The sequence below is a fragment of the Aotus nancymaae genome, unplaced genomic scaffold (genome assembly GCF_030222135.1).
Source record: "Aotus nancymaae isolate 86718 unplaced genomic scaffold, 86718_ANA_hifiasm-v0.15.2.pri h1tg000067l, whole genome shotgun sequence".
NCBI classification, from domain to species: Eukaryota; Metazoa; Chordata; class Mammalia; order Primates; family Aotidae; genus Aotus; species Aotus nancymaae.
The window spans coordinates 14,498,789-14,642,967 of NW_026988482.1; the positions used below are offsets into that span (position 1 = coordinate 14,498,789).

Here is a 144,179-nt window from a genome sequence, read left to right on the forward strand (position 1 = left end):
TTCTTATTTCTAACCTTCAGAGCTATAAGATAATGAATTTGTTCTGTTTTAAGCCACTAATTTGGCGTAATTTGTTACAGCAGCAATAGGAAACGAGCACAAGCTGGAATGAAATCTACACAGCACACAAGGCTCTTTGCCTTTTATGCTCATCTTCTGCTCCTCACCCTTATACTAATGAGGCTGCCTTAAGTTGGGTGCATTTCATTTTTCTTCTGTATGCGTCTTTGTATTTTTTTTACAAAAAAATATGATACATTTTAAAGTGTTTATAATGCAAACTTTCAATACATGCAAAGTGAACAGAAAAGTATAATGAAGTCTCATATACCTACTGGCCAACTTCCATGGTTACTAATATTTTGTGATTCTTGCTTCATCTAACCTCTACCCACTTCTCATCCTCCTCATGTAATCATTCTTCGTAGTTTTTGAAATGTAAAATGTACATATACAAATCTCAAATGAACAAATCTTTGCTATACATTTTGACAAATGGATGTGTTCATGTAACTCAGACTCCTATCAAATATGAAACATTTCCATATTTCTAGAAAGCCCCCCAATGTTCCTCCCCACTCTCCATACCCATTTTTCCTGATCTAGAGCATCATATAAATGGATGCTCTAAATCAAGCTTGTCCATCCTGCGGCCTGCAGGCTGCATGCAGCCCAAGATAGCTTTGAATGCAGCTGAACACAAATTCATAAACTTTGTTATTGTTTCTCAAAACATCAGTTTTGGCCAGGCACGGTGGCTCACACCTGTAATCCCAGCACTTGGGAGGCTGACGTGGGTGGATCACCAGAGGTTAGGAGTTCAAGACCAGCCTGACCAACATGGTGAAACCTCATCTCTACTAAAAATATAAAAAATTAGCTGGGCATGGTGGCAGGTGCCTGTAATCCCAGCTACTCAGAAGGCTGAGGCAGGAGAATCACTTGAATCTAGGAGGCGGAGGTTGTGGTGAGCTGAGATCTCGCTATTTCACTCCAGCCTGGGCAACATTATCAGGTCTTTTTTATTTTGTTTTTTAGCTCATCAGCTATCATTAGTGTATTTTATGTGTGACCCAAGATGATTCTTCTTCCAATATGGCCCAGGGAAGTCAAAAAATTGGATACCCCTGTTCTAAATGTTTCTTTTTTGAGTTCCACATGTCTATTAGAGTCATTCATGTTGTTACATGTATCAGTAGTCATTCTTGTTTGTTGTTGAGTAGTATTTCCTTGCATAAATTTCCTTTCATTTGCTCACTGGTGCACATTTCATTTGGCTCCAGTTTTGAATTGTGAAAAAGTTGCTATGAATATTTTTGCATAAGTCTTTCTATGAACACATATTTTTATTTCTCCTAGATAAATCCCTGACAGTGGAATTGTTGGACCAAAAGGGAGGTATATATTTAACTTTATAAGAAAATGCCAAATATTTTTCCAAAGTGGTTGCACCATTTTACATTCCTACCCTCGGCTATTGACAGTTCTGTTGCTTCACAACCTTGCCAAAATTTTGCATTTTTCTGATGACTAATAACATTGAGCACTTTGTGTTCTTTGGCCATATGTGTGTGTGTGTGTGTGTGTGTGTGTGTGTGTACACACATCTTCCTTTGTGTGATGTCTGCACGTTTGCCCATTTTTAAATGTTCATTTTAGTACTGAATTATAGGAATTTCCTATATAACGTGAATATAAATCCTTTGTCAGATATACATTCTAAAAATATATTTTCTTCCAATTTGAAGTTTGCCTATTCATCTTATCATTGGTGTTATTTGGTGAACAGAAGTATTTTAGTTTGATAAAGTCCAATTAAGGATTTTTTAAAATTTTATGGTGTTACTTTCTGTGACGTAAGAAATCTTTGCCTATTCCTCCTTGCAAAGATGCCATATTTTCTCCAATAAGCTTCATAGTTTTTACTTTTACATTTAGGGCTATGTCCCAGTTTATACAATTTTTGTGCATGTTTACTAATTTTGTGTAGGGTATAAATTTATACTAATTTTTTTGTGTAGTATGTGTATTCTTTTTCTATAAGAATATCCAGTTGTTCCAGCACCATTCATTAAAAAGACTTCTTTTGGCCTGGCATGGTGGCTCACGCCTGTAATCCCAGCACTTTGGGAGGCTGAGGCGAGCGGATCACCTGAAGTCAGGAGTTCGAGACCAGCCTGACCAACATGGAGAAACCCTGTCTCTTAAAAAAAAAAGATTTCTTTCCCTGTTGAATTACTTTGGTGATTTTGTCAAAAGCCAATTAACTGTTGAAATGGAGATCTATTTCTGAACCCTTTATTCTGGTCCATTTATCAATTTGGCCTAATCAATACCACACCATCTTGATTACAATTGTTTTATAATAAGTATTGAGGTTGGGTATGTTTATAAATGTTCTGGCTTTAATCTGAGCTCTTTGCATTTCTATACAAATTTTGAATATTTTGTCAATTTCTATAATAAGTGTCTGTTGGTATTGTGTTGTAAATGGATTGAGTATATAGACTAATTTGGGGGAAATTGGTATCTTAACAATATTGAGTCTTCTATTCCACAAACACAGTATATCTCTCCATTTATTATGGTCTTCCAATTTCTTTCAACAATGTTTTGTGGAGTTCTGTGTGGAGGTTTTGCACGTCTTTTGGTAAATTTGTGGGTAATTACATTACGGTTTTTTTAATGCAATTGTGAATGAAATTTTTTTCATTTAATTTCCAGGTAGTATTAATTTCCAATGGCTGCTGTAACAAGTAACCTCAAACTGGGTGGGTTAAACCAGCAGAAATTTATTCTCTTTGCAATCTGAAGACCAGAAGTCTGTAATGTCTGGGCTGAAATTAAGATATTAGCATGGCTGCATTCTTGCTGGAGGCTCTAAAGGAGAATTCCTTGTTTGTTTATTCCATCTTCTGGTGGCTACCACATTCCTTGGCTTATGCCTGCATCACTCCAAACTCTGCCTCTGTCTTTACATTGCCTTCTCCTCTGAATATGTGTGAAAATCTCCCTCTCATAATGATATATTCAATGGTGTTTAGGGCCTAACTAGATAATCTAGTATAATCTCCCTATCTCAATATCCTTAGCTTAATCACATCTGCAAAGACCCTTTTTCCAAATAAGGTACATTCACAAGTTACAAGGATTAAGATCTGAGGTCTGTGCAGGTATTTTTGAAAGTATATGGAAACACAATTTGTTTATGTTGGGTTTGTAGTCTGAGGTCCTCCTTCATTCACTACTTCTGCTGTTTGCTTTTTATTAATTTCTTAGGATTTTCTATGTAATCAGCCATGTCAGCTGAAAATATTATGCCTTACATTTCTTGTTCTTGCATTATTGCACTGAATGTAGTATATTTAGTCTTAAAAATATAGGCTGGGTGCAGTGGCTCACACCTATAATCCCAGCACTTTGGGAGGCTGAGGCAGGAGGATCTCTTGAGCCCAGGAGTTCAAGACCAGCATGGGCAACATAGGAGACCCAGTCTCAAAAAAGAAAAAAAAATTAAAAAATTATCTAGGCATGGTGACATGAGCCTGTAGTCCCACCTACTTGGGGAGCTGAAGAGGGCAGACCACTTGAGCCCAGGAGTTTGAGGCTGCAGTGAGCCATGATCACGTCACTGCACTCTAGCCTGGGAAACAGAGCAAGATGCTGTCTCAAAATAAATAAATAAACAAACATTATAAAATAATGTGGATTTAATCATTAATAAACACTTGCAAGTTCTTGCACAGTTTCACAAAGGCTAATGTGACCCAAAGCTTCACCTTCATAAAGCTAACTCTCAAATCTGTATTGCAAGCCTTATCTCCCAGTGGAACTCCAAGACTTGATTTCTAACTACCACCTGAATAACCTATGAACACTACAGCATCAATCATCATTCCAAAGCCAGCATTTTCATTCCCTTGTAATCAGCTTTTCCATATTTGTGACTGCTACTAATGTCAGTTCACTTTAACTTGAAACCCATTATCTTCTGATTCCTCTTAATTTTTTCATTTAGCTTTTCATTGTTTTAAATACTCAGAAGTATCCTTTCAAATGATCTCTCACTTCTCCCCATTGACAAGCTTTAGTTCAGAGCCCTCACACTTGACCTTCTTACTAGCCCCCTATCCAGTCTTCCTGACCCTCCGTTTCCTTCTTTACAACTTCATCCTTTTCTATTTCTCCAGGATTATCTTAAGCCCACTTGATTACGCTACAGTCTGCCTCTGTAGCAGGTACTGCTGCTACCCCTTACATAGTCCTCAGCTTGTACTACTACCTCACATTAATGCTACTTTTTATGTATGCCTGTCTTCCTAACCAAACCATGGCTAGTTGAGGGCAGGAACTGTGGTTTACTCATTTAAAAAAAATACATCCTGGGCCGGGCGCGGTGGCTCACGCCTGTAATCCCAGCACTTTGGGAGGCTGAGGTGGGCAGATCACAAGGTCAAGAGATCGAGACCATCCTGGCCAACATGGTGAAACCCTGTCTCTACTAAAAATACAAAAAAAATAGCTGGGTGTGGTGGCGTGCACCTGTAGTCCCAGCTACTAGGGAGGCTGAGACAGGAGAATTGCTTGAACCCAGGAGGCGGAGGTTGCAGTGAGCTGAGGTCACGCCACTGCAGTCCAGCCTGGCGCCTGGCGACAGAGTGAGACTCTGTCTCAAAAACAACAACAACAACAACAACAACAAAAATACATCCTCCAGCTGGGCATGGTGCCTCATGCCTGTAATCCTAGCACTTTGGGAGGCTGAGGCAGGCAGATCACTTGAGGTCAGGAGTTTGAAATCAGCCTGGCCAAAATGGTGAAACCCCGTCTCTACTAAAAATACAATTAGCCAGGCTTGGTTGCGCTCACCTGTAATCCCAGGTACTCAGGAGACTGAGGCAAGAGAATCACTTGACCCAGGGAGGTGGAGGTTGCAGTGAACCAAGATTGCACCACTGCACTCCAGCCTGGGCGACAGATATATACAAATATGTATCTATCCTCAGACTAGGGTTCATAGGAGGTGATTGTGAATGTTTGTTAACAAGGATTATAACGTGCTTTTCCGAGGGCTGGGGAGAGTCTGATGATGATGATGCAAGTATGTGTGACTTCAGCTAATTGTTTGCTTCTCCAGGAAACCACAGAGGAAGAGTACAGTATTAAGGAACTTGGAGATCTCCCAGGAAGAACTTTGCAAAAGATTTTATGTAAAAATTTAAATATAAAACTCATTAAAAAAATTGAAACATTTCAATTTCCAGTAACACCTCTCATTACCTTTCTTTCTGATTCATTGGATAATTATGAAAGGGTCCCTTTTTTTGTCAAGGTAAATATTTTGAGTTTTACCTGGTGAATTGCTCAATTCCAAGCTGAACTGGAAAATTCAGTTTAAAATAGTAAAATTATTTCATGACTTCTGGATCAGAAAAATGTTTTTAACATCTATTTTTAAAAGTAATTAATACACAAGTTCAGAGGATTAAAGGGTTTACAATAAATATAAATCTCCCTCCCACTCATGACCTACTATCTTCAAGTCCTTCCTTGACTCTGCCCCTCACTACAGCTTATCAACTCAAATATTTTTGTAGGTTAGGCATGTAACATAAATGAGTAATGTAAGTGTGTTTATTGTATAATGTCATATTAAATTGTATTCTTTCAACATAATATAATTTACTTACATTGTTGTGTTCTTTTGCCAACAAAAAAAAGGTCTTTCTCATTATTTTGGAAATGGCTGACCCTCTCAGTCCTTCATTTTCTCTCACTTTTGGTATTGTAATCATCCACCAGTTTCTTCCTGCTCGCTGCACAGACAAAATCAATTCACTGAGACTGTGGCATCGCAGTAGAGAGAGTTTAGTTGATTCAAGGCCAGCCTATGCAGGAGAACTGGGGTTATCACTCAAATCAGTCTCCCTGAAGGCTCTGAGGTTAGGTGTTTTTATGGACAATTTAGTGGGCAGGGGGGTAGGGAATGGGTGCTGCTGATTGGTTGGGGATGAAATCATGGGAAAACAATCCTTGTGTGCTGAATCCACCTCTGGTTGGGGCCACAGGATAAGTTGAGTCATGAGTCTTATATCTAGGTGGGGTTAGTCCAAAAGATATCACAAAAAACACAGTCTTAGGTTCTAGAGTAATTATGTCATCTATAGGAGCAATTGGGGAAGTTACAAATCTTGTGACCTCTGGTCACATTGAGTGCTGAGCAGGAAGGGACTATAGAAACTATACCTACATCTTAGCACAGGTCAGGCCCCTCCCATGATCCTATTCTCATGGCCTTTCTTACAATTGTGGTTTTTGGTCCCTGAGCAAGGAGGTAGTTAGTTTTAGGGAGGGACTATCAAAATCCTTGCTTTCAAGTTACACTATAAACTATATTCCTCTCAAAGTTAATTTGGCTTAAGTCCAGGAATGACCAAGGACAGCTTGGAGGTCAGAAGCAAGATGGAGTCAACTATGTCACGTTTCTCTTACTATCATAATTTTGCCAAGGCAGTTTCAATATAAGTAGTGGTTCCCTTTCCTCTTGATTTTCACTAAGAAAAGTAGAAGCACAAGCTTCATGATAAATAGCAATTGACGTGTTCAATTTCAGAAAGATGAAGGAGTGTGAACTACCGAAGAGGACATCAGTGCCTGAAGGATAAAACTACTACTTGGCTCCCGGTTCCAAGACATTTTTTTGTTTTTTTGTACATAAGAATTGAATGTTGATGTTGTTAGATCTCCTGATAATTTAATGTGATTTTTTTAAAAGTGAAATTTCTTGATTTTTATTTTGGCAACAAATGTAGGTTTGTTTTGTTTTGTTTTGTTTTGTTTTGTTGTTTTTTGAGGCAGAATCTCATTCTGTTGCCCAGGTTGGAGTGCAGAGGCAAGATGTCAGCTCACTGCAACCTCCGCCTCCTGGGTTCAAGCCATTCTTCTGTCTCAGCCTCCTGAGTAGCTGGGACTACAGGTGCATGCCACCATATTTTTTGTATTTTTAGTAGAGATGGGATTTCACCATATTGGCCAGGCTGGTCTCAAACTCCTGACCTAGTGATCCACCTGCCTCAGCCTCCCAAAGTGCTGGGATTACAGGCGTGAGCCACTACACTTGGCCCAAATGTAGTATTATATTTAAAACACTGGATAGGCCAACAGTGTCCAGGCCAAACAAAACAGTTCTATGGGCTGAATTTGGACCAATGGTGGCAGTTTTATTATACAACAGTTTCCTTTTTTTTCATGTGTAATACTATGTATATATGGGAGATTATTCCTTATCAGGACATACAGACCTAAAGCATAGGTTTTCATGGCTAGTATGGATGTAATTTATTTGTCTAGTTCCTATATATTGAACATTTATATTGATTCCAATCTTTTGCCATTTCATAAAGTGCAGAAATAAACATCAACATGCATACATCTTTGCATATGTGGGAATGATTCCACAGGATAAATGCCTAGAAGAATTGCAAAACAAGGGTTTCATAAAACATAATGATAACCACATATAAAAGGTGATGGTGGTTAGTTTCTCCTTTTTTTGATTAAAGTCTTTTCTCCCTAATTTTTATTTTTTATTGTTGTTGTTAAAGTCTTTTGGTTCTTGAATTTTGTTTTCTAAAATAACAAGGAAGTAATGATTACAAAGACTTTTTGTACAATCCTACAATCCCACAGTTTGTACGGGTTGGTACAGCAAGTTGCTATCTGGACTCACCATTGAAACAGTCATCACAATAAAGAAAGAAAATTCCAAGAGTCCTGCATTAGGGAAGTTTACTATCAATGGCCAGGTCTACACTTGGTGGTATGGTGAGTGCATGGTACGATTCTGACAATTAAGGGAAAAGGAATTTTCTTTATGCTCTGCATATTTGTATATGTGTGTGGCATGGAGGGGGGGTGGGTAGAAGATCCCTGAAGTAAAGATGATGCACAGGACCCTTTGATTTTGGTCCCTAAAAATTGGCATCATAACCTTTCACCTGCCACATCCCTTTTATGGGTTCTAGTTTCCTTATAAAACATAAAAGGTTTGTGTTGGAAGAGGAAAGAGTATTTAAATCCATGGAGCTGACTTAGATTACATAAGGAGAGAATGTAGATAGATAGGGAGAGGAGCTCAAGATGGCCGAGATCTGGAACCGTCCAACATTGAGAAGTTTGGGAGAGGAGCCAGCAAAGGAGCCTGGGAGCAGCAGCTCCGTTGAAAAAGGAGAATGTGATGTCCTCATAGCCAAGAGAGGCAAGCAGTTGAAAGAGCGCTCAGCATTCAGCTTTCTGAGCTGAATGTTGCGGCAGGCTCACTGACCTCAAACAATACATAGCTGGTGGAAGCCTTGAGGAGGACCATTTCAACACACTGGTGGGCTTAAAAGCCCGAAGAAAGTTTGTTTAAACAGTTAATGAACCAGTCATTTTGACGCCTTCTATAAACCAGACAAGCTTATTTCAAACTCGTGACTGGCCTAATTGATAAGTCCCTTTCCGATCTGATCCTCAGAGATTCTAAGGGACCTAACCTATCCACGAATCTTCCTCCTGCTTCTCACCTCCCAAGACTGCCCTATGGATGTGAAAAGGCTTTCAAACAAAGATGTCAAACAGAGAGGGCAGGCAAACGTGCAAGCATTAGTTTGTATTGCTCTATTACCGTATTCACCTGGCACTCTCTAGTTTCCTTCATACTCCCTCAATATCCAACTCATTAAATTCATGGCTCCCGGTAAGCATTCATCAATCCTCATTTCACGCCTTTAGCCCTTCCCGTCCCCGCCCAACTATTGCTACCTACCCTGGCAAAATCTAACCAGCGAGGCTAATTTTGAATTCCAAACCTGAAGCAAGAGGGCGGGCCAGGAGGGAGGCGACGGAATGCGCCTGGCAGTTCCCGAGGCACTGTGCGCATGCGCTGGTCCTCCGCGGACCGTTCGTGCTGTCCTCCTAGAAAGGGTGAAGTGGTTGTTTCCGTGACGGACTGAATACGGGTGCCTGTCAGGCTCTTGCGGAAGTCCATGCGCCATTGGGAGGGCCTCTCCAGCGGCTCTGTGCCCTTGCTGCTGAGGGCCTCTTCCTGGGTCATTCCTGGACCGGGAGCCGGGCTGGAGCTTATACAGGGGCTCCCGCGTGGCCATCTCGGCGTCTGCGTGACCTCCCCGCCCGCGGGATGTGGCGACTACGTCGGGCCGCTGTGACCTGGTAAGTGCAGGCTCTGATCTGGCCCCGTTAATTCTGGGGCCTCTTGAGAGTGGGGTTGTCTTATCTTTATCTCTAAAATGTGCATATAACTCTCAGGCCAGGCCGAGGGCTGTTGGAGAATTCCCAGATATTCTTGAGGACCCAGAATGACAGGAGCCCTGGCTGGACTTACGTTCGGAGCCGGCTTCAGTACTGGCGCTTGTTCTGTGGCCCTATCCAACTCGAGAATTCTGGACGCCTCTCAATCTTGGCCCGTCTCTATTGTCCTATTGTCTCTGCCCTTTACACCCTTGTGTCCTCTATTCTGTCTCTAGTTGCCTTTTTTGCCCTTTTTTTTTTTTTTTTTTCCTGTCCTCTCCCTGCCAGGTTTGGCTCTGTCCGTGAGTCACCTCCCACATTTCTCCTAACTGTCGCTGTCTTCTCTTTCTTCCATTTCCACGCCATGTGTACATTGCGCCTTCAGTTACTTGGGCTCATCTCTCGGTTAAAGGGGCGCCTGTCTCTTTCCCTTGCCGGCTGATTGGAGTCAGAACTAGAGCAGTGACGCACACGGTGTCACAGATGGTGATTCGAGATGCCCTCTCAATAGCAGCTTTTTTCTGTGTTTAGGGAGGGAGACTTGATTTTTGATGCAAAGTGGTGAACGTGGCACCACCCTTCTAATCACAGTCATTGTTGCCTTGGGGTGGTTTGATTCTAAATAGAAAAATCATAGAAATCTTTTCATTTCTGTGCGTTACTGTATGCATTGTAATGAAGTTAAATTGGATTTTTTTTACGTAATTTTGTTTTAATAGCCTTAGATACCGTCAAGCTTAGCTCATTGTTGCAGGCATTTGGTAGGAAGTAATATGCATCAAACAAAGTTAGAAAAACTTGGTTTTCCTGAATTAACTCAACTTCTAAACACTTGTCTTGAGTTTTTTCCAGACCTTTTTAAGTGGCGTAGGCAATGTATCGTGTTTATAAGGAATGGAATCCATTTGTTTTATATAGGTTAACTGGAGTCCAAATGCAGAACTAGATGACAGAAAATAGTTACGGTGTTAGTCAATTAGAACTATTGCATAGGTGTTTTTAATCTCATGGAATTTCAGTCTTTGAGGAAGTTCACAGCCCTGGGTATTAAAGTTATTTACAACCTTTGTATTTCTACTTCTCTATATTTAGTAGGGGAACATCTGATTTTCTTTAAATAAAAAAAGACTGCAGAAGATAGCCTTCTCTGTTGGAGCAATTAAGATGTGTAGGAAGAACGTCAAAGATGAAGTTTTAAAACAAACTGATTTATAAGTTTTTTTAATTTAATTGGATGTAATTGGGCTAAATTATTTCTAAAGTTACCATGGATGTCATTGAGTCATGGCTTAAAAATGTCTCCTGGTAATGGCACAGTTTAGCTACCTAAAGAAGTGGAGATGTGGGAAGCCAGAAGCCCCAAGCTCTGGAATTTGCCTTTTGCTATAGTTCCTTTGCATGTTGTGAAAGAACACAGTTAAATTCCTACTCCTTAACAGATGAGAACATAAGCCTTTTTTTGACATCATATATAAATACATGCTCGTGGACATGTGAAAAGATCAATACTAACATTTGGTGCAATAAATAATTTGCGTACAATTATTTTTAAAAGATTTACATATTAGGAAATGATGTATTGATTAAAAGTTATGGTAAAGGAACAAGAGAGTAGATGATTTCTGGGGGAAACCTATTTTGGATCATATTTGATTTTTAATTTTGACTGAATATTGAAGTCTGTATTCAAAATTCTTTTCCTTTAGAATGGTAAAGGCATTGCTACAGTTTCTTCTAATGTAATTCTTTGTTGCTGCTGAGAATTCTCATGACAATCTGACTTTTTCATTTTTGTGAATATCTTGTTTTTCCCTTCATGGAACCTGTTAGAGTCTTGACTTTATTGTTTATCCTAAATTTCTCAAGGCTTTGACCAGGTATGGGTTTGGTTTTTCTTTTGCTACTCGTCTGACTTGGCACTCAATGGGCCTTTGCCTTTATGTTTCTTCATTTCTGAGAAGTTTTTTTCTCTTATTTTTTTATTTCCTTCCTTTCATTTTTCCTGTTCTTTTTCTTTCTAGACATCTCTTAGATGGATAGTGGTCCTCTTAGATTGATCCGTTATGTCCGTGATTTCCAAAATAATATATGTACTCATCATCTGTTGAAAAGTATACATATACCCTACTATGTATGCACACTTTTTTATTTTTAAATGGTGTATGTATCTGTACTAATTATTTACATTATAAGCCAACTTTTCAAGGATAAGATGCAAAAAAATACTGCATCTATAAGCTTCAGTACTTTCTTGCTGAATCTCAGGAGATCCTTTTGTCCACACCACAGGATGCATTTCACCCCCATTCTCCCACTCCCTTTGGATACCACATTACCACATCTCTGCATCACTTCACTTTCCTTTTATATTTTCCACCTTTTTTCTTTGCATTCTATGTCTTGGGAAATTTGCTTAATTCATTTTATGGTTTTACTGTTGATTTTTTAAATATTGGCCATTGCAACTTTATTTATGTATTTATTTATTAAACACATGGTCTTGCCATGTTGTCCAGGCTGGCCTCGAACTCCTGGGCTCAGGTCAGGTGATCCTATCACCTTGGCCTTCCAAAATGCTGGGATTACAGGCATGAGCCATTGAATTTAATGGCAACTTAATTTTTTTATATTTATTTTTCCTTTCAGAGGGCACCTAACACTGAGTATTGCAACTTTCATTTCCATGAACTTTTAAAAACGTTTATTAAACTCTTAAAGACATGTTTAATTCTGTACACTTTATATTGTTCTTTGATTGCTGTTTTTGAATAACAACATACTTTCATTTTATGTCTGTCATATTTTTAGGAATTCTCCTGAGAATAGTAATTTGGATTTCCTATCTCTGCTTTTTCTAGTATTAATAATGTTGTTTATTTTGGTCCCCATCTTAAGAGTTGCTGGTTTTTAAAGATAGTCTGGTTATCTAAGTATATCTAACTATGAAAGACTAATGATTGATGTACATGCCTTGTGTGGGATAACCCTGAATGAGAGAGCTAAATTAGCAAACTGTTTTAGGTGTGTGATGTGTCAATTAGCAGGCTTTATTTTAGGGCTTTTTAGGGAGTAGGCAGATGATCTGAGCTTGTTACAAATGCCAGTATTGTTGTGGGGGTGCTCACTGTGGAAATTTCCCTTTCCCATGTACACTTAGGAGCCTTTCTGGTAGATTGCTCAACCTGGGGCAATTGCTGCTGTTAACATTCAGCGGGATTGGAGTGAGGTGGAGGGTTACTGAAACAGTATTTTCTTAGATGGTGCTTTAATCATAATTTCATCTTTTCATTTCCTGACCTGAGGACCTTTTTGTGAAAAATAGTCCTCTCCTGTATGAGCATTGATCGTTTAGAGCATCTTCTTGAATTGGAAGCCCTAAAAATATTTCTTGAGGGTGCCTTCCCAAGAAGTGTTAATACTAGGATTTTGCTTTGAGTTCATTATCTTTTCCAGGGGACTAATTGGAGAACATTTTTCATGTAGTTACCTGAAATACTGGTTACTATACTCCCTATTCTTGTCCCTGCCCCCCATCCGTACTTACTGTTGCCCCTCTTGTGGAAATAGGAACTTTAGGGATTTGCATGTAAGAGGAGGAGGAGATAGTGAAAAGTAAAAACATCTTAGGGATGAACTTAGTCCTGGAGTTCATCTAGTTGTGTGTGTGTGTCTGTGTGTCTGTGTATGTATATTTGGCTTAACTACTTTCTTAAAAAATGCAGATAACTTTTGAGGGTTAAAGAGCTGTTTATTCATTCATACATTAGGGGAGGTTAGTGCAGATTAATATTAAAATGGCATTTATTGAGCACATACTCAGCCACTGCTATGGTTCTGTGACATGTTTTTTACAGTTTAATTCTCCCAATAACATGTTTATTTAATAAATTTATTATCTATCATTGTGAGGCACTGGGCTAAGACCTTAGAAACACAATGCTAAGCAAAACAGATAGGACCCTGTTCTTAAGAAGATTACAGCTTACTAGTGAAGACAAATTTTAATCTAATAACTACACTATTATATAATATAAATTTTATAAGAACTATGAAGAGAAAGTACAGAGTTGAGAACTGTAGTAGGTGGACTTGCATTCTTTTGAAGGTTTGGGGAGAGGAGGGGATGCCTGAGGTGAAACTGATAGGTAGCACGAGTTAAGTACCTAGGAGAGACTGCCCAAGAATAGCAGGTATCATGCACTGAGATGGCACAATTGAGGAACTGGATGAAAAATTGTCGCGGGAGCTCTGAGACAAGTGGGAGAGAGGCAGGGGCCAGACTGTGCAGGGCATTACAGACCAGGAGTTTGGATTTTACTCTAAATGCAGGGGGAGCCATTTAAGAGAATGATGCAGGTGAGTGACAGTGATCAGATTTGCATTCAGAAGAATGTTCTGGTGATGGGTCAGGATAAAGAAGGTATCAAGAATGATCCCTATGTCTGTGTATTAAGTAACTGAATTGCTGCTTATGCCATTTCCTAAGAAAGGGAATACGGCAGGAGGGTCAGGTTTTGTGTGGGAGAGGGGAGGAGAGATCATGTTTTGTATATCTTGACATTGATGTACCTTTTTATTATCTAAGTGGTGATGCTGAATAGGCAGTTGGACACAAGGGTCTGGAACTTAACCGTATTAGACATAATTTTGAGAAACACGGATATGTGGATTGTAATGGAGGAAATGGGTATAGATGAGATTGCCTAGCGAGAGTGAGAAGTAGGTTAGGTCTAAGCCTTGATGAGTTCCCAACATTGAAAAGGTAGTTGAGGATACTGAACAGGAGTAGCCAGTGAGACTGCCCAGGGAAGAGAAGTTTCAACAATGAAGTGGTGTCAACATTGTCAGGTATTGCTGAGAAGTCAGATAAAACCAGAGTTGAACAAAATGCCCATTGGAAGCCTTGGGTGCCCTCAATAAGAGCTGTTTCACTGAAGTGATAGAAATGGAAATCAGGTTGGTTTGGCTTTTATTTTAATAAAATAACTAGAGCAGGGAAATGGGGTACTTTTTTTCCCCTTTTAAGATGAGAGAGAGCCGGGCATGGTGGCTAATACCTGTGATCTCAACACTTTGAAAGGGAGGATCGCTTGAGCTCAAAAGTACAAGACCAGCCTGGGCAACATAGCAAGACCTTGTCTCTATGAAAATTCAAAAAAAAAAATTAACTGGGCATGCTGGCACACACCTCTAGTCTCAGCTATTTGGGAGGCTGAGGCAGGGGATCACACTTGAGCCCAGAAAGTGAGCCCTGATAGTGAGCCCTGCACTGTAGGCACTAGAGTGAACCCTGATAGTGCCACTGCACTCCAGCTTGAGCAACTCAGCAAGACCCTGTCTCAAAAATAAGTCAACAAATACTCTGTCTCAAAAATAAATAACGAAGATAGGAGGAGAGATTTGACTTAAGATTCCTCAAAGGGCAGGAGAAAAGAGCATTTCAAACAGCGATTCACCTTTAATGGGAGGAAGATCACTTAGAATGTGAGGGAGTAAAGGATTGGTGGGGATAGAGTAGGTGAATAGTTTTTATGAAGTTGAAAGATGTCCTTCTGATAGATTCCATTCTCCCTGTGAAGTAGAGGGCAAGGTCATCTACTGAGAGTTGGGGGAGGTCAGGAGAGATAAGGGGAGATTAGAAGAGCTTGGTGAAAAAGAAATACTCCTAGCAGAGAGTGTAAGAGTGAATTGAAAAGAGAGATGAAGTAGGATTATTAAGTGATTTTGAGGGCCTAGTTGAGATGTGTTTCCAGTTGGGTGTGATTTTCTCCAGTAGTGCTTTATTTCCCTGGGTACGGGCAGAGAGAAAAATGATAAGGCTCATGTAGGGCTTGTATTTTGTTGAACAAGTCAAACAAGTCAGAGGACAGGGAGTTTAAAATATTTGCAAAAGACTTATTGAAATAATGAACCAAATAATCTAAGGTGGATAAGTGGGTGAATACATATGGAGGAGGTGAATAGGTAAGGAGAAGAAAGAAATATCAGATTATTGATTATTGACAGTGACTCTGTAATACAGCTATTATGCTATTTTAACCAATTAGGAACTGAGGTTTTAGGGAATTCATAATTTGTCATGACTGCACAGCTAGTAAGCAGTGAAAATGTGATTGGAACCAGAGTTCTTCTGACTCAATAGACTAAATGGATGTAAGGATGTACCTGAAAGAAGTGTGAGCTAAATGTTGTGGAACCATGAGCTCTTTCCCCAGTTGATATGTCTCTCTGTAAGTGATAATGTTGGTCACACAAGATAAAACCTTGTGGTGATCAGTGATCACCTTTGTTCTTCCTCCTAGTCTGCCATCCCCATATCTGCCTTTCCCTTTCCTTTCCATTGCTGCCACCTAACTTTAGGCTCCTCCTCTTACATTTGGATAACTGAAATGAGATTACCTTTTTGTTCCCCTTCTGATCTACTTTGACCTAATGTTATCTTTAATATCTTCTTTAAATTACTGTTTCATTAGTCTTATTCCACTCTGAAACTTTTCGTAGTTCCCCATTTCCCACCAAAAAAAAGTTCAGCCTCATAGTCAATAACTGTTCAGTTGGATATTCAGTCCAGTTTTACTCCTCCTATGAGCCTTTATGCCAGCTCCTTGGGTCTTTTGCCCTTTCATTATCTCATCTCTGTGCCTTTCTTTCTCTTTTTTATTCCTTTTTTTTTTTGACTTTGTTTCTTTTTCTCGCTTTTATCTATTAAACCTCCATCACACTTCATCCTATAGAGTTTTAAAGCAGAGCATGGTGCAGTATCATCCTGGGGCTCTGGAGGAAGTGGCAGGGAGTCCAAATGTCACCTTAGCTTCTTATCTGGGGCCACATGTATTTCTGCATCTGCTTCTTCCTACACTCTTGCCCACAAGTGTCACTTGTGGAAATAATTTGAGATTTACTGTCAGGCTGACCCTAGTTTCAATCTCTCTTCCACCATTTGCTAATCATTCTATCTTAGGCAAAACATGATACGAAAAGAAAACTTAAGTTAAATTTGATGGAGTTTAATTGAGCAAAGAAAAGAAATGATTCGCAAATTGAGCCGCCTCCAGAATCACTGCAGGCAGATTCAGAGAGACTCCAGGGGTGCCTCGTGGTCAGAAAAAATTTATAGACAGAAAAGATAAAGTGACCTATGGGAATCAGAAGTAAGACACAGCAACAGCAAGCTTCGTTACAGCTCATCGTTTGCCTTATTTGAATTCAGTTTGAACACTCAGCAGTCTATGAGTGGTTGAAGTATGGCCACTGGGATTGGCCAACACTCTGCTGTTATTTCAGATGCATACTACTAAGTTAGGTTTTCAATTTTGTCTGCCTATCAAGCTAGGTTACAGTTTGTCCACAAGGACTCAAATATAGAAGTACAGAGTCCTTCTCAGGCCATATTTAATTCACTTTAATACTTCCCCCGCTTTTGTTCAACCCCTCAATTTAAAGAGATTGACCAAAACTTTAAGCATTGACACCACTCTCCGTCACCCTCATAAAGACTTATTTGGTCTCAATGTGGAATTCGCAAGTTGTCTTTAGTTTCAGTATGGAGTCTCACAAGTTGTCTTTGGTGTTAATAGGGAATTCACAAGTTGCAGCTTTGTACCAGCTAAATGATTCTTTATGTTCTTGCTGATCCAGTGAGTGAGACCACTCAACTCTCAATCTATAGCTGCATACAGAACAGTTAAGACTTGAGAGGATACAGCACACCAAGGGGACTATTATTATGCCTATCAAGAGGATACCATCAAAATGCCAAGGCGTACCTGTTAATAAAAGTTCTTATGAAATGAATCGAACCAAGTTAGCCAAGTTAAGGTTCAGGCAATGTAAGCAGTTCAACAGTATTAGGGTTTAATTAATCAGTTTTGTTTGGAGTGTGATAGTGATTAAGGGCCATAGTTTGCTGTAAAGGAGCTTGACTTAAAGAGGTACTCATTTTCATTGTTACCCTGGTAATACAAGTCATAATAACTTGGAAACCTACTAGAAGAAATACAAAGATTAGAAACCCTTGGAAAACCCAAGCTTGCCATTCACCACTTAGAATGCCTTGCAAACCACCTGTTAGTTGCTCCTGTAAACACATCATAGATTGCTTTCTCTTGAGAGATTTCTTTAATGTATTTGATGGCAGTGTCTAAGGAAACAGCAGTATCAGCTAACTTTTCAATTAAACTTTTTGTAGTGACAGAATTGGGGGGAGAGTACAAAATTCAGTTTTGTTTAATACGAAACATAGACCTCTAGCTTGAGCACAAAGAAGATCTAAGGCTGCGTGATGTTCCATTAAGTGTTTTCATTGAGTATGTTTGTTGTCATGTGCCTTTCTGAGAGTAGCTTCTACCAATCTGAAACCCAGGGAGGTCTGATTGGCTACAAAATCCAAGATTTTTCCCTATTTATGAATTACCTTTAAATTCCATACAAATGGTACTTCACTGCCACCAAGAGTGAGCCCCCAGGAACCCCACTGGAATCTTTATCCTCAGTAGAAACTAGCTTATCCTCATCTATTTCGAGGCTAGTGCTAATTTCAGTTATTAGGCTATCATGAGAATTTTCAGGGAAAGCAATTAAAAAGGCAGGAGCAGGCCAGGCCAAGTAACAAGAACCCAACCAACAAGGAGGCAGAACAGAACATGCAGGTTTTCCACAGACCCAATATAGACCCTCAGGGTTTGAAAAAGAGGGCCACCTAGTTGTATTTGAGCAGGGATCATACTATAAATCTGTGTAGCTCCTGAATAATGTCCAGCGGGAAATTTACTTTTCTGTTGCCCTTTTATAGCATGTTATAAGGATGTATAGCATCTAATAAAAAGAGACCCTACTGGATTTAATCTGCTTATATTTTACAAGCAATCACTTGTACCAAGTAAGTAATTCCCAAATCTTGAGTGTGTGATGCCTGGAAGCACAGTATACCTTTTTCAGGCACCACTTGGATTGGTTTTTTATATTTGGTATGATCAACTTATCAATTGAAAAGGAATATTGTTTTTAGTGAGTATAGGAAAGCAAGTAGCAGTGATGTTTAGAATATCAAGAATAGCTTTCTCTTCTTCCCTTGGAGTTTCAGGGTAACTCATTGGGAACGTGGAGGGGCACTGGCACCAGTGGAATCGCTTCCTGATTTATTGGCATTAGCTCACAAACCTAACAGTTGCTCTGCTTTTGTGCTAGATCATAAGTGGAGCTAATGTCATCCACTGATTATGGTCCTATGGATTTTTGTGGAAGGAAAAGGAGAGAATTAGGGCAAAAACTGAGGAAAACAGAAAAACACATAAGGCTTTCATGATGGTAGAGAAGTCTTGATCTGTGATCTTGGGAAAGCTGTCTACAACTAGGATGTTGTCTGCTGCTGGGGAGAGTTTCCATGGTCAGCTTTACCTTAAAATCTCCAATGGGTGTACAGTTCCAGGAGTCTGAAGGGGCCCTTTTGAGCTGTGAGATGTGGACCCAGGGTTCAAGGCCCTAAAGCTTCACTGCACTCATCCAATGAGGTTCAAGAGCGATCTTCCTTTGATGTCATTTCCAGAAAGCCCAGTCTCCAGGTTCCAGACCATGGAGGGTTTGATTGTCCTCAGTTGGTGGATCTCAAAAAGCTCCCTTTACCTGGTGGAAGTATACTTTGGCATAATACATTAAAGCCTTGCAGTAGTCAGTCATATCAAAGTTTAAGAGAGCAGGAGAAGCATGAGGTGCTATCACTAGGGACATAGGCCTTCCAGTGACTGTTTCATAAGGGGTCAACTTATGTTTTCCAACAGGAGTGACTCTGATTGCCATAAAAGCCAAAGATAGTACCTTTGGCCAGGGCAAATCAGTTGATTCAGTTAACTTTGCCAATTTCAGTTTTAATATGCTGTTTGTTCTTTCAACCTTTCCTGAAGACTGAGGGTGACAGTGGTAATGCCACTGTGTCAGTAACACCTTATTTAACTGCTTTATAGCTTGCCCAGTAAAATGAGTTCCTCTATCACTGGAGATTTTTAGAGGGACCACCCCCCATAAAGGAAAAACATTTTCTAATAATTTTTTAGCTATGGTCACAGCATTAGCTTTCCTATATGGGAAGGCCTCTATCCAACCAGAAAACATGCAGACTATTACAAGAACATGCTAATACCCCATTGAGGGTGGCAACTGAATGCAGTCCATCTGTAAGTGTTCAAATGGTCCATCAGGTGGTGAAACTATAAGACCTCAAGTTTTTCCAGGATTATGAGTTTGACAAGTCAAACATTGATTATAAACCATTTTAGCAATTTTGGAAGAGTCACCCCACCAGTATTTTTTCATAATTTGGATCATTTTGTCTGTTCCATGATGAGTTGTGGAGTGCAGAGCTTTCAATAATGGAAGCTTCAAAGACTCAGGAAGGACCAGGCAGCCATCCAGGCCCTCTGTCTTTGCTTCACATTAAATTTACATCCTTTTAGATACCAATTTTGTTTTTCCAAATCAGGTGCATTGCACTGTTTATTAAATAGGTCATCATAAGGAAGTTGGCTTGGATTAATCTTATAGAGTTCATTTAGATTGCATATCTTGACAGTTTCAGCTCTAGCTGTTTTAGCATAAAAATCTGCTAAAACATTTCCTTGATATTTGGCTTAATTTCTACAAATATGAGCTTCAATCTTAATAATAGCAATCTGCAATAGTAATAGAATAGCAGAAAGGAACTCATCTACTTGGAGTACATTTTTTATGGGGATCCCACTAGAGGTGAGAAACCCTTGTAGTTTCCATATCATGCTCAAATCACGTACTACTCCAAAAGCATATCTACTATCCACAAATATTTACTGACTTCTCCTTAGCTATATGGCATGCTTGGATAAGGGCAGAAAGCTCTGCAGGGTGGGCTGACTTAAATTGAGGAAAAGTTACCTTCTCTATTAACTCATATCCTGCCTGATATTTTCCTTCTGAGTTTTTGGCATAGGACCCGTCAGCAAAAAGTATTAATGCAGTATTACCCAGTGGGGTATCTTGTACATCAACATGAGGGGCCACAATTTCTGACACTATACTTATACTTTTGTGGTCTTCACCATCTTCAGACGGAGATAACAATGTAGCAGGGTTAAGTAGGATTACAGCCTTTTAGATGAAGATTCGAAGATCAGTAGGAGAAGTAATTCGTAAGATGTTAGTCTACTCACTGAAAAATGCGAGGTTTCATTGGAATTTAATGTGTGGGACTTGCAAATTCAGTTCATTTAAAACCAGATCTGATGGAGTTTCTACCAGCTTGGTGGCTGCTGCTAGTGCTTCTAAATAATTAGGATATGCCTTAGAGACTGGGCCTAATTGCAGGCTGTAGTATGCAGTGGGCCTGTATTTAGCACCATGTTCTTGAGTAAGGACTCCTAATGCCTGATTATTACCCTCACTCACAAACAAGGTGAAAGGTTTAGTGTAATTTGGAAGTCCTAAAGCTGGGGTCTTAAGGCCAACTTCATTTGGCCAAAACCCTGCTCATGACTATCTTCCCAAGGTAAAGACTCTGGTACAGCATTTTTAGTGAGCTAACACAGTGGTGAAGCTATTAAGGAAAAATTTGGAACCCAGGATCTGTAATATCCTGCAAGTCAAAGAAAGCCTTTTAATTGTCTTTTGGTTGCAGGTTGAGGGAAACTAAATAGTTTTTATCCATTCAGGTGAGAGGGAAATCCCTTCAGCAATCAAGTCATGTCTCAAATAGTGGACTTTTTCTTTGGAAAATTGAAGTTTTGGCCAGGTGCAGTGGCTCATGCCTGTAATCCCAACACTTTGGAAGGCTGAGGCGGGCGGATCACCTGAGGTTGGGAGTTTGAGACCAGCCTGACCTACATGGAGAAACCCTATCTCTACTGGAAATACAAAATTAGCAGGGCGTGGTGGTGCATGTTTGTAATCCCAGCTACTCGGGAGGCTGAGGCAGGATAATTGCTTGAAACTGGGAGGCAGAGATCACGCCATTGCACTCCAGCCTGGGCAGCAAGAGCGAAACTCCATCTCAAAAAAAAAAAAGAAAAGAAAATTGAAGTTTTTCCATTGAAGTCTTGTGACTGAGTCAATTTCTGAGCACTCCTTAATAGAGAGCTTAACAATAAGTTATCTATGTACTGATTGAGAGTAGAATTTTCAGGAAACTGTAGTGTCATTAGGTCCTGATGCAATGCCTGGGAAAAATACGAAGGGGCTTCAGTAAACCCTTCTGGCATTTCACTCCGGGTGTACTGCTGATTTTTCCAAGTAAAGGCAAGCAAGTATTGACTTTCTTTATGGAATGCTAAAGAAGGCTGAGCCAAGGTCTGTTACTGTGGACCACTTGGAACCAGTGGATACATTAGGTTATAAAGTATTAGGATTTGGGACTACAAGAAATCTTGGTATTACAATTTTATTAATTGCCGATAAAACTTGACCAAGTCTCCAGCCTCATCCATTTTTTTTAACTGGTAGGATTGGAATGTTACAGGGGCTGGTGCTTGGGACTATGAGTCCTTGTTTAATTAAATCTTCTACAATTGCTGAGACCCCTCAACTTGCTTCAAGTTTTAGTGGATATTGGGGTAATTAGGCAAAGGTTTAGAATGATCTATTTGTACCTTTATAGATTCTACACTTTTAATTCTTCTATCAGTTGGGGACAAGGCCCTTAAACAAATATTAAGGTATATTTGAAAGATTAGGGTATTACAGGCTTGAGTTTCTTTCGATCTTATCAATTTCTGCCTTTAGACAGCAGTACAATCCTGATTCAGGAGAATCAGGAAACTCTTAAGATTATTTCTCTTTCTGAGGAAAATTTTATGTGCCCTGTTAGCTTTGAAAGTACTGGAGCCGTATCACATAGTAAAAAAGTGCGTTTTTCTGAAAAGGGGCCCAGAGTTAATTGGATGGGTTCAGATATGGGAACCTCTGGAACTTGATTTGAAAATCTCACCACAGAAATTACTTACCTTTTTACTCCGAGGGATTTGTTGGCTTATTAATAAATTGGGGTTTATGGGTAGATATAGTAGCCCTGGTATCCGTGAGGACTGTACAGACTCTCCATTTATTTTAACCTCTGTTTCCCCATGTTCCTTTAAAGGTTTTACGGGGAGCAATCCGCTGGAGAATCCCTTGGAGCCTCCTTAACGTTATTGTCAGGAGGACTACGGTTTCCTGGCCTCCCTCTAGGGGTGAAACAATTTGGTCTAGAGGGAGGTTTGTGGGCGAACTGATAGTTATAAAAGCACACAATCCATTTTCCAGTGCCCCGGTTGATTGCAATACAGGCATACATCTTGGGATAAAGAACTTCTTGTTCTAGGACCTCTTAATTGTAATTTAAAATGAGAACGAGACAGTCCCTTTGGTCACGGTCCCTGTAACTGTTGTAATTGAAGGGTCATAAAGGTTGTTAGCCTTTTGAGTTTTTTCTTGCTCTAGTCCTCTCAAAATGTTCAGCTAGGCAGGGCGAGGCGGGCAGATCACAAGGTCAGGAGATCAAGACCATCCTGACTAACACAGTGAAACCCCATCTCTACTAAAAATACAAAAAATAGCCGGGCATGGTGGCATGCACCTGTAATCCCAGCTTCTCAGGAGGCTAAGGCAGGAGAATTGCTTCAACCCTGGGAAGTGGAGGTGGCAGTAAGCTGAGATTGCGCCATTGCACTCCAGCCTGGCGACAGAGCAAGACTCCGCCCCTGCCCCCCCACCAAAAAAAAAAAGTTCAGGTAAGGCCACCAGTTCAGTCATATCTGTAACTTCCCATTGCAACTTATGTTTTTTAATTAAACTGCTAAGTTCAGGGTGGAGTCCATTTATAATAAAGTAGTTAATGCTATTTCAGTCCCTGCAGGGAAAACTCCTTGCTGTATTTTGAGCCCAGAATGTTTCACAAACACTATTTCTAAGCGAATTCTGTAATCTGAAAGGGTTCATCCTTTTTTTGTTTGCTTACAAGATTGTATGGTGGACCAATTTTTTGTGGAAAATTTTAGGAATTGAATGTAAAAGGCTTTCAGCAATTTTTCTAGCTACTTTTGGTCCTCGTGAGGAGCTCTTGGAGTGTTGATATCCTCCTCGGGTTTGACTCATTCTGCTGCTGCCATCCATTTCCAGGCTTCACCAGCCCCCAGTATCATTTGAATAAATTGGTAAATTCAGGGAGTCCTGGATCGTAAGCTCCTATGAGGATTCTAAATTCCTCAGTAAATTTTTTAGGCTTTCCCTTGGACCAGGGAAGTCCTTCACAATGAGTCTAAGCTCAGTTGTAGACCATGGAGTAAAACTGGCTGATCAGAAGTCCTCACCTTGTAAGGCATCTAACTTCCTTTAAAAAAAAAAAAAAAAAAAAAAATCATCATCTTCAGGGAAGTGTACTTTAACAAAAAGGTTAGTGGACTCAGAGTATGTAGGTAGAGATGGACAAAAAGAAGGAACAGGGTTAGATCAGTCAGAATATAGTCCTCTTTTGTCATGTCCTTGGTCTATTGAGTAAGCTTTTCATTTGCTTTTTGTAAAGAATCTTTTAAGGAGGCAAGTGTTGATTCATTTAGTCTTTTAGAGGCCTTTGTATACCCATGAAAGAATATATCCCACTGTTTATCATGGAGGTTTTGATCCCCCTTTTTGTAATATGCCTTGCAAACAATTTTATCCAAATTAAAACTTCCCCATTATGGCTGTCTTAATTCTAAGTTTTCTTTAGAGAGGTTAACCCATTTTTCTAAAAATGCTCACTTTCTAGGCCCATAATTTTTAAACATAAAATTAGCTTGAGTCCCTGAATGTGGAGTCCCAGGCTCCTTGGATTGAGATGATTTCATTATTAAGTAAGGTACCTATCAGAGGTCTGAGATCTCTAACTGAATCCGATCCAGTAATTATTTAATCCAACTTGATCTTGGACCCACACCAGGGCTGAGTGTTGCTCAAGTAAACTCCAAGAGCTCAAAACACAAGTTAGTGGAGCTTGGAATCTGAGAGAAAACTTACCCGTGACCTCTGGTTGCAATCAAGAGAGCAGTGAGTGCAACAGGCTCAGCAGGTACCTCGCCTGGTCACTGGTGTTCCTGGAGGTTGCCAGAGTTTTTCTTCAAGTCCCACTTCTGACACCAGATCTGTTAAAAGAAAACTTCAGACAAGTTAAGTTTGATCGAGTTTAATTGAGCAAAGAAAAGAAATACTTTGCAAATTGGGCAGTCTCCAGAATTGAACTCAGTTTGAACACTCAACAGTCTATTAGTGGTTGAAGTATGGCTGCTGGAATTGGCCAACACTAAACTATTATTACAGATGCATAATACTCAGGTTTTCAGTTTTGTCTGCCTATTATACTAAGTTACATTCGTCCACAAGGACTCAAATATAGAAGTATGGAATCCTTTTCAGGCCATATTTAGTTTGCTTTAACAATATTTTAAAAAGAAATCTAAATTTGTAAAATAAAGATACTTAAACCTTAGTGGGTGTGTCTGAGAGTTAACATTTATATAGTAGCACTATAGTGAAACCACCTAGCATAATGTCTGATATGTATAGGAACACAAGAGATACTGCTTTCCCCATACCAGTCTTCTTCACAGCATTGCTTCTGTTTTCCTTGATTCCTTTTTTTTTTTTTTTTGAAATAGAGTCTCATTCAGTTGCCCAGGCTGGAGTGCAGTGGTATGATCTTAGCTCACTACAACCTCCACCTCCTGGGTTCAAGCGATTCTTCTGCCTCAGCCTCCTGAGTAGCTGGGATTACAGGCATGCGCCACCACACCCAGCTAATTTCTGTATTTTCAGTAGAGATGGGTTTTCGCTGTGTTGGCCAGGCTGTTCTCGAACTCCTGACCTCAGGCGATCCACCCGCCTCAGCCTCCCAAAGTGCTGGGATTACAGTTGCCAGCCACCGTGCCCAGCCTCCTTCTTCTTAAGAAGTTTCTACTCCCATGTAATTAAAGCAGTTAATGTTTTTTAACTATGTAAAATCAAGCCTAGCTCTGATTATTAGTAAGCAACTAATAGTAAGCAAGCAACTATTTATGCAGTTATGAGTATATGTTAAGATATGGTCGTTGGCAATCTTTCATTCTCTTCAGGAAGGAGAAGAGAATGGAGCTCTACAGTGATCGTGTACATTTAAATTCTGTTCTCTTTTGAGCTCTTTTGCTACTTTCATTTTTCTGGAGATCCAGATGCCTGAGGTAGGATTGATTAATTTCCTTAATTTCCACCCCTGGGCTGTCAGGATCAGGAGACATAGATCAAGGTGTTCTAAACTGCTAGAAGTTTTGTTTTTGAAAGCAAAAGTTTGCATGCATTTTTGTTTTCAACTTTTACTTACAGTGAATAGTAGTTAATAAAATAAATCCCTGCTTTTTCTCTCTTAAGTTTCAATTCCTGAAACCGGGATCATAGCCCAAATGTTAGAGTGCAGGCTCTGGAGTCCTACTGCTTGGGTTTGAATTCCACCTTTATTTCTTATGTCAGTGTGACTTGGGGCAAGTTATTTAAGTCTTTGTGCCACGTTTTCCTCATCTGTAAAATGGCGATAATACTAGCGCTTTTTACATAGGATTATTAGCAAGATTAAATGAGATAGCACATGCTGTAACCATGTCTGGCACATAGTCAATGGTTAGCAAATGAACTATTGTGTGACACTGGTTAGTCACGTTTGGAGGGGGAGTGTTTCATTGCTAATGTCATTTCCTTTGTATTGTTACCCTGTCTGATCCTTCTTCCATATTCATTTTTCTTTCAGTGAGGTCTGCCAGTCTTTAGTGAAACACAGCTCTGGAGTAAAAGGAAGTTTACCACTACAGAAACTGCATCTGGTTTCCCGAAGTATTTATCATTCACATCATCCTACCTTAAAGCTTCAGCGACCCCAATTAAGGACATCATTTCAGCAGTTCTCTTCTCTAACAAATCTTCCTTTACGTAAACTGAAATTCTCTCCAATTAAATATGGCTACCAGCCTCGCAGGAATTTTTGGCCAGCAAGATTAGCCACGAGACTCTTAAAACTTCGCTATCTCATACTAGGATCTGCTGTTGGGGGTGGCTACACAGCCAAAAAGGTGAACTTAACATTCCTACTGCTTTTCCAATTATTCTATCATGATTAAGTTTTTAGAGCATAAATCATTTTTCTTTTGTGTAGTGGAATACAGTTAGATGATTAAACGTTTATTTTGTGTCTCTACCATGTACTAGATTGTTTTAATGATGCTATTAGGAAGATCCCTTTAGAATCTTAGTTATAATTATAGGAAATGAAAATGGCCTAGTGGAAGGAGCACAGGGCTGGGAGTAGGAACACCTAGGTTTGATTTTGAGCTTTGCCATTTAGTAGCACAGATATGAAAGTCAGGTGGCATTCTCACACAAGCACTTCTTGGCAGCTCTGGGACCAGAGGCAAGGTGTCCTGGCTTCCAGTCTGTCTTCCTTCTACCCCACTGTACTGTTTAGAGCGAAATTATGAAACCTGTTTGAAATAGGAGTATATTTTGAATATTTACATTTTCCATATTTAACAGAGGAGTGTTTACATGTTTTATGTGCTTGTCTGTTGAGGCCACTTAAATTTGTCTTTTAAAAGTTTTGAACGTAACACATTGCTCTTAGTAGATTAACGTGTTTTAATTAAATAATTTTTCTTTACATGTTTATTTGGCATTCGGAGCATCTGATTGATATACTTTCTTACCTTGTAGACTTTTGATCAGTGGAAAGATATGATACCGGACCTTAGTGAATATAAATGGATTGTGCCTGACATTGTGTGGGAAATTGATGAGTATATCGATTTTGGTTTGTATCATCAACATTAAAATTTTTTTTGGTTATTTCTTGAGGAAGAGAAATAGTTGTATTGAGATATTTTCTTATGAATCAAATATATCACAGTTTTATTTTAATGATATAAGAAACAGAATATCAATGAAAAAATCTTTACGAAAAACAATGCCCAGTAAGCCATCGTTTAACCACAGCTGCCACTAACCATATGGAGCATTTTCTTTTAATTATACTTATTATATATGGTTAATATTTTTTTAACTTATCTATGGATTGAGATGGTCTCGGTCTGTCGCTCAGGCTGGAGTGCAGTGGCGCAATCATAACTCAGTGCAGCCTTGAACTCCTAGGCTCAAGCAATTCCTCCAAATCAGCCTCCCAAGTAGCTGAGGCTACATGCATGTGCCACCATGCCCGACTAATTTTTTAATTTTTTTGTAGAGATCGGGTCTTGCTGTGTTGCCCAGACTAGTCTCAAATTCCTCAGCTCATGCCTCTCACCTCAGCCTCTCAAAGCACTGAAATTATAAGCATGAGCCACTATGCCTGGCTTGAATTTTTTTTCTTTTAATTTTTGTCTTCATGAACACATTACCACAGAATAACATTTTAGTTCCCTTTTTAAAAATTATATAATCATTGTGAATATACACTTTGGTATTTTGTATTTTAGTACCTATTTTGTTAGCATTTCCATGCTGCCAAGTAGCCTTTCTATTAATAATACCATTTTCTGTGTTAATATAATGTTGCCCAGAGCATATTTATTGTGACCCATCTAACTAGTTCCTTTTGATTGGATACCTTGGTTACCTCTACTTTTTGAAGCCAAGTTCTTTAAAAGTCTGTTTGTATCCAGAGTAATTTCTTTTCTTAGTTGTCCACTGCCCCCACTTTTCCAATAGGTGGATGAGAAAAAAGTATTATTAGATAGCTATGATTGCTAGTAATTCATGATAATCTTTAAAAAATATATTTTCATCAATTTTTTTTAAAAACTTTGTCAGATTTCTTAGTTTAGATGTATGTGGAGGTGGAATTAATTTTATTTGCACTTATTCACAGAATTTCTAAAGATAAAACTGTTCTGTGTTGACGAATGTATTTGCAGAAAAAGCACGCTTTCAAATTGTTTTTCTAATATTAATGAGGAGCGCTTTCAACTTGATATATTTGCCAGTACCACAGTGTAGTGGCTGAGAGCCTGTATTCTGGAGCTACACTGTCTGGGCTGGAACCTAGGCTCCTCCTTTTCCTTGCTATGTGCCCTAGTTTCTCATCTGTAAATGGGGTTGATAACAGTAGCTGTTTTGTAGGGTTGCCATGAGGATTAAAGAAGTTAATACTTTTAGCGCTTTATAAGAATAGTACCTGACATATGTTCTTAGTTTCATACTATTTATATGTTTTGATCTGTTCCAGAGAAAATTAGAAAAGCCCTTCCTAATTCAGAAGACCTTGTAAAGTTAGCCCCAGACTTTGACAAGATTGTTGAAAGCCTCAGCTTATTGAAGGACCTTTTCACTACTGGTAAGGAAGGACCTGTTTGATATAGTTTAAAATTTCAAGAACCATGGAGGAACAATACATAGATTATTTGTTTAGTCCCATTTTTAAAAAAATTAGTACCAATGAAAAACAGGACTTTAAAAAAAAAGACAAACACAAATTTTTGTTGCACAATGGTTTTAATCTTTGTTTAGCCCAGTAAAGTGGTGATTCATAAGCACATACTTGGCTTTTAGTGAGGGGAAAAAAATATCACTTGTTCTTGACAAGTAGATGAGACTTCTATGTACTTGCTTTTCATAATGGTTGGACCAATTTTTTAAAACAAATTTAAGTATGATGGACCATAATAAGTAGCATTTATTAAGGTTAATCCTGGCATATTTGCCCAACTATTGCCCTATTGTAATATGAAATCTGAGATCTCAGACATCTTTGTTTGCTCATTTCTGTTAAATTTTACATTTCTATTTCCCCTTTTGCTGATTTTTCACAGGTCACAAATTGGTTAGTGAAGTCATAGGAGCTTCTGACCTACTTCTCTTGTTAGGTGTGTAAACAGACATTTTTGCTGACCTTAACATGCCTTTTAAATGCTTCTAATAAACTAGTTGCAAATAAAATTGCGGACCAAATTTATAATGCTGCTTATGCTGAATTTTAAAACCCCAGAACTATATTAGGCAAACTCATTATCCTTTAGGTGGAAATAATAAAATAATTATTTTGTGATAAAACTGAAATTCTTAAATATGTATGTGTATTATAAGATTAAAGCTATTAAAAGAAAATTTGCTTAGCAAAAATATTTTCTTGAAATAGATCTAATTGTTTTTGATAATTGAAATGAAAAGTAATTTTAGTTTGTCTCATCTGCCCTGTCATGATTGACATTTAAATTTGTTTTCCTACTATACATATTAGTGGCAGTGGTATGTGGCTGAACTGTAAGTACTCTCATATAAAATAATCCTTACCACAGATTGTCTTCTATTTTTTGTAATTTCAGTTATATATTTTTAATTGTTAGGTTAAACATATGCTGTGATTGCTATAGTGCAGGTTATCAGTCATGTTCCTTAAAATAGGAATAAAGGTGATTTGATGCTTTGAACCTGAGTTGCCCTAAAAATCCATTCACTTTTTTATTGACTGGATGTAATTTAAAATTCAGCTTAGGCTGTTGACATCACTGGAGAATATAAAGGGTTGCATATTTATCTTTAAGGTTCATCAGGAGAAACAGCATTTAGAGCAACAGATCATGGATCTGAAAGTGACAAGCAATTTAGAAAGGTAAGTGTAAAAGAGAATTCTTCATGTAGGTAGCCTTTAAAGATTTTTTTTAAAGTTTTTACATCTTTGGAAGAATTTAAAATGATAATATCTGAGGAGCAAATACAAAAACATCCAAGTAGAGATATTGTTACTAGTCTTAGTGCAAAGTACAAGGTATTATGTGGCAGTTCTGGAAATATAGTTGAGAGCCCATTTCTTTGAAATATATTCTGTGAAATATTAGTTTCAAGTGTTGTCCCCAAGAAAGAGTTTTATTGTTAAGTGTGTCGGGCAGGGGGAGGAGGGAGGAGGCTTGTTTAGACAAAGCAAGCAGACTACTTTTCTCTAGGACTTCTCACTGTAATATACTCATGCACATTGTGAATTTCCAAGCAGTCAAAGCATACAATGTTTTCCCGAATTATTTGTCAACAGAACCCTTTTGCTCACGGAACATCTTACAGGGGCTAGATTTCACTTTAGGGAGACTAGAAGGGAATAGGAAGTGGGTTATTAGGAAATAAATCAATTCCCTGATATTGATAGTTAACAAAGTTATGTATGGGGTTATTTACACTGTGTTATTTTGAATGCATATTCATTAACAAAATCCATATGAAAGTTACAGGAGAATTGCTAAGATAGAATAACATGCATTGCTCTGTATTTATAATACTCAACATATTTACCTGATGTTTTCTGAGTCTTCACTTTCTTCTTTCTTTTGGAATTGGTAAAATAAGTGATTCCTTGAAAATTTTTTTCTAAATAATACCTAGATAAATAGATTTATAGAAAAAAATATTGTATGAATGTTTTAACATTAAATATGGAGCATGTAATTTTTATACTGAAAGATACTGTAGTTTTAATACATCAAAGAAATAATTTTATGTTTATTTTGGAAGTAGGAAGAAGACATAATTTCTACGAATAGATTTTCATCTCTTTCTTTCCCTGTTCTTCAACTTTGAACTTTTTACATTATATTCTAAATTTTAATTATATTTCAAAAGATTTTTTTCTTTTGCCTTTTAATTTTATCTTTTGGAGAAAAATGTATGTCAAAATGTATGTATGTGTATTTGTCTTTTGATTTGATTTTTTTTTTTTTTTTTTTTTGAGACAGAGTCTCGCTCTGTCACCAGACTGGAGTGCAGTGGCTTGATCCTGGCTCACTGCAACTTCCGTTTTCCAGTTTCAAGCAATTCTCCTGCCTCAGCCTCCCGAGTAGCTGGGACTACAGGCACACACCACCACGCCCGACTAATTTTTTGTACTTTTAGTAGAGATGGGGTTTCACCATGTTGGCCAGGATGGTCTTGATCTCTTGACCTCGTGAACCGTCCGCCTCGGCCTCCCCAAGTGCTAGGATTACAGGCGTGAGCCACCGCGCCCGGCCGATTTGATCTTTTTTGACACTCTTTTGCATTGACATTATTTTAATCAAAGTACACTCTTTAACGAAAGGACATCCTTGATTGTTCATGCTACTGGGGAAAAAAGAATTTAAGTAGAAATCAGCCTAATATTTATGGCTTATTTTGAGTGAAGGCCTTGGCCCTTAAGGCAAGTAAATTTAATGTGGAGAGAAGAGCTAATCTAATGGGGAGAAGGAAGCTTTGTTACAGGTATGGTAGTATGGTTCTTTGAGTGACAAGATTTGTTTGGCAAATTGGTTAGGAGAGATTTGTATGTCTGCTTTCTCTCTGATATGGCCTGGGATCACTGTGGTGAATGAATGAAAAACCTGTTTCAGGGCCTGACTCGGGTAATTTCCTTAAAGCCCTGCTAAGGTCATAAATGAATAATCAGTAATTGAACAGAACCTCTGCAATAGAGAAGAAGCCAGAGAATTATTTTTGGAAATTTATATTTACAGATTTTATTTTATGCAATATACATGAAAGTAAATTTATTACATTATGTTCTGATTTACTCCTTACTTGTTCTAATTTGCTTGACAGTAAATGCCCTCGTAAACTATTTTTTTTAACTTTTTCTCAATTTATGGTGTTTATTTTGCCCATTAAAGACTTACTAATTATATTTTTCAACTATTTGTTATCATACTGAATCTGGATTTGTAATTAAGCTACTTTCATTACAGTTTAAGTCAAATTATAGCAAATGCTACTGTAAAAATTTACCACCCAAAAATGTTTCTCAAGCCCTAACTGATGTTTTCAAATTCTATTATTAATAATATGCAGCATTATGTTTGCAAAGCTTGGCTGTTACCTGTGATGCTTGAGAGTAATTAGGCGCTCAGCTAAGATGCAGATAAACTCACTAATTTTGAGACTTGTATACAAATTGATGGTTGAATGTAAGCATTCAGAGACCTTAGCTTAGCAGTACCCTTATTGAAATCACTCAGACATCAAGTTTATAAATGTGGGCAATAATCATAGGTCATAGGGTGGCATCCAGGGTTTAGCTGAATTCTTTTTTAACTGGTTCAGTCTGAGGTCTGAAAGCCCCAGATTTAAAATAGTAGTTAGGGTTTGAAGCCGTCAAGTATTAGTTTAATGGTTGTCAGGTTTGTAACAAAGTTTCTGGGTAAACTTCTACTAGAAATGTAAAAGTATATGTGAATCAGCTTTTTAAAAAAAGTAATAATTGAAAAATATTTATACAATTAGAACTAAAGAAAAGGTCTGTCCTTTCTAATAGGAAAACACATCTGGAGAGGTGCTGGCAAATAGCAGAACAGTTAGGACCATTCAAGGTCAACTGAAGTGAAAGTGACAGAGAGTTGAGGGGAACACAGATAGTTTGACTTGAGTCAGACAAATAAACAACATGATGAACTACCTGTGATTCCCAGCCTGGGGTTACTGCCAGAGTTTGAGGAGTCCAAAAAAATCTACAAAAAGCATGCATTTTCACATAATGCTGTACAGGCTAAATGCTTACAAGTTTATTTGGTTTTGCTTGGATTTATATCCATTTAGTTTGTGGACACTATTTATGTCATGTTGATCAAAAGTTTTGATATGATTTGATTAATAAAACACTGAAAAAATAGTAAAACCAACCCTGTTTAACCTTACACTACTATATTGAGGTATGATTGACATACATTAAAACCACTTCTTACTAAATGCTTCTTGTTAATCAAAAATCTGAAAACTTATGTCCACTGGAGGAAAAGAGACATAGCCCTTGATGTGAACTGAATATTCTTGAGACTTGGAGACCTTCAGAACTACCTGAAGACAAATTGAAGTGCTGCCTACTTTAGAGAATTGATGGACTAATTTGATTTGGGACTCAGCAGATTTCTGTATTATCAGTCATCATATATACAGGTGACAAGACCACGTAGTTCATATCCTTCTTTTAGATTCTATAAGATTATTGTGTTCCAGTGAAATTGATTTGCAGAATGAGACATTTTATTTTTTGTGCTTTTGTCTATCATGTTTCTGATTGGTCATAAGAATCTTAAAGAAGTAAGGAATATGGCCATTCTTAAGGTAACAAGCACATTTATAATTTATGGAAAAATATTTGAAGGACCTTTTAATGGACCAAGTCATGAAAAGTAGTAGTATTGCTTTAAATATAGTTATTAAATAATACGTTAATGTTCTTTCTTCCAACCTATTACTCTCATTCTTAATTTTATGATTTCTGTTGTACCTCGCAGCTGAAGTCTCTTTTTTTCCCTGCATGTTTAGTTTTCACTCATCCTTACAGCACAGCTCAATTGTCACCTTCATGAAGCTTTCCATAACCTTCATAACTTCATTAATGTACTCTTCTCAGTGTGTAAAACACTTGCCGTATGAAACACTATTTATTTTGGCTTGCATATTTACTATTTAATGGGCCATTTCTGTCACTAAATCTTTTTCTCATAGCACCTGGGATAGTGTTTTGTTCTTTGTAAAAGCAGTTGACTGATTTAACTCAGTAGAGCAGAGCCTGATTAAATAAATCTGGTTGATGCCAACAAAATTTTGGTCCCCTAATTTTTTTTGCTCTGATTACCTGTAAATTCTCCTTGGGCTTCATATTTGGCAACTGTTGAAGAGAACAAGGCTGTAAAATTAGTTCATGTACTTTATGTTCTGAATTGGAATTAAGTATTGTTGCTTGGGTAGGATTTACATTTCTGGCATTTCTTATGCAACAAATGATGTAGTAACTGGAAATCCAAGTTCACAGTGCTGGTAGATTCCATGTCTTCTGAGGACCCATGGCTTCATAGATGATGCCTTCTCCCTGTATCCTCATGTAGCAAAAAGGGCTAGGCAGCTCTCTGGCCTTTTTTTTTGTAAGGCCAGTAACTCCAGAACCTGCATGACCTCATCACCTTCCAAAGGCGCTGTCTCTCAATACTATCACATTGTGGGGTTAGGTTTCAACATAGGAAATTGTGGGGGACAATAGTATAATATTTCAAGATTACCTAAAATCTTTTCTACCAAACTCATTCACTTTTAGCACAGTATTTTCATTTGATATTTTGGTTTCTGGAGTTATTACTAATTTTCTTGATATGATGTTATAATTTTTAAAAAACTGAGGACATTGTACATGAAATGAGACTGACATAAGAAAACTGACTCAGAAATGGAGATTGAAAAGAAGAGAGATGAGAGATTGAGATCTGCAGTGTCAAATTGACAATAGCGAGGAGTCAGGAGATGTTTAGAGACTACATCATCTGTGATTACTAATTATTATTTATTGTTATTTATAAATACTACTATATTTTATATATCATACTGTTTAAAAAATTATTTGTGTACCATTTCTTGAAAGAAAAATGTCTAAGCTTGGGAAAATATTTATTGAAAAATGCAGTTTGTACATCTGAGGAGTGTTCTCGCCCAGTAGATACATACATTTCTTCCTCTTCCTGTTCCACCTTCTTCCTGTTCCACCCTCTTCCCGCTCCATATGGCCTTACCCTAGAGGCTATGTGGCATCACTTGGTATTTAGGGTAAGACTGATACACAAAATCAGAGAAAGATAACCTTCTTGGTATAAGTGTAGTATAATGTAGATAGCTTTTCTATGTCTAATTCTTGTTTTCTTCCTACTTTTGCAAGAGGTTAATTTCAGTTAATTTCAAGTATCTTTACATAATAGTGCTTCAGTAACAGGCTTGGAAGGAAAGTGACATGTCCCTGGAGTGTTTTCTTGAAATCTAATAGATTATTGCAGTTTTTACCATGCATTTGTATATATAAAAATAAAAAAGCATTGTGTGCCGCATAGATGCGAGTAAGAAGTGTGGAATATTTTCTCACTGCTTTGAGATTTTATAAATTAGACTACTGGTGGTATGTAAATACAGCAGGTACACCACTATATAAACCAACATAGGAAGCCTTCTTTAAAGGGAATTGTTTGAAAAATTTAAACACTTGGATGATTTGGAGAAAGGGGTATGATAAATGACCAAATGAATGAAAATTAGTGAGGTTACTCTTTCTGCTTGATAAAGCAGTGATTTTTTTAAAAGGTAAAAATTATGAGAATGAGAAGGGTAGTAGTTGGCATTATCTTTCTTTAATAGGTTTGTTAATGATCATAAAACTGATTTATTTAAAGACATGTCTTTTTATAACTATATTTTATACTAGTATCCGGAAACAAATGTTGAATTTCACTTGTCATGTGAAAAATCAACTAGTTTTATCCTTTGGTTTATAGTAAATCAACCAGTTTCATTTATTGTCTAATACTGGCAATGATCACAGCCTAATGTATCAAAACTAACAAACAGAATAAAATTCTCCAAATTATATCCAAATTTTAAGAGACTTTCTAATTATATACAATAAAATTTTTTTGGCAGTCATTTTTTTAAAACTCTGAAACTATTTAAAACTCCTAATTTAGAATATCTTAATAAACAGTCATTTTCCTCTTTTTTAAGTGGGTAAAAATTGAGTCCATTGTTTTCCCAGAACACTATTATTATACAAATTAAGTTCTTACCTCGTTCATTAGAACTTTATTTTTTTTAGGATTTCTAATTAAGAAAACATTAGGCTTGTAACATTGTCAAATCTTAGTTGTCTTTTCTCCACATTTTTTGAGGTCGATTACTAATATGCCAATAGTTGATAAAACCATGCAGGAAATGACATATATTTTATTATGATGCCACATGTGAATATGCTGTAATTAAAATTTTTGTCAATGTACCATTTTATAATTATGAAATGGAATGAATTTTAGAAATAGAAAAGGTGATTTTTTTGTGTGTGTGCATAGGTCCAAACTGGTTTTTGTTTTCATTTCAAATTTTCATAATAACTATATTGTCTCCATATCTTAATTGTGTTCTTTTATAGTACTTTTGTTGAGTAATTTGTATATGCTTGGCTGTATTCTCAGAGGCTATTTCTATTTAATGTCATAACAGCTCAGAAAAAGTGAAAATTCGATCAGACTAGTTATTTGATACTATATATGAAGTCAAATCAGAACATGAAACATTACCTTTTAATTTAAAAAGAGAACCCTAAATTTTAATCAAATGTATGCAGAGGCACATAGAATATATGACTTAATGTAAAACCTTGATTAACTTGATGCTGAAAAATTGTTTCTAGGGACTTTAACCTTTACTTGAAAAAATGAAATATCAAGAAAAATTATTAAAAATAATAATTTGATAATAAGTAAGCTATTATGATCTTCAGTCAGTCCTGTGAGAATCATGGTTGAGAATTAGAAAATTTAGACCAGTGGCCAGGCGCGATGGCTCACGCCTGTAATCCCAGCACTTTGGGAGGCCGAGGCGAGCGGATCACGGGGTCAAGAGATCGAGATCATCCTAGCCAACGTGGTGAAACCCCGTCTCTACTAAAAATACAAAAAATTAGCTGGGCGTGGTGGTGCGTGCCTGTGGTCCCAGCTACTCGGGAGGCTGAGGCAGGAGAATTGCTTGAAACTGGAAAACGGAAGTTGCAGTGAGCCAGGATCGTGCCATTGCTACTCCAGCCTGGCGATAGAGCAAGACTCCGTCTGAAAAAAAAAAAAAAAAAAAAAAAAAAAAAAAAAATCAATTTAGACCAGTGAGATCAACACTATTTTAAAAAATCAGTATTTTTTCTGCATATTTTTTATATATCTGGCTCATATTATTTAGCACTTATTATTGCACTCTTCTTTTCACTTTTTAAACTATGCTGTTTTATTTTTCTGAGACATCTGATTTACTAAGGGGGAAAATGGAAATGTAGTACAGAGCCCCAGGGTATGACAGCTCTAAAGATACATGAGTTTCCATTTCTGTTTTAAGTTAACCATCCCTCCCTATCTTACATATCTGTTCCTTTGTTGCACCCTTTGGTTTAACATTGTTCTCCTCCCCAATTTCCTCTTCTCCTCATTGTAAACTCATGGCAGGGTCTGCTTGGTGAGCTCATTCTCTTACAACAACAAATTCAAGAGCATGAAGAGGAAGCGCGCAGAGCCGCTGGCCAATATAGCACGAGCTATGCCCAACAGAAGCGCAAGGTGATGGTTGGTTTAAGGGGGCTACCAATATGTTCACACTAATCAGCCATTTCTGCCAAGATCATGTCGCCTTAATCCATTCATGGACTCCAATTATAAGAAATTATTTTTGACAAAGTGAAAATAGAAAAGATACATCTTATAAATATGTAACTTTTCTGGAGTGGATAGTGTAGGAAAAGCCAAAAGTAACAACCTAATCATGGGAATTTTGGTTTCTGAAAGTTAGATTATCTGTGGGGGTCTCTGTGTTTATATTTAGAAGAAAATTAGGACTTGCTGTTTATGTAGTCCAGTTATTGAGTCACCTTAAGTGTGTAGGCATCTTACCTATCTACTTGTTCCCCAAGTTTTTATTTCTAAAATGCAAAGGATTGCTGTAGATGACCAGTTTACACTAAAGAAAAACATTTATTATTTGTTTTAGCTAAAGTATATCAACAGGGAACATTCACTTCTTATAGAAAAAAATTATTTTGACTTTTGGGCAAAAGCATGTAGTTCTTACATACTTTTATGATAAACTCATTGAATACGTTTTTCACATTAATCAATAAAGTGAGCCAAAATAAGTTCTCACCTTGGACTGCTGAGGGATTAAACACTGGAAATTTGATATAATTCCGGTTACTAAAGAACAAGTTCTAATAAAAGCGTAAGTCTACACCAATATGTAGATATTGGTGCAATCATCAGATTCTTAAAAATATGATTTTGATGGTTAGGTAATCCCACAATGTAGATCCCAAAGTTCATGTTTGGAAGAGACTTTTAGGTCAAAGTGAAATAAGTGTTATGAATTTAAAATTATACTCTGAGATCTTGAAATCAGCTAATTATGTTACATCTTATTAGATCAGAGAAGTTTTGAAGTTATATACAAACCTTAGGAAAAAACATTAAGTCATATAATTCTTGTAGATTCTGATTTTTAAATCAACCAATATTATAGATAATGATTTGGTGCAGTAATTCTGCTGGCTAACCTTATCTCATTTGGTGGTGGTTAATACTTTAGAGTACTTACCATAGTTTCATTTATTTTTTCAGCATCACTTCCTGGCTTTTCTCAATTCCATGGCTGTGGAATCAATTCCTATATATTATTTAGCATCGGTGAGCAAAAGTATAGGTAGAAAAAGAAAAAAAGTTAGTTTCCTCCATGGTTAAAGTAGATGTGTTAAGTCAAGGAGGACTTATTTTAAATGGTACTTTAACAATCCCTGTTCTATATACTGAGTATTTCATTTAAATAGCCTAACAAATTGAATGCTTAGGCTGAGCCATCCATACATTAGTTTTGTTACAGAAAGAAGGGAAAGGAGCAAGTATGTTGTGATATATTACTTAGAAATAAGAATGTGGCTGTAGTTACATATTGTTCTTAAATTTTTTTCGTAAGACAGCTTGAAATGAGTCCTATAGACCTGCCATTTAACATTCTAAGATATGACTTAAGATTAATGATGAGCTTTTGAATGTGACAGTTCAGGAGAGATCCGTAATGAATACTGATTCATTTTCTGCATTACTCAAAGCTAATGTTCATTTTAAACCTACTTTACTAGTCTTTATTTGGGCTTGGAGATGTTATTCCCATTTCTGATATTTATTGGATTATCCATTTAACCCTTTTATACCTCCCTTTCCAATTAGAGACTGGTAAGACTCAACCCTACAGAGTACCAAACAGGGCTTGTTCCTGCCCGCACTGTAGTTGCCTTGAGGGAAAGTAAATGGGACTTTAAAAGTAATGTGTGCTCTTTTATAATGAAGTCATCCCTCTTACTATCACAAAAGACTGTTACCTTACTTTATCCTCCACTCCTTTCCCCCTGGAATTACTACAGAGATGACTTTTCAGTTCTTCACTGCCGTAATGATCAAAATCCTAATTCATGGGATTTTTATCATTCCAGGCATGTGAAGTTTACTCGATGCACAAAACCATAAGACTTTTTGTTGCTTTTTAATTGTTGTTTCTCCCTTATCTTCTTGAAAGTCTAAGTAGAGCATCATTTTTGGTAGCAGTAGCAACTAATAAATTTTCCCTGTATCTTCTAAGCAAAAGAGCTCAAGCAGAGACATAAGATTAAAACTACACTGGTAGTTTTGCCTCCTATGGTTATGTTCATATACATAGAAATTTTTACAATGGCTTTTTATATATGTATTTCAGAATGGCCTCAATGGCTTTAATAGGAAGAAATACTTGAAATTTTTATATTAGGCTTGGTTTTGTGAGGAGCTAGTAAAGGTTCTTCTCTTTCAGCTTTAGCTTGTTTCTGCGGAGGATTCCGCTCTTTCTCCATCAGTTTCATAGCCCTGGAATTGTAGAAAAGCTCTGGTTTCAAGACCTTGATAACCATTTCTGTCAGGGTGAGTTTTAAATTTATTTCATAATGCAAACAACATAGTGAACAACAGGACATGAACTTGTTCTTGTTGTAAGCGGATGAACTTTATCAGTAAAGCACATCAGAATAAAATATACCCAATTGCTAGTTAAGACCTAGAGTGACAGACTGAAAATAGCTTGTGTTATTCTCTTAAGAAAATACATAAAAATTACCTCATCAATCTTTAATGTTTGTTTTATAAATCTAAAGGTTTTTATCTTGTTTCCTAGGAAATATTAGTTCTAGTTTTTTAATCTACCACCAGCTATCTTTTAATATAACATCAAGATTAATTGTGATGTTCTATTAAACTAAATGGAAAGAGAATATGCTGATAAACTATGCATGAGTTATTATTCATTGTACCAGAAAGGCAAATGATACATGTAAATACTCCTAAAAATCCAAATTTATAAAAATCTTAACAGTTGTGATCATTGAATACTACTAATCTAGCATAGAAATTATGTTTGTAGTATTCTACTAACCTTATATTAACTTTTTTTTTTTTTTTGGGAGACTGAGTTTCGCTCTTGTTGCTCAGGCTGGACTGCAGTGTCACAATCTCGGCTCACTGAAACCTCCGCCTCCCTGGTTGAAGCGATTCTCTTGCCTCAGCCTCACAAGTAGCTGGGATTACAGGCATGCACCACCATGCCTGGCTAATTTTGTATTTTTATTAGAGATGGGGTTTCTCCATGTTGGTCAGGCTGGTCTCAAACTTCGGACCTCAGATGATCTGCCTGCCACAGCCTTCCGAAGTGCTGGGATTACAGTCGTGAGCCACCTTGCCCGGCCCATTTTAACTTTTAATATAATCTTTTTATTTTACCAAATTAAGTTAACCTTATAGCCCTTGGCTTATAATAAACATCCTAACATTTTTGTTTAATTGTATTAGTTTTTAAGTTATTGCCCCAGATGTCAAGTAATGTTGGATTTTCTATAATAATTTAGGATATATTGCATGAAGTCGGTTAGTATTTACATTTAAAACTAAAACAATTTATACTAATACCGTTCATACATTTTGTACTAATTTAGCTACAGTTGGATGAATATTTAATGGAACAAAGGAAATCAAAGTACCTTTTAAAATGAATTGGAAATGAAATCCACATAACAATATTTTATGACCACACTGTTACAATGTGATAGCATGCCAAATAATCTTAATGTGGAATTATTTATTTCTTCATTGGTTTTCAAGATTCTGTTCTGTGGTTTGTGGGCTTCTCTCCAACTTGCTTGTCTCCTCACAGTTTAGGAGACTGTTAATAATTCTTGTCCATCCTACACACACTGTCAAAATGAAAAAAGCTTCTATCAGCGTATCTGTGTTTGCTGTACAGGAATGAGAAAACAACTGAAGTTTGCATTATCTTTTTTCTAATTACCAAATCATTTTTGGAGATAATTAGGCATAGCCTTTTAAGAAAAAAAAAGAATATACTTTTTGTTTCTAGCAAAGATTGTCATCTATATTACTAAAATTAAAATTTGGGGAAAATTTTGAGTAAGTATTTAGAAATAGGAATTAAAATAACTTTATGGACAAGACTTATTAATGTCTACTTCAATAAGCAAATTATTTAAAATTTTTTCATGTATATTTACTGCCCTGATGTATTGTGATTGCTTAAATATCCAATGACTGAAGATCAACAAGGATTTAAATGAAGAGGAATATGGATTTAACTTTTTTCTCCCGTGAAATAAGTTCCTATTTACAAGTTTTGATTTTTAGAAATTAGACAGTTATTATTTGTAAAGGCTGGGGATGACAACTAAAGGCTGGGATGACAACTTGTGCCTCTTACCAAGAAGTCAAAGCACAGTTATGTGAATTTGTCATAAATTGCATCATTTTTGTTCTATTTGATTATTATATTTTGTATTTATAATTGTATTGTGACTACTTTAAAACCTTTTATACAGTAAAATTGTTTTTAATATTTTATAATTATTAGCATTAATAACAATTTGAAGTAGTTTTCACAATACCTGTGGGTTTTATTTTTGTTTTATATTCAAATTAATTTTAGTTGCTTTACTTGGCTTCATTGCTATTGATGCATTCTCTGTATTATGAGTTAGCAGATCTTTCCTTGGAATTGAATTTAAAAGCAACCATTTGGCTCCACTTAAGTTTCTGAAAATGCAGCTTTTCCTTTGCATTTATTATATACTTTGCTATTTATGGTGCAGAAATGGATACAATACAGAAATATTTCCTTAAAAGATACACTATGACCAATGAGCTTTTTAAATAGCTGTAAACAGTAACATGTATTTGACTTCTCAAAACAAATTTCTGGAGGGATATCAATGCTATATTTCCCCCAAATACATGAGTCCCTACACTTTAGTACAAAACAACTTCTGAAGAATTTAGTAACCGTATGTGTTGACCTCTTATTTTTCTAATTAGTCTTTCATAAGAAATGACTAGAATGGCAACAGGAAAATGATTGCCTTTTACAGTTTTTATTTCTTAATATAAAATTTTGGTGAACTATTTTTATTGAATACAGGTATTTTTTTTTAAATCACTTGATTTAAAATTACTTTGATTAAAGGTACATGTAAAGTCAGTTGTTTTTAACTCTCAATACTTATCAAAATAATTTAACTTGCTGTACATTCTGCATGACCTAATTCTGTTCAACTAAAATTATTTTAAACGTTTAGGTGTCAGACAAAGAGAAAATTGACCAACTTCAAGAAGAACTTCTGCACACTCAGGTAATTGTGATGTCTAGGAAAAACTTTGGACCTTTAAAAATTATTTTCTAATAGAACTTTGGTGATATGGACATTTATTTTCTCAACAGAGCAAAATTTGGAATGTTTAATGTTAGAACTTTATTATCAATGGATGCAAAAGCTAATTGAGAAGGAATAATGACAGAACTAGATAAGTGTGGAGTTAACTCATTTATGTGTAAAAATCCATTTTGAGTGAATCTTATACTTCTAATTTTAAAGAAAAACTATTACAAAAGGCAGAAAGTAGTTTGTTCTTATATAAACTTATGCTTGCATTTTTACATCAATAAGCTAATACAGATAAAGCAATTTGAATTGAGTCTACCACGTCATTCTAGTGCTCTCTCGGGAACCTTACTTTGCTTCGAGAGTCTGAAAGCAGTCAGACAATGCTTTTCTAAAGCTCTTTCTGGCACTACTTAGGAAAGCTATTTTCTTATAGTTGGTGATTAAGTTATTGTTTTAAGGACCTATTTTGTGCAATGTAGTAAGTAGGTAGCATTATAATATAAAATTACCCTATCATTCAGTCATCAGTTTTTCTATATAGGTAACAATAACATTAAATAATTAACTTATTTTTTAAAGTTAAAAGAATTGCTATCAGCTGGGCATGATGGCTCATGCCTGTAATCCCAGCACTTTGGGAGGCTGAGGCAGGAGGATCACTTGAGCCCAGGACTTTGAGACCCTTGGGCAACCCAGAGAAAACCCGGTATCTACAAAAAAATTTAAAAAAATTAGCCGAATGTGGTAGTTCATGCCTGCAGTCCCAGGAGCTTGGAAGGCTAAGGTGGGAGGATCATTTGCACCCCTGGAGGTCAAGGCTGCTGTGAACCTTGATTGCTCCCTGGGCAACAGAGCAAGACTGTCTGGGGAAGAGTAAAAACGTAGAAAGAAAAAGAGTGAATCTTGGATCTCTTTTTTAAAAAAGGTAAAACAGCTACAGGTTGAGTAACTTTTATCTGAAATGTTTGGGGCCAGAGTGTTCTGGATTTCAGATTTTTGAATTAGGGATAATCATTGTATATTTTGAGTCACAGGTTTCTTTGGTATCTATTTATTGAATCTCATACCTCACTATACACTAGACTCAACTGTGCTCTGAGTGGCACTATATCTATGTTTTTAAGGCTTCCTAGCCACGTGATTCCAATCTGCAACCAGGGGCTAAGAATCACTGGTCACAAAGTATAGTCTCTGGATCAGTAGCACCCTTACCTTGGAGCTTGTTAGAAATGTACATTCTTGTGCATTCCCGTACCTAGCTGAAGAATCAGAAACTTCTGGGAGTGAAACCCAGCAGTCTGTTTTTAAAAGCCCTCGAGGTACTTCTGATGCATTCTAAAGTTGGAGAATTATTGTTCCTGAGCTTTGAGAGACAGCCCAATAGCACATTTCTTCAGGATGGTTACAAATGGGCATCTGTACCAAAGAATGTTTCCATCCCCAGAAAATGAAGACTCTAAAATTGATTTTGTGTTTACAAAGAAATGAGCCAGTAGAAATTCTGCCCTCTTATATATCCCTTGATATAAATCCTTCAATTTGTGCAGTTTTAACTGTCAGCCACTAGGTGTTGATATACTATATTATGGAGAATTCATTGGTTTGTATACATCAATGATGCCCAATAGAAATATGCAAGCCACCTGTGTAATTTTTAATTTTTACATCAAAAAGAGTAAAAAGAAATATGGAATTAATAATATATTTAACCCAGTCTATCCCAGATAGTATCATTTCAACATGTTATCGGTATAAAAACATTAATGAGATATTTTACACTTACAGCACAATCTCACTTCAGACCAGCCACATTTCAAGTGCTTGATAAGTGCATGTGGCCAGTAGCTGCCATATTAAGCAACACAAATCTAATCCTTAGCTACTACCAGAATTTTGTTATGTATAGTCTTACTAAATACAAATGAATAAGTTTATGTAAAAATACATTTATAATAGAGTCTAGCCAGTACTTCTACCTGCCTCATGCTATGTATTGTTCAATTACATATGCATTCTTTTAATTTGGCTTGAGTTGGACTTTCTGTAAGGATAGAACCATGATTTCCTGTTACTTACTTTGTTCTTGAAAGATTCCAATAACCTTAAAAAATTATAAGGAATATTTTCTATTATAAAAGACATGATATTATAAGTTGAACATAAACATTCTGCTGGTTGTAGAAAGGGGCAATTTTTAATAGTTTTCTCTACATCGTTAATGTTTAGAGAAGAAATAAAAGCTAGGAAAACAAATTAGAAAGGATTAGATTTATTTGAGAAGGAAAAGGTGTAGCCAAGCAACTACTTTGACAAAAAAAAAAAAAAGAAAAAAGAAAAAACCTGTTTAGACATACTAATCTTATTTAAAAATCTGTTTTTATATCAATCTTTTAAATATTAATTTATTATCTCTGGACATGGAAATAAAACGTATAAGAGTTTGAGCCTCTGACAGACCTCTCTTCAAAACCCTGCTCCTCTTCTAGGTGGCTTTAGGCAGGCTGTCAGGTATTCCTCATTGTATATTCTTGTCTGTGAAATTCTTGCTTTATGGGGTTTCTGTGAAGGCTAAGGGAGGTAATGTGTTTGCAACACTTAGTAAAGAGTCTGTCACATAATGCATGCTCAGGTACTGCTAGCTATTATTATTTTGTAACATCTTAATTAAAACATAAAATAATATGTAGAATGGGAAGAATTTGAATTTTTGTCAAATGGCCCTGTAATGTGAAGACTTAAAATTTTGATATAATAGGAAATATTTCTTTCTAGAATGTACTTAAGAACTGCTTCTTTAAATTCTTACATTTTTAGTATTTTAAAATAATTTTTTCCATGTGAGTAGCAAGGAATTTTCCAAATGAAATTCTTAATTATGATAGAAAATTACAATGATTTCCACTGTTTGTGTGAGATAATAGTCATTGTTTATTTTATTCTCAATGTTTTCATAGATGCTTTTAAAATGTAATACATTTTAAATAGCAATTACGACTTCAAGATTTTGGAAGATTTTAATTTAGATTTAATACTATTTTATAACCCATCTTTTTCTTATATAGTTACACTTAATATTTTGTTGCAGTTAAAGTATCAGAGAATCTTGGAACGATTAGAAAAGGAGAACAAAGAATTGAGAAAATTAGTATTGCAGAAAGATGACAAAGGCATTCATCATAGAAAGCTTAAGGTATTTTAAGTTTATCTTAACCTGTTTATTCTCAAAACTTTACCATTGTGTATAAATAGTATACCAATAGTATAAAACATTGTGTGTTCACCAGTACCGGTTTTTAAGGAGCCGTACAGTATGCTGTCATCCTTTTCTTTCTAACCTAATGTCCTTAGAGGATGGAGGGTCTTTTCCTATATTAACACATTTTACAAGTTTTAGTCTCCAAATATTTGTTTTATACTATGCCTATAAAATCTTTATACTTTTAAGAGTTATTTCATGGGAATCAGTTTATTTTTCTGAAATATCTAGCTTCTCTCTCTCGCTCTCTCTCTCTCTTTCTCTCTCTCTCTCCATATATATGTATATATATCTTAACTTTTACATCTATAAAATCAGAAGTGTTAATTGATGGACATGTAACTTATCATCATTGGTTTACTTGTATGCCAGTGAATGATTAGGCCACTTTCTTCAGTTTTTTAAAAAAAATTAACACTTTTCTTCTAAGGAGAGCTTTCTTAGGCATTGTAAAGAACTTTTGAAAAAGTGTATGCTGGTATTATTATCATCAGCACATTGGTGAACTTATTTATCAATAAATTGAGTCTTAGTATTTCCCACCAGACTAAGCCCCATGTGCTAAATTGAATTGAAACAATTCTTTTAATTTAATCTCATATAAGTAAGCAGCGTTTATATGTAGCAAAACTGCAGTAAATCATGGCATATACATTCTGTAGTCAAGGTCCAAAGATAATATAGTTCTAGCTTAACAAACATGCATTAGTAGCTTTGACTCTAAATTGTGACTACACAAAACAGATGGATAACATGACTATTTACAGGTGGCACTTAGTAATTGAGAAAAGTCATTTCCAAGTGCTAATATATGTAGAGTTTACCTCAGAAACAGTGTTTTCTCTCATAAAATGCAGTAGCAATGAACATTTTTTGTTTATTTTTAGGTGGGATTGGCAACTGCTTGCCATTTAATTATTTCTAGGGATTCAGAAATGAAAGGAACCTTAAGCCATCATTTAATGCTAAGCCTGCCTTAGCATTAAAACTTGTCCATAATTATTAAGTGCTTGATGGTACCTCTTTTTTTAAGGCCTGTTTATTTTTTGTTCATTCATTTGTCCAATAATTACTTGAAGCTTGTTACATGCAATGCAAGGCACCATGTTAAACTGACTCTACAGCAAGAAACGATACAGGATGTTTGCCTTTGATACACTCATATTTCAGCCTGCCCAGTAGTCAGTGTATACTTAACCACTCTTACTGGTTTAATAGTCTTCCTGGCTTATTCTTTATTCAGATGCTTGCTTGCATGTGCTCTCTGTCCTCTCTCCTCTTTCTCTCTCATGCATGCCTCAAACTTGGCAAAGAATAATTTCATTGTCAGTTGGTTACCTGACCACCTTATTTTGCCTTTTTGGTGTTAACGGTCTTTCCTTACATTCAGTATTAGCTCATCAGCATTAAGTAGTAATTTCCATCTTATTTAATTAGAATGTTAGGAAATCCTGAATTAATTAATTTTATCAAATCATTATATCTAAATAAACTGAATAAGAAATGGACTTTTAACCTGTACTATTTTAGATTTTACTAGGAAGATGTATTTATGTAATTTGAAAATACAATGATTATGGAAAAACAATTTGAGTTTATCATTTTTTTCTCTTGACACATCCATTATATTTTTTCTTTAATACTTTCACTGTTTTATATTATTATAATTTTTTTAAATTTTTACAGAAATCTTTGATTGACATGTATTCTGAAGTTCTTGATGTTCTCTCTGATTATGATGCCAGTTATAATACACAAGATCATCTGCCACGGGTACGTGAAAAATTGATAGACAGTGAACTTGCCAGTTAGCAAAACAGTAGCAGTTTAGCTTCTTAAAAATTATGTGTAAATATACACATATATATATGTTCTAGATGGAGGCATTTATATTATATATATATAATCTTACATGTTCCAAGTGATGTCTTAAGCAGTATTATTTGACTATTTTAGTTAATTATAAATATAAATAAATATAAGTACTTTATGAGTTACTTATACTTATGTGTGATGAAGAAAGATTTTTGGTGTTATATATTCATAATATTTGTAATATTTAAATACTGAACAGTGGATTAAATTAGCCATATGAGTGATATTTAACCCAATAGGAATGAAAATGTGTTTGTAAAGAGTAAACTAGCTATGGAAAAGATTTATGGAAAGTTAATAACCTGGTTTTAGAAATAGTGGTTTAAATTTGTACAAGTTTTTAAAATAAAAATTAAGATATAAGTAATGGATCCAATTATTGTTTTGCTGTTTATATTTTCAGGGTGCATATATGTATCAATCATCTTTTTTTTTTTTTTGCGGATTTTAAAACATTTCTTCACCTGTAGAAATTTTAAAAGACTAAAAAATTCAGCAGCATTTCAAATAGGTTTACATTTTAATCTGGTATCGGAAATATATGAATAAATCTCCTTTGTTTTGTGGTAAGGTTGTTGTGGTAGGAGATCAGAGTGCTGGAAAAACTAGTGTGTTGGAAATGATTGCCCAAGCACGAATATTCCCGAGAGGATCTGGGGAGATGATGACACGTTCTCCAGTTAAGGTAAGAATATAGGCCATCACAATGAAGTTCCTTAGAAAAGTAACTGCTTCAATGAGATCTGTTCATTCTGCTGAAATGAAGACTTTTAACTAAAGAAAGAATTGTTACATAGTGTTTGGGAACATCCCCAGTGTGGAAATCCGTAGGAGGCACAGCCAGGAGGCCAGTGTGGCAGGAGCTGAGTGAGGGGAGAGTGGTAGGAAAGGAGGCAGAGACTCAGTTGGGAGGCCAGGTTTTGGATCTCATTCTCAATAAGGTAAGAGAGAAGTTAAGAGAATGAGAATATTGGAAGTGGAATCAATGAATATGGATAATTTTCCAGTTTTATTGCAACAAAAGAGCAGAGAAATGAGGCAGTAGCAATTGAATAATGTTGGATTAAGGAAAGGTTTTTAACCCTTTTCCTGTTTAGAAAAAAAAGTACAGTTCATCACCAGTGCTCATTTAATTTTACATAAACATACTCTTTGAACCTGAAGCAAATCTAATTTTCAATGTGAAAGTAAAATACAAAAACTGTTCTTGGAGTTATTTCTAAATAGTGCTAATGTCAGAATCATCTGAATCATCAGAGTCATCTTTTTTAAAAGTCAGATTCGTCAAAGGAATCTTCGGCCAACAACTTTTTAAGAACAATGTAAACATCACACATGGGAATTCTATGTTTTCTAGGATTTGACATTTTCAGCTATTGATGATTACTGTATTTTATAAATATAAATACCACTACTAAAAACAGAATGCTTTAAATAGAATGATGTCTTTTGTTTTCAAAGTCAGTATACTAGAGCCGTGTAAAAATAATCATAAAAGCCAGATATTTTATGGCAAAGTTATCTTGGGGCAAATGCTGCAGCTGCAAGCGTTGCTGGCAAGCATTCTTAGAGCCAACAAGAAAAGGGTTACAGATATTTATATGCTGATTATAATGATCTAATAAAGGGGGGAAAACAATGCAAGAGAGAGGGAAAATTGCAAGGGCAAAGTTACTGAAGTGAAGGAGATTGGGACTTGGTATACTAGTTTATATCTAGGAGCACTGACAATTTCTCCATGGTCACAGGAAGAAGGTATACGACTACAGTCTTTCATTGAGCAGATATTTACTGAATGCTTAATATGTACCAGCGGTGTTCTGGGCAATATGTTGGTAAACAGCAACAACAAAGAAGATCCTTGCCGTAATGGAGGATATGTTCTAATAGAGGGAGACAGACAGTAAACAATAAACATAATAAATAACTAAATGTATAGCATGTTAGAAGGCAATAAGTGTTGTACAAAAAGAAAAAGTGGAGCCAGACAAGGAGAATGGGGGTGCCAGGGTATTTGTAGATTGCATTTTTAAGGTGGCATTTGAACCAAGATTTGCAGAAAGGGAGTAGTCATCTGGATATCCTGTGTTGAGCAAGAATAGCTGACACAAAGCCTCTGAGGTGGCTGTGTGGCTGTCGTGTTCAAGGAATAACAGAGGTCAGTGTGGCTAGGTCAGGGTCAAGAGTAGTAAATGATGACGTTAGAGGAATAATGGAGAGCAGGGAGGAGCAGATCATTAAGGCTTTATAGGCCATTGCACAGACTTCGGTTTTAAGTAAAATGAGAAGCCAGTGCAGGATTTCGAGCAAAGTAACAACAGTGCCTTTTAAAAGGCTGCTCTTTTGAAAATAGTTGTAGCCAAGATAGGTAGAACCAGGGAGTCTAGGCTACTGGAGCTACTGGAGCCTGGTGATACTTGAGCTAGGGAAGTAGCAGTGATGGTGATAAGAAATTAATAAATTATAAATGTATTTTGAAAGTAGAATTAACAGAATTTCTTGACAAGTTTGATGTGGAGGAGGAGAGAAGAAAAGCGACGGGGAGAGAGAGAATATGTCAGTCTTCAATGATGGCTCCAGGGTTTTTAGCCTGAGCAAATTAAAGGATGTAGTTTGCATGGAAGTCTGTGGATCAGGTTTGCGGAAGAAGATCAGGAGTTCGGTTTTGGACTTCCTGAGGGGTGATAACAAGCAGTTGGGTATACAAGTTTACACAGAGGTCTGGCCCAGAGACGTAAATTTAAGACTAATGATCAGCTATCTAAAAGTAGTATTTAAAGTCATGATCTTACTGGCGAAGATCTCCAAGGCAGTGAGTAGGGATAGAGAAGACACAGAAGCAAGCAGTCTGTTCTGGGCACTCTATACATTAAGATGTTGGGGGAAGAGAAAATAACAAAGGAATATGTGAAGGCACAACCAGTACAATAAAAGGGAAAGCAGAACAGTGCAGTGTGCTCAAAGTCAGGTGAAGAAAATACCGAGGAGGAAGGAGTGATCAGTGAGGTCACATGCTGCTGATCCATCAAGGAAGGTGAAAATAGAAATAGGTTATGGAGTTTGCCAGTAGAGGCAAGAAAGGGGAACATGTGGAAGTTTCCTTCTGATTGCTTCTGCTTACTCAGTGAAATACTAAGCCAAATGATCAGCTGTTAGAGAGGAGAAGAGATTGAAGACTGAGGCAGGAAGAAAAAGTGAAGTCTTCTTTTTTTTTAATTGTACTTTAAGTTCTGGGGTACATGTACAGATCTTGGAGGATTGTTGCATAGGTACACACATGCCATGGTGGCTTGCTGCCTCCATCCCCCCATCACCTACATCAGGCATTTCTCCCAATGTTATCCCTCCCCAACCTCCCCACCCCCTGCTGTCCCTCCCCTAGCCCCCCACCTGTCAACAAACCCCAGTGTGTGATGTTCCCCTCCCTGTGCCCATGTGTTCTCATTGTTCAACACCCGCCTATGAGTGAGAACATGCGGTGTTTGGTTTTCTGTTCTTGTGTCGGTTTGCTGAGAATGATGGTTTCCAGATTCATCCATGTCCCTACAAAGGACATGAATTCACCTTTTTTTATGGCTGCATAGTATTCCATGCTGTATATGTGCCACATTTTCTTTGTCCAGTCTATCATTGATGGGCATTAGACCTAACACCATAAAAACCCTAGAAGAAAACCTAGGCAATACCATTCAGGACATAGGCATAGGCAAGGACTTCATGACTAAAACACCAAAAGCAATGACAACAAAAGCCAAAATAAACAAATGAGATCTAATTAAACTTAAGAGTTTCTGCACAGCAAAAAAGTGAAGTCTTTTAAGAGATTGTGGTGATTCTAGGAGTCAATCAGTGGAGAAAGTCAAGTGATATTAGAATTATTGGATTGGACTGAAGTCCCTTTAAGTTCTGTGGACATAAATTTAAAATGAATTGATATGATTGTGTTTTTTTTCTTTCATGTTCAGCTGGCGGGGGTAGGTATAGAGTAATTGGAAAATTGAAATCACCAAGAATGATGGCAAGAATAGTGGGAGAAAGACTGTGAGGCTGATACCAAAATCTTCAAGAAATGAAATCTGTTTACAAGTACAACAGTATGTTGGGCAGCACACTAGGTGATTGATCCAGATTGCACTTTTGCGGGTCTAGCTATGAATTGAACCATGTTCTTTGTTACTAGTTTATCTTTATTTTGTGGTACTGTGTGAATGTACCACACTTTATATATCCATTTTGCTATCAGTGGAAATTTGGGGTACCTCTAACCTAGAGAAAAAAACAAAATGAACCTCAGACCACACCTCATATCATGTTAAATAATCTGTTGTAAAAACATGGGAAACCTACCTTTTACGTTGTTACTGCACCCTAATTGTATGGGCTGTGGATGATACTTCAAGAAGGAATTAACTTTGTTTTGGCAGGCAGAGTATGAACAGGTTTCCTTAAAACAGATGGGACTGGTCTCTTTCCGGTTTGTCATTAGTCCCCTAAGTGTTCACTGGAGCTTCTCCTTGACCAACCCTGAATTCCAGTTTTTTTGTTTTCCCAGAACAGTGAAAGTGCCAAAATTCCACCTTAGCATTTTAACCTCGTTAGCAGCTTCTTTCTGCTTGGTTTCTTAATATGTGAATGGAAAGGAAATTGTGCATAGGATATAGGGCTTAGTTGGAGGTTTATTTTTTCAGTCCATTTTTCTTTGGGATTGTGACACCTTACGTCATGACTGCCTGATAATTCTGAATTCCAATCTTGTCTACTCAACCCAGTGAAACTGCTACGCATGTTAAATTTTTCTCTTGGGCCTTCACTCTGTGCTACAAATCAGCAAATTCTCCGATGGAAAATAGATGCAGGAAAATCCTTCCAAAATCCTTTGGGATTCTGGATGCTTAGGCTGGGCCACTATGGTTGCTTTCAGACAACTGTTTATTTATTTGTTTTTTTTATCTAGCCTATTTAGCTAATCTCAGTAGAAGGAACTGTATTTTTAAAGTCAAATAACCATAGAGAAGCTTGAAAAGTTGCAACTGAAAAGTTGAGAACATGACTTTTAGAAGTTCTTGTGAAACCACTAACTGTTAATATCTATAGCTATAAAATGTCTTGGCCAGGCATGGTGGCTCACGCCTGTAATCCCAGCACTTTGGGAGGCCGAGGCAGGCGGATCACCTGCTCCCTTATAGTCAGTTCCATTCTCTTCTGTGGCACCCTGGATTTTGCCACTCTCTTCTGTTATATCTGTGTATATTTCTCCCAGCATGTAGTGAGGTCCAAAACCGGGGCAGTCAGCTCTGTGTTTCCCTACCGACAGCACCTGACACATAGTTCACTCTCTATAGTGGTTGAATAAATGAATCGCTCTTTGCCTAAATTCATCTTTGAAGTTAAATGCAAGGTTTTCTTTTGGTGTTTGAAGTTTTAGAGTGATGATTTTGGGCTTAGTGCTGTGTTTAACATTGGCTGGGGAAAGAAAGAGGCAGCAGCATTTTAGGTCATAAGAGATATAAAGGAGCCAGCATTCTTGTTGGGAAATCACAACATGTGTGACGTATGTATGAACAATACAAATACAAAATTATCGTCTTCTCAGAACTACCATGTTGACAGTTTCAGGGGTGCTCCAGCAGTAGTATGAAGGGACTCTTGGATTTGTGCAGTACAGTCGCCCTGTCTAGACCACATAAGGGCTGTGGGAATTAATATTAATTATAAATGCATCATTACATCTCAGTTTTCTGTTACTGTCAGGTGACTCTGAGTGAAGGTCCTCACCATGTGGCCTTATTTAAAGACAGTTCTCGGGAGTTTGATCTTACCAAAGAAGAAGATGTAAGTAGAATTTATCTAAGGTTGATACGTGTAATTTTATAACCTGGATGAGCTTATAAAAGACAATTAAAGAATATTTGTGAATTAAGATTTTCTTAGAATTTTGTTGTTTTTCCATTAGCTTGCAGCATTAAGACATGAAATAGAACTTCGAATGAGGAAAAATGTGAAAGAAGGCTGTACTGTTAGCCCTGAGGTAAGGATTGCAATTCATTTCAATGGCGTTTTATGGAAATTAAATGTTTATGATTTCAAATAAATTATAATCTTGGTATTGATGTTTAGATTGCTATTCTTCCAAGATAGGCAGAGCTTTTTTTTTAATTCCAAATAATGTACCATGTTTTGGGTAATTTTCCAGAATAACTACTTTTAGGATCAGAGAAAAAATACCTTTTTTGTGAGTATCATGTCTGAATGGATGAGATATAGAATTTTCAGAATATATATCACCAAAAAAATTCTTAACAAATTCCCCCCAAAAGTGAGCATTATTTTTTTTTTCCTGAGTAGACCATATCCTTAAATGTAAAAGGCCCTGGACTGCAGAGGATGGTGCTTGTTGACTTACCAGGTGTGATTAATGTAAGTATATACAAAGCATGTATTTTATTTTATTCCTATTGTGTGAAGCATTTATAATGACATTTAAAACCTTTTGCTTTAAGACTGTGACATCAGGCATGGCTCCCGACACAAAGGAAACTATTTTCAGTATCAGCAAAGCTTACATGCAGAATCCTAATGCCATCATACTATGTATTCAAGGTAAATCATATCAAAAGATTTTAATGTACTGATATGCTTTCTTCATTAGCAATCCAAGCTTTGCACTAGTAGTTTGTGTTATGTAAACATAAAAGATAAATGCATTTTTGCCTTCTCAATCATTTTATTAGTAAATAGAATTGAAGCTGAAATTATTTTGATAAATTTTACGTAAGCATCGTTGAAATTTTTATTGGCTAAGGTTTCCTTTCAATAAATAAGGTAAATATATTAAAATCTTTCTTACTGTAATGTAGACACAGGTATAATTTGTGCTAAGTTTTTAAACTCTACTTTGTATTTCAAAATTCCACAGTGTCATTTTTCTATTTTTTTCAGATGGATCTGTGGATGCTGAACGCAGTATTGTTACAGACTTGGTCAGTCAAATGGATCCTCATGGAAGGAGAACCATATTCGTTTTGACCAAAGTAGACCTGGCAGAGAAAAATGTAGCCAGTCCAAGCAGGGTGAGGTCAAATTCTTTGTTGTGAGAACAGATTCTTTGTAAAAGCTCCAGCTGTGATAGGGATTGGTTACTTAAATATATATATATATATATATATATATAATTATAATTAAATATATATAATAATTAAAATATATATATATAATTACAGTTAAGATTTATTACAATGAAAGGATAAAACAAAATCACAAAAGGAAAAGGTATATGGTATGAAGTCTGAAGGAAACCAGGCTCAAGTTTCTGGTAGTTTACTCCCCATAGAGTCACACAGGCACGTTTAATTCCTTCAGCAACAAGCTTCTTGTTAGAGACTCAGCTCCTAAGGTTTTCATTGGAGGTTAGTCATTTCGGCACCCTCATGTACCAAAATTTCATACTCCCAAAAGGAAAGCAGGCATATGTTATAATTAAACCACATTACTTGAGTAGTGAGCCACTGTTATATAGGGAAAGGTTAATATCAGTGTAGGGAACTATTTACCAGCTAACTTTTCAGATACCAGCCAAAGGCAGGCAGGCCTTATTAAGGATAGTAGTGTCAGGCCTGCTATGTTAACTCTTTTCTATGTAGCCAGCATAACCTCTGCTCTGCCTTACTTTTAAGAGTAAAGCCAGCCATGGCATTAATGGTTCTGATATGGAGAAGGGGAGAAGTGAGGTAGAAACAAATTTCTAAGCCTCCTCTCGTCTTTCTTCATTCCTTTCATTTCTTTCAACTCTGTGTAGTGGGTTTATATTTCTTCTGAGACACAAAAGAAGATTATTTCAGTCCTTTTTATATAAAAGATTCAGCATTATCTTAGGTGTAACTTGTCTTACAGAAGGGGGATTCTCGTCCCATTATTACTCTGAATGGGCTTCAAGGGGTAGAAACACTAACATTGTATGTGAATGATAGGTCTCTGTGCAAATAGCATTTTTTGGAGTGCATAATGTTTCTTTAAATCACATTTAGAAAAGGATTTTTGATCCTAAAAGAGTTGAGAACCAGTGGATCCAGATATTAAAGAAGAAGGTGGGAGGGGAGGAAGGAACAAAAGAAAATAATCCAGCTTGTTTAGAATTTAGATTTTTGATGAAAGTGTGGGAAAATAATAATAGCTACCATTTATTGAGTGCTTCATGCCTGGCACTGTGCTAATATCATATTGTTCCATAATCTCACCAATGTTTTTGAAAAAAATAAGTTGTTTACTTAAGGTCACATAACTGCCAAGCAGCAGAGCAGGAATTCAAACTAAGGTCTCTGTGACTCTAAAGCACTACACATCATTCCAGGTTTTTAATACATTTTCAATATAGTAAGATTAAATGCATTTTTTTCAAACAGCAATTGAAAAACATTTAAATGCTTCTGTACAGATTTGTCTATGTAACTATATACATGTATAGCATTACTATTTTGCTTTCTAAATTGTATGTTATGCTTTTAAAAATTACGTAAACTATATCTCACATTAATTTTTCCCACTTTTAAAAATAGATTCAGCAGATAATTGAAGGAAAGCTCTTCCCAATGAAAGCTTTAGGTTATTTTGCTGTTGTAACAGGAAAAGGTATGCAAAGATGGATTATAATAACTTATTTTTAGTTTCTGTTATTTCAAATAATAAAGACTAGTTTTCTTGATAAAAATTTGACCATCATTCTTCCCCAGGAAACAGCTCTGAAAGCATTGAAGCTATACGAGAATATGAAGAAGAATTTTTTCAGAATTCTAAGCTCCTAAAGTGGGTATCTTATTAAAACATTTAAACATTGTATAGTTAGAGAATAGCATAAATTGAACTGTTTTTACTTAAAAGATCAGGTTTTATAGCAATTAGTTTAACATTGCATTTCTAGAATTTTTCCCAAATAGTGAACTGTATCTAATAAGCAAATCTTTACGCTACTCTTCGACAGAATTGAGAGCAGCTTATCACATGGTGCAATACATACTGGCATGCTTCCTTGGATGTGGGCACCAAAAGATGACATAGATATCTGCCTCTTACTTTATTTTACTTACAAAATAGTTTTAGAAAATCAACACTTTCACTTTTAAATATGTGTACCTATTTCTCTTACATCATTAGGGAAGGTTGGAGTGGGGGTGTCAAAGAAGTATCCCAAAATAGATATTGACAGGAGTTAAGATAAGCAAAAAGAGCTAAAGGCCAGTTGTATTCTGTATATTAAAACTTTATATGTTGAGTTTCTGGAAATAGAAAAGTGTGTTTGTCCCTAGGTTAGAATGGTGAGTCAAGATAGTTCTTGCAAACCATAATCTTACATGCTTTGGGGAGTACGCTGACAACATGTATAACTGTGCTGTCTAATATGGTATCACTAGTTTTGTGTTGTTATTAAAATTTAAATTAGTTGGCTAGGTGTGGTGGCTCACACCTGTAATCCCAGCACTTTGGGAGGCCGAGGCAGGCAGATCACTTGAGGTCAGTAGTTTGAGACTAGCCTGACCAACATAGTGAAACCCCATCTCTAATAAAAATACAAAAATAATTAGCTGGGCATGATAGTGGGCACCTGTCATCCCAGCTACTCAGGAGGCTAAAGTGGGAGAATTGCTTGAACCCTGTGGGTGGAGGTTGTAGTGATCCAAGATTGTGCCACTACACTCCAGCCTGGGCAACATTGTGAGATTCTGGCTAAAAAAAATAATAATAAAAAAACAAAACATTACATTTAAATTAGTTAAAATTCAATAAATTTAAAACTTCAGTTCCCAGTTACACTAGCCACACATTTCTAGGGCTCAATAACCCAGTGTGTCAGCAGCTGCCATATTGGAATGTTTTCTATATCACATAAATTTTTATTGAACAGCGTTGGTATAAAAGGTAAGAGTGGCTGATAGCAAGCACATTCTCAGACTTGGTGACAGTATTGCTGTCCTTTTTGTCATTTTAATATACTTCAACTCTTGTTATTATTATTATTATTTTTAATAGAACAAGCATGCTAAAAGCACACCAAGTGACTACAAGAAATTTAAGCCTTGCTGTATCAGACTGCTTTTGGAAAATGGTACGGGAATCTGTTGAACAACAGGCTGATAGTTTCAAAGGTAAGTTGGATTTTTTAAAGAAGCAAACAAATTAAGACATTTTATTAGCTGGCAATCTTTAGCATCCATACGGTTCTGTACTTCTTTCCTTTAACAGTTGCTTAGTAGTTCATTTATAATTAGACAACATCTGGAAAATAGAAGAATACAAATCTTCAGTTGTTATACAAGAACAAGATTTTGGCCAGGTGTGGTGGCTCACGCCTGTAATCCCAGCACTTTAGGAGGGCAACGTGGGCGGATCACCTGAATTCAGGAGTTCAAAACCAGCCTGGCCAACATGGTGAAACCCCGTCTCTACTAAAAGTACAAAAGAATAGCCAGGCATGGTGGCACGTGACTATAATCCCAGCTACTTGGGAGGCTGAGGCAGGAGAATCGCTTGAACCCGGGAGGCGGAGGTTGCAGTGAGCTGAGATCACACCATTGCACTCCAGCCTGGACGACAAGAGTGAAACTCTGTCTCAAAACAAACAAACAAACAAGAACACGATTTTTCCTTTCACAGGAAACATCCCTAGGAATACATTTGCAGAGTTGAAACAGATTAGAACGTTTGCTAATGTTTGGAAGAACACAGTAAACTATAAAGAATTCAGATTCACCCTATTGAGGGCAAAGAGAGCAAATGTATTGGGAAGCAGAACACTCTGGATTTCATTTACATTGTACCATTTCATGAATCCCACACTGTCCCGCTCAACGTCTTTACTTTATCTGAAGAGAATATATTCACTTTTCCTTTTCCCGTATGGAAATTTCACCTGATCCTACCAATTTATCCCACTTAGTCCCTCTGCAACCTTGTATTATTTTTATTTCCATTTTACAGAAGAGAAAACAAAGGACAGAGTAACTTACCCAAATAACTTATCCAGTATCACACAGCATGGGTAATGGACCCAGGATTTGGGTCTTGGGGGTACAACTGCAGAGTCCATTCTCTCAGCAGCTCTATGGCACTAAACTACTTCAGCTATGTGCTTATGGATTTAACGTGGAGAAACTAGAATCAGGGAGAATAGTTTAGAAAACTATTGCAATCATGAAATTCTGAGACGTTGAGAGCCCAGAGTACTAAGGGGTCATATGTGCACTCTTAGAAATTCAGTTAATACAGAGGGTTTGTATTTTAACCACTTAACTGCTACCTCTGGAAAGAAGGAGAATTATCAAACTTGAACTTTTCCTTCTTCCTCAGCAACACGTTTTAACCTTGAAACTGAATGGAAGAATAACTATCCTCGCCTACGGGAACTTGACCGGGTAATATTTGGATACTCATGATTTTGTATATATCTTAATTTAATGTTGTGCACTAGCTAAATTTATGTTGAGAGAGAAATCTCATAAGCTAAATTACTTTGGTTTTGACTATACCTACTCATTTATCTCTGTAAGAATACGTCTCTAGGAGCAGTTCTCTCTTACAATAATTAAAATTACTTATTATATAACATTAAAAACAATTAGGGATTATAAGATGTCAAAACAAGTGTTGAAAGTGTTTTCTGAGAAGGTAATGAATATGCTTTATCTACTTTAAAGGTTTTTTGAATTAGTGTATTCATGTAATTTAGTGGGAATTAAATATTGTTTTTCCTTGATTTAAAAATGCCCATTAGTTACACAACACAGCATTAATATACAGTTAATATACTGTTGTACTAAATTAATATGTATTGATGGTTTCACATAACATATAAACAAGTGTTATGTGAAAAACTGCATTCAGAATTGAGAAAGCAGGTAGAATTTATGTCAGTTTCTTTGTCTTTATCTGAATAATGGCATTCCTTAAAAACAAGACATTAGAAGAGGAGTGCATTTTTGTTAGTCATGTGTATTTAAACCCAAATCCAGCCTGCTAGCCTGTCAAAAACCTCCTTTTGGTTATCTCTGAAAATCATGAAGGGGTAAATTTACTGTCTTATGGAAATCTTACTTGCATTTATATTGCCTAGAACGAACTATTTGAAAAAGCTAAAAATGAAATCCTTGATGAAGTTATCAGTCTGAGCCAGGTTACACCGAAACATTGGTGAGTATTTGATATTAATCTCTTTTCTGAAAGACTTTACTATATGAGTTATAACAAAATACTAAAACTTAGATTGATAGGTAGTGACTTTTTGTTGCATTGGCTCATAGGCAAAAACAATAGTATTTTTTTGGGCTATATCTAACTACTGCCGTAGTCTAACCAGTTGAATTTCTGGAAGATAGCTTTCTTCGTGTTCTTTTTAAATCTTGATCATCTTTGCCTTTTCTTTATCTTAAGAAATACATAATCATGATTTCTGTAAAATCATTTAGGCAAAAGTTTCATCAAATTGTACTTTAGGTAAATATCAATCTGTCAAAATTGGTTTATAAAGGGAGGTTAGTATATAGTTTCAGGTTCTCTGTTCTGAATAAGAACAGTTAGTGCTTTCTGTAACATGTAGTTAATATGTTGTATACAAATCACATTTTGAATTTAATGCTATTATTTGAAATTTTAGAAAATAGTAAATGCGCCCTTTTGAAAATTTTCATGTTAATCTTTTCTAAGAAAAACTGTTACCTTCAGTTTATGTTTTATGTAAGTTTGACCATTCCTAAATTCAATGGAATGAGACATGGTAAAACAAGCTGTGTATAAATAGCCTTGAAATTTTTGTAGTCATATGTTAATTAACAAATTCCTCATGCATTAATTATCTTTATAATGAAGGCTGTGATATTTTTAAGAATTTACTATTCTTAGAGCAGAACTATCCTCACTGCCATTCACTATAAATATCTTCTGTACCTAGTGTATTCACTCAGCTAAAGGTTATCAAAATTGAGCCTAGATCTGGTCCTTATATTTGAATGCATCATCACTAGTTTTCCCATCTCAGTGCCCTTTCTTCCTCAGTGGTGAAACCTCTCCTATCTTCAGGTAGTCCAAATTTGCCTGCTTTTAATCTCCATTCCTTATCCACAAAAAAGGGATCTGATTTTATCTATTCTTGTTGATTAATCAAATATTGTTATGACACAACTTGTTATGTTTGTTTATTTGTATCTTAAGACAGTCCCATGGCTTTGTGTCAGTCAGCTTTGAAGTTGCAAAGAGATATATAGATTTATGGATTGACTATAATACTAGTTGCCTTGTTAGATTATATGAGGGTATTTAATTTACATAAAAAGTGATACGTATGGCCGGGCGCAGTGGCTCATGCCTGTAATCCCAGCACTTTGGGAGGCCGAGGTGGGCGGATCATGAGGTCAGGAGTTCGAGACCAGCCTGGCCAACATAGTATAGCCCCATCTCTACTAAAAATACAAAAATACCCGATGTGGTGGCTCATGCCTGTAATCCCAGTACTTTGGGAGGCCGAGGCGGGTGGATCACAGGGTCAAGAGATCGAGACCATTGTGGCCAACATGGTGAAACCCTGTCTCTAGTAAAAAATACAAAAATTAGCTGGGTGTGGTGGTGCGTGCTTGTAGTCCCAGCTACTCAGGAGGTGGTGACAGGAGAATCGCTTGAACCTGGGAGGTGGAGGTTGCAGTGAGCCGAGATGGTGCCACTGTACTCCAGCCTGGCAACAGAGCAAGACACAGTCTCAAAAAAAAAAAAAAAAGTGATATGTAAATTATAACAGCTAATAATGTTGTTTAAGGAAAGGAAATGTGGTCCTTCTATAAATTAATTTTTGGTATCATCAAATGGAAAGGTTGGTTTTGTTTTAACAGAACAACCCTGAAATCAAAGTATTTCTCCACTAAAGTGAGCCTTGAAGATAAATGTAATTTATTTAATACAAAGGTAACTGAAGAGAATTGTGACGGGACAACAAACGCATACCACCAGATTATGCACTGAAAAGGCAAGGGTCAGAACTGTGTCATCTGGCTGCTAGAGATTTATTTGTGTAAGCTGCTGGACCATATGATTCTCTGTTTTCATCAGCTTTTCTTTTCAGACTCTAGAGGCTGAAAAGATGTTATGTTAACACAAATATAAATCAGAATGCAGGTCCAAGCCTTCGCTGTTCATACCACATTGAGTGCATTACACCCCAAATATTTTATTATTTTGACATAGTTGATGTTGTCTTGAAGTTTTTATTGGTATCTTTTTGCTGAATAATGCCTATGTGATATTTTAGGACAGTGCCTAAAATGTTTACAATTATTTAAGTTGTAAGACAGTTTGATCTGTATTTGGTTATCTGGAAACAGTGTTAAAAGCATTTTATGTCCTGACATGACAGTTTGTTATTTATTTGTAGACATTCCACTGTCCTTTAGGAAGGTTATTAGAGGTATAGATTTAACATGTAATATGTTACAGTACGAAATAGACTCTCAGCATTTTAATGCTGTGCCTGGTTTTTAAGAATCAATCACTGGCCGGGCGCAGTGGCTCACGCCTGTAATCCCAGCACTTTGGGAGGCCGAGGCGGGTGGATCACGAGGTCAAGAGATTGAGACCATCCCGGTCAACATGGTGAAACCCCGTCTCTACTAAAAATACAAAAAATTAGCTGGGCATGGTGGCGCGTGCCTGTAATCCCAGCTACTCAGGAGGCTGAGGCAGGAGAATTGCCTGAACCCAGGAGGCGGAGGTTGCGGTGAGCCGAGATCGCGCCATTGCACTCCAGCCTGGGTAACAAGAGCGAAACTCTGTTTCAAAAAAAAAAAAAAAAAAGAATCAATCACTGACATTAAGCAGGAAATATCAATATATTATTAACATTATGTGACCATCAATATAGATATATCTTTTCTAGAAGGATAGCTGACTAGCTTCACAAAAATGCATTTTTTCTAAAACTGCTACTATGGTACATTTTTAGAAATTCTCAGACTTCAGAAATCAAAGATTTGCAATATCGTAATTTGAGATTTAAAATGTGAATAATGTTAAGGCAGAGGCAGGAATATGGTAAGGGCAAGGAGATGAGAACAAGAAAGGTGACATAGGTAGCTGTGTCCTATGGCTTCGACATAAATGGGGACAAGAGGCAGGAGACAAAACAGTAAGCAAAATATTAGGTTTATTAGCCATATTCAGAAGCTTAGTATATATTCCATAAGCAACGGGGGGAGGGTAGTCACTGAAGAGGATTAGGTCAGATTTGCATTTTAAAAAGGTCTTTGTAGTAGGGAAAATGGAATATAGGTGGAGAAAACTGTAAGCAAGGAGACAGTTGGGTGTTGCAATAATTTAGGCAAGAGGTGATAGTGGCTTAAACTTGGGTAGTGGTGGTACAGGTAGAGAAGAGACACTTTTAAGATATTTGAGGGGTTACCTGAAAGAGAGAATTGACAGGATTTAGTGATTGTATGTATAGATAATGAAGAGTCTATTAAATAACAAGTATGTTTATATTCAGTAATTATGTTGCTAGGAATATATGTAAATAATGATATATTTGACAAAGATGAACACATAAGACCTTTCACCTTGGATTTTTAAATAAATGTGAAGAATTGGAAAACAACTTATGTTTCCCATTTGGAATTATACAGTATTTGGTTTATCCATAGAGCAGTAATCTGAAAAATACCGGATATTGTGACATGGAAAACTAAATAAGATTAGTTTAGGTTTAAAAAAAGGATTTATAAAATTGTGTGTAATTATGAACCACTTGTGTAAATACACCCACACAAATATTTATGTAGACATAATATTTTTTAATAATAAAGCCATAAATAGTGGTTATCTTCTAAAAGAGGAATTATGGGGTACTTCTTTTGCTGTATTGGTTGGAATTATATGGAGTATAATAGTCCTCTACTTTAAAAGAAAAAAATTCCAATTTAAAAAGTATTTCATTAATTAAAGTGGAATGTAAGCCAAGTTTCTGTAGGTAAAGAAGGCAACAAAACTATTACCTTTATTATATTTTGTTAATTATATTTTGTGTACTAGTAGAAGTTATCCCTGGTTGATGGCAAAACCTGGAATAGAGAAGACACCTATAATAACGTAGAATATAGGCCAGACACCATGGCTCATGCCTGTAATCCCAGCACTTTGGGAGGCCGCCATGGGTAGATCACTTGAGCTCAAGAGTTCGAGACCAACCTGGGCAACATGGTGAAAACCCCATCTCTACTAAAAATACAAAAATAAGCCAGGCATGGTGGCACACACCTGTAATCCCATCTACTTGGGTGGCCAAAGCAGGAGAATCGCTTGAACCCAGGAAGCGGAGATTGCAGTGAGCCGAGAAGGTGCCACTGCACTGCAGCCTGGGTGACAGTGAGTCCCTGTCTGAAAACAAAAAACAAAACAAAAACATAGACTATAGGCTGGGAAAATTGTTAGATGATAGCAGCAAGCAATAAGGTAGCACATGGCATAACTAGATGGAGTGGCTTCACAGTATAGGGGTTTTAATATGAACACTGAGAACTGATGGTTCAGCAGAGAGACAGTGGGGTGAGGAGGACTTAGCTTCTGCTTTCTAACTCTAAAGTCCATTTAGCTACTGAATAGCTTCCCCTCAGCAGAATTTGAGGACAGAGGGCAATCACTTTCCTAAAGGAAAGGTTTGAGGATAAAAAGAATCGGAAAAGAGAATGAGAGTGTAAAATGGTTTGTCATGGAACGGGGTTTTGGGAGCACAACAGAAATTGTGATGGAGGGGAGCAGTGAGAGTCTGGGACAGAGGACAGCAGCTTGGTGATGAAAGGCAGGAGAAGCTGGGCAAGGGGAAGTGATAACGGCTGTCTCTGTTGGCAGAGGCAGCGGCCTCCCTTGAGAAAGTTGCCTTTAGTTTCTCAGGATTTGGTAGTCAGGATTTTTAAAAGGGTGTCAGGGATATGCATTCCTGGCCCACAGACTCCAGGGAAAAATAACAGACTGTGTCTCTTGTGAAGCAGGACCAGAAAAACGCCCTGGAGTTCAGAGGCTGGCTCCTGGTCTTCAGTTCAACTTTCAGTAATCTTCTTGAGGTTGTGTTTAAAGTGGTATCTGAAGAGGAGGCCCTGTCAGGCGGCTTTTCTTCATCTTGCTCCTTAAATTCTCCCACTGTGTGTCATTAACTCAGTGACTAAATTTTCTTTGTCCTTTGGGCCTCAGTTGTATCCTCCTCAGACGATTTTCTTTACTGGTTGTAACTGAAAAGTGACCTGAAAGTTAGTCAGAAGAAACCAGGATCTGCACTTACTGATTCAGTAGACTTAATTTTACAAAAAATGTTTAGTAAATAGTCCTGAAGGATAGGAGATGTTGACACTCCTCACCAGAGAAGTTCACCTGGGCTTTTGGACAGCAGGATATTTATTTCTGCTACGCTGAGTTTTGTGGCTACCTCCTAAAGGTTTGAGGTTACTCTTAAGAAGGACCCCATGGGCCAGGCGCAGTGGCTCATGCCTGTAATCCCAGCACTTTGGGAGACTGAGGTGGGAGGATCATGAGGTTAGGGATTCGAGACCATCCTGGCCAACATGGTGAAACCCCATCTCTACCAAAAATAGGAAGAAATTAGCTGGGTGTGGTGGTGGGTACCTGTAATCCCAGCTACTCAGGAGGCTGAGGCAGGAGAATTGCTTGAACCCAGGAGGAGAAGGTTACAGTGAGCCAAGATCATACCACTGCACTTCAGCCTGGGTAACAGAGCAAGACTCCATCTCGGGGTGAGTGGGGGCGGGCGGGGAGGACCCCGTGATAAGCAGAGGTTTTTTTGTTTGTTTGTTTTGTTTTTTGTTTTTATTTTGTAGTATTCAATTATGATTTATGTTTATGACCCAAATAAGTATTTTCCTGAGATTTCAAATTAAAATAGTTGTATTTCTCTTATTAGTGACCCATGTTCTTTTAAGATGTCTTTCAAGACAGAATTTTCGACACAATTATGCATCTTTTACATTGTTACATTAATCATGAATTGTTGAAAGATTTTATCTTAACAGCATTCTATAACATCTCTGTGCTGTGATAAGTTGTTATATTTATACCAAGAAGTTTTCAATCTTGGACTCTCCCATAAACACATGAAGTACATGTTAATACTAGGCAAGTAAGTACATGAAAAGATGCTCAGAATTATTAGTCATTAGAGAAATACAAAATAAAACCACAGTGACCACTGTAGACTTACTAAAATGGCTAAAATTTAAAATGACAGATGATATTAAGTGTTGGCAAGGATGTAGAGGATCTAGAACTCTCCTTCTCTGCTAGTGGGCTCAGTTATACTTAAATCATTTTCTTAGGATGCTGACAGAAGATTAAGCTAGGAATGTAAAATGAGACTAACATTTCAGGAAAAAAAAGTTAAACATGCAATTACCAAGTGATCCAAACATTCACTCTTATTTACGTAAGAGAAAAGAAAGCATGTGTCCATAAGAAAGACTGGTACATGAATTCTCATAGCAGCTTTATTTCTAATAGCCAAAAACTGGAAACAGCGTAAGTGTCCATCAGTACATAAATGGATAAACAAATTCATGCAACAGAATACTACACAGAAATAAAAAGAAGTGAAATACTGCTAGGCACTATGGCTCGCGCTTATAATCCCAGCACTTTCAGAGGCTGAGGCAGGAGGATTGCTTAAGCCCAGATTTCAAGACCAGCCTCAGCAACATAGTGAGACCCTAGCTCTACAAATTTAAAAAAAATTAGCCAGGCATAATGGCATCCACCTGTAGTCCCAGCTGCTCAGGAGGATAAGGTGGGAAGATGGCTTGAGTCCAAGAAGTTGAGCTACAGTGAGCCATGATTGTACCACTGCACTCTAGCCTGGGTATCTGAGACCCTATCTCAAGAAAAGAAGTGAAATATTAAGACACACAACTGCGTGATGAACCTCAAAATAATCATGCTGAGTGGAAGCAGAAAGACCAAAAAAAAAAGAGTATATGATCGCATTTATATAAAATTCTAGAAAATACAAACTAATCACAGTGACAGAAAGCAGTTCCAGCGGTTACAACTTCTGAGGATGATGGATGCATTCATTATCTTGACTGCTATGATTTACAGGTATATACACATGTCAAAACTTATCAAAACTTTAAATATGTACAGTTTATTATAAGTTAATGATACTTCATCAAGCTGTTTTTAAACACAATATTATATTTAGATTTGGTGTTTTGGATGCCTTTTTATTTCAGGGAGGAAATCCTTCAGCAGTCTTTGTGGGAAAGAGTATCAACTCATGTGATTGAAAACATCTACCTTCCAGCTGCACAGACCATGAATTCAGGAACTTTTAATACCACAGTGGATATCAAGCTTAAACAGTGGACTGATAAGCAACTTCCTAATAAAGCAGTAGAGGTTAGGATATAATTTAATTAAATGGGTAAGAAGCATTATCTGAAGGGAGTAGGAGCTGTGAATTTTAGGTTTTATTCCCATCACAGCCTCTATCTTTCTTTTGGGTCTTTATATCTCATTTATTCTTTGTTCTTCATCTCTGTGTTGGGACTAACCTTAATGTTGCTACCAGTTACTACGGTAATAAAAATTTACTAATTGGTATGGTATTGGCTTGAGGGTATTGGTACTTCTTCCAAAGACAATACTTAACAAGCAAATTATGCTTGAATGTGAAATTTTTAACATCTTCTGTGGATAGAGATTCCATTAAGAAAATACTTAATAGATCAAGCATTTCATCTGGGCTCAGTTATACTTAAATCATTTTCTTCGGATCCTGGCAGAAGATTAAACTAGGAATTATTTTTTTTTTTAAAAACTACCTTAAAGAATCTATTTCTGCTACCATGTATCTTGGCTTTATCACTTAATAGCTGTCTGATCCTTGGACTAGTTGCTTAACTTTTCTGTGTGTTGTCTCATCTATAAAATAGTGGCAATAATGCCTACCTCACAGGGTTCTTATAAGGATTAAATAAGTAAATATATGTAAAATACTTTGACAATGCCCAGCCCATGGTAACTGCTCAGGAAATGGACCTGCTGTTATTATGATCATCATCATCTGAATTCGGATGTACATCACTCTCTAAACAGTGATTGTTCAAGCTAAGAGTCAGTGTAAATTGAAGTCAATATTAAAAGTAATTTTGTTTTTCATATCTTAAAGGCAGTGTCAGTTTCTAATTATTCAGATGTAATTTCACCCCTTTGCTGTCTTGCTCCATTCTTGACTTCCTTACCTCTGTTCTCAATTTCTTCAAGCCCCTAAGAACTAGCAGCTTCTCTGCCTAAGTTGCACATTGCTGAGCCCTGGCAGTTCTTGACACATTTACCCCTGAAGAAATTAGAGAGCTGCTGCTACGACTTCACTAGCTCTCATTACTGGCACTAACATTTTCTCTGGGCCCTGTCCCCATGGTAGGATATTTTCACATCCTAAGGTTCAAGCAGTGGAAGTGGTTATAAAAGTATCAATTATGCTGTCTCCTGCTGCTTTCTGCCCCTTGGCACTAGGTGTCATGGAAAGAATGTGAATCTGGTGAAGGTCAGGAAACTTGGATCTTAATACTAGCCCCACCACTCACTCTGTATTTTTGGACAACCACTTTTTTTTATGTTTGAAATGAGAGGGCTAAATATAAAATGCAGCGTTAAAAAGCACACTTAGTTATAAGTAGATTTTGTTATTCATTATTTTTGATACTGTGCTCTTCCTTTCACTGTTCAGATCATTAGGAGTTAGCTGAAATACAAAGCTGAATAGTCTTCAGCTATGTTTGAAAGTGTTGGTGTATTGCTTCATATCTTTGCTTAAAGAGAAAGATATGAAGATGACTGAATCATTAAGAAATTTTAAACTTTTTGCAATGTGAAAGAAGCAGGCAAACTCATGTCTTAGAGGTTGAAATATGTAAGTGAACTAAATTGGGTGGCAGGCTTAGAATACATACCTTATCTTGAAGAGACAGCCCTGTTCAGCTACAGTAGGTGGTGTCATGTAGGAATATAGATATACCCTTCTCAGATAGTTCTAGAGAAGCTGTAAATGCAGACTTTTATATGAAATCTCTCCATTTTTAAATAGTGGCAAGCAATTTTAAAAATGTGAACCACTATGCATGTCTAGCAAAACATATCAGGAAGCCATATCTGCCCACCAGTAACCCATGTGAGACCTCTACATCATAGTTTATATTTGCCTTTTTGTTAATGTCGTTTCATGTATATTTTCTGATAAGCTGATTTATTTATCACATCTGTTTGGCTTGAGCTCGTGTTATTTTTCATGTTAAATATTAAATAAAATGACAGCTTTTTCCTTTCAAATAATTCTAGGTTGCTTGGGAGACCCTACAAGAAGAATTTTCCCGCTTCATGACAGAACCCAAAGGGAAAGAGCATGATGACATATTTGATAAACTTAAAGAGGCCGTTAAGGAAGAAAGTATTAAACGACACAAGTGGAATGACTTTGCGGAGGACAGCTTGGTATGTTGTTTGTATACTGGGGTATCAGCCTCATGTTTTCATATAACGTCTCAAGTTGATACTTTTTCATAGGAGACTTTTTATATGGATATTTAAATTACATTCTGAATTAAAAATAATGAAGTAAAGAAACAGATTTATGATCTGTAATCTGCCCTTCAGTATTTCTCTGCCCTTCTAAAAATCACCTGTTGTTGTTTCTTTCTTGGCTATCATTTCAGAAAAAAGTAAAACTTTGCAGCAAATAGACGCCGATAAACTTTTACAAATTGTCATCTATTAGCCATTTTATGGGCCTATCTGTAGATAGCTGTTTCTAATTTTACTCTCTGTGGTAATGAAAGGAACTAAATGCATTGGTGCATTGGTTTTCAGTGGACTTATAAAATGTTAGACTCCTAAAATCACAACACCACCTTCCATGTATTAAATGCTCACTATGTGCTGGGAACTCTGCTAAGTATTTTGCAAGCATTATTTGATTTAATTCTTAAATAGTGCTGTTACTGTCATTGTCAGAGCTGGGATTCAAGCCCCAACTTAATGGCAAAGCCTGGTTCGTGACCCCCACCACCTATAAATCTTTTGTTATGTAGAACACTCTCACTACCAAAATCAAATCTATTAAGTGCCTCCTCTGCTCAGAGAGTTACTAGAGGTGTTGTTGAATTACAGGATTGAGTGATTTTCCAGGAAAATGCAGAGCTGGTCATGATTAGCTCGTTGTAGTTATAATTTTGTTTTAAAGAAATGCTTGTCTTCGTGTTAGAAAACCATATTTATTTTTGTTAAATGCCTGATTAAAACTGGCTTACTGAAAAAATTATTTTATTTTTATTTATTCATCCAAAAATTATAAAATTTGGAAGCCAATTTTCAATTGTAATAAATAACTTTTATGATTTTATAGACCTTTTAAGTGTCTACCTTATTACTCTTTTCGTTGCTGTTAACACTGGGAATAATGGTTATTAATTTTTTTTCTCCTCATTTTTGAAAAGGCTAACATACAGGTCATATGGCAAAAAGGGGAGATGAACATGATCTGAATTATTAAGCCCTGAATTTTAGGTTTCTAGATATTGCAGTTCATGTAGTTAAATATATAATATTTTGTATAATGTAAATGTGTAATATTACCCGCCCACCCCGTACAGTTAGCTTGTTTAATTTGGGCCAGAAGAGAATCTCCACTGTTTATTTTTTAGATAGCAAGCTAACAAATAAGCAGGCAAGTAAAAGGAGTTTGTGCATTTTTATGGGAAGGATATATTTTTATGCTGCTTTATATATGTGGTTGTTTTTCTATATTTATTAAGCTGTCAATTTGAATAAAATTACTAAAATGATGAGATGTGAAACAACCTAGCCTTTTCTTTTCTCGTTATTTACAGAGGGTAATTCAACACAATGCTTTGGAAGACCGATCCATATCTGATAAACAGCAGTGGGATGCAGCTATTTATTTTATGGAAGAGGCTCTGCAGGCTCGTCTCAAGGATAGTAAGTAGAGACATGGCTTATTGACTTCTGAGTTCACAGTGGTAAAGGAGTCATCCAACTTCAGTGAACATTTGCAAAAATATATTTAACATTTCAAAGTCTATTAATACTGTAGTTGAATATTATTTCCAGAAATTTTTTAGTCAACAGCTTTGTAGCTACTAAAACAAATTAATAAAATGGACACATGATGCTTATATGTACTCATATGCTATAAAGCTATAATGCAGAATATTTTAGTGTGTTTGCTACTGTACTTACAGGAATTTTATAAGCAATTATACTTTTATCATAAACATCTTACACACCTACTATATCAGTCATGTGGGTTTTTTCCCTTTATTTCAACTGCCTTCATATTGATATAGCACTTTGAAATAGTTAAGAAAGCAAGACCATTATTAGTTATAATTTATGTACTTGGTAAATGATAACATCCTTGATAAATTAATTATTTTTTTTTTTTCCTAGCTGAAAATGCAATTGAAAACATGGTGGGTCCAGACTGGAAAAAGAGGTGGTTATACTGGAAGAATCGGACCCAAGAACAGGTAAAAATAAACAAATCTCTGGTCTTACGATGATATAATTTTGTTCATTTTAATTTAGGCATTAAAATATAACCTTTTTGTGGCTCTAGACTAATCTCAAGAATTTTAAATGTTTTATATCATCCTTTCTAAAATATAATCAATCTTAAGAATCAACTACATTAGCAAGTTTTTTTTTTAAGTGAAGTAGCCATGTTGTTAAAAGACGAGATGAAACGTACCCCTTTTATGCTTGATTACTTTGTTCAATTTAGTTACCTGTTTGAGGTAAAAAGGAAGATTAAAGTTATGAACAGGCCAGGCATGGTAGCTCATTCCTGTAATCATAACCCTTTGGGAGGCCAAGTTGAATTCAGGAGTTCGAGACCAGCCTGGGCCATATAGCAAGACCTCCTCTTTACTAAAAGTTGAAAAAAAAATTAGCCAGGTGTGGTGGTACATACGTGTTATCCCAGCTACTAGTGAGGCTGAGGTGGGAAAGATGGTTTGAGCCTGGGAGATCGAAGCTGCAGGGAAAAAAGTTGTGAATAGAAAAACTGATAAGGTTTTCAGAGGATGTACAATGAATATGATTAGGGAGAAAAAAAGATACAGTGTTTTTTTTGCCTTATTATATTATCTATCTCTATCATTAAAGTCCCCACCCCTCACTTTCCACCCCTTTTCATTTCTTTCTTATTCTTACAGCTTTTTTTCCTATTTAGCAGTCTTATGCCACTGTCTCATTCCTTGTTCATTCCTTTTAAATGAAACAATCTAAAGAGAATATAGACTCTTAACTATATAAATTAATGAAATAAAGAAGATGAAAAAGATTTAGCATCCAATTCATTTTCTTTTCTTGCTTGCTTTATTTTTTTGAATTCATTTAGAGAAAGGAGATCAAGAAATGGAAAAATAGAGGAGACAGAGAATAAAAATTGAACAAATGAGTTGTTGCTATTTCTTTGTTTTATATTTTCATTTTCATTTTCAATACAGAGTTAATTATATTATCTATATCCTATTTTTTCCTAGTTTTCCACATTTCTTGTTTTATAAATTCTATCAGATGTGAGTCTCAACTTACCTCAAAATAATGAAAAGACAGTCTTCTTTTTCTCTCTGTTTTTTTTATTACTACTATTTTTGGGTAATGACTTTTGTGAAAAGTGAGCCATGAAGAGACTGAAGAGAAGCTGAGGAAGTGGACAGTTAGTGATTGGGTCATGCTGTGTTCAGGGTGCATCGGTTATCTCTGCTCTACAGATGGGCTGAGAGAAGAAGTTCTGTCAGAAAAGAATTTCTAGGGGATCCATCCCAGGTTTCTGACTTTGATAGAGGAAGATGCATTGATTAAGAAGAGCTGCTGTAAGGGAGATAAACTGCAAAAGAAAAATGGTGTCTGGCTTTCAAGACGTAGTGAAATTAGGCCTAAAGTCTCTAGAACAATCAATGATGGCAGAACTTGCCTCAGCAACTGACTGGTGGTAAATATGCTTTGGCCGAACGCTCTCTGAAAGAAATGATTTCTGCTCGTAAGTTATTTTTGTCAGGAACTAAAACCCATAGGAGAATCCCTTCAAGAGAAGCAAAGGAATTTGCTTTAAAGTCAGTGCAAAGAGTTTGTAAACCTAGAAGAGGAATCTGGAAACCTTTTAGAGAAGAGCCTTCTCCTGACAGGATTTCAGGGCAGCACATGTGAGACCCAGGCTGACTGTAGAATAAAGGCCATAAGTTGGAATGTAGAAGGGAGGGGCATCCGAGTCACCTGGGGAGGTATTTATAGATACTGTTTTGTTTATTCCTTCAAAAGCTAGCCTCATGTCAGACTCACTGAATCAAGCTCTCTTTCTCTATTCTTTCTATCCCACCCACTCCCAGTTGAAAACAAGTGTTTTCAACCTCGTTATTGGAGGTTACAATGAGACATAGATTCTAGAAGAGGTTGAGAATATCCCTGAGTCTCACATTGTAAGTTTACAAAGCTGAATGACAGGATTTGGCAGGAAAAGAAACTTAAAGATGAGAAATCCATGCTCTGAAAATTATTTTGTGCCTTTGTTTTTTTCATTCGTTTTCTAGGAAAAGTCATTCCTTTGAAATATTCTTGCCTTGTTTGAGCCAAACTTATGGAAATTTTTGTCAGAACAGATCCAAGAGTAGTTCTCCTTCTAAGGGCCAAGTGTGGTAACAGTCAAGTGGTGATGGGTAGAAAGATGGAAGTAAAACAAGGCAGGGGCTGGGCATGGTGGCTTAAGCCTGTAATCTGCCCTTCTTGGGAGGCCGAAGTGGATGGATCATGAGGTCAGGAGTTTGAGACCAGCCTGGCTTACATAGTGAAACCCTGTCTACTAAAACTACAAAAAATTAGCCAGGTGTGGTAGTGGGCACCTGTAAATCCCAGCTACTTGAGACACTGAGACAGGAGAATCGCTTGAACCTGGGAGGCAGAGGTTGCAGTGAGCCAAGATCATGCCATTGCACTCCAGCTGAGGCCACAATGAGAGACTGTCTCAAAAAAAAAAAAAAAACGCAAGCAAGGCAGGATGAGTTTGGGAACACCATTACCAGTGATTTCCTTTCTATCTCAGACTAAATAGTATATGTTTAAGCAAACAGTGAACTTTCTCTTTATCAAATGCCATTTTTTCTGAAGTGTTATATTTTCAGAGTATTAATTTAGTAGTTCCATTTTTATTTGCATTTATGTGCTATTCTTGTGTAAATACTCAGATTTCATAGCTGTGGTAGAGTTTGGGGCAAAAGAAAACCACTCAGTTTCATAGCTGTGGTAGAGTCTGCTGTTCTAGTAATTTATTTAGGGTAATGATTGAATTTAAAGCTAGTTTCTTTTATCATACAATTTTGGGTGAAGGTTTGAAAAATGACAAGGTTAATGTAACACAGTATAAGAATCTCATTATCAAACTTATAACTAGTATATGTATGTTTTCCTCCTTTGGTAAAAAGATTATGAACAATTACAGAGAAGAGACTGGAAGTAAATTTCAGAATGATAGGCACCTCACAGGAGCAGTCTGAAGTACAATTTTTTAATGAAAAAGCTTTTTAAAAACCAAACTATGCATTTTATACTACTGGAAAAGAAACATATCAACAGGTTCAAGTCCTTACAGTAATCATATTCTTAACTATAGTTCTTAGATACGAGGCATTTTAGAACATCAGCTTTTCCCATGTATTCAGGGTGCTTTTTCTTAGATTCAAATTATACCCTACGGTCAAGAAAAAGAAAACACATAGTAGGAGTCCTGGTGCTGTAACTTCCACAGTAAAACATTTCAGCAAACGTAAACACATAACGAGCAGGGCTAATCTCCCTCTCATAAGGCAAGTTCTTCTGCATTGATAGGCCAGTTACCATATTCATAAGCCAGAGGGTGCTGTGTTCTTTCTTGTTTGTTGTAACTTGTGTTATCTTTTTTGCAACAGTAATATATTTATTAAAATTGAGACTATTTTTACAAGTGCCATATTATAAGCCATCTAAACATAGTCCTCTTTTAAACATTTTAAAGTGTGTTCACAATGAAACCAAGAATGAATTGGAGAAGATGCTGAAATGTAATGAGGAGCACCCAGCTTATCTTGCAAGTGATGAAATAACCACAGTCCGGAAGAACCTTGAATCCCGAGGAGTGGAAGTAGATCCAAGCTTGGTAATAAATACTGCTGAAAAGCAGGAATCTGCTTCCTTAATGTTTGTTTCTTGCAGTACTACATGTGTTACTTAGATATTTAAGTCCTTAATTTTACTTCTATTGTGTGTACATTTGCTGACAAGAAAACCTTAATCATTTTGCTTGTGTGAAGAGAAGAAATTTTATTCTCAGTATTGTTTTTTTAAGGGTAATGCTTGAATTTGTAAATGGGGAAATTTACTTTGGCAAGTTCAGTGTCAGCAGTTAGTTCTTGCAGAAAGGGAGGAAACTGACCCAGACCTCTGCCCCACATCACACTGTTTCAGATGGCAAAATAGAATTTCTGTTTAAATATGGCATATGTATGTTTTTGTGTGTGGTTTACAATCAAATGTAACTCTATTAGATGTGAGTGGATTCAGAAAAAATAAAAATGTTGTTTTAATTAAATTGGATGAGACCATTGAGTTCTGTCTCTATTTTCCTCAATCATAAATGTAAGAATAAAAATAGTCTACACTTTAGGCTACTTTTTGTTTATCTTCATGATGCTTTTTTTTTTTTTTTTTTTTTTGAGACAGTCTCACTCTGTTGCCCAGGCTGGAGTGCAGTGACACGATCTCAGCTTATTGCAACCTCCACCTCCCGGGTTCAAGTGCTTCTCCTGCCTCAGCCTTCTGAGTAGCAGGGATTAAAGGCATGCACCCCTACACCCGGCTAATTTTTGTATTTTTAGTAGAGATGAGGTTTCACCATGTTGGCCAGGATGGTCTCGAACTCCTGACCTCCGGTGGTTCACCCACCTCAGCCTCCCAGAGTGCTAGGACTACAGGCATGAGCATGATGCTTTTTGGGGGACAAATTTTAAAAAATACTTTTGGGCCCACGTTTTTTAAAAAATACTTTCTCTGCTACTTAGTTCAAATGTAAAGAATTCAAAACCTCATTTTAGTATTTGCTTAAGTGAAAACAATTAGAAAAATAAGTCTAGGAAAGCCACACAAATTATTTTAAAGATTATATGCTATTTATGTTTCTGTGCTTGAGGAATGAGTATACTTCTTTTAAATTCCACCAGAGGTCAGAACAAGTAAAACAATCAAAACTGGTAAAACTTAAAGCAGTTATATAGCTTGCATTATTTATAAATTGAAAATGAGATTAAAACTAATGATTACATGAGATATTTTAGTTGAATATAGATTTAATTTTTATTCTTGATGATCCCAGCTCTTATTAACAGTAAGTTATATTCAGTTTGACACTTTAGATGTTATGTGGCACTTTGGTTAATATGTAGGAGGGATTTTCTCTTCAGGTTGGTATAGAAGAGATGTTACGTGATTTTTTTTTTTTTCGCTCATGTCTTAGGCAATGGATTGGCTGTATGTCTTAATTAGTTTCTATGACCAAGAAAACCTCCAGTTTTTTGAGTGACATTTTGTTCAGTGCACTTTGCAAAACTATAAAATAAATAGTAAAGTACCACGAGAAGAATATCGCTTGAACTAGATGTCAGGATGTGTGAATTCTAATGTATTTCCATTATGTTCGCTAATAAGTCCTTTAATAATTGATACAACTTTTCTCACCTTACTTTCCTCATCTGTCAAATGGTGTTGATGGTTGTTCTAACATCATTGTTTTGCTCAAAAAAGGACTGTGGGTATTAAAGAATATTTAGCACTCAAGCAGTAGGGATCGTATTGGTATGGTAACAGTGAAATTTGATAATCAGGAAGGAAATGTTGAGTTGATGGACATGATCTGAGACCATCTTCTTAAGTCCTACCTCTATTTTTAGATAAGGCTTTCAACCTCCTTTTGCACTGGTTTCCTCCCCTCTAACTAGGGGAAGATAATACCTACCCTATCTACTCCACAAGATGATTATTTGATTATAATAACAGCATGTGTTTAAATCTTTGCTAATTTTTAAGTACATAAACTGGTAATGGGTCAGAGTAGTAATAAATCTAAGCTTTGTCTTCAAAAAAGTAAATGAATAAAAAAGTTTGAATAACTATGTAAAGAATAACCTTGCCTTTGCTTTTAATTAACTTTTTTTGGTAAATAATTTTTTTTTTTTTTTTTACAACTTCTCAGAGTTTTGTTGATCAACGAAAAGTACACAGTAACTCTGATTTTTGTTTTCTTTTCTCATTTTAGATTAAGGATACTTGGCATCAAGTTTATAGAAGACATTTTTTAAAAACAGCTCTAAACCATTGTAACCTTTGTCGAAGAGGTTTTTATTACTACCAAAGGCATTTTGTAGATTCTGAGGTAAGGTTTCCAAAAACAGAGAGAAATATTTTTAAGCAATAGTTGTTAAAATATGTTTAAAAGTAAACTTTAGCTTAAGCATTAAGTCCTTTGATCATCTGGAGAAAAGGTATGTATAATTTATAAAGAATAATCTAACTCTTTTCAAAGATATTTGCCACTTTGTTAGTAACTACATCTTACATGCGTATTATCCCCGATGCTTATGAGAAGGTGTGAATATAAATAGTAAAAGAAAAAAATAATAAAGTAACAAGAAAGGAGTGCCTTATAATTCCCTGACCTATAAGAATTTTAGTTAACATTTTTATGTATTTCTATTCAACTTTTTCTATACACAAGGAGAAAGAAAGAGGGAAGGAGAGAGGAGAGAGAGAGAGAGAGAGTGTGTGTGTGTGTGTGTGTGACATAACCATCCATTTGCATAATGGAGATCATACTGCAAAACAATTTTTATCGTGCTTTTCTCAGGTGTCATAATTATTTCTTCACATCACTAAATCTTGTTTTAAATAATCATAAAGTTCTTGGATTAGAATGTTTCATAATTTAAAGGAACCCCTAGGTGGCAGCAGGCTGATAGATTTTGAGCATTTTCTTACAAGCAAAAATGCTTTTAAATATCCTTTTGAAAAAGCTCAGTTAATCAACAATCTTATTTGAGACCTCTAACATGCTGTTCTTTTGTTTTCAGTAGATGAAAGTAAATTTGTATTTAAATGCAGCTGTGTAAAAGTGGCAATTTTTTTACATAATTTTAATTGTTGAGGGAACTTCTTTCTATAGAAACTTTTGTAGAAAGAAGAAACTTCCTTCTATAGAACAAGCTTCTTTTTAAATACATCAATTTATTTTTATACACAGCTGATTTTTTTTAATGGCTTGAGTGCAGACTCAGAGAGGTTAACCGAAGGACATATTTAAGATAAATATGGTTAATTGAAACTAAATATAAATGGCAGGTATATACTATGAATTTCAACATACATACAGTGTAATGGAATTATCTACTTCTCAAGCTTATTTGTTTTGTCATTAGACTTGAAACAAAGCTATATCTATATAGGTGTCAGACAGATAGAGGCCAAATTATGCAGAATTTCATGGTTCCATATAGAAAGGATTCTTCAGCTTAGATATACAGTGTATGTATTAGGTAAATTGGGTACTTTTAGAGCGTAGGACATATGTACTGGTTCTAGTAGTTGTATGTGTTTATGATTATAGTTTTCATTTTAACTTTGCATCTGGTAATCTTGATTACTTATTATTTCAGTTGGAATGCAATGATGTGGTCTTGTTTTGGCGTATACAGCGCATGCTTGCTATCACTGCAAATACTTTAAGGCAACAACTTACAAACACTGAAGGTAAGCCACACGGGGACTGCAGTCTTATTTTGACATTAAAAAATAATAGTAGTAATATCCATAATTAATAGAAGGATGCCAAAATACTTCTCTAAAAATAGATTTATTAGAAAAACTGGCCAGGTATGGTAGCTTATGCCTATAATCCCAGCACTTTGGGAGGCCAAGGCAAGAGAACCACTTGAGGCCCAGAACTTAAGACCAGCCAGGGCAACATTGCAAGACTGTATCTTTACCAAACAATAAAATAAATTAGCCAGGCATGGTGGCACACACCTGTAGTCCTAGCTACTTGGGAGGCTGAGGTGGGAGGATCACTTGAGCCCTAGGATTTTGAGTTACAATGAGCTATGATTGTACCGGTGCACTCTAGCCTAGGTGACAGAGTAAGACCCTGTCTCTTTAAAAGGAAAAAAAATTATTATTTGATTTTAAAATAAATCATAATTGGAAAAGCTGGACGATAAAACACACCAGGAGTTTATCTTCATTGCATGAAACTCTATTAGGAATGGACTCCTAGCTGTCACTTAGTTTTTGGGAAATCTGCACTTCTATTAAAGTGTATAGCTTAAGAATGACATTCTCTGAGACTATGTATAGGTTTCATGCTGATAAAACTGTATGACAGAGATTATGATATGAAAAGTATGAACTTAGCAATAGTTCTAACATGATAGAAAATTTACTTTCTGTATATAGGTTAATTTTATCATCTTTATTCATTTATAAAACAATGCTCCTCAGGTTTTAAAATTTACTTTAAACAGTTAGGCGATTAGAGAAAAATGTTAAAGAGGTATTGGAAGATTTTGCTGAAGACGGTGAGAAGAAGATTAAATTGCTTACTGGTAAACGTGTTCAACTGGCTGAAGACCTCAGTAAGTAGTTCTTCCTGCCCCCCACCTTACTACCTGTTCACCTTTCCCATTTCCATTTGTTTGTTCATCCATTTAATCTCAAAGTTACAGAAAAGTTACAAGGAATTTTTTTCTTCTCTGAACTATTTGAGCGTAAGTTGCTGACCTTAACTCCTATCACTTCCAAGTAGGTTACTGTACAGTTCTTAGAAACAGATTTTCTCATAGCAACCAAACACTGGTAAATTACAATATTGAATTCTCAGACCCTCTTCAAGTTTCACTCCTTGTTCCAGTATTATCCTTCCATATAACAAGATGTTCAGGCTCATTCCCTGACCCAACTTCCTTTTTTTGGAGAACGATGTTTAGAAATGGAGACCTGGAAATTATATATGGTCACTCTTATTAGAAAATCACTGTTCCCAGGTTTCTCAGTGGAAACAGCTAGGAAATAAGTGTTGTGGATGTGTTTGTGTGTGTGCAGATGAATATATACACATTGACATCTGTATTCCTAAATCATGTGTATATTTATATATTAAAAACTGTGTGTTGATGCTGATGCTTCCCATTTTAATCCAGCATTACAGGGTTTGTTCTAGTGTTCTTCCTTTTGATATTTGTCATTCATTTTCCTGATAGAAAATGGGCTTCTAGTATTCTTAATACAGTTTTATATTTTGGTCAGTCCTCCTATACATAACCAAACTTGAATGAAGATACGTCCTTTTCCATTGTAGAAATGTTCTTTTTCATTTTTAACGCAGCTTGGACTCTTAACACTACACGCCAGGCCACCAGATGGCGCCGCACCCTGCATTGACATCCCTTTTACCTTGTCTGGGCTCTGACATCTATGGCAGGTTACTCTTCTTCATGGAGTCCTCTTTACTGAACTCATGCTCTGACACTCTGTGCCAGGTGCCTCCCCATCTCATCCTCCCCACCTGCTAGCCCCTGCCCGACCCCACACAGATTCCCTCCTCACCTGAAGCCAGACCATGCCTTTGTGGAGACACCCTCTTTATCCTGCTTGTGCTTCAACATCCTGCACCAGGCCACCCTCCTGCACAGGTACTCTCCTCATTACTGGACCAGGCTACCAACAGCCCCATCTGAACCCCTTTATAACCCAGGTCAGGCATTGACACCCACCGTAGGCTACTATGGCTTCCCCTTCCCACCATCCTAGCTTGGCCCTACTAATAATCATTTTGTCACTGTTTGGGGTGATATTTGGTTCTTTCTTGTAGGTTCCTGGCTTTAAGACAGGATGAGTACTAAAATTTACTTAGGTCTTTGAGAACTCAAGGAAATCAGTGAAACATTATTATTGTTATTAAATCAAAAAACACCTGTAGTTGCTGCCTCTGTTTGAACCTGTCTTGTTCCAAGTTCCCCTTATTTCAGCTTCATGAAACAAAGTATCTTTTTCTTTCAATGTGTATTAAATTTGCTGTCTTCATAGTTTTCTGATACCTAAAAGAATAAAAGCAGATACTATTAATAAATTAGAAAGAAGTTCTGCAGTTTCTAAACTGAATTTTATTGTTACGATACAATCAATAGGAATATCCAGGAGAAACCAGGCAGGGCCTTTCTATTTTACACCCTGTGCCTGCGCAGTGTGCTCTCCCCTTGTTATCAGCCCTCGTGGTCTCAATCTCTTCCTCTAGTAGTAATCTAAGCTCTGCATTGCTTTCTCCTTTCTTTTTCTTTCTTTAAATATTCTTTTAAAACATATCTCATTTTACCTCTATTTTCATTTTCTGCCACTTTTGGTGTTTTCCATGCCACCTTGGCAGTATAAAGTTTGTGCTAATGTGCAAGATTAATGCTCAAATCTGAACTGTCATTTACTAGCTGTGTTATCTTCAGCAGAGAGTCTGCCAAAGCCTTAGCTTCTTTATTTGTAAAATGACTCTTATAGTGGTTATTTCACAGTATTGTTAGGAGAATTACTTCAACAAGCATTTGCAAGTCCCTGGTTCATAATTTCATGCTTAATTAGTACTGTTACAGAAAGAGGTATGTCATTGTCACAATGTATACAAATTTATTTCTTTTATATCCCTTGTGATATAATTATCAAGACAGTGAAATAATTCAATGAATTTTGCCAGCATAACATATTTTTAAGTGATTGAAAAATCATAAGTATCTTTATGTTTTTAATAGATGCTTTGCAACCCTATCACTCTCTACTCCCAATTTGATTATTTAAAGAAAGTGGATTACTAACTCAGATATGCACACTGTCAAGCCAAGTTTTAAGTCCTGCTGGTGGTTTTCCTGAGAAAGCAGTCATATGACTCCCTTGAAATGATTTACTACTTTTGTACCTATAAAATTATGATGGTGTTAATGTACCAAATAATGTCCTTGGAAGCAAGGGTTTTCAGTGACTTAGGTCCATCAGTCACTCTGAAGGAGATGAGCCATGACTTTGCCCATTAGTTGAAAAAGAGTCTTGAGAGTGCCTTTTCCTTACTGTTTATCTTTGGTCTAACACTTAAGAATATTTTCATGGATACTTCAGCCAGAAAGCTTTCAAAATTTAAGTTACTAATGTATTATAAGGATCAAAGTTTCTTATATAACCTATTCAATTAGAACATAGTGTATTGGTTAATTGGATTTGGAGAAAGGGAGGCAATCAGGTTTTTACTACAGTTTCAGCATGTTACAGAATATTGTATAGGTTGTTAAAATGTTGATGCATTCATATTTTTTGCCAGTCTTGTACAATTTTAAATCATTTCCTTACGTTGGAGACTCACCAACTGACTACCCTTTAAGATGAGTACATAAGTAGTAGTAATACATTTTTCTTTCACATCCTGGAGAAGATATACTATGTTCACTATTGAAAAGAAGCCATAAAGCTAGAGTTAGGAAGATTGAAGACATGAAAAAGGAGCTCACCTGTTTTTGTCTCAGGAGCTCTTGTAGTATTCATTGGAGATATGGTAGATTCCACAGCTGGAACAGGAAAAAGAGCAGGATGAGTCTGTGGGTGTAGAAAGGAAGGGAGTGCTTGAAAGATGATGTCAGCAGGTCACAGAAACCCTCTGAAGGAGGCTCCCCAGCTGGCCAGGCTGGGGACAATTTGGGCCTCAAAATAATGACAGTAACAAATTGCAACCCATTGAATTAAATAGGAATCCATACATTGGTAATTATATAATAAGGGAATAAAAGCAGTGATGCAAAAAGGGATGTTTATATAATCACAAAAAATATGTACTAATTAAAAGTGGGAAAAGAGTAACTTTACAGTGGAGGAGCCTGACAGTCATCACTTTAGGTCAGAGTTAATATTATCAGTAATGGTCAAATCAAAACCATATGTCATCCTCTAAAATGCACGAAGACTCCAGCAGGACTTCTGGTATGTTCTTACCAAAGATGTATAACTTAAATTCAGTCATAACAATACCTGAGACAAACCCTTAAGTACAGTCTGCAGAATAACTGGCCTGTAATCTTCAAATGCATCGGGATCATGAAAGACAAGGGAAGCGCAAAGAACTGCTCCAGCTGGAAGAGACTGAAAACTAAATGCAATGTGTGATTCTAGATTGGATCTTTTTGCTCTAAGGACATTAATGGGCCCATTAGTGAAATTTGAATGGGATCTGAGGGTTCCATAGTAGTAATCTACCAGTGTTAATTTTTAAATTTTGATTGTTAAGTTGGGATTATTTAGGAAAATACTCTTATTCATAGCTAATATGCAGTAGAATATTTGGGAATGATAACGCATAGTGGCAGCAAATGTTTCAGGAAAGCATGTCTTTGTAGTGGTCTTGCAAGTTTTCTGCAAGTCTGAGACTGTTTTCGCATAAAAGGTTTAAAAAGCTTAATTTTGTTTTTGTAACTGATAATGGATTAGGGTCATGTGAAAGTACTTTAGAAATAATGAAACTTTGAAAACATCATCTCTGAAGACATTGAAATACTGAGTACCGTATGGATAATTTAATAGGATATACAGCTGATTTTTCTACCTTAATTTCTTGTTGGTAGTATCTACCCATACTTAGACATTGTCTGCTGTTAAAATATGCCCATTAGGACTTTCACGAAACTTTTGATTTTATAGAAAATTCCGTTTCAAATAATTTTTTAAATAGACATTTAAGTATGGTGTCAACTTAGATAAAATCTATTTGGATTCCCAGTGTAAGTTTTAGTAATATGTCTAATCTATTTATTAAAATAGACTACAATTTTAGAATACTTTCTTTAAAGAGATGAAGATTAGCATGTTATGGCTCAATTCAAAGTTGTTCTTTTTACTATGATCTATTTTATGATTTATAAAACCTGTCTTATGATTGTCATATATAACAAGAGTGCTAACATTGTGCACACTTGTGGTACACTTTGTTTTCTGCCCCATTCTACCTCAGAAACTGAGTATCTGGGCACTGATAACAATTGGTAGTAGTGTTATTTGCTCCTAAGCCAAGTTTCACCAGTATAGTGTGGAATTGTTTTATTGTTTGTTCTATGAACATTGTATCAGCTGTTTACTAGGTTATTGTGAGGTTTTGGACCTTCATAGATATTGCTTGTAACTTAGAGTTCTTTTTTAACTCTTGTCACTAAAGCCTGAGTTATGCTTTTTATTCTCTGTGCATGTAATCAGAGAATCACTGATACTGATGAATTTAAGGGGCATTACTGATCGTTTAGATTGCTCTATGACCTAAGGAGTCTTGGCTGGGTGCGGTGGCTTATGCCTGTAATCCCAGCGCTTTGGGAGGCCAATGCGGGCGGATCACTTGAGGTCAGGAGTGTGAGATCAGCCTGGCCAACATGAAGAAACCCTGTCTCTACTAAAAATACAAAAATTAGCTGGGTGTGGTGGTGGTAGGCGCCTGTAATCCCAGCTACTCAGGAGGCTGAGGCAGGAGAATCACTTGAACCCAGGAGGCGGAGGTTGCAGTGAGCTGAGATCGCGCCATTGCACTCCAGCCTGGGTAACAGAGCAAGACTCCGTCTCTTAAAAAAAAAAAAAAAAAAAAGACCTAAAGAGTCCTTATTTTGCAATAAATTGCAATAAATTCCTTTTGATTTCATGTAAAAACTTGAAACTGTTTATGAATGTAAAGTAACATTTGAATACTTGTCTTGTGCCAGATATTAGCTTAAATGCTTTATGTGAATTTCTATTGAGTCTCACAACTTTTGAGTTAAGTAGTTATTTTTCTCATTTCACAAGTGAAATGTAGGGTTAGAAACCCAAGGTAGTAGATGCTAAAGCTGAGATTTGGGACCAGGTCTTTTAACTACTGTGCCAAAATAGTTTGGGGTGGGGGGGACTCAAGCCTTTGGAAAATATAATTACACAAAATTGTCCTTTATATTGAGAAACTTCCCTAGTTACCAGTGTCCTTCACAGGGTTACTCAGAAAGACATAAATATTAGTGATGATGATAATGATGAAGATAATTATTATTGTCATAGGTACTTTCTATAATATAAACGTCTTTGGATTTTAAACTTTTGAATTGTATGGAAACTTTGATAGAACATCTGGGTAAATGAACACTACAGTGTGTATGAAACCACTAAGCAAATTAAGGGAAGTTACTTTTCTTTATGTGACTTGTAAACGTATCTCTAGATGTACTTTATCAGATTCCACCGTGGGTGTAGTATCTAAGTTGCCCAAAATTTAGAGTTTTTGTGTTCCTACTTAGAATCCTAAAGTTCAGCTCTAACAGTTTTATTAATAGAATCTATAGAAGCTTTAATTGTGCACAGTGGTGGCTGTTTTTCCAAGTTGAGGCTTTTTGTTGAGCTGGATTGAAAGTGCTGAAGAAATATACTGCTACTTGTTAGAAGTTGCATGTGTTTCTTCATATTTCTTGCTCTTTATGTGAGCAGAAGATGATATACTTTAGTAGACTCTGAATACTTCAGAGCTGTATCTTGTTTACCAATAAAATGTGAAAACAGTGGTAAATTCCTTCACTTGGGCTACCATTGTACAGGCCTATTTTAATGGTATAGTTTGATACTCTTAATGTTAAAAGCAGTATAGTTTAAAGAGGCTGGTAAATTAGAATTTTCCAATATCCTCAGCTTCTTTTTCTCCCACAGTTAATTTGCTTTGCTGACTCCTTACGCGAGGTGGCAACAGCTGGCCCTTTTACTGGAGCTTGGAGGGATTAGAGAGTAGGAATCTCAGCAGCGTGCTCGGCCTCTTGCCTCTGTTGACTGTTCTTTATTGTTTGATGCCTGAGCATCTCCCAGACAGCAAGCAATTGTTTCTTGAAACTTAAAGTTTGTTTCTCTTGGGAGTATACAATGCTGTTGGGGCCTGTCTTTGTGTTTCTTCGCTTTCCCAGTCTGCTCTTCTCCTCCATCCTATGCTTTCTCTTGATAATTAGAAAGGAGCAAAGATACCTTTTTATTTAGATCTTCATGAGATTCTAAAACTTAGAAATATAGGTTACAGATGGGAGTTTCTTTTTTCAGTAAGCCACCAGGTATTCAATAACAGAAATCATGTTTTAAATGAAAACTTTGTTCTTCTTAATATAATTTATTGAGAGAAAACAAATGCATTCGTGCATTTTTGAAATTATGGTAATAAAAGGGAGCAGCAGCAAGGTCACCTAATACTGCCATTTTAAAAGCCCAGATTAGAAATGTATCTTAACTGCTTAAATCTAAAAAGATCCTTTCACTTATTCCAAAATAGAATTCTAATTTATAGGATAGTTATAAGAAATCTCTATGCCATTTGGAAACTTGAATAAAAGTAGTCAGAACATAGCTAAATAGAACCCCAAGGTAGGCAGAATGATTTCAGTCTTCATATTTAGAAAAGAAAACATCAAGATACCCTGGAACTTAATTTCTACTGGTTACTTTACATTCCTACACTTCTCCCATACCTGCCATATCCTTGAGTGTTGTTATGGGTGAGAATAGTGTCTGTGGAGTAGTATGAGACGGAAATTTTCCTGGAGGGGTGATTATACTCAGAATTTGAAACTTAGAATCGTAGAAAGGGGAAGTAAAGTGTTGAAAACTGTTTGTGGGGGTGGGGCTCTGGCATGTGTATTTTGTTAAAGCTGCTCAGGTGATTCTTGCCATCCACCATCACCGTCTACCCCCTGCCCCTGGGCTGGCACTCCAGAGAGTTCTTTCAGTGCATGGCAAGACAATTTCTCATGCTATTAATTGGGATAAAATTGACATATATTCATTTGTAGAGTCTGAGAGACAATGTCACTTTGAAAAATATGGTGAGTTATTTGAACCGCATCTGCACTAGTTCTTTTTGTTTCTGTAGACTTAATCGAATAAAATGAATTTTAAAGGGATTTAATAGAAGAGAGGGTGACATCAAGTTGTAGAATTCTAGGTACTTAGGTTCAGTGGAGATTTTTTTTTAAAGAAAAAAAAACACCCAATCAAAAAGAATAGAGTGGAGCAGGGTGTCCTGGAGAGAACACGTGAACTATAAGCATCCCTGTAGCGTCATTCAGATCTCAGTACTGTTGCTTTGTTTCTTTGACTTGCAATACCATTTCATCTCTCCCAGGTTTTAACCTATCTCGAGGCAACCTTTTCCCTTTCTTTTTATGCAGTTCTCTCACTGTGCCTCTTCTACGTCATCATCACTTCAACCTAACCCAGTATTTTTCTCCTACCTGCTTATTTAACTTCCTTCAGTGACCAAAAACTACTCAGATACCACCAGTGTTGTTTAATTGAGCAGAATAGAGACTTCTCACTATAGGCAACTGTAAATCAACGAAAATCACCATGTAAAGAAGAAAAACATTTTCACGTCTATCATGATTGATCCCTTCTGCCAAAGTGATTTGGTTCATTCATAAATTCCCCATAACTTGTATGTTGCATTTTGTACCGTACATGTTTACTGAATGTTTGATTGGGATCTTGTAACACAGACTGTTCATTAGCCCCCTTCTCTTGACTTAAAAAGTTGGGGGGAACTAGCTCTTTTCATCCCAATGAAACTTTCTTCTACTGTGTCTTGCCGGAAAGTTCTCATTTCTCTTATAGAGTAGCTTGCATTTGTGGCATTCACTTCTGTTCTGCCCACTCCCTTCATAGTATCTTGCAATCTGGCCTTCATCTATATCAAAACCACTTATTGATAGGTCACCAGTGACTTCCTAATGCCAATCTACCCAGTTCACCAGGAAACTTTAATCATTTTTTATGTTTATTAGGAATTTTTAAGTTCATTGGAATATGTTCAAGTACTTTTAGAATGATTATGTGATGTAGAAATGTGTACATCTGAAAGACTGACAGATTGATATTTTTTTCCTCTTCGCTACAGAATAAATAACATATTTGTTTTATGATAGCAATACTTGAACTCTTTAAGGCATCTTTTCATGGTAAATGTGACAATTTTTAAAACCTGGCCTTTGTAAAATAATATTTTTTATAGTAAGACAATTAACAAATTAAAGCAACTAGGGAAGACTGAAGAGTTATTTTTACCTTGAGTCTGTATAGATGAAGGAGGCTCTGCTTTGTGTTGGAACAAAACAAACAAACAAAAAACCCTAAGTTGATACAAAGATAAAGCAATCCTCATGGAAAGTCCTCTGTGTTAGAGAAGTAGTTATTTACACAGAATTCCACGTGACAGTGCCTGAGTAGTGTGTTTTCCAGGTTATTGATGAGAAAATCCAGACTCAAAATGGGTCTTTTAGAATGAAGTACATTTTTCATGGCCTAAGTCTGTCTTAAAAAGTCACTAGGTAAGAATATTAATAAATTAGTACAAGAGTAAAAGAACGTTTTCTTTTCCATAATATTATCCATGCTGCTGGTACTTCACACTTTACTAGCAAGTATATTCTTTTGCTTTAAACCCAGGTTTTAACTGATTAAGAATAAAGACAAGAGTGTGCTCTAAAATAATGTATGGATTGAATTTGCCATTTATCATTTTAAAGTAGTTTTTATTTATATACTGTTGGGAAGATACTCTTATGTATTCAAAAAGCCAATGCACAGATTTTCTTCTTCTTCTTTTTTTGAGATAGACTATCAGTCTTTGCCCAGGCTGGAGCACAGTGGTATGATGATGGCTCACTGCAGCCTTGGACTCCTGGGCTCAAGGGATCTAATGCCTTTAAAGTTTGGAATAAACTTAAGCATTTTTATTTTTTAATTGTTATGTTTTTGCATATTCAATAGAAAAAACAGAATCTAATAACTGAAAACCTAATCAAGAAACAATTCTTTGAACTATGTAACAGTATATAAAAAATAAAACTAAACAAGATATGAAATCTCAAAGGATTGGTAGATTGATGCACATGAAACTGGGAACTTCTGTAAAGTACAGATCTCCAGGTAATTGGAGAAACTAGTTAAGAGTGAAGAGAATTTTAATTTTTCGCTATTTTGTACATTTCTAAACTGTGTCTCCCACAGCTCTTCTCCCCCAGTGAGCACGATTCAGAATTACCTTTGAAATGTTACAGTCTTCATTATCCTATTCATGGAAATGACGAAGCTGATACATGATGTGCTCTATCTTAAAAGTGACAAATATTTTACCAAATAACCTGCTGGTTGTGATACCAAGAGACATTTCATGGGACCACATGGTCATTGCTCATCATGGTATCATCCTCAGTGGTTGGAATTCACAGTGAATTCTCCTGTAACTGCATCGTGGATCTATCATCTAAAAATAAATCAAAATCTTCATTGAACTCGTGAAGTTTTCACATTTGTACCATCCATTTAAAATTCTTTCATTGTTACCTCCTGTGTACAGAATATTTCATTTTAACAGCTCATTTATCTATTCTCTAGTTTCAATATTCTGAGTAGTAGAAGTTTGGTATTTTTTATTAACTTCAGTTAGATCTCTTTTCTGGGCCAAGAATTAAAGTCTTTTTATCTTTAGTCTCTCCTTTTGTTGGCACTGTTTCATAGTCTGTGTTATATGTACAGATCTGTCTTCAGACCGATCTTTACCAAAAAATACACTACCAGAATTTGAGGTTTTTTTAACATCCTTTTTAATATGATAGAGCTAGTGTATGACCATTGTGGGAAATTAGAAACAATAGTCGACAAAATTTTAAAAAATAATTGCCACCACCCAGAGATTAGCATTGTAGTTTAAGACAATTTTGAATGTGGTCCTAGGGACATAATTTCTGAAACACATTTTTCATGAAGAGCACTCAGGTTGGCTTCTTATACCCACACATCTTCAGCTCATTGTCAGTGCCCCTATTTCTAATTTCCCATCTCTCAGTGGGCGAAATTTTTCTTCATTTTCTTCATATAAACTTATTTCAGAAATGTTCGGTAAGAGGAATAAGCAGCATTAGTAAAAATAAAACCTATGGTACCAGTTACTTTATATAGTTCAAGTGTTCTGGAAGCCATATTGTAGCATAGCATGTACTGAAAATCACTCTCATTTGAACATGAATCCCATACTTGTATTTGGGACCTGGCCTTCCCATGTGTGCTTGTGTATTCATTATGTCTCCTTTCTGTCTTTCGTCAAAGACGCTCAAGTCATTTTCATCTTAAAACTATGGGTTGAACCTTCCATGCAGTCTAGTAGCTACTTGTGAAATCTAATCTCTTACAAAGGGTAGCTCTTCGATTCTCACTTCTACTGAATTTTTTTTCCCAAGATTACTGAAAATTAAAACAATGGCCCAGGCGTGCATTCAGGACTAGGAAATACTTTCATGTACACAAAACTAAACACGTGTGTTCTCACTTATAAGTGGGAGTTGGACATTGAGAACACATGGACACAGAGAAGGGAACAACACACACCAGGACTTGTTGGGGGTGGGGGGTGGGGGGTGAGAGGAGCGAACTTAGAGTATGAGTCAGTGGGTACAGCAAATCACCATGGCACATGTATATCTATGTCACAGTCCTGCACATTCAGTACATACATCCGTTTTCTTTTAATAAATAAAGGAAAAGAAAAAGATTTTGAAACAAATAAAAAAAAGAAAATACTTCCAAATAACTATGTCATTCGGTGCTTTGGAGTCCATATCCTACTTGAAACTCTCAGATTGGGCCCTCACAGTTAATCGTGCTTTTCAGTTTACAAAACTTAGGTTTGTCCATGTGTGTCTTGTAAAGTCATATGAGGCTTGTAAGGCATTATGCCCATTGTTCAGATAGAGAAATTAATGTTCATTGACAAAAATGATTAAGCCAATTACATAAATATTTATGGCAAAGCTGGAGCTAATCATATGTGTTACAGACAGGACATTTTTTTAGAATTGTGTAGGTATCCTGTTCACCATTAGTCTTTGGGTTTGTGTTTATGGTAACCATAGACAACCAAGTTCATATAATTTGGCTTCTTTTTTTATGTGATTTTTAATATATGTTAAGGATCTATAACAATGAATTTGCCTCTTAAAGAGGTACATAATTTTTCATTCCTAAAAAATATATAATTCTAGGTTTATAAATCTATGTATACTCAGTACTAATTGAATTTTTTGATTGTTCTTTTTAATAGAAAAGAAATTGTGACTTAAAGGTGATTTTCCAATTTAATGGAATAAATGAAATTAATTGAGAAGTTATTTTTGTTTTTCTGAACCTGATTCTCACTCAGTTGTGATAAACAGCACCCCCGTAAGATAAACTCAATAATAAACTGAGAACTTATGAAATCAGCCTAACGTGAATACCTGTTCTTCTTGTGTTAAGTTTCATAATACTTTATCTGAATACAACATTTTTTAAGAGATAGAACTTACATTTCATTTGTTTTCATCTCACCTAATTCATAACTTTATTAAAACCTACAATTTTTAATTTCATATTTTTTTCATAAATTTTTAGTTTGGTTTATAAATCAGAATTACATTCTCTGATCTAATACTTTCTTTTACTTTTAAAATTACAGTGATGAGCTGACTGTTTAAGAATCATTCTCATGATTCATTCGTCTGTTATGCCTCTTTTTTAAAGCTTCAGCACTGAAGGTCTTTTGACAAACCAATATTTATAACAGTTTGACAGCAGGATGAGGAACAGCGTTTGTCTTTGTAACAGCTTGAAGAAAGACCCTTTCCAGGACCCAGTCATGCAGTTACAATCTTGACCTCTTACTTATGCTGGGAACATGCATACAGCAGCACCTCCCATGTGTTTTCTTGTCCCATTGACTGTCCATTCACTTCCCATCTGTTTTGCAGTCTTAAAGGAACAGAAGGGGCCCTCTTATAAATCTGTCTTTGCAGGTGATAAATGATGCCTATCTCTTTAAGGGCTGCCTGGGTGGTTTTCCTTTTCTTAGAACATTTTTACTTTCCTCCTAACTAAATTCAGGGAAAAATATAATTTTAAGAATAAGAGAAGAAAAAAGTGATGATTTTTTTAAAGCATTTTTAATTGACTAAGAATATTTTACTGATCTTTAGTCTTCCCAATTAATTGCCTAAATCATGTTCTTTCAAATGTATTATTGATATCTAGATTTTTGTCCAGGAGCAAAATGAATGTATTCATTTTGAAATAATGTAACTGTTTTTTTTTTAAAAAACAAAGCAATATAACATTAATGAGTTAATATATAAAATAACTTTGTAAGTTTTTTGTCATAATTTAAGTGTGGAGCATCTTATGTATTGAATACAAAAATAAAATAGTTCAGAGTAAGTCATTGTAATCTTATGATAAAATCTATTCATTTTTTTTACATTTAAAAAGATGATCCTGAATCCCATAAAAATTTATGCTTTTACTTCTGTTGCTTAAAATAAGTATTATAGGAATAGATATTGATATTATTGGGTTTTTAAAGATTTCAGCAGAAATCAAAATAATGTACTTTTTCTCCCATGCAAAAATCATTCATGCAAGGTTTTATGTAACAAATATTCTCCCTCCATGGTCCTGCAGAATGTTCTTAAATTACTGATTTAGTATTCCTGGCATACAATGACCACTTTTAGAATACTGCGCCCGCTGTATTATGTGAATCAGCTGGCTAATAATATATCTACTACAGACTTGCTCGTTAGTTTGTTAATTAATTCCCTGGCATATTCCAAAATGTGAGGTAATTTACATGTATCCTATGCAAAAGATAAAACTACTTAAGTGAAAAATTTGGGTTGGAGGAAAGGGAAAATTCAGGCAAGTGAAATAAAGTAAAATTTAAAAGACGATTGGTACCCCCTCAAAATGCATGCTCAAGGGTTCTGCATACAGGCAGACCTCATTTAATTGCATGTCACTTTATTGCACTTCACAGTTACTGCATTTTTAACAAATAGAAGTTTTGTGGCAACCCCACATTGAACAAGCTTGTTGGCACTATTTTCCCAGCAGCCTGTGGTCACCTCACGTCTTTGTCGCATTTTGGTAATTCTCGCAGTATTTTAAATTTTTCCATTATTATTATATCTGTCATGGTGAGCTATCATCAGTGATCTTTGATGTTTGTGTTGTAGCTGTTTCGGGTACCACTAACTGTGCCCGTATTAGTGAACTTAATCAGTACATGTGTGTATTATGACTGTTCCACCAACTAGACATTTTCTGACTCCTCCTTATCAAGGCCTCCATAGTCCCTATTCCCTAAGACACAACAGTATTGAAATTTGGCCAGCTAATAACCCTGCAATGGCCTCTACATGTTCAAGTGAAAGCTAGAGTACCATATCTCACTTTAAATCAAAAGCCAGAAATAATTAAGCTTAGTGAAGGAGGCTTGTTGAAAGTCAAAATGGACCATTAGCCAAATTGTGAATGCAAAAAAAAAGTTCTTGAAGGAAATTAAAAGTGTTATTTCAGTGAACATATGAATAATAAAGCAGAACAGCCTTCCTTATTGCCTGATTTCTGAATAGAAGATCAAACCAGCCATAACATTCCCTTAAGCTAAAACCTAATCCAGAACAAGTCCCTCTCTCTTCAATTCTGCAAAAGCTGACAGAGGTGAGGAAGCTGCAGAATAAAATTTGAAGCTAGCAGAGGTTGGTTCATAAGGTTTAAGAGGGGAAAAAGCCATTTCTGCAACATAAAAATGCAGGGTGCTGATGTAGCAGCTGCAGCAAGTTATCCAGAATATCTAACTAAGATATTTGATCAAGGTGGTTATGCTAAAGAACAAATTCTTGTTGGAGATAAAATAGCCATCTATGTTAACAAATACATTTCTTAAGGCCCTCGCTGCCATAGTTAGTGATTCCTCTGATGGATTTAGGCAAAAAAAAAAAAAAAGTGGAAAAGTTTCTGGAAAGGACTCACCATTTTAGATGCCGTTAAGACTATTCATGATTCATGGGAGGAGGTGAAAATGTCACCATTAACAGTTTAGAAGAAGTTGATTCCAACCCTCATGGATGACTTTGTGAAGAGTTTGAGACTTAGGAGGAAGTAACTGCAGATATGGTAGGGAGAACAATAGAACTAGAATTAGTAATCTTGTAATATGAGGAAACTTGAACAGATGAAAAGTTGTTTTTTATGGACAAGCAAAGAAAGTGGTTTCTTTTTTCTTTTCTTTTTTTTTGGGAGGGGGCAGTCTCAGGTTGAAGAAAGTGGTTTCTTGAGATGGAATCTGTTCCTGGTGAAGATGCTGTGAACATTGTTGAAATGGCAGTAAAGAATTTAGAATATTACATAAACTTAGCAGATAAAGCAGCTGCAGGGTTTGAGAAGATTGTCTCCAATTTCTAAAGAATAAAAATTTAAGTAAATTTGGGTAAAATTTACCCAAACTTACCTATTGTGGGTAAAATGCTATCAGACATCATCACATGCTACCGAGAAATCTTTCATGAAAGGAAGAATCAATCAGTACAGCAAACTACATTGTTGTCTTATTTTAGGAAATTGCCATAGCCACACTAACCTGCAACAACCATCACCCCGATCAGCCAGCAGCCATCAACAGCAGGCCCAGACCCTTCACCAGCAAAAAGATTATGACTCGCTAAGGGCTCAGATGGTCCTTAGCATTTTTAGCAATAAAGTATTTTTAAATAAGGTATGTACATTGTCTTTTAGACATAATGCTATTATACACTTAATAGATTACAGTATACTGTAAACATAAATGCACTGGAAAGCCAAAAAAATGTATGTGACTTCCCAGCACTTTGAGAGGCCGAGGCGGGTGGATCACGAGGTCAAGAGATCGAGACCATCCAGGTCAACATGGTGAAAACCCGTCTCTACTAAAAATACAAAAAATTAGCTGGGCATGGTGGCGCATGTCTGTAATCCCAGCTACTCAGGAGGCTGAGGCAGGAGAATTGCCTGAACCCAGGAGGCAGAGGTTGCGGTGAGCTGAGATCGCGCCATTGCACTCCAGCCTGGGTAACGAGCAAAACTCCGTCTCAAAAAAAAAAAAAAAAAAAAAGTATGTGACTTACTTTATTATGATATATACTTTATTGTGGTGATCTAGAACCAAATTTGCAGTATCTCCAAAATATGCCAGTACTTTGCTAGAAGCAAGCTGCAAATTTAGCCCTGAGTTTCCTGGTGGCTGGCAGATGCAAAATGGAAAGCAGAGGTCATTACGTCATTCATGGTGACCGTCAGACAACAACACAGCAGTTGCTTAGGAGAAGTGTAGGTCTTCTTGGTACACACAACTGAGAGAAATTTCCCTTAAAGTAGATACTGAGTTAGATGATAATAATGAATCTAATGGCTACATAATCATGAATATCATGGGGCCCTTTATTGTAATGTTCCTCTTATAGGCTAATATATGCAGTTATGGGGAAAAAAACAATGCTATCCAAACACTTAGCTGTTTGGTTTAGCTTATCTAAATATAAAATAGATGGTATCCAGAGAAACAGATGAAGTATATGTCCTCCATACGGTCTCCCATAAATTTTATTTATTTATTTATTTGTTTATTTATTTTTACAGCTGATTTTTAAATAAGTATCAGGTAGCCAGAAGTTCAAGATTTTACACTCATTGACCTTGACAAGCACCAGGAATGGTACTATTTTTTATTAGTTAAACCAGAGCCATAATCATTATAACTAAGCCGAAATTAGGATTGCCACCCACTTATAAAAGTTGAGTGGTCCAACAAGCATAAAAGCCTAAGTATAAGGCTAATTCATGTTCATACTGAAGCCTTTTGGAGAATAGGCCTTAAAATATATAGAACGTATTTGAAGAGGTTTTGATCATACTAGCCAAAGGAGCCTGGTAGAAATGCTTGTGTTAAGAGTTCATTTTTTAAAAAGCTGAATTTATCAACAAATCGCTATTGAGCATTTGATATATTCAGCAGACATAGGTTGTAATTTACCTTGCAGACTTTCTTAAGGTTACTTTCTTTGTAAATTATCCTTTATGGGGGTTATAAATTAGCAGTTTTTTAATAATCATCTTTAATGATTAAGTATTATTTAAGTCAGATCACTCAACTATGAATGAATGAATGAATATTCATGGAAATCTGCAGGACATCTATTACGTAGCAAGCAGTGCTATGCTAGGTTGAGTTATTTTAAATAACAATCTTTTTTGTAAGTAGAGAATTTGTACAAGCAGTCATTGCTGTTCTCCACATTAATGCTCAGAAAAAATGTTATTAAAATGATCTTTCCAAAATGAATTATGAAGCCCCATGAGAATGACATGGCAATTTGTGGTTACACATTTTACTAGAGGGTTAATAGTTTTAAAAGATGCAGTTATATAATGAATTACAACAATACATTTTATTCCCAAGTTTTAAATTAGTGCGAACTTTGAATTCTTCTGAATAGATTCCTTCATTTTCTAAATAACAAAGCTAGGACTGTGACTTACCCAGTTATAAGGTTAATGGCAAATACCACATTGTCATATATTTTAAATGGTGTACATTACAACATGTTCTCTGTAAAAATCATATAAAATAACTTCCCTATAGATTATTAAAAGTGTTAGACTAGGGATTCTTAAAAAACTTTTTTCATCAAATTCTTCTTTCATTATTAATCCTATGAAGTCCATGTTATAGAAGATTTTGTCTACAATACAGTTGCCTTTTTGATTAGAAACATGACCACCGGTTATAGTTCCTAATCAGTATACGTAAGTAGTTGTTAGGAGAGGGGATGTGTTTCTAGTCCAAATGAAGATTTCCATTTGAATTTTTGAAGTAATGGAAATAACCCAGACTTTACAGGCCCCAGAAATCTGGGAACCTCAGCTTTAAAAGTGCTATACCAGTCTTTAACAGTTTTCCTGGACATGTGACTTGATGCCTTCTTCTTCTCTAACAAGCAGGAATATTCTGTTTGTCTTCATTGAGTGTTTAAAAATAATCATGCCTATTTCAAGGAAAAAATCTGCAGGGCTAAGATTCAGAAAAAATAAGTGCTAGATTTAATCATATACCTTTGTCTTTCTCTTTGGTTCAACCTTTCATCAAGCGTAAAAGATGTACCTTTTTTCTTGTGCTGAATCTAAGATTTTAACTATAGTTTTGAGACTCTTGAATATAGTCTCCTGTTCACTTTTTTTTTTTCCTTTTCAGGTTTCCCCTAAACCCTAGATTCATTTAAATGCTGAACTTCTAAAGGGCACTTATATAGTGTAATTGTTTAATAAAAAGCAAACCTTTTCATGAGCAATATATATTGCATAATAAGAAGTATTCCTTTACTTTTCGGTACTATACTGAATAGATCTTTACAGTAGAATCTCACTTAGAGGGTATCTTAAAGCTTAGCACAAAGTGTTTATGCAACATGTTATAAAACAGTTCTATTAAGGTACATTTGGATCTTTGGATATGTGGCTTGCTTAAAGTACACTGCATTAGTAATTGGCAGCTTGCTTTCTTTAAAAACATCAAAAGTTTTAAAAGGTTTATTTCAGTGCATGTGTTAGTGTTTTGTGTGTGGTTCTTTGTTCCTGTTCTAAACTGTTATTAACCACTGAAGTGAACCTTCTCCCGGGTTTGGCCTTTTGGTATTCACAGTGTTATTCAAAACCTAATTACAGATTAGTCTATATTTGAGACTTTTAGAGCAAGTATCAGAAGACCCAAAAAGAAAATGAGAGTAGCAATATCATTTCATGTAGAGATAAAGAGACCCAAAACATGAATGGGTGTCAAGTCATCTGAAGAAAAGAAAAAAGAGAAGGAACTTCATTCACTGAGATGGTTTATGAGTTGGGGATTATGGGAATATTCATGACTCAATCAAGAAGCACAATGAATTGATGTTTGAAATAGCTCATCTTTTAAGTAAACATTGGATAAATGGAAAGTAGACTCAGTGTTCACTGCATGTAGAAATAGCTATTTCTATATAACAGAAATAGCAGTTTGTTAATCCCTTCCTGAGTTGGTTTAACTTACCAAGTAAATCACAAATTTTATTCTTTATTTATGAATATTTAATTCAAATATTTAATGGAAATGAGAGTTTGCTTTATAATTAGTCAATGCTGATCCATACACATATGTCTGAGAGAAAGCAGTTTCTAATGATGAAATAGTTACAATAATATTTTTTGAAATTTTAAAGCACTGTAATACCAAAGCATTAATTTGAAGGATCGGAAAGTAGGAAGTTTTTGTTGCTAACATTCAACTTCATTGTTTATGAATAACTTGGTTTTCTGTGCAGCCAGATGGCATAGTTAGTATACAGACATTCTTGGAAACTTATATCAAATTTTAAGATGAATGAATTTATGAGAAATAATTCTGCTTATTTGTAATGTAGCTTTCTAGAAAAGCACGAAATCAGAATGTGGTTTCTAAAGCTATAAGTGAATATACATACATAGTCAGCATCTTTCAGCCTTGATAAGAAGATGCAATCATTAAGTTGAAGGGATTTTTTTTCTCACTTGTGTTGCTGGACCTGAGTATGCTGTTCTGTGTTGCTTGTCTGGTTCAGGTGTGACCCACCAGCTTTCCTTGACCTTCATTATCTATGTGTATTTTATTTTGCCTCCTTTTCCCAGCTTGCTCATGCTCTTTGATCCTGTCTTCAGCCCTCTTGATCTCTCATGTAATATTCTTGAAGCCAGCTAAGTTATTTTTTCTCTTTGAAAACCACAGCCCTTATTTTCTGTGCCGTATTTCAGGGAACTTCATTCATTTATCATGTATTGACCATACACGGTGATCCAGGCATTATTCTAGACACTGAAGATGCCGAGCTTTTTTTGTCCCATTTTGTCCTCTTGTATTGTTCTCCAAGGGTTTCCCCAAATGTATATTTAGTCTCCTCAAGAGGGCATAATTTTCATCAGAATGTGATAGCATATTATGTATGTACTGTTTGGTCATCCTTAGGCACAGGAATACTTAGGAGGTGTCAGTAACTATTTTGTTCCTTTTTACTGAAATGCATCTTATTTTAAGTCAAAGGTAATACTTTTAAAATGGCCAAATAGACTTAAAATAACAGCATTTGCTTTGTCACTTTGAGCTTTACTTTATTATAAGTTAACATACGGTAGCAGACTGGGTATAGTAGCTCATGCCGTGTAATTCCAGCAGTATGTGAAGCCGACTGCAGAGGACTGCTTGAGGCCAAGACTTCGAGACCAGCCCGGGCAACATAGTGAGATGCCATCTTGACAAAAAAAAAAATGTTTTAAATTAGCCAGGTGTGGTGCTGCATACATGTGGTCCCAGCTACTTGGGAGGCTAAGGTGGGAGAATCGCTTGAGCCCAGGAGGTCGAGGCTGTAGTGAGCTGTGTTTGCATGATGGCACTCCTGGGTGACAGTGCAAGACTCTGTCAAACAAACAAACATGGTAGCAGATGTAATGTGTGTTTCTTAGAGCAGTGTAGACAAAGCTAACTCTCCAGGCTTTAATGTCCCTATATTTAGCAATGATACCTGCAGGGTTGTATGAGACCAAATGAAACACCAAATTTGGAAATGCATAGTAGATACATCATAGAATGAGAGAGTAAGCCAGGAATGCTTCTCAGAGGTAGGATATCACCTGCATTCTCATATCACTTTATCAAGTGCATTGCGACAGTGAAAGAACAGAGAAATGAATGTTTTTGTAGATAATGTTTAAAGGATACATTTCATAATTGCTGTTTTAACACTCACCTCCAGTCTCCCCTCCCTTCACACCTCCTGCCCCTGTTACTTCCTGTTAACCTAATTAAGTGCTCTTTGTCATTCCTGAGGTTTCAAGGCATGGTAGTGCTGTCTCCTGATATTCTAATTGTAAATATTTAAGGGAAATTTGGCATTTTTTCATTTCATCGTTTTCGTGTTAAAGTACATTAATAGTCTTTTTGCTTTTATTTAGGAAAAAAACTGCTTTCCTCTTAATTTTAGGAAAACTTGATTTTCATTTAGGGCTTACAGAGTGAGACCCCTGCATCAGAGTGGCTCTTGGTATCTTTCAATCCAGTTGGATCTTGCTCTGAATAGTCTCTTGTAGGGAGTGGGGCTGCTGTACCGAATGCCTGCAGTAGTCCGTCCAGTTTAGGATGGGGGTCACGGATAGGGCAAAAGGATGGGTAGATCTGGCCGTGCGGCTGCCCTATTGTACTCAAATTGTGTATCAAGTAGAGTTGGATTTCTTCTCTTCATACAGTATAGCATTCCCAAGTAGAAATATTTCTCAATGAAATGTGGAGAGAAACACCTGTTTGAGATTTCCATGTATTGCCTGATTTAAGTTAGATGATTTTTTTTTTTTTGAAGACCACATTTATTTCCAGAATCATAGGTAACAATTTAGAAAATGTCTTTCTCCTAACCTCCTAACTTTTTAAAACTCCTTCAACTGATGAACTGATGTGAAACTTTCTTACATTCACTGGAAAAAAAAATAGGTTAAGCTGTTTCTAAGCAACTAGATGAATTAATTTTGAAACTAAGAATTTGGTCTTATTTTGGGAAAAAAAAAATGTTTACTGGTTTGTCTGCTGTTTAAAAAATGGAAGTGAGCCTACCAAAAAATTGAGACCAAACATCTAAGAGATGGGTTCAAGTTGTTTTTTTTTTTAGTTTCTCTAGTTTAATTTTATATATAAGGGGTTAATGTTGCCTTCATAATAACTATTATCATATTTTCTCAATACATGGTTTGATTAAAACAATTGGGCTTCCCACACACACAGATTTTATATTAGTCTGAATCTAATACCTAGCATTAGAAGTGCTTCAGCCAGGCATAGTGGCATTTGCCTGTAGTCTCAGCTACTCAGGATGCTGAGGCAGCAGGATCAGTTGAGCCCAGGATTCTGAATCTAGCCTCGCCAACACAGCGAGACCTAGAAGTGTTAAATTACTGGAAAAATAATATGAAAGAATGAATTACTGGAAAAAGAATATGAAAACGTTATGTTCTTTATATGCAACCACTGTAGGCTTTGTTGAGTTCTTGCAATGCTAATAAGAATTCATAAAAAGGACAGTTCTTCATTTTCTTGGGTACTCATCACGAATGCTGCCTCACTGATAAAAAGGAATACTTATATCTTCAATTGTAGATTATTTACTTTTAAATATAAAAGATATAAATGTCAAATATTAAATGCATCTTACATAGTTTTCCTATATAGAGAAAGTAGAATGATTACCAGTTTTGCCTCTGGGTCACTGACTTTGAACCAGCCAACACACCTTAATTGGTAATTTCCACTAATATGTTAAATTACATGAAAAGGACAAAAATATTTAACATGCTTACTATAACCAATGTTTTAAAATAGGAGGCCACGCACAAAATACAGTGGCTCACACCTGTAATGCCAGGACTTTGGGAGGCTGAGGCAGGAGGATCACTTGAGCCCAGGAATTCAGGACCAGCCTGGGCAACAAAGTGAGACCCTGTCTCTACCAAAAAAATTAAAAATAAAAACCTAGCCAGGTGTGGTGGCACATGCTGTGGTCTCAGTTATATGGGAGGCCAAAGTGGGAAGATCACTCGAGCCCAGGAGGTTGAGGCTGCTGTAAGCCCTGTTCGCACCACTGCACTCCAACCCCATCTCAAAATATAAAATAAAATAGCAGGTGTGTGACTAAGTTAGCAATGAAGCAGTACAGATAATGACTTTTCTACTTTTCATAGGGTATTGGCATGTACTGTGAATAGTTCATACTTATGGAGGAAATCTCATTTCAGACAGAGATTATATATTTCATTTAAAAGTCTATAAACATGTAAACCTAAAATAAATAATGTAAATTTACCTCTAGTGGCTCTGGTGTTTTTAAACTTTTCTTATTTATAGCTGGCAAAATACTTTTGTCTATGTGTTTTTATAGAATCATTGCGCTTCTCATGTGTGTTGCAAGCATCTCCCACAGTTTCCTTTGTCTTTTAATTTTATATAAATGAAAGTATACATTTCAATATGGCCATATTGATTGATCTTTTCCTTTGTAACTCTTATTACTTTATACTTAAAAAGTCATTTCCCAGTCTAAGGCCCCCTATATTTTCTTTTAGTTTTTTTAAATGGCTTCATTGTTTTATATTTTCCAGTGTTTCAGACATTGCTAACTGTGGGTTCTTGATTGGGCTGTAGAAAATCTGAGAATTCCTTAAAAGTATGTACATAATTGTACATGTACTTATTACATGTTTTTTCCATGTTAAGAGTCCACAGCTTTTATTAGATTCTCAAAGGGGTTCATCAGTCTTTCTTCCCAATTCCAAAAAATGTCTGAGAGCTATGACTATAATCCATCTGGACTTGATTTGGATAAAAGGTAGTATGGTGAGACTCATGTTTTTTTCCCTTTTCCCCAGATAGTTAAGTATACCAACCATTTGGTAAATAATTATCTCCTGATTTGTGATACCTTTGAAAAATAAATTTGTTTTTCTTTAATTTATTTTTATCTCCACAGAGAAAGTTAGAGAAATTCAAGAAAAACTTGATGCTTTCATTGAAGCTCTTCATCAGGAGAAATAAATTATATTAAGTGAGTAAAAATTCTATAACCGTATCAGTGTTAACTAAATACAAAATTACACTTTCCTTAATAGTTTAGCATTCTATTTCACTTAGATCCCACTTGTTACTTATGCTGTAATTTCAGTGGCATGAATCTCTGAAACTAGCTTCTGAATTTCATTTCTGTAATGTTCCTTTGAGTAACTTAATTGCCTTCTGGCGGAACTAAAAGTATCCTCTAGAAATCATTTCAAACAGAACAAAGGTGAACAGATAGCTAAGATATTGTATAATGTGCAAGTGACTCATATTTTTTGCATGTAAGGAATCGCACTGTAGTTGACATTATTTTATTCCTCATTGCCTATAGTCTATCAATACTTATGTGTAGATTGAGTATTTAACTTGCAAAATTTTTATTTGACTTAATTAAAATTTTAATAATTGTTCTTAATCCATATCTCTAAATTTGTTTTAAAACATTTAGATAAGCCTTTTTCCTACTTAATTTATATAGCCTTAGAATTTAGTACTCACCATGTTCCTAATAAAATACATATTTAAAGCCTTTTCCTTAGTAGCATAATCAATTAATTGTTGCTGAAGAATTGTAATAAGTCAGTTGCCTTTTTTTTTTTTTTTTGAGATGAGATCTCGCTCTGACACCCAGGCTGGAGTGCAGTGGTGCAATCACAGTTCACTGCAGCCTCAACCTCCTGGGCTCAAGCAGTCCTCCTACATCAGCCTTTAAGGAACTGGGGCCACAGGCTCATGCCACCATGCCCAGCTAATTTCTTTAATTTGTTGTAAAGACAGAGTTTCACCCTGTTGTCCAGGCTGGCATTTGCTTTTATAAAAGAAGTTGAGAAAAGAAAAATGCTGTAGTTAAGTCATTATCACTTCAAATATTTTGTCACTTTTTGTCTGTGAGCCTTACCCTACAGACAGCCTGCAGCAGGGTCAGAACTGGAAGGAGTAGAAATGTCAAAGATTCTCTCCCTAGCTACACTCAGTTCAGTTCAGAAAAGGCTCTTAAACCAAACTACTTACTTTCCTCTAGTGTCAGGAAAATGTATTTGAGAAAGCAAGGTGGAAAGGGAAGCACAACTTAGTGGTGCATCATTCAGAACAGCATGACAGCAATGAAGGAGAGAAACAAGACTTAGAAAACTTGAAAGTTTTGTTACTTTGTTTCATTTGTTTCTTAAATAAGTTAAGAGAGGCCAGTGCACCTGCTCATGCCTGTAATCCCAGCACTTAGGGAAGCCTAGGTGGGCAGATCACTTGAGGTCAAGAGTTGGAGACCAGCCTGACCAACCTGGTGAAACCCCATCTCTACTAAAAATACAAAAATTACCCGGGTGGGGTGGTGGGCACCTGCAATCCCAGCTACTTGGGAGCCTGAGGCAGGAGAATCAGTTGAACCGGAAGGCAGAGGTTGCAGTGAACTGAGATCGTGCCACTACACTACAGCCTGGGTGACAGAGAGAGAGACTGTCTCAAAAAAAAAGTTAAGACAGATATATGGAAATATACAAAAATACTAATCATCTTTAACACAAGCCTTAATTTTTGTGTTTTATAAGTGTCCATGTTCATAAATGTTTTCTACATCTTCTGTGTATGAATATTTTATTTTAAAACCATTAAGTATTACAGTATCATCCTAGTCATGATAGTTACTATGAATACTTAACTATTTGAGATAAACATTTTTAGTACCTGCTTGATCTCTCCTTTAGCACCAGAGCTTACATGATCATTTTGTTTACCGATCTGTATGTGCTTTGCGGGGGAAAAATCGATGAAAGCCACAAAAACCCCATTAAAAATACGAGCTGTATTTCTGTTTTTTTTTTTTTTTTTAATGAAATGAGGAAGCTGAAAGCCAACCAGTGTTTCACATAATGGTGTCTCTCCCCTCAGCTGATCAGTGTGACATCCAGAGTTGCCATTGCTGCTGCTGCTTAACTAGTCTCTAAGACCCTTTTCCACCCTTGTGACTTAAGACTGTGAACTTTTACAGAGTATCTGTGAACTGGACAGATGACCTATTTTGTACCCTGCAGATTCATTTAAAAGAATAAATCTGGCCGAATGGTAACCTTGCTTCATTCTGACCATTTTATAGTTACCAAGGACCCTTTCCTTACCTAAGGAATACCTTCTCAATTATAGTTTTAACACATATAGGATTCCTAAGTAACTGTTATTCTGATATTTGCTGAAGATGTTTATACTCTATACAGCCATACACAGATTCGTCTCCAATTAATTTTAATATATGCTTTTAACTTTTTTCTACAGGAAATGAATTCTAGTATATTTTAATTTATGTTTGATTAAAAAGTTATTCTAATATTGTTATGGTAGGTGATAGACTAAGTTTAGTAAAACTAGCAAACTGAAGCAGTTAGGCGTCATCATTTTTATGATCATGCAGTAATAAACTTAGTTTAGAAATTTTGCATTTGTCTCCCGACCTCAATTTGTCAAATGGCTTTATTTTTACAGAATCCTACTCATAATACAATCAGCTCTGCATACATCTGAAGAATGAAAACATCAGAGTCTTTTGTCCAGCCTCTTTTTCTTCTGCTGTTCCACCTTTCTAAACATACAATAAAGTCATGGGATAAAAATAATTGATGTGTGTTATGGGCGCTTTAACCATCAGCTGCCTTTCGAATGGAAGAACAGTGGGAATGGATTGACATCCTATTTTGTTGTACTGAAGTGACAGATTGGAATAATAATTGGTACCATTAGGTTCAGTCCTTGAAGATAAGAAACTTGCTGTCTGTTTGTTGTCTTATTTGTGGTGGCAGTAGTTTAACTGATTAACTGAGGTTACTCAATGTCAGTTTCTTTTCCAGAAATATAATGCTAGGTGTTTTGAAATCTTATATGACAATTTTTTTAAAGTTATCAATTGTATATAAAATCATAGTAGCCTGCTAAATCATTGTGTGTGTCTGTAGTATTCTCTTCCTGGAAACTATCTGACCATGATAATTCAGTTTACATTCACCACATGAAAGAAAAGAAAGAAGAACCCCTAAACAGATTAATTTGGATTGTAACAACTCAGTGTACATTGAGTGAAAGAAATTTCAACCCTTTGTAGCCAGCAAAGAAATTTGCCTTGGGAGCTAGGTCAGTACCAGCTTACCTGTTTGATGCAGTTGCTGTTTTCTTGCTATCTGTATCCATTTGAAATTGATTTATTTTAGATGTTGTATACTTAAGTTAGGCTTTCTGTTAATAGTGGTTTTTTTCCTATTGACAGAGCCACTGGATTATGACACAGGATGGGGAAAATTAAGGATAATCAATTGACAAATTTCATTTAGAATATCAAACATTTCAACCAGGCGTCAGAAAAAGGCCTTCTTTCATAAGGCTATTTTAAATAGGAATTATTTCAACAATTAGAGTAATGTTGACCATCCCCCTGTTAGCCAAATAAAGAAAAAATTAGTTTAATTTATTACAATTTAATTACAGTACTACCCTCACAACATTTTCATGTGTTTTAAATAAGTATTTTTTAATTGGCTAAAGGACATTTAAGCAAAGAAATGCTTTTTTTTTACTTAAAATATCTATCTCATTTGCTGCCTTTTCCCTAAGACTTTACTTTGTTAATAAAAATGTCTGTTGTGTGATGTTTTTTATTTTACAGTTTGCTAAATCTTATCATTTTCTCGGAATTGTTTGTGGTAAGAGCTCCCTTGCTACTTCTCATTTTATTGTTTTACATCAATGCATGCTTTGTTGTGATCCCTCAAGATGTGACACTTGGTATGCATTGTGAAAAGATACTTCGGAAACTGGGAATTCAGCATATGTTTGTTAAGAAAAGTCAGTCCAGTTTTAAGCAGCATAGATGCGCTGGCAGATGCATAGTCAGGAACCTTTTCTATTTATTTGAGGTCTAGGGACAGTAGTGAATAGAAAGGGAGGAGAGCTCTGTTATCTTCTATTCACAGATTAGGAGATCACCTTACTGGGTACACCCTGTAACCAGTGCTTACAGGTTAATGCATGTTAATGAATATTTTTGCAGTTGTAAAGCATAGCAATTACAACTACATATCTATTTCTAAAGAATAAAACGGGACAGTATTTGATTCTGTCAACTATAGAGAGAAAAAAAATGCCTTCAGCTGTATTTCCACAGATTTCTCCCAAGAAAAAGACTGATACTAGTCACTACTATTGTTACATCCCTTTGTATAAGTTTTAAGAAGAAGTGGAGGGAGATCTTCACTTCTTTGAGGAAATCAATATTGTAACTTATATGAATAGATGATAACAACTAATATTACTAAATGTCCCACATGAGAGTCCTGATATTCTCTCCATCCCCCACAGTAATGTGGCTTCTTTCATGGATTTTTTTTTTCTTCTTTTTAGCTGATCTTATCCTAAGCATGCTTTATTTTTCCTTGAAAGCTAGGTATTTACTAAGTGTGGATGCTATTGAAAGAAAATACAATTCAGTCTCAACAGTAAATCCTGTGTCTTGTGTCTGTAGTTCAAAAGTTAGAAATGATTCAAATTTAAACAACAGGACACTAAATAGACAGAAGTGAAATTCGAACTAGCCACACAAGCATTTGGTTTTATGTCAGAACTTGCAAAGAGTGGAGTGAACAAAGCTCTGTATGGAAGACTGAACAACTGTAAATAGATTATATCCAAAATTAATTTGGTCGGGGTTTCAGTTTCGAAAATCAGTGTACCTAGGCAGCGCGCAGTAGGAAATAGTGGCTCTTGCAGCTGCCCAGTTTAACCGCCTGTGCTGTAGTTAAACTGGGGTTATAGTTGCAGGTGAAACAATCAGCCTTTCTCGTAGTTTATTATATTGCCCTCCCTTTGTATTCCCATTTTCCACACTTTTTTTCAGCAGACTTCTTTCTGCAAATTATTCAGCTTCCAAATGCAAATGAATGGTATAAACATAGGTAGGAAACATAGAGAGTGGTGTTTCCTGACCTCACGTGTCGGAATTTTACATAGGGTAAGAGTCAGAGTATAGGTTTAAAAGATAAAATCTTTAGCTAATTATTTTGTATTTATTTATTCTAGATGTATGTATCTGAGGAAAGAAATATGGTATTTTTGCTTTCTAATAAAGGGGATCAAAGTAATGGTTTTTATCTCAGTTCTCTAAGCTGGTATATGTGATAGCTGAGCAGTATGGAAATGTGCTTTAAAATATGCTCACCTTTTGAATGATCATGGCTATATGTTGTTTAAATATTTAAAACTTACCTTGTTTTCACATGTGCACTGTGAATGAACTTTGTATTATTTTTTTAAAACCTTCACATTACATGTAGATATTATTGCAACTTATATTTTGCCTGTGCTTGATCAAAGGTCATTTGTGTAGATGACTAATTAAAAAATATTTAAATCACATTATAATTCTATTATTGGAGAGCATCTTTTAAATTTTTTTCTGTTTTAATGAGGGAAAGAGAAACCTGTGTACCTAGGGTCATTATTTGACCCCATAGTATAACAAGCTCTTAATGTGGCTTTTCTCTGAATGCTTAAATTTCACATGCCTTGCACTTCACAGTTGTACTCCATGGTCAGCCAGTGCTTTTTTTCACATCGTGATACTTGTCAAAACATTTCGTTATTTTTCTTGGTAAAATACATAAAAAAATGTTTTCTAATTGCACTTTGCTGCCAAGGCTGTCATTTTCATTAATGCTGCTAACATGTTCATATGAGGCTTACTCAAAAGTTATAACTAAGTCTTAGAACTGGAAGGAATTTTAATTCCATCTACCATCTGATTATAAACACCTGTTACTCACTTTGTTATTCCTCTCAGAACTTTGCTCATAAATGATCCCTACTAAATATTTGTTGATCATTGAATATATAAAGTTAGGTAGAGTGTAGGTGTGCCTTCTTAATTCCTTCAGAAGATGCATAGGCAAGAACATGTTTCAGTCATGTTAGCATTTGTTTTCTTTATCAGTGCTAACAGACTGATCCTAGTGTGAGGCCCCATACTTTTATTTTAAGCTAGGTTTTCATCCTTTGTGTAATTCAAGTTCAGAATCTTCATGTCTCAAAAGTTTGAAGAATTTAGTCACTAAAGATTTAATAGAGCAATTTATGTTTTTTAGCATGTCCAATTGAAGAATTAATACATTTATCAAATCAAAATAGCTACCATGTGCTTATAAATAACACAGATATATTGTAAAATATGTTTTAAAATAGTCACCCGATTTGTGATAACTAAAACAGTCATGTTCTGCACTCAGTTGATAAGTGTAGAAGACTTAAGGGTTCAAACAAGTACTACAAAAATTGTTAAAGGTTCAAAAATAGGAGACGGTATCAGGAAAGTTTAAATGTGGGTACGTCTAGCTCAAAAAAGACAGCTTCTATAACTAAGGATAAGAAAAACCTGTAAGGCATTAGTTTAAATTTTTATCCTAATATGGCAGAATTACGCTTGAAAACAGAGAGTATGTATGTGATTCCTAAGACTTCTCGTGAGTTATGGTCACATTCTACAGAACCAGTGTTAAGGTGTATTTGTGGTCACGTCACTGACAAGGAGGTAAATACTACTTTGAAATGCCTTTAAATGAAAATCGTTCTGTTATGCTTTGTGATAAAAAAATTCTTGTTCCTGGTGTTAGTACTTTTGATTCATTAACCCAGGTGTAAACTTTTCCTATCCATGTATTTGAGAAGTTTCAAAAATCTTTTTTTTGACAGAACTAGGCCTGAGGCACCACTGAAGATCCAGTCACAATGCAGTGATACTGCCAGCAGCCACCCACAGAGATACGTCTTGACGGCTGTATTAAGAATACGAGTTACGGTCTTTAATGTTCAGAACACAGTATTCATTCTGCTGCTTACTCTTGTAGTTATTAAATCACAGAGCAACAACGTGGAAATTAGAATTGTATCCATTTGTCACAAAATATACTCATGGTTTATGTGACCTAATACTTTCCAAAAGGTCTTGAGACCTCTAAAATTTGTGAGAGAATATGTAGGGAATAGGTTAACCCCGTCTTTTTGCTTTGCTGAACTTTATCTGAGATTAGGCCAGATCATCAGAAAGCAATACTGCCTGGGCCGCTACTTACCTACCTCTTTGATATTACGTCCTTGGCTTTCACAGGCAATGCCATATAACACATCTATTGGAAGAAAATACAGTATCTTTTGCGATAGTCTAACCTAATGACATGCCTTGGTTATCACTGAAATTCGTTAAGGGTTACTAGATAGTGCCAGCAGTTTCCCCTCCAGACAAATGTTTGTACTGCTTTCCTTATGGCAATGAGAACTCAAGACCTTACCATTTTCTTTCCTTCAGCTGCCAGGAAATGCTGGAATTAATTTCCCTTTCAACTGAAGGAAGGAACCTAACCATTTTTCTGGTCCCTTAGTTTGTGTTCTATTTTTGTTGTTAATCTCTCTTTCCATACATCTTAACACAGAAATAGGCCTGTGTTACTAACAAAATGTTATGCTTACTTTTTTCTCCTTTAAGAAATATATTTGTCTAGAGGGTTTGTCAAGAATTCCCACATTTGTCGTAATGCTCCATCCAGGTGGTACACAGCCACTCCCCTGGCATGCCAAATGTATATAATGTTTTTCCACGGTCAATTAATGTATATATAGTAACACATCAGAAATCACCTCAAGGACACAGTACACACCCAGTGACAATAATATGCCTGCCTCCCCACTGCCATGAGCAACACTTCACAGTAGCAGGAGTTGTCTGATGTGTGTTGAGAGTAAGGGTGCAGAGATACCTAAGTTTGCGGACATTTCAGAAATATTAACACATCCTAACTAAGGGCCTAGTGTGAAGGTCTGAGCAGGACTTGGAACATTACAAAGAAGTGGACTAAAACTGGCCAGCAACATTTTGAGATCCATCTAGAAACTCCACTGAATTATTTTTAATGGTCAATATCCTATCTTGCCAAGGATTGGTCCCATGAAACATTTTTGGTTTTCCTTTAAAATTTTGAAACTAGGAAGAGAACTTGAGTCCAGAGCAAAGAAACCAGTATGTCTTTGTTTTGCTCCCATTATCACAGACAGTATTATATCCATTTTATAAATGAGAAAATCAACTCATGGTTTGCACAAGGTTATTCTAGTTGAATGGCAAAGTTGAAATTTGAAAACAACGATGATTACAAGCCTATGCACTTTCCAAAATACGCTCCCTTTCAGAAATACTTTTAGGAAAGTAAACACTTATGATATCAGGAGCGCAATAGGGCACATAATATACCTAGAAAGTGCAAAATGACCTAACTCATAACAAAAATAGTCTGTGATCATCTTTCCTAATTATATGAGGCTATTGTTGCATTGCAAGAATGGAACTATCCACAGAGATTTGTGGCTGCCTAAGAGACCTTAGTGGACAAGAAGATAATGAGATTCTGGAGGTTCTAATTTCACATTAACTCTAGTCCCTAAGTTTTAAGTGTAAAAAACAAGTGCTTTGCAATTCTCAAGATATTAATAATGTTAATTTTCTCATTTTATCCTGTGCAGATTCTCTCAATCTTTTTTAGTTAGTCCAAGTATTAAAATATGGGATTACTCTTTCCTCAATTTTAAAATCTTGATTGTATATTTTATTTTTCCAAATTACTACTTTTTTTTTTTTTTTTTTTTTTTTTGAGACAGGGTCTCTCACTCTGTCCTCCATGCTGGAGTGCAGTGACAAAATCACATCTCACTGCAACCTCAACCTCCTGGGCTCAAGCGATCCTCCCACCTCAACCTCTCGAGTAGATGGGACTACAGGAGCACACCACCATGCCTAGCTAATCTTTTTTTTTTTTTTCAATTTTTGGTAGAGATGAGATCTCAATATGTTGTCAAACTGATCTCCAAATTCTGAGCTCAGGCAATCCTCCCACCTTGGCCTTCCAGAATGCCGGGATTACAGGCGTGAGCCACCTTGCCTAGCCCAAATTACAACTTTTGACTCTTTTTTTTTCCCTAATAAAATTACTTTGAAAGCAAAGCTATTAGCAAAAGCCTTTAAAATTTCAACTGCATTTATATTTCAGGAATCTCATGTACATTCTTTAATTTTCTTGCCTTGAGATATGTCTGGTTTCCCAAGACTATTAGGACCGAAAGAGATATTTTCATGCCAAAATCTGTATGAGTTATCTTACGCACATCAGAACATCTCTAATATGAATGCTTAATTGAACATCTCTGCCGTTTGCTGCCTCTGACATGCCATAGGCTCTTGGCACCATCACAAAGCCACTCCCACTTTCATACTTTCAGATTTCTCTAAACATCTGAGACATTTACATTCTTGCTAATTATACTAATTGCTCCGGTCATAGCTGAATCAAGATTCTGAGAATGTAATTTTGTTCGTGTCAAAAGCATTGTTTTGTTATCCTGTTGGTGGAGTGAGGTATTTGGACCTGGATGCTCCTCCCGTTGGGCGCCCCCCGTTGGTACGTTTCGCCAGCTGTGTGCTCCGTGATTGGCTGGGCTTTTGATGTGCAGATACTACAAGTTGGTCACAAACTTGTGTACAATGGGCCTGTTCTGGTTCATGTGAAAATCAACATCCTTTTTTGTGTTACCGGGTGACAGGATGCTACAATACTATTAGCATTTGCAAAGAGCGTGCTCTGTCCAAGGGTGTAACCGCAGATCGTGTGCTGCTCAGTTTGTGTTTCTCTATTATGTGAGAGACACAAAGAAGCTGAAGGCTGGCAAAGGCCTGTCAAATCTTGTAATGTAGCGCTCGACCCCCAAACTCCACTTGGCCTCCAAGCATTTCTTGTTCCCTGTCCCACCCCTTTCTCTGAATGGGCTCTGAGGTAGGTAAATGAATTCAGGGGCCTGGTAGGCGGGGGATTCCTTTCTGACCTCATTCCTGTACCATTTGTTTGCAGGCTTGTAGGGGGAGAGGAGGACATTTTGGAATCCTTTGTGTCAAATCATTTTCTTGCAGGTTGGGGAGTTAATGGTAACTTTGTCTGAAGCCGGCCAAGCAGAAAGCCTCCACAGATGAGGCGTGGCGTGCTCAACCTCCTCAAAACCACGAGATGAGAATGTGGAAATGGCGAACTTTCTAGAGCAGATGAGTATGCAGCAAGTCTGCATGTGCCACATCCAATGGGAAGCTGAAACCTCCTGCGTATTTAGGCATACAGTAGTTCATGTTAAGAGTGTTTTCCTCTTTCTGAATCATCATGGTGTTTTCACTGATGCCTATAGTTTGAATAATCTTTGGTGCATCCAATATTTACATATTCTAAACCATTTTGAAAGCCTTCTACTACCTGGCTACCTGTATTTATGGTGTGATTTCAGAAGTTTTGTCATTTTTTTTTTACCTTCAGATTTACTTCATTTACCTAAAAAATGAACTACAGTTTTAGAACAGCGATAACTCTTATTTTGCAAGAAAAAAGAAAGAGAGAGAGAAGCAATTTGCTCAATTAGTGTTAGCGCTAGAAACTCTATTTCCTGATTCCTAGGCAAGTTCTATTTCTGTTTCATGAAGATTTAGATCCAGGGCCACAGGTTCAGTACTTCCAAAGCCAGGCGTTTTGTGAAAGAAGTTGGGGATCTCAATATTTAGGTGAAACCTCCCTATTTTCAAATGTTAGCCTCCCTGTTTTCAAATTTAAGTATTAAATCTTAATACGCCATGCCCAGCTACTTTTTATATTTTCAGTAGAGATGGAGTTTCGCCATGTTGGCTAGGCCGGTCTTGAACTCCTGACCTCAGTTGATCCACTAGCCTCTGCCTCCCAAAGTGCTAGGATTACAGGCATAAGCCACCACGCCTGGCCCACCAGTTTAATACATTTTGTACCCCTCCACTCTTCCATCCTGTCTGTACAGATCAGGTGGCCCCCATGTCTCACCTTCATTGCTGCCATGGGCCTTCATTTTCATCTCCTTTTCATCCTCCATGCTCCTGCCACAATGAAATATCTAAAATGGGAACATGATCATTTGATTAAAATCTGTCTCCAGGTAGCTTTATTTCTTCACTGATAAGAGGGTTTAGTTGGATGTGCATTCAAGGTCCTTCTAATGCTGACATTTGTGAAAACTTCAATTCTGTGTTACATAAAATTGCCTTATGTAAATAAAACTGCCCTTAATTGGCATATAGCTTTATTATGTCATTTAATCTTTAAAATATGTCCACAAAGTAGTTAAGATATTCATTGTGATGGAATGGATAGAACTGATTATTGTATTATTTTAAACATTTAATTAAATAGTTTGGTTCTGGCACTAAACTTCTGGAGTATTTATTACAGAGCTTTACTGAAGATATAAAACACTTTCAGAGGAAAATCTTTGCTTTCTTGGCATCTGGAGAATTTCTTCATGAGTGAATTGCCTTCTTAGATGCCAATGCTTAATCTACACCAGCAGTTGGTAGAGGGTGGTTTTTGGCTCCCTGGGGGTCCTCAAGATTATTTCCACAGTCCACAAGGTCAACATGATTTGGATAATAATACTAATATTTGCCCTTTTCACTGTGTTGACATTCCCTGGTTGTACAGAAACAACAGTGCACAGCACTGGAGCCTCGGCGTGAGACAGGGCAATGGCACCACCGTCCTGACAAGCATTGTGTCATCTTCACTCACGTGCACTCCGTTTTTTTTTTCTTAAAAAAAAAAAGTCTGGTACACAGAAAACATATACATATGCATATAAAGGATAATGGTGATCTTGAGAAAAAGTCCTTGTATCATTGTTTAATTTGTGACCTAAATTACCATTTTTTTTCAAGGAACACCATTTTGCTTAAAAGAATGACAAACTATAGAACTCAGACGTGGCAGCCATTTTCTCAAACTAAGCCGAGTGAGTCAGCCACTTCAAGGAAAACCGCTTTTGTGTACTTATTGCCAATGATACAAAGTACACAATTAGGCAAAAATGAACATTTTGAAAAACTTGGATCTGTCATCAAGCTTGACAACTTTTCAGTATATGTATTTCTGATGAGATAGTAATATGAATGGGTGTGATTTTGCGATATTGTAAAGTGCGAAGTGGCAACAGTTGGAAGATCTGCATAACCATGGGAACTAATATTTCTGAAATCGTTAATGTGTTCTGGTAACAAATCAGGCATGGGAGAAGATCCCTACAAAATGGGAGCTAGACCAATGGCGTTTAAGTCACAGAATATGAGAAGTTCATTGATACGGTTTCAGATGCCACATTACAACTAACCTTTGCTAAGTGTCGGTGCGATACCAGAGAAGACTCACAATGACCTGAAACAGCTCTTAGATTATTCTCTTTTTCAGTTCCATAACTGTGTGAGGCCAGGTTTTCTGCGTCTAGGTCAACCAAAACAGCATATCACAATAAGCAGATAAGATAATCCAGTTATCTGCTATCAAGACAGACATTAAAAAGAATTGCAAAAATGAAAGACGATACTACACGTTGCTATATTTGTTTGTTTTTCATCAAAAATGTTATTTATGTTAACATGCAGTTGTTTTATTTTTTAAATACATTGAGTAAATAATATTTCTCAGTTTTCATTTCTTTTTCTTTTTCTTTTTTTTTGTGTGTGTGAGACAGAGTTTCACTCTTGTCACCCTGGCTGGAGTGCAGTGGCGCAATCTTGGCTCACAGCAACCTCCACCTCCTGGGTGCAAGCGATTCTCCTGTCCCAGCCTCCCCTGTCACTGGGACTACAGGTGCGCACCACCACGCTGGCTAATTTTTGTATTTTTAGTAGAGATGGAGTTTCACCATGTTGGCCAGGCTGGTCTCAAACTCCTGACCTCAAGTGATCTGCCTGCCCCTGCTTCCCAAAGTGCTGGGGTTACAGGCGTGAGCTTCCACACCCGGCCAGTTTTAATTCCTAATATAATAAATACCCACAGATATAACCTACACAAACAAAAACTTTTCAGGTTCTCAATAATTCTCAAGGGATTAAACATTTGATAATCACTGCTTTGTACTACAAGGAATTAGCTACAGGATCAGACCCTTTGTTTAAAATATCTGAAGCTCTGTACTGTCCATGAAAATTACCTGTTGGCTTCTTTAGCTGAAATCAGAATATATTTTATATCAATGGCAAGTGCCAGAAGTCAGGCCAGCAAATGGCAGTGATCCCTGGTGTGTTGGTTGCGTGTTCAAATCAGCTGTACCCCTCCACCAGACCTGTTCTCCCTAAGGACATGGTAGTGTCATGTCATTACATTCATTGGATAGTTTTCAGGCCATATCTCACTTGGCCTATTACTGTACTCTGTACCGTTGACCACTTCATCTTTGAAGTACTTGCATCTCTTGCCTGCCATTGCAACACACACTTCTGATGCTCCTCCCACCTTCCTGGCTGTTCTTCTCCGTTGTTCTGGCCCTCTCCCAATCTATATTCTCTTCTAGATTTTATCCGCTCCCATAGCTTCAACTCCCATTTAATTGCCAGTGCTTCCTGATGCCTATTCAACATTAGCACTTGCATTTTTCAAAGATACTTCATAACTAAATTCATTGTTACTCTTGCCAACCTGTACTCTGCTCTATTTCACTAAATGGGAATATCTTTACATCATTTACCTTTTTGCTCAAGCCAAAAATGAGGGATCATCCTTGACTCTTCCCCCAATCCCATGTCCACATCAAATCATCCACCAAAGCCTATTAATTAGACACGCGGTCAGACGCGGTCTCACACCTGTAATCCCAGCACTTTGGGAGGTTGAGGCAGGCGGATCATGAGGTCAGGAGTTTGAGACCAGTCTGGCCAACATGGTGAAACCCGTTTCTACTAAAAAAATACAAAAATTAGCCAGGCATAGTGGCAGGCGTCTGTAATCCCAGCTACTCAGGAGGCTGAGGAAGGAGAATTGCTTGAACCTGGGAGGCGGAGGTTGCAGTGAGCCAAGACCGTACCATTGCACTCCAGCCTGAGCAACAGAGTGAGACTCCGTCTCAAAGGAAAAAAAAAAAAATTAGACATGCAAGCATGTCAGTCCATCCATGCCTTTCCATCCCCACTGTCACATCTTGGCCCTAGTCATGATCTGCAGGGCCTCCCGACTCGCTCTTCTGCTTCCCTGTGACCTAGCCTCTGTACTGCAATAGCCAGACCTTTTTTTTTTTTTTTTTTGAGACAGAGTCTCGCTCTGTCACCAGGCTGGAGTGCAGTGGCATAATCTCAGCTCACTGCAACCTCCGCCTCCTGGGTTCAAGCAATTCTCCTGCCTCAGCCTCCCGAGTAGCTGGGACTACAGGCGCACGCCACCACACCCAGCTAATTTTTTTTTTTTTTGGTATTTTTAGTAGAGACGGGGTTTCACCATGTTGGCCAGGATGGTCTCGATCTCTTGACCTGGTGATCTGCCAGCCTCGGCTTCCCAAAGTGCTAGGATTACAGGCTTGAGCCACCGCACACAGCCCAGACCTTTTTTTTTTAAGTACATATATGATGTTAATCTCCTGCTTAAAGCCATGTTGTGGATTAGCACTGTCCTGATAACGTTCAGAGTCACCAAGGCTTTTGAGAGCCCAGGAGATCTGCCCCTGCCTTCTCCAGCCTTCTTTCCCGCTGTGCTTCAGGCACGTGAGCTTTCAGGCCTATGAATACACTGTATACTACCTTGGACTTTCGTACATCCTCTTCTCAACCCCGAACTCCCATTTGCCTAGACAACTGCTACTTATCCTTAGGGCTCTGCTTAGTAACACCTCCTCTGGGGGAGCTCTTCCCTGACCTAGCTCCCAACTCAGACTAATTTAAGTTTTTGATATGCTCCTTAGCACCCTAAACTTGGCCCTCTTCGTGCATGTGACATTTCTAGTTACTTACACAGTGTCCATCTTCCCATTGAGATTGTAGATTCTAAGAAATCAGAGACTGCACCTGATTTCCCCACAACACAGTGCCTGGCACAGTACATTGTGATCTAATGAATAAATAAGCTTATCTGAATGTTGGGGCCATAAAGGATCCTAAAGACCCAACCCTTGTTCAAAAACATGGCAACACTGAATCCCTGAAGGAGAACATAGCAAAGCTAGTTTGCTGCAGCAATGATCTCCGAATGGAAGACTTCCAGGCCTCCTGATTTCTAGTACGATTTTCTTCTCAGGGTGGTATGCTTGTGACGACTTTGGGCTGTGCAAGTGTGCAGTACTGGGTTAAAATCCTAGCACTGTTGTTTTCTAGCTGTGCAGTGTCAAATTCTCCTCTAAGTCTTCATTTCCTCATTTCACTAAGAAAAAAAAGTGTGTGTGTGTGTGTGTGTACGTATTTTCTATCTCAGGGGCTTTGGGATTAAAATTAGATAATATATTTAAAGCACTTTCAACGAGTTTAACACATCATGAGTGTCCAAAACTATTAACTATTATTATGACACTATGTTGGTTTAAGATCCATCAGTAATTGTTTTCAAACCAAAAACAATAATGGCATCAGAAATATTGATAGAATCGGCCAGGTGTGGTGGCTTACGCTTGTAATCCCAGCACTTTGGGAGGCCGAGGTGGGTGGGTCACCTGAGGTGAGGAGTTCAAGACCAGCCTGTCCAACATGGCGAAACCCCATCTTTACTCAGGAGGCTGAGGCAGAAGAATAGCTAGAACGGGGGAGGCGGAGGTTGCGGTGAGCTGAGGTTGTACCACTGCGCTCCAGCCTGGGCAACAGCGAGACTCCATTAAAAAAGAAAGAAAGAAAGATTGATGGAATCTCGCTCCTCTCCTGCAGTGTCTGCTCACCTGCACTGACACAAATGCGATTTATTCGCCAGAGGCGTTTCCTCTACTCTGTCTGGTAAGTGTAGAGTTAGTAGACATTTCAGTGTCCTGCTTCCAGGCAGGGCCCAGCTCTGCTTGTGCTGGTGCTATGGGCTTGGGCCTGGAAAAGTAAACAGTCCAGTTCGCAGCTCAAGTCCTGTGCATTCATGTATGTTCAGGACAGGCTCCTAAGGTGTTACCTGTGTGGCACCAACTCAATACGCTGCACTTGGCTGGGCAAGGTGGCTCCTGCCTTTAATCCCAGCACTTTGGTAGGCCGAAGTGGGCAGATCACCTGAGAGCCTGACCAACATGGAGAAATCCCCTCTCTACTGAAAATACAAAATTAGCCAGGTGTGGTGTGGTACATGCCTATAATCCCAGCTACTTGGGAGGCTGAGGCAGAAGAATTGCTTGAACCTGGGAGGCAGAGGTTGCGGTGAGCCAAGATCATGCCATTGCACTGCAGCCTGGGCAATAAGAGCGAAACTCCGTCTCAAAAAAACAAAAACAAAAATAAGCTGCACTTACGGATTCTGAAGAAAACGTGGGCTGTCATACAGGTCTGTGTTTTTCTTAAGAAGATACAGAGAATCCAGTTTCAACCCGTTTTAGCATTGCTTAATGAAACTCTTACCTTTAGTGCAGGGATATTAAAGATGACATTTTTAATGCAGCACACGAGTGTTTTTGTTCGAGGACCCACAGTTGATAGAGATGGGAACCCAGTATCGGGGAGAACTGTGCCACCCCGAGCTGGCCCTCTGTGCTTACCTTCTTTGACCATTTTTCTCCCTTTGGCCGCTAGGAAGCCCAAAACTAAATTATCAGCCTATCCTTGCTCTCATTTGGAGCCTTACATTGTATGTCTTATAATCCCCTAGAAAGATAGATGGACCCTTTCATTAGAAAAGCAGGTTCAGTCCTTAATTTTATGGTATTAAATTTTTCCTTGACGATTTCATTTTGCTACCTTTTTTTCCTCATGTAATCTTGATTTCTTCATCTGCGTTATTGTGGGAATTTCCAAAAGCTACCTCAGATCCTTTCGTCAAATGAGGCAAAGTGTGAACTTAAACACACAACTATTCAGTGAGTTTGCTCTCTCGTGTGTACTGAAGCCAACTCCTTTCGGGATTAGTGAGGAAAAGCGGCATAGCAGTGCCTTATGAAAATCCAGTTCTTCCAGTCTGTGCCAAGAGCTGAAAAGCCAGCAGGGACCCAGGGGCTGTGGAGCCGGACCTCAGAGCAGAGGCAAGGCCGGTGGGCAGGAGGAGGTGGGAACACCGATAGCCGCCAGGACGGAATCCGCTTCTCTAATGAAAGGGCCCTTCTTTCTAGGGGATTATAAGAATATTCATGACCCTTGAGATCAGCAGGTGAGGCTCAGCCCTCCCTACTCATCCTTTGGGCAAATAGTTCAGAAAGCCGAGGTTGCCAGGATGAGAAAGAAACAGTGGGAGCTGGGAGCTTTTCCCGCTTCCCCTGGCCCCCAAGCCCCTTTCATTTTCAGAGGAGGGCAGGGTGGGGGCACTCGTCCTGAGGTGAATCAAGGACTGTGTCTTTCATTTCTAAAGAGCAGGCAGCGAGGCTGAGGCAGAAGTCCCGTGACATGACTTGAGACACAAAATGGTATCTTAGCATCGAAGACTCCCTTTGACAAGAAGAAGAAAAGCCCTTTTCTTCCCAGCCCGGATTAGGCAAGGAGGGAATTCTCCGGAACATGTGCGCATTGTTTCGTGGAGGGCAGCCAGGCTGGCCTGGGGCTTGCCTCCCAAAGTCAGCCCAAGGAAGCTTGTCCCCGTGTAATTAAAAGGGAAGGGAAACAGCAGGGAGTCTTGTTCCGCTGCTGCCCACCAAAGTGGGGTCTCCAGGGGACGGTGTGGCCCAGGAAATTGGCTAAATTAATGGTTATGGGAGGCCTCCCTGAATGTGTGGGCCGTGGAGGCAGAGAGAGGGCAGGGCAGGGAGTCTCATCAGAGCCTTTCTGATAACATGGGAAAAAGAGAAACACTCTCAGAGCAGGGATGTCTAAGCTCTTGCCCCCTGACTGGGCATCCAGGCTGCCCTAGGGACACAGCACCTGCAGTGAAGGGTCAGCCCCTTGTGGAAGGCAGAGCCTCTGGGCAGTGTGTTCAGGCCCTCCCTGTCCAGCTGATGCAGGCTGGCCCCTCGCATTCTGCAGCTGAAAGCGAGGCCAGGAGGGAGGAGGTCACAGGTCATGGCCGGGCACTGGGGTCCGGGAGCTCACAAAGCGGGAGCCGCTTCCCTGGGCAACATGAGTTTCTGGAAAGCAGTCTCTTCTATTTATCAGTGGTACGGCGCCTCACTCAGAAATTACTGGGAGAAGCAAAACCCTGAACTATAGCCAACATGTTTGACGTTTATAGGGTTTAACCCGTTTATGAAGAAGAAATTTCCTTTCCTTGTAAAAAAGAAAGCTTTATGAAAAAATGCTTTATAATCACCATTTCCTGAAAATTCCATTCAAAAAGGTAAACTCCAGGCTTCACTTTTGCCAGCTCATGGCTCTCCAAATCTTGTAGATCGGATTACAGAGGACACTGGGCAGTCTTCATCAGCAGTCTAGAGATGCATGACCCCTCTCCAGGGCCTGACTCCAGGTACACGGGTAAGATAATAGTGACATGAGCCATGAACCGAAGGGGGCTGGTTTTTCCATGACCCCACACATTCTGCCTAAGGCCATGTACCTCCCAAAGGCCATGGTGGATGAGCAGGCGGGCCTGGGCACTCAGGTTTTTCTGGTAAGTGATGAATCTAAGTCAATATTGCAAAGTAGATGTGGCTTCTCTGGCTCTGCAAATATTGGACCAAAGACTTGAGTGTGGCGATGCTATTGACGATTACAAGATGGTAGCATTGTTGTCTTTGTTACCATGAAGTGCAGCTCGGTGGAGCCTGGCCTAACACCCTGTGTACACAGAGGGGACAGTGTGCTCGGAGGCCCGTGTGTTTGCTCTGCCAATATGCACCAGTGGCCAGCCCTCAAACATTCTGCACTCCCATGGTTACGGCTGGGGGTGTTGGAAGCATACTGCCCTCTCCTCTACACCCCAGGGTGCTGCCAAACAGCGTCTAAGCCACGTGCTTCTCTTATTTTCGTTATTTTTAAAAAGTATTCTTGTTGAAGTACAGTGTACACATATCATCCGTATAGCTTGATGAATTTCACAAACTGCCACAGCCTTGTATTGAGCACCCAGGGCAAGAAATTGAATATTTCCAACATCCTGCAAGCCCACCTGTGCTCCCTCCCCAGCAATCGCTCCAGCAAATTGACCACAATCCAGGCTTAGGCTTGCTTGCTTTTTTTGGAGGCAGTGGACAGGGCTCACTCTGTCACATGGACTGGAAGGCAGTGGCATAATCACAGCTCACTATAAACTTGAACTCCAAGGCTCAAGCTATCCTCCAGCCTCAGCCTCCCAAGGAGCTGGGACTACAGGTACATACCACCATGACTAGCTAATTAAAACAAATTTTTTTCTTGTAGAGACAAGGGTCTCACTGTGTTGTCCAGGCTGTCTCAAACTCCTGGGCTCAAGGGATCTTCTTGATTCAGCCTCCCAAAGTACTGAGAATACAGACGTGAGCCCCTGTGCCTGGCCTGTCCTGCCTGCTTTAAGCCCCATAATTACGAACCTTTACCTTGGCATTTGAAGTCAATGTAACCGGTTTGTCCAGCAGGCCATGATTATGATCCTACCAGCACAGCCTCTTGGCTCTGCCTCTAACTCAATCAGTTCTCTTTCAAACTCTGGCATCAAAGGCTGACTCTGTTGAAGGATGGAGTTGCTCTTTGTGTCTCTTGGGGTCCTTCCAGGGCCAGCATATGGTCCCTGGCTCCACTCTCCAGTCCTGAGCATGGGAGGGGTAATGGATCTGACCACAGAGGATAGTGTCTATTAGCTCATCTCAACCAACTGGCTCAGGCCAGTTCTCAGAAGGTGACTACTGCCCTGCCACCAGGCCTCACCTGCCTCCTCCCTCCTTGCTACCATCCAGAAATATCCCAAGGTAGGTGACATAGTTTGGTTACTTGTCCCCACCCAAGTCTCATGTTGAATTATTGTAATACTCAATGCTGGAGGTGGGGCCTGATGGGAGGTGTTTTTGTCATGGGAGCCGATCCCTTATAGTTTGGTGCTGTCTCTGAGAGAGTGAATGAGTCCTTGGAAGAGCTGATTATTTAAAAGTGTGTGGCACCTCCTCCCAACGTTCTGTCTTGAGTCTGCTCTGGCCACGTGATGTGTCTGCTCCCACTTCATTTCCCAACATAAGTAAAAGCTCCATGAGGCCTCCCGAGAAGCTGAACAGATGTCGGTGCCGTGCTTACACAGGTGCAGAAGTGTGAGCCAATTAAACTTCTTTTCTTTGTAAATTATCCAGACTCAGGCATTTCTTCACAGCAATGAAAGAATGGCCTAACATAGAAAATTGGTACTGGGAGTGGGGCGTTGCTAAAAGATACCTGAAATTGTGGAAGCAACTTTGGGACTTGGTAACAGATAGAGGCTGGAAGAGTTTGGAGAGCTCAGAAGAAGGGAGGAAGATGGAAAATTTGGAACATTTTAGAGACTGGTTAAATGGTTGTGACCAAAATGTTGATAGTAACATGGACAGGGAAGGCCTGGCTGAAGAGGTCTCAGATGGAAATGAGGAACTTACTGAGAACTGAAGCAAAGGTCATCCTTGTTATGCATTAACAAAGAACTTGGCTGCCTTGTGTTCATGCCCTAGGGATCTACGGATGTTGGAATGAATGTCACAGTGATGATTTAGGGTGTTTGGCAGAAGACATTTCTAAGGTGCAAAATATTTTAGAAGTGACGTGTCTGCTTCTAACAACCTATTCAGATGCGAGAGCAAAGAAATGGCTTAAAGTTTGAATTTATATTTAAAAGGAAAGCAGATTGTAAAAGTGGAAAATTTGCTGCCTGGCTATGTGACAAAAAAGGAAAAAGCTTTTGGGGGGAGAGGAATTCAAGCAGGCTGTGGAAGAACCACTTGCTAGAGATATTTGTGTAACTAAAAGGAAGCCAAGTACTAATATCCAAGACATAGAGGAAAAGACCTTGAAAGCATTTCAGGGACCTTCATGGCAGCCCCTCCCATCACTGGCCTTGATGGTTGGGAGGAAAGAATGGTTTCGTGGGCCAGTCAGAGGGACCTGCTGCCCTGCACAGCCTTGGGACACTGCTCCCACATCCTGGCCACTCCAGCTTCGGCTGCACCTGGGCATGGCTCCAGGTACAGCTCAGTCTGCCACTCTGGAGAATGTAAGCCTTAAATCTTGGGGGCTTCCATGTGGTGTTAAGCCTGCAGGTACACGGGATGCAAGAGTGGTGGATTCTGGGCAGCTTCCGCCTAGTTTCAGAGGATGTATGAAGCCTGGGTATCTAGGCAGAAACCTGCTGCAAGGGCAGAGCCCTCACAGAGAACCTCTACTAAGGCAGTGTAGAGGGGAAATGTGGGGTTGGAGGCCCTACACAGTGTTGCCACTGGGGGACTGCCTAGTGGAGCTGAGGGAAAAAGAACACTGTCCTTCAGATCTGAGAATGGTAGATCCACCAGCAGCTTGCATCCTGTGCCCGGGAAAGCTTCAGAAACTCAACTCCAGCCTTTGACAGCAGCCTGGGGGATGGGGGGTGCGCTGCACCCTGTGAAGCAACAGGGGTGGAGCAGCCCAAGACCTTGGGTGCCCATCCTTTGCACCCGTGTGCCTTGCATGTGGGACATGGAGTCAAAGGAGATTATTTTGGAGCTTTAAGATTGAATGACTCCCCTGCTAGGTTTTAAACTTGTGTGGGGCCTGCAGTCTCTTTTTTTGGTCGATTTGCTCCCTTTTGGAATGGGAGTGTTTACCCAATGCCTATACCCCCATTGTATCTTAGAAGTAAACAACTTGATATTTTTTATTTTACAGGCTTATAGGTGAAAGTGACTCACCTTGTCTTAGATAAGACTTTGGATTTTGAACTTTTGAGTTAATGCTGGAATGAGTTAAGACTTCGGGGAACTACTGGGAAGGCATAACTGTATTTTGTAATGTGAGAAGAACATGAGGTATGGGAGAGGCGAGGGGTGGAATGTTAGAGTTTGAATATTTGTTCTCACCCAAATCTCAGTTGAATTGTAATCCCTAGTGCTGACGGTGCGGCCTGGTGGGAGATAGTTGGGTCACGGGGACAGATCCCTCATGGCTTGGTGTTCTCTTTGAGATAATGAGTGAGTTTTCAGAGATCTGGTCATCTAAAGGTGTAGCAGCTCCCTCCCCACTCCCACTCTCTCTCTCTTGCTCCTGCTTTTGCCAAGCAACGTTCCTGCTCCTGCTTTGTCTTGCACCGTGAGTAAAAGCTCCCTGAGGCCTCCCCAGAAGCATGCTGGCTCCATGCTTGTATAGCCTACAGAACCATGAGCCAATTAAACCCCTTTTCTTTATAAATTACCCAGTCTGAGGCATTTCTTTATAGTAGTGAAAGAATGGCCTAACGTAACAGGTCAGCTCGGGATTCCCTCCACACCACAGGAAGGTGTCTGATCTGTTCTGGTCCTAAATCTGGCCCATTCTCTTAAAACCATGTCAGGCAGATTTAAATACACTTTGCTGTGCGATATCCTGTGTCTTTCAACATTCCCAAAGCCACTCTGCATATCGTGTGGCATAGAGGGGAGGAAGGTTAAACAGCTGGCAGAGAGCAGGCCAGAGCAGGAGGCGGTTCAACTTCATTACAGGTGGTGAAACTGAGTCCTCAAAAGGGGAAGGGAGTTTCTTGAGGCTGTGTTTAGAGTATCTGGGGCCCAGCTCCCTCCAGTTCACCAGACCCAGCTCTATGAGGCTTTTTAAGGACTTTATGGCTCACATCAAGGGACAAAAATCGAAAAAAGAATCACCACCACCACTCCCTACCACGGAAACCCACGCACATAAACAACAAAAACAATTGCTTCCATCCATCAGAATTTTCCATTGCATCGACTTCTCCCCTGCGTTCACATCAACTGTGCAGCACCCCAGGAGGCTGCTGCTAGCTGAATCCGCCTCACTCCACAGTCAAGGCAACCCCATGCTCTATTAGCAAGATCTCCATTTTATAAATGAGTACCTGAGGCTTGCACCTGGAAGTGTGTTGCCCAATTCTGTGTCCCTGGCCGGGGAGCTGGCTTGGCAATGCCAAGGGTCTGGGGAGGCTTCGTCTACTCCCTGCTGTCCACCCCCACCAGGGCAGCGCCTCTGGATTTCCTATCCACAGGATCCAGGGTGTGAATTCCAGCAAGCTCCACCCCCTAACCTGAGCACACAGGCTGGGTTGCAATTGCCAGAATGCAAAGAGACTCTACCCGCTAGAGGAGGAGAGGCTTGGCAGGGACCCCCAGCTAGCCTTCAGCTCTGGGACCTCTGCATGAGGACACAGATGCCCTACAGCCCCACGATCTTGAGAACATTACAATTCCCCTTGTCCTGAGACTTTTGCTTCACTTCCCTCTGGGACACAGTGCCAGCCACACCCCAGGCACCTGGCACCCTGAAGGCCAGCAGTGGAGGGCTGAGGCGGACTGGGTGTCTGCACATGCTTGGATGAATCCTGCAAGGTGCTGCTGGGATGGACAGGGCTGGCAAGATCTGGCTGTAGGAGCACGAGATTCCATTGCATTCAGTCTGACTCCTGACCTGACCCTAGGCCAGGCCCTGTTAGAATGTTGCCCTCAGTTCAAGAGGCCCACACAGATTGGTAGGAATTGTACCTAACAAAGACGGTAATACAGGTAATTGTACCTAACAAAGACGTAGAGTGCCATGGGAAGATAGAAAGAGCAGATCCAAGTGGAGGAGGAGGCATTCGAACTGAGTTGAAGAACAGGCCAAAGTGAATGGTCATCTGTGGCATAATAAGCCCTTACTTAATCATGGTAACAGTTAAGAAAGTGAATATAAAAATGCACTTAGCATATTGTCTGCTAAGTGGTAGGTGTTAGTAGGTGTTCAATAAAAGTCACGCAGGGAGTTAGGTAATAGAAGTTGGCCTAGTGGGACTAGAGCCAAGAATGTGTCTTTGTCAAGGAAAGGGAGGAAGGCTAAGGGAAGAAATTGAACAGTTGGGTTTGATTTAAATTGCGACAAGTTAAAGAGTTTCGATTTTTATCCTGAAGATGATGGAGAGCCACTGAAGAAGATTTTGAGCAAGAAAGTGACAAGATCAGAATTGCTTTTTTAAAGGATCATTTTGCTAGGAGAAAATATTTGTAAAAACATATCTGATAAGGGGCTGTTATCCAAAATATACAAAGAACTCTTAAAACTCAGCAATAAGAAAGCAACCCAATTAAAAAATGAGTCAAACTGGCTGGGTGCAGTGGCTCACATCTGTAATCCCAGCACTTTGGGAAGGCAGAGGAGGGCAGATCGCTTGAGGTCAGGAGTTCGAGACCAGCCTGACCAACATAGTGAAACCCCATCTCTACTAAAAATACAAAAAGTAGCTGGGCATGGTGGTGAGCGCCTGTAATCCCAGCTACTTGGGAGGCTGAGGCAGAAGAATCACTTGAACCTGAGAGGCAGAGTTTGCAGTGAACTGAAATAGCACCACTGCACTCCAGCCTGGGCAAAAGAGTGAAACTTTATCTAAAACAAACAAACAAAAATCAAAACAAACAAAAAAAATGAGTCAAACACCTCACAAAAAAAGACAGATGGCATGTAAACATATCAAAAGCTGCCCAACATCATATGCCATTAGGAAATTGCAAATTAAAACAACAGTGAGGCACCCCTACACACTTGTTAGAATGGCCAAGATCCAGAAACTGACAACACCAAATTCTGACAAGGATATGGAGCAACAGGAACTCTCATTCATTGCTGGGCAAAATGGTCCAGTCACACTGGAGGTCAGTTTGGCAGTTTTCTACAAACTAGACATACAGTTATTATGCAATTTAGCTACACACTCCTTGGTAGTTTCCCAAAAGAGTTGAAAAACTTATGTCCACACAAAAATCTACACATGCATGTTTATACAGGTTAAGCAGCCCTAATCCAAAAAGCCAAAATGCTCAAAAACCTGAAACTTTTTGAGCATAGACATGATGCTCAAAGGAAAGTATCTGTAAACATTTCAAAATCTGAAATAATCCAAAACCCCAGACACTTCTGGTCCAAGCATTTCCGATAAGGAATATTTGACCCGTAGCAGCTATGTCAAAATTTAGAAAAAAACAAAACAAAGTATCTTTCAAAAGGTGAATGGATAAATAAACTCTGGTACATTCAGACAATGAAATATTCTTCAGTGCTGAAAAGAAATGAGCTATCAAGCCATGAAAGAAATTTAACTTCATATTACTGAGTGAAATAAGCCAATCTGAAAAGGCTACATACTATACAATTCTAACTATATGGCATTCTGGAAAAGGCAAAACTACGGAGACAATAAAAAGATTGGTGGTCACCAGGGGCTACAGGGAGGGAGGGCTGTCTAGACAGAGCATGGAGGATTCTCAAAGCAGTGACACTATCCTGTATGATAGTATACAGAGGGATGCATTTATCCAAACCCACAGAACGTTCAACACTGAGAGTGAATTCTAGTGTAAACTATGATTTGGGTGATTATGTGCACCAGTGGAGTGGAGATTTGTTGACTGCAACACATGTGCCACTCTGGTGGGGGATGTTCATAATGAGGAGCTATGCATGTGTGGGGGCAGGAGATACACAGGAAATCCCTGTACCTTCTTCTCACTTATGCTGTGAACCCAAAACTGCTCTGAAAACTAATGGCTATTAAAATTATTTTTAAAAAATCATTTTGTCTATAGTGTGGAAAGAAGATTGGACTTGGAGATAAGGAATCAGAAGGCAGAATAGGGCTGGAGTCTAAGAGACCATTTACGAGTCTATCACCAGCATCCAGGTGTGAAAAGATGAGGGTCTCAGCCCAACTATGGTAGTAAAGATGAACCCGATGGAATCAATGCAGGGGCTCACTATTTGCCTGTGGCTTGGCGTACTCTGTCTCTGGAAGAGGGCATAGGGTGGCTAGCGGGGAAATGGCGTGTCCTGTCCTTGAGCAGTTCACAGAGAAAGCCTTCAGGAAGGATGCCCTGGAGGTGGGCAGGGGCAGCGGGTAGGTAAAGCTAAGCAGAGGCTACTGCTGGCATTATCCTGGCTCACCTTGGCCTTGGCTCCTGGACTTGACCTTCTCAATTGCAGCTTACAGCGTTGAGAAATGGACTCAGGGTCAGGAGGCTTAGGTTTCTGATCTTGCTGACTAGCATGGCTTTCACTGAGCACTCATGACTTGCCAGCATTGCACAGCCTTGAATACTTACCATCACCCTACAAGGCAGGTTTTAATGTACCCATTTTCAGATGAAAAAACTGAGGCTCAGAGAGGTCAAGCAAATACTGCACATGGTAGAAAATGGAACTGGAGTTCAGTGTCTTGACTTCCTGCCCGGTGCCACGACCCTGTCAGGGTTCAACAAAGTGAAAAACAAGGTCCTCTATGACCTTAAGGAAAGAGATAGAGAGATATAAGAGGGTTTTTCTAAAAAAAATTTGCTTTGTTATAAAAATCACACTTTTTTATTTTTATTTTTTAAACGATTTCAAAGTTGCAGAAAAATTACAAAAAAAGTAGCAAGGACCCCCATATACTTTTCACCCAGATGCACCAAGGCTTTAAAAGTCGACTCTATTTGCCTCATATATTGCCTTTAAATTCAGGAGTTTAGACTATTTCCATTTAATGTGGTTATCAATATGTTGGGTTTACATGGAGCATCTTACTATTTTAAATCTACTGTCTTGATATTTCTACATATTTATTGACTTTTTCTTCCCCTTTCTTCCTTTTCTTCCTACTTTTGAGTTAGTTAAATATAATTTATGATTTCATTTAATCTTAATCTCCTTTGTTGACACATTAGCTGTACCTCTCTGTTTTGTTTTTAATGTTAGCTTTCAGTTTGTGGTACTTTTGTTTTCTTTTTCTTTCTTTCTTTTTTTTTTTTTTTTTTTTTAGATCAAGGGTCTCACTCTGTCACCCAGACTGGAGTAGTACAGTGGCACAATCACAATCACAGCTCACTGCAGCCTCAACCTTCAAGGCTCAAGCAATCCTCCCACCTCAACCTCCTGAGTAGCTAGGACCACAGGTGCACACCACCACACGCAGCTGAATTTTATTTTTTGTAGAGACAGGGTCTCATTATGTTGCCCAGGCTGGTCTTGAACTCCTGGGCTTCAGCTATCCTCTCACCTTGGCCTCCAAAAGTTCTGGAATTACAGATGTGAGCCACTGTGCTCAGCCTATGGTCCATATCTTTTAACTCAAATAATATTATATTTCTCATATGGAAACTTACAAGATATGCTTCCATTTCTCCCCTCTCAATCTTGGTACTATCGTTGTTACACATTTTACTTCTATGTATGTTATAAATTATCCAATACATTGTTATCATTTTTCCTTTTAGGAAATTACCTTTTTTAAAGTTAAATAATAAGAAAAAAGCTCCTACACGTAACCATGAAGTTGCCATTCCTGGTGTCCTTCATTTCTTTCTGTGGACCCCGATTTCTATCTGGTATCATTTCCTTCTGCCAAATGGATTTCCTTTAATCTTTCTTATAGCGTAGGTCAACTGATGATGATGAGCTCTTTCAGCTTTTCTGTGTCTGAAGAATCTTTATTTTGCCTTTATTTCTAAAATATATTTTCTCTAGATACAGAATTCTAAGTTGGTTTTGCTTCTCAGAACTTAAAAACAGTTGCTCCACTGTCTTTCAACTTGCATTGTTTTTAATGTTTGCTTTTGTTTTTGTTTTTTGAGACGGAGTTTTGCTCTTGTCGCCTAGGCTGGAGTGCAATGGTGCGATCTTGGCTCACTGAAACCTTCACTTCCCAGGTTCAAGTGATAATCCTGCCTCAGCCTCCTGAGAAGCTGGGATTACAGGTGCCCTCCACCACACCCAGCTAATTTTGTTTGTTTTTGTATTTTTAGTAGAGACAGGGTTTCGTCATGTTGGCCAGGCTGGTCTCAAACTTCTGACCTCAGGTGACCTCAGCCTCCCAAAGTGCTGGGATTACAGGCGTGAGCTGCCAAGCCCAGCCTGCTTTTAATGTTAAGCCTGCTGTAATTCTGTACTTTGTTCCATTGGACATGACGTGTCTTTTTTCTCTAACTGCTTTTTTTTTTTTTTTTTTACTACTGGCTTTAAGAAATTTTGTTAAGATATGCCTTGTACTTTTCTTCAGGTTTCCTATGCTTGGGAGTTCATTGACCTTCTTGGATCTGGGGGTGTATCGTTTTTATCAAACTTAGAAAAACTTTAGCCGTTATTTCTTCCATACTTCTCTCTGTACTCTCTCCAATTGTGTGACCCCAGTTATATACATCTATGAGGCCACTTGAAGTTACCCCAGAGCTCACTGATAATCTGTTCATTTTCTCCCCAGTCTTTCTTCTCCTTGAGTTTCATTTTGGCTTGCATTTTGTATTTCTATTGTGATAGCATCAAATTCGCTAAGCTCTCTGTGTTCACCAATCTGCTATTAATCCCATTCAGTGTACTTTTATCTCAGATCCAGAATGATGAGAACTGAGGGTGGTGGGTGGAGAATCTACGCTTGCAGCTGCAGGAATCAGAAGTTTCCTGGAACGGTGGTGCTTGAGATCAGCCTCAAATATGGGGTGTGGAGCTATTTCAGAAAGAAATAGATGCAGGTTAAAAAGGGTAGGGGGCATCACTGGTGGAGGGACCAGTGGAAGACAAGGCACAGCGGCCAGGAAGGATCTTGCTGATGTGGACACTGGTGGACTGCAGAATGTTGAAAGGACAGAGAATGGCCTGGAAAGCAACTGGGGAGAGTCTTGAATGTCCTGGTGAGTCCTCAACATTTTTAGAGGAAAAATCATTAGGCTAAGATTGGAATCCAAAGCTCAAAACCAAACAAAATCAAGACCAGAATTCCTAGCAGACATGGGATTACAGATTCCTTGCATCAAAGTCTCTTCTTCTCCTTGGAAAATAACTAACTCTTACATCTGAAAGAAGAGGATTGAATATTGCTTCTCTACTGTTTGGTATACACAGTGTCTAAGGTCCCCTTCTGCTCTAAATGTGCATGACTGTGAGTCAACTTAATTTTGAAAGCACTAGAGAGTCATTGCTTTAGAGCAGAAGAATGACATGCATTTAAAGGAGATGAATATTTGAACATTCATGAACAAGTCAGGTGAGTAAATCACCCATTGTGATAGTGGTTAGTGAGTCTTGCAGAGGAGGAACTATATGCTTAGGTGTATGTGTTTTTTCCATTCTTTAAAAAATGAAGATGGAAGAGGGTCCAGAGAGATATAGCATGGAGGATATGTTTTGAAGGTTCAATCAAGTAAACAGAAGAAAAAATGATAGCTTCAAGTGTTGAATACAACCCAGAACTGTCCAGTGGGAAATCCCAGCTGGAGGCTGGGACACCATTTATGACCCAGCTAATTCCTTTAGAGGTCGTGGTACAAGAATTACAGCCAACTTGGTTCAAGTTTTTGCTAAAGAGATTTCAAATGAGATTCTGTAACCTGTGAGTCTTCGTTTCTTTGTTTTAAAGAATGGCAAGAATAATGCCCAAATCATAACTTTGTAGTAAGGATTGAATGTGATAGCACGTAATAGACTATGAATGTCATCAATATCCAGCATGTTTTTTTAAAGGAGAAATTGGAAAACTGATTCTAAAATCATATGGCAATACAAAGGACCTAGAAAGTAAACAAAACAAAATAAAATTTTATAAAAGAGAACAAACTAGAATGAGATTAACATGACCTAATTTTTATGCAATATACAGTAATCAGGAAAGTATAATTTGGTAAAAAGACAGACAAATCAATCAATGGAACAGAATAGAGAGTACAGAATTAGATCCACACATACATGGACACCAGATTTTTGACAAAAGTGCAAGGGCAATTCAGTGGAGAAAGGGTAGTTTTTTAACAAATGATGCTGAAGCAATTGGACATCTATATGCTTAATGAGTTTTTATTCGCTATCACACCATATACAAAAGTTCATGTATGTATACATATATATAGTTTTATAAATAAATAAATATATATATATATACATAAGTTAATGTGAAATGAAGCATAGAGCTAAACATCAAAACTATGACAAAACTTAAAGAATCAGGAAAAATTTTGCAGCCTTGGGTTAAACAACCATTTCTTAGATACAACTACTAAAGCACCATCTATAATAGCACAAATTGATAAAACGGATGTCATCAAAATAAAAAACTTCTGCTTTTCGAAGGATACTTCTAAGAGAATTTGTAGGCAACACACAGACTGGGAGAAAATATATGCAAATCATACATCTGATAAAGAACTTGTAATCAGAATATATAAAGAACTCTCAAAACTCAATCATAAGAAATCAAACAACCCAATTTAAAGCACATGAATGATGCTTTATACTCCAGATTTAAAGGCACAAGATCATGGCTCTTGTCACAGCCATTGAATGTGCATTGAGATGGATTTTTTCCTTTCTTAGACAAGGTCTTACTTTGTCATCCAGGATGGTGTGCTGTGATGCCATCATAGTTCACTGTAGCCTCAAACTCCTGGACCCAAGTGATTCTCCCTTCTCAACCTCCTGAGTAGCTAGGACCATACATGCTTGCCACCATGCCTGGCTAATTTCTGTTGTTGTTGTTGTAGTAACTGTTTTGTATAAGACAGGGTCTCGCTATGTTGCCCAGGCTGGTCTCAAACTTTTGGACTCAAACATTTCTTATGCCTTGGCCTCTCAAAGTGCTGGGATTATAGTGAAATACTTTTCTATAAATTTTAAAAATTATAATCAAAAAATAAGCTATTGTAACATGTAAGGTCATGACAATTTTTGTAGTTATATTTGAAATCAGATTTCTATTACCTGTATTTGCGTACAGAATTCTCAGTGAGTTTATATGTTCTGAAATTTTTATCTAAGATTGAGGTGTGGTTTATGCTTAACAGTAAAAGCTGAAATGAGATGATTTACTTTGTTTAAAACACTCTGCTGTACAACTTGAGAACTGAACATTAACTGACTGTGTATAATGTACTGAAATTATTTACACCTCCAAGTTTTTACACTAAAGATTAACTAACTTTTATCAAATTCAAAACTTTTTTCTTTTTAAGGGAATAAGCCATTCAGGGAAATCTGCATAAATGTGCTTTTTATTTTCTGGATGCACAATGAAAGTTTACACATGTATCTCACTTCATTCTATCTGATTGCAAAAACAAAAGCTCAATTTACAAGCAAAAAATTTAAAAACACAAACAAAAAATGTAGGCAATAGATTTGAATAGGTATTTTGCCAAACAAGATCTATAATTACAAGTAAGCACTTGAAAAGATGAGATACCACTACCCAACTATTAGGGATAAAAGACTGACCATACCAAGTGTTGACAAAGATAGGGAGCAGTGGGAATCTTCATGCACTCTTGGTGGAAATGTGAAATGGCATAACCACTTTGGAACACAATTGGAAGTTTCCTAAAACATTGAATACAAAACTGTCATATGATCCAGCCATTTCATTCCTGTCTACCCAAGAGAAATGAAAGCATGTGTTTTATACAAAGATGTGTACACAAATATTCATAGTGGCTTTGTTTGTAACAGCTGAAAGCTGACATAGCCCAAATGTCTAGTAAGAGAGAAAGGGATAAACAAACTGGTCTATCCATTCAATGGAACACTACTTGGCTATCAAAAGAAATGGGCCAGCCAGGTGCAGTCGCTCACGCCTATAATCCTAGCACTTTAGGAGGCTGAGGTGGGCAGATGGTTTGAGCTCAGGAGTTTGAGATGAGCCTGGGCAACATGGCAATTGAGATGAGCCTGGGCAACATGGCAAAACACCATCTCTACAAAAAATACAAAAAATTAGCCAGGCATGGTGGTGCAGGCCTGTAGTCTCAGCTACTGGGGAGGCTGAGGTGGGATGATCGCTTGAAGCTGGGAGGTTGAGGGTACAGTGAGCCAAGATTATGCCACTGCACTCTAGCCTGGGTAACAAAGTGAGACCCTATCTAAAAAAAAAAAAAAAAAAAGAGAGAGAGAAAGAAAAAAGGAAATGGACCATTGATACATGCAGCAACATGGGTGAATCTCAAAATGATTATGCCAAGTAAAACGAGCCAGATTTTTTTTAAAAAAATAGTACATTCTATGTAATTCTAGGAACCATACATTCTAGAAACTGCAAGCTCATAAATAGTGATAGTAGATCCATCATTGCCTGAATACAGGATAAAGGTATTACAGGGATGCACACAAAAATTGGGGGTGATAGATATGTTCATTATCTTGATTGTGGTGATAGTTTCACATATGCAGAAACTTATTAATTTTATACTTTAAATACATGTAGTATATTTTACATCAGTTATACTTCAGTAAAGAAAAAATTATGAGCTTCTATGTTGTACAGATATAGATTCAAATTCCATATTTAAGTCCCAGCTTCACCATTTATATTCTGTATAACCTTAGGCAAATCACTTAATCCCTCTGAAGCTCAGCAGTCACATCGGTAAAATGAGTATGATAATATTCCTATCTTCCTTGTAATATTATTATGAACATAGAACAAAATAATATATATATGTAATACTTATGGGAAGTAGAAAAGTTCCGCTTCAAAGGAACTTTGTTAAGCCCTATCCTATGTAGCTGTTAAACATGCTTATAGGCACATAGTACATTCTGTGTCCTTGTACTTTAGCCAAGATATTTGTGCTGGACGTGCTCATAGGCATATCCCAGCTCACAGCCTATGCCTCTTCCTTGTTTGGACTTCCTTTTTGTTCTCCATTGCTTTTACCTGTTTAGAAAAGTTTTAAGTTATTAGCCAATCAGGTTTTAGTTTAGATTGTGAGGTGTGTCTCCAACCAATGGAGATCAGACACAGCAGTAAGGACAACCCCAAATGCGTAAGGAATAAATATGTCTGCTTTTCCTTTGTTCATTGTACTTTCGTGGCAAGATGGCTGGTGAGGGTACCCTTCCTGCAGGAGGTAAAAATTGCTTTGCTGAGATATCCTTTGTTTCAGTGCTAATTTTTCTTTGTGGCACCAAGCATCTGTTTCCAATAATGCTTAATACCATGCTTGGGACACAGTGTGTGCTTTACAAAAATTATTATTAAAGTGCTTCCCACTGCACGTGACATTAGGTAAATGCTTAATAAAGTTTTACCCCATCTCCACCCTTACTTTCCCTCCTCAACTTTCTGTGTGTGGTCGCAAAACAATCTGGCACTCAAGTCAAAGAGGAGTCATTAGTTGTTGCACCAGGCAGAAAAAGCCAGCTTCTAAGTGAGGCAATTGGGCTGGGTCTAGGTCTCCCATCTTGTCCCCAGGTGGGTGTGGCTGATGCTGACCCCACCAGGTGAGGGCTTGAGGGGGCCCTCTTTTGGCATTGTGACTCTCCCTAAGAAGTGGCTGGCACAGTGGAGGCTAGACCCCTCCCTTTCTCCTGGATGCTCATGGAACTTTCCACGTCCACAAGTGCAGCCGTGCAGTTTGTGAGCCGCAGCTCTCCCTCCAGGGTGGAGCAAGCACTTTGGAGGAGGGTGGCCCTATTGTCCAGGAGGTTTCTTTGGCCACAAAAGCCCTGCTGAAGTCTCCACATCCTTGAAACAAAACTAAGACTAGAACTTTCATAAGAGAACAAGGCCTGCTCTGTGTGGCTGCAGCAGCTGAAACTTTAGCAGCCGTGGCTGAGACAGCAACCCCACTGCTAACTTATTCTGGCAACAAAGACGCCCCCTTTTCTGTTAACCTTTTGCTTCCTTTGACTTCCTTGACAAAGGGTTAGAGATTGGAAGCAGGTAGAACTGAGAGGTGTGGTTGGGATGGGGGTGGCAGCCAGGAGTCTTGAGCAGGTTTCGGGTGCATTAGAAATAGAGGGAGTTTGTTCAGCTTTTTATAGAAGGTTTCCTCATTTGCCTGGTGGCAGGTGATGATGCTGGTTTTAAGTATCAGATCTAGCTTACAAACAAGTCCTGATGGGAGGAGAGCTGAGCTCTGAAGGCCACACCTCTTCGAAAGGATGTCTGCAGGCATTGTTGGCAGTCTGGGATTTGGGGACTTTTGGAAGGAAGGGGCCTTACATACCCCTAGATTTCCAGAGCATGACTCATTTAACCTCACACCAAGCCTGTGTGTGAGTTACATGTTATTTCCATTCTTCAGATAAGGCAACGAAGGCTCAAAATGTATTCGAGCTTGAAGTCAGAAAAATTCTGTTTCATTCACATATTTAACAAAACTCAAAATTGCACAGCGTGGGCAAGGTATGGGGGATAAAGTGGAGAACACACAGAGTCCCATCCTCAAGTGGCTTACAGTGTTGGGATTGGGTCTGTCATGCCTTGTTGTGTGGCCTTGGGAAAGTCACAAACCTTTTTTTTTTTTATAAGCTTCAGCTTTAAGACCTGTGAAAAAATGGGATTATAAACCTTTACTCAAACGACTGCCATAAAGATAAAGTTGAATTAAATGAGACAGTATGTGTCATATCTCCAGAGTCTAGCATAGAGTAGACACTCTGGAAATTTGGCCTTGATGACTATCGGTGATGAGCCGACTGGGGGTCCAGGTGACCTAGTATTCCCAGTGGGCCTGCATTATATGGGAGGAGCCAAATCAGAGCTGGGAAATCTCCTGGAGCTGCATTCATCCTGAAACTGGGGAAATATCCAGGGACCACATAACCCAAAATTGAGCTCCCGCCCAAACAAGGAGTAGCTTTTGCTAAAGACTTCTATTTTTAAGGTGGGGTGTAAATTTGAGTGACTCTCATTCATTCAACGTATATTTATTAGCACCTGCCATGGGGTATAATGTTGCTATGTATGCACAGTCCAGTATGGGAGACAAGCATCAGGCTGCTATGATGCGTGCACTGACAAGGGTTCCCTGGGATAACATAGGAGGCACCTGGTCCAGCCTTGATGTGGTGGATGCTGCTCCCTCTCCATTCTGTACCCTCATCCCAGGTAGTCAGTCACCTGCAAAGGCTCCTTCCTGCAGCGTGGATCTGAGCTTGTCCTCTATTCACTATTGCCATAGTCCGGTCCACGGCCCCACTGAGTGACTACAGTCACCTGCCCATGGGTTGCTCTGTCCCCAGCATCTCCCTTCCCCATCGAATGCATCCGGCCATGCTTCCTGAACTCAAAGGTCTCAACACCTCACTTTTTTCTTTTCTTTTAGTGAAGCCTATCGATTCATTCACTTTCTCATTCATTCATTCATTCAACAAATATTTATTGAGCATATACCCTGTACCAGACACTGTTTAGGCACTGGGTCTCACCAGTGAATAAGCTGGCCAAGATCCAGTTCTCATATATTTCCAGTTGGGGGTGAGGGGAACAGAATTTATTTTTAAATAAACTAGATCTTTTCTTTTCTTTTCTTTTATACTTTAAGTTCTGGGGTACATGTGCAGAGTCTGCAGGTTTGTTACATAGGTATGCACATGCCATGGTGGTTTGCTGCATCCATCACCCCGTCATCTACATTAGGTATTTCTCCTGTGCTATCCCTCCCCTAGACCCCTACCCCCCAACAGGCCCCAGTGTGTGATGTTCCCCTCCCTGTGTCCATTTGTTTTCATTGTTCAACACTCACTTATGAGTGAGAACATGTGGTGTTTGATTTTCTGTTCCTGTGTTAGTTTGCTGAGTATGATGGCTTCCAGCTTCATCCATGTCCTTGCAAAAGACATGAACTCATCCTTTTTTATGGCTGAATAGTATTCCATGGTGTATATGTGCCACACTTTCTTTATCTAGGCTATCATTGATGGACATTTGGGTTGGTTCCAAGTCTTTGCTGTGGGTGAACAGTGCCACAGTAAACATACATGTGCATGTGTCTGTATATTGGAATGCTTTATACTCCTCTGGGTATATAGCCAGTAGTGGGATTGCTGGGTCAGATGGTGTTTCTGGTTCTAGATCTTGAGGAATCGCCACGCTGTCTTCCACAATGGTTGAACCAATTTACACTCCCACCAACAACACCTCCCTTCTTTGCTCAAAATCTTCACAGGCTCCACTTATATGCAGGAGGCCTCTATAGTGGAGCCCAGTCTTCTAGTTTCCAAACTGACCTCCCACTTGTCCCCCGCATTCATCCCCTGCACTCCATCCTCTTGACTTCAGTGAAACCGGTTGCCACTTCACATGCAGACTTGCACTGCTCACTTTCCTAACGTCCTCCCCACCTCCCCCATGGAGCCCCAGCCCCACTTCTAGCACCAGGAAGACCATAATTATATAGCCTCTTTAAAAAATCAGTCTTACTCTAATCATCAACTCAGTTTCTCACTATTGAGAGTAATGGCTTAAGGAATGGCACTTCCCAGCCTGTGGTTACCTGCTTAGCAATCGTTAATTCCCATGTGTTTATAAAGTGCTCATCGCAGACACTCAGACCTCAACTCACTCAGGACAGAGGACAGGGTGGTGTCATCATTATCATTCCCATTTTACAGGTGAGGAAATAGTATCAAAGGAGTAAGGTGACAAATGACCCAGCTGAAATGTAGATTGAAGACCTGTGTGTTCACATCCCATGTCCCTCCCCTCCCTACCAACACATATGCAATTTTAAGATCAAATGAGTTATTTTTTATTGAGGAGATTCATGTGACTAATACATATTTGTTGAACAAAGTGGTGGAGGAAACTTCCAGTCAGCACGGCCAATGTCCTGGGAGATGCCAGGGTGGCAGCTAGCCAGACTCAGCCTGCCTTCACCTGCCCAGAGACCCACCTCACATGCTATGCCCTGCAGTTAAACTCAGGGAATTGTACCATCAGGCCAGCGATTATAGGGAGCTGCAGGGAACCCCAGACACCATCCCTGGCTTCAAGGAGCAATTTAGTGTATCTGCCAGATTTGCAAAACACTTAAGCTAAAAGTTAAGGTACAATGATATAGACAGATATTCACAAGAGCTACGGGAATACAGAGGTTATCATCAGAGTGAATGGGGACAGAATCAAAAGGTGCTCTGTGGAGGCATTGGGATTTGAGAGATCCTGAGAGAGGGAGCCCTGGATTCATGGAAGGGGAACAGAATGAGCAAAGGAAAGAACAGGCTACTTTGGGGAGAGGACAGATGGAAATGGAGAAAGAAAGGGGAGGGGCATCTCATTCCAGAGAATTCCCTTGCTCTCCTACTTATCTGAATTCTTCTCTTTCTTTACTAACTGGGGCTGAGGCCTATTTGATACTATAGCTTCAGATTTAAGAGATGCATCTTTTATTAAGTTCCATGCTCTTCATTTTATTATTAGACAAATTGAAAATTCATAATTTTTTTAAACAGAAGACACTAAATTATGCCAAATGTACGTGATCTATGATAGATCTTTAATTCGAAAAATAAAATTCCCTTGCTACTGTTGTAAACCAACCTAACACTGCCATGAGCTCTCTTGGCAGCCACTAAAAAGGCAAGTGAAGCCAGCAGCCAGCTTCTTCCGCACTCTTTTTGGGTGGGCAGTTGTTTACTGCTGGAGCCTGGACTGCCTGGTGCCCGGCATGGGGCTCCCTGGCACTGGGAACACGACCCACCCCTTGAGAGGAGTCAGTGTGGCTAGGTGCAGACCGGAAGGAGCTGTCCGGAGAGAGACTCATCCAGCAGTGTGTGGAGAGGAAAGCCACTCTGAGTGCCAGAGTGACCGTTGTCATGGGGCTCACAGCCCCCACAAAGCCCTGGAAGGAGCTATTGAGATTTAATTGTGCAAACCCACGTGGCTGATGGGAAGGACACGGGAGGGGTCTAGGGGCCTTCTTTTTCCTTTCTTCTCTTTCTTTTCTCTTTTTTCTTTTTTTTTCCTCTGACTGATGGAATAAAAAGAAACGATGCGTCTGTCTGCTACAGCCTGGGGACTTTCTTAGGGTTCTCTGTGTGGTGTTATTTGAAAAAAGACAAAACCCCCAAACAAAACACAGTTGTATTAACACAAAAGTCCAACTCCACGGTTGAAATCTCCCTTTCCATTCCCAGGGACGGGTTTCCCAAATGAACCCCAGCTCATCCGTGCAGACAATGGGGTCCCCAGGGAGCTGCACGTGATCAGACCAGTGAGTGAGGGGCCACAGGGTCAGCAGCCGGGTCTCTGTGACCTCCCCCAGCTCTGTGAATTAGAGATGTGAGTTTTCTATCTTCAGCCCCTATCTCCTGTGATCAAATGTGGTGCCAAATGCCCAAACGATCTAGGCATGGGGCATGTCCACGTTATCAGTCCCTGAAGTCACTTTGTTTTGTCTGCACCCCCAACGAGACTGTTCCCCTGGTACCCAGCACAGAGTGCACAAGCACACCTTGCTGAACAAATACATATGGGTGCATGTACAAGCTTACACTGCATTATCTCATGTAGTTTTAAAAGTTTTTGAAGATCTCTTTAAAAAGACATCCCTGGTCAGGTGCAGTGGCTCACGCCTGTAATCCCAGCACTTCAGGAGGCCGAGGCGGGCAGATCATGAGGTCAGGAGATTGAGACCATCCTGACCAACACAGTGAAACCCCATCTCTACTAAAATACAAAAATTAGCTGGACGTGGTGGTGCATGCCTGTAGTCCCAGCTACTTGGGAGGCTGAGGCAGGAGAATTGCTTGAACCCAGGAGGCAGAGGTTGCAGTGAGCCGCGATCGCGCCACTGCACTCCAGCCTGGGGGACAGAGTGAGACTCTGTCTCAAAAAAAAAAAAAATAAACAAATAAATCCGTCAGTTGCTGGAACCTGGAAAAGAGGTAGAACCTGGCACCAGGGCCCGAAATAGGTGCTTTCACAGGAATCTGGGGGGTGCTCCAGGCCAAAGCTCTGGCTGAATTAAAGGAAAGTTGCAGGAGTTCATACCTAAGTGATTGTATTAACCAGGTAACTGAACGCAGCTGAATTTTGGGGTCATAAGCACACACCCTAAGGCTGTCAGAGAAAAACTGCGGATTTTCTTGGTTTTGATGCTGGGAGTTCTCTGTAAGCAGAGGCCATTTGGATAAAACTTCTGGTGTGCCCGCCTAGAGCTACTTCATCTAGGGCTACAGGAAGTCAAGGTGTGGGGTTTACAGAGTTACAGCACAGAGTGAAGACATGTCAAAGTTCCTCCAGTCCTTTATCTTACAGACACAGAAACGAAAGCCCTGAAGAAAGTCCTGCTTGGAAGAAGAAGAGATTGTAAACCTCGTTTCCTTCAGATTCTTAGCACAACCGGAGTTTATCTTGAAAGATTCCCTTCCCTGACTTCAGACTCAGGAAGTCCACTGTATAAATGTTTTCAGTTATAAAGTTTAGCTTGATGGGCCAATGCTTCTCTCATTCCCTGGCTTGCCCAGGGCTGTGGCCGCTTGAAAAAGCTCCAGAGAAGGCACAGGTCCCATCTGGGGTCCACGTCAGCCACAGCATCAGAGAAGGGCCTCAGTGGTCCCCCTTGGCTCAGGCTGAGGCTACATCCCCCACGTGACCTTCTGAACACCTTGGCAACAGCCACCTGCCAGCATAATCCTGGGGCGGAGACTTCAGAGGAGTCCAAATTAGCCAGGAGAAGATGTGCAGAGCAGCCTCAGTGCTCTCTCTTGGATGCCTGGGCTCAGGCCAGTGAAGCCAAGCTGAGGCACAACAGAGATTGTGCAGTTTCCTTCCCTCCCCTGCCTCTGTGTCTTACGACGCGGTTGCACGAGGTCACCATAATGGTGGTGGGCCGTGACCTTGCCTCCTTGATCTCACTGCCTCCCTGCCCTCTTCAAAGTGCAGTTTCACGGCTCTCCACCCGCTGTGTGGCCTCGTTTCGGCATCGTCGTCCCAGGCAGTCCCGACCATTCCTTTGCCCCCGCAGGCCTCTGTTGGCCCTTGAACAGAGTGACCGAATCGCAGTCGTCAGGAGGACATTCGCTTTACTCTGAGTCGGACTCTTAGAGCCAGCTTCGAGAACCTGGGGATTGCATGGGAAGCACAAGCCTCGTGTTTATATCTGCTGCTGCTTCTGCGTTGGGCTTCTCACAGTTTCTTATTCAATCCTGCTTGTCTTTTCCTTTCTCTTCCTGAAACAAGACTCTTCTTCTCCTATGGTAATGAAACATGGTAGCTATTTGAGTGGAGTAACAGAACTGGATCAAGAACAAAGACACCAGGGAATGAAGAAGCTGCTAAGGGATCAGTGGAAGCAGAAAGGGCATTCCATGAGCGGTGGGAGACCTTGGGGTAAGCCCACTGCTGCCACCATGGAGCTGTGTGGCCTTAGGCAAGCTGCTTTCCCCACTCTCCTTGCCTCAGTTTCTACATCTGTAAAATGGAATGAAATAGGCCTACTATATGCGTTCGTTGTAAGATAGGATAAAATAATGACTGTCACAGAGCTTTACATAATCACGTGACCCAGATCTGCAGAATTCCAGCAGCCCACAGAAATTTCTCTGGCAGAAGCAATGCTAACATACAAGTATTTCTCACAAGCATGCTCTTCATGCTAATGAGTGGTTACATAATACTATTCCAAACCTCTCCAGGTATAGTGGCTGCGCAGAGGAAATATGATATCCCCCTGTGGCTGGGTAGGGAGCAGGTGCAGGAGGTGGGCCTGGGCCGTCGTCTGAGGATAACAAAAGAGACACTAAGTCAGACTCTTGGAGTTTCATGAAAGAGAGGATTATTTGAGATTGCCTTGATTTGCCTGCATCTTGTTTTGTATAGGAAATCCTTGGCCAACTCTTGAGAATTTAGGGAAATTTTTAAATGGCAGATTCAAGACTTCTCATCAATTCTGGATCCTGAACTTCATTCAAAAAATGATCCAAACCACTGTTGGAGGCTAGTTTTTCCCTTGGTCAAGCTCTAGGACTGACCATCTCTGAGAATAAATAAATTAGCAGGTAGCTAAGTGATTGAATCAGCAGAAATCTCTGCACCTAGACCTTCCTGTTACCTACCAGCCTGTCCTGCTGCCTAAAATAGCACCATGAGAGGGCAATTCATCTAGTTCCTCTTGGAAGCCAGTCAGCCACAGGGGATGGCTGGTATCTGTTATTAGTCACTGTGGGATCTCAAAGCTAAGTGGAGTAAATCTTGTTTTTTTAACGCATGCATTGTTCTGCAGCTTGATCTGTTTCATTTAATATATCTTGGATATTTTTCATTTCAGTGTGTGTAGACCTCCCATGTGTATTTTTGTTGCTGCATAGAGGAGGAAGGACCACCGAATAATAAGAGTTATTCAGCAACAGAATAGCAGCCTTGGAAGAAAGTGAGCTTTCCATCACTCAAAGTGGCCAAACAGATACTGACCACACAGTGGGCATGAGGAGGATTCCTGCATTGGATGAGAGGGTTATAGTCACAAGAATAAGTAGTTGATGCTTACTGAACAATTAGTATGTCTCAAGGATCACTCCACATACTCTACGTGGGTTATCTCCTATGATACTCACAGAACTCTGTGAAGTAGGTATCATTATTATTTCCACTGACACAGATGAGAAAATGAAGGCTCAGGAAGTTAAGAAACAGTCAACGGTCACGAATCTAGTAAGAGGCAGAGCCTGGGTTCAAACCTGGGGAGGACACTTCCAGGGTTCAGGCTCTCAACCTTCATGTTACAACACCACCTGCCTCTCCAAGCAAGCATCCTTCCATCTTCGGGGCTCCGTGGTACCCCATTTTGCCAAGAACGGCTGTCATTGGTGTTCCTGTCAAGTTGGACCCGACTGGCTGGCACCTTCCCTTGCTCAGCCATAGAGTAAGGCTAACAAAAGAAGCATATCATTGAAGGGCGGTAGGCTTCCCCTGGAGGAAGGAGAAAGTTGGAATATCACCTCAGGGACATGCTAGCCTAGGAAGGTCGGGGGCTGCTTTTGGGGCATGCCTTCTAGCCAACATCTGGTGCCCAGTCCTCGGGGCAACAGAGACTCCCAGGAACCTTCATAATCCTCCAGGAGCCACACCAGCCGC

General features: G+C 38.0%; 1 protein-coding gene and 2 long non-coding RNA genes across 10 annotated transcripts; 1 reads left to right on the top strand and 2 right to left on the bottom strand.

Annotated features, from left to right (window-relative positions):
• The first annotated feature begins 8,960 nt into the window (after positions 1-8,960).
• On the top strand, positions 8,961-107,727 carry OPA1 (OPA1 mitochondrial dynamin like GTPase). 8 transcript variants are annotated; one of them, XM_064366935.1, is made up of 31 exons: positions 8,963-9,210; positions 26,036-26,354; positions 26,992-27,088; positions 28,499-28,606; positions 29,082-29,135; positions 29,814-29,881; positions 37,245-37,355; positions 42,446-42,499; positions 45,618-45,722; positions 47,475-47,561; positions 48,235-48,348; positions 53,415-53,495; positions 53,617-53,691; positions 54,009-54,080; positions 54,164-54,263; positions 54,603-54,733; positions 56,216-56,288; positions 56,390-56,462; positions 57,684-57,799; positions 59,001-59,065; positions 59,764-59,840; positions 66,917-67,082; positions 69,024-69,176; positions 70,571-70,679; positions 71,151-71,230; positions 74,752-74,892; positions 77,044-77,160; positions 78,437-78,530; positions 79,301-79,411; positions 102,251-102,325; positions 104,812-107,727. In XM_064366935.1, the coding sequence occupies exons 1-30, from the start codon at positions 9,179-9,181 to the stop codon at positions 102,313-102,315; spliced, it is 3,048 nt and encodes a 1,015-aa protein (XP_064223005.1). In that variant the 5' UTR covers positions 8,963-9,178; the 3' UTR covers positions 102,316-102,325; positions 104,812-107,727. The 8 variants fall into 8 exon arrangements, with proteins under 8 accessions (XP_064223001.1, XP_064223004.1, XP_064223002.1 ...); XM_064366931.1 differs by lacking the exons at positions 102,251-102,325; positions 104,812-107,727 and adding an exon at positions 94,262-94,497 and having other exon boundaries at positions 8,961-9,210; XM_064366938.1 differs by lacking the exon at positions 37,245-37,355 and having other exon boundaries at positions 8,964-9,210.
• LOC135270802 (uncharacterized) lies at positions 29,569-38,487 on the bottom strand. Its single transcript, XR_010338948.1, has 3 exons — positions 38,383-38,487; positions 30,553-30,638; positions 29,569-29,855 (listed from the first exon to the last, which is right to left on the bottom strand). It is a non-coding gene; the product is annotated as an uncharacterized LOC135270802 (long non-coding RNA).
• On the bottom strand, positions 63,961-72,407 carry LOC135270801 (uncharacterized). The gene is made up of 3 exons (XR_010338947.1): positions 72,300-72,407; positions 71,489-71,736; positions 63,961-64,909 (listed from the first exon to the last, which is right to left on the bottom strand). It is a non-coding gene; the product is annotated as an uncharacterized LOC135270801 (long non-coding RNA).
• Positions 107,728-144,179: the final 36,452 nt, after the last annotated feature.

Excerpts from the sequence above, each read along its gene's own strand:
- OPA1 (XM_064366931.1), top strand. The coding sequence starts at position 9,179 with ATGTGGCGACTACGTCGGGCCGCTGTGACCTG. Across the intron at positions 56,289-56,389 it reads TGCTGTTGTAACAGGAAAAG|GAAACAGCTCTGAAAGCATT; the intron begins GTATGCAAAGAT and ends ATTCTTCCCCAG. Across the intron at positions 67,083-69,023 it reads TTCCTAATAAAGCAGTAGAG|GTTGCTTGGGAGACCCTACA; the intron begins GTTAGGATATAA and ends AAATAATTCTAG.